This window comes from Saimiri boliviensis, chromosome 1 (assembly GCF_048565385.1).
Source record: "Saimiri boliviensis isolate mSaiBol1 chromosome 1, mSaiBol1.pri, whole genome shotgun sequence".
Taxonomy (NCBI): Eukaryota; Metazoa; Chordata; class Mammalia; order Primates; family Cebidae; genus Saimiri; species Saimiri boliviensis.
Window position 1 is genome coordinate 263,004,909 of NC_133449.1, and position 115,018 is coordinate 263,119,926.

The 115,018-nt window shown below is 39.8% G+C and overlaps 1 protein-coding gene and 1 pseudogene across 5 annotated transcripts; both read left to right on the forward strand.

Moving 5' to 3' along the window:
- The first annotated feature begins 602 nt into the window (after nucleotides 1-602).
- On the forward strand, nucleotides 603-1,192 carry LOC101044589 (high mobility group protein B3 pseudogene; annotated as a pseudogene).
- A 51,986-nt stretch (nucleotides 1,193-53,178) lies between these two features.
- DAB2 (DAB adaptor protein 2) lies at nucleotides 53,179-107,790 on the forward strand. Of its 5 annotated transcripts, XM_010336653.3 has the most exons (16): nucleotides 53,180-53,523; nucleotides 79,661-79,743; nucleotides 84,461-84,653; nucleotides 85,496-85,635; nucleotides 86,405-86,503; nucleotides 88,730-88,861; nucleotides 89,485-89,565; nucleotides 90,308-90,334; nucleotides 90,576-90,629; nucleotides 91,080-91,142; nucleotides 96,255-96,899; nucleotides 97,886-98,048; nucleotides 102,233-102,865; nucleotides 103,408-103,517; nucleotides 104,414-104,484; nucleotides 106,064-107,790. In XM_010336653.3, exons 3-15 carry the CDS (start codon nucleotides 84,563-84,565, stop codon nucleotides 104,477-104,479), a joined length of 2,304 nt encoding a protein of 767 aa, XP_010334955.1. In that variant the 5' UTR covers nucleotides 53,180-53,523; nucleotides 79,661-79,743; nucleotides 84,461-84,562; the 3' UTR covers nucleotides 104,480-104,484; nucleotides 106,064-107,790. The 5 variants fall into 5 exon arrangements, with proteins under 5 accessions (XP_074242503.1, XP_074242498.1, XP_074242500.1 ...); XM_074386402.1 differs by lacking the exon at nucleotides 96,255-96,899 and having other exon boundaries at nucleotides 53,179-53,523; XM_074386397.1 differs by lacking the exon at nucleotides 91,080-91,142 and having other exon boundaries at nucleotides 53,179-53,523.
- The last annotated feature ends 7,228 nt before the right edge of the window (nucleotides 107,791-115,018 follow it).

The following is a 115,018-nucleotide window of genomic DNA, read 5'->3' on the forward strand; positions in this document are numbered from 1 at the left end:
AAAACTGCTGATAGTACCGTGGGGTGCCTTCTCCCCAGGAGCACACGAAGTACTCTCACAATATATGCTAACACAAAAGGCATTCACAGCACACAATAAAACGGGATTTGACATATGTCCTGTTAATCACATCAATGGAAGATACAGACAGCTCTCAGAGCGATTCTTTGGCAATTTGAATTAGTCAATCGATCTGTGTCTCCAGAGGGGAATAAACTACAGCTGAGACCACAGAGTCACCTCCTGACTTTCTGCCTGGACCACAACTTATTTCCCAGTGAAAGTGTTTCATCACATTACTACACCAAGTAGATGTCTTTAGTATGTCTATAATTTGAAAGTAAATGCCTGTTCCTCCACATAGATAAAGCACTTGGAACAATAACTTGTACAAGGTCAACACCATAGAATATTAGCTGTTATTTTTATTGTTACTGGCAAATAGAGAAACAAAATGGAAGCTGGAGGCATCACTATTGTGTACGACTCACTCCAACGACAGGAGGTGACATAAGCCAATGTGATAAAACAGAGAGTGGTGGTACAAAATAGGTGATTAATAAATATATGTTGAATGGAGACTAGCGAACAGTACAGTCAGGATGGCTAAAGATGACCCCAAGAAACCAAAGGGCAAGGTGTCTACTTATGCCTTCTTTGTGCAGACGTGCAGAGAACATAAGAAGAAAAACCTAGAGGTCCCTGTCAATTTTGCAGAGTTTTCCAAGAAATGCTCTGACAGGTGGAAGACAATGAAGAAATCTAAATTTGATGAAATGGCAAAGGTGGATAAAGTGCTCTATGATCAGGAAATGAAGGCTTGTGGACCAGCTGAGGGAGGCAGGAAGAAGAAGGATCCTAATGTCCCCAAAAGGCCACCATCTGGATTCTTCCTGTTCTGCTCAGAATTCCACCCCAAGATCAAATCCATAAACCCTGGCATCTCTATTGGAGACGTGGCAAAAAAGCCAAGTGAGACGTGGAATAACCTAAGTGACAGTGAAAAGCCGCCTTCCGTCACGAAGAAGAAAGCTTCATCACAAAGCTGAAGGGGAAGTATGAGAAGGATGTTGCTGACTATAAGACAAAAGGAAAGTTTGATGGTGCAAAGAGTCCTGCTAAAGTTGCCAGGAAAAAGGTAGAAGAGGAAGATGAAGAAGACGAGGAGGAAGAGGAAGAGGAGGCTGAATAAAGAAATTTTTTTTCTCTGCCAAAAAAAAAAACCTCTCTCTCTCTCTATATATATATATAATTTGAATAGGTGGATTAATAAATAAGAGTCTCCACAGTAAACCAGGAGGATCTACAGCAAATTTGTAGATGTATGTGAACAGTAAAGAAGGCTGAAGCAAGAAAGGACGCCCGACTTTCTTGGGCTATATACCCTGGGAGTAAACCAGATTGCTTACAGAAACAGTGCTAAACTTCCTGCCAACAACATGAAATAAGCAAATACAGTCACCCCTTACATCTCTGGGTCCAGGACCCCAGCACATACCAAAATCCAAATGCTTAAGTCACTTATATGAAACGGCATAAGATTTGCACATAACCTCTCCACATCCTCCCATATACTCGAAATCATCTCTATATTACTTATAATGCCCCTTCAATGTAGGTATTATGTAAACAGTTGTTATACTGCATTTTTATTTGTATTACTTTTGTTATTGTATTGTTCTTTTTTATTTCCCAACTACTTTTGATCTGCAGTTGGTTTCACGCAGGGATATGTAGGAGCAATTGTACAAATTCATGATACCAGTCACTCACTGTTAGGAAGACTTGTGCTTTACTTTAGATAATTTTTTTTTTTTCTGCTGTTCATTGCAGTCACAGGCTCCATTTAAGAAGCCTTGATAACAATGCAAAATAACATTCCACATCACTGGATTCTTTTGGTACAATAACAAATAAGGAAATGTGACTAATATACCCGCATCTTATCATTTTCCTGTAGTAATAAGCCAGCTATTTTGAGATGGTTGAATATCTTCTTCCCTTTCCATACCCTTCCTTTCCTAAAACACTTTTGAAGGCTGTATTGATCACAGGAAGCGACCTCTAACTGCTTTATTCACAGCTTGCTCTCCACAGGCTTCTGAGGAGAGCAGCCTCATACACTCTGAAATTGTGTCCTGGGACTCTCACCGCAAAGGCTTTACCGTGTATTGGTTAACACGTTCAGGCTCTAGCCAGTCATTACCAGGGGCCCAGTCAAGTCAAGTGGAGAGTATGTAGATGACATCACCATCTAGGGACAGTCCAGAATGTCCTTTTACTAGGAGTCTTGGCTCACTGGGCAGTGGGGCAGGCAGAAGGTTGTGCTCTTTAGCTTACCAGCATGAATTCCAATGAGTTAAATAAAATGATGAGGGGCTGGGTAGTCATGAGATTCACAATATCCACAATTTCAAAGACTCTATAATACAGAAGAGGCAAATATCTTAGTTGCAGGGTCTGAGGTCATGCTTGGACACTCCACAGGGCAGTGCAGAGGGCTTCAGTCAAATGCAGCAGGGAGTAGAATGGCTTGAGCAGCAGGACAGCTCCTCTTTCCTCTTAGGACACTGAGACAGTACCACTGAGGCTTCGTACCCCTGGCCAGCCGTTTGGGCTTATCTCCTATTTATTCTGAAGTTATGTCTTTACTGTATCAGCTTTTCAGAAAATACACTCTCTCAAAGAACTTAGGAGATCTTCAAAGATTTGGGGGAATAAGGCCTGTGCGTCAAAGACTCTCTCACTGCTGCTACCACAGCCTAGCAATACCTAAGGAACGGCAGCGGTCATGAAGATAATTAATTTTAATATTGCAGTTTGGGATTTTGGATCAAAAGTAGGGACAATAATTTACAAAATATCTAAAAATTAGATGCAAATATTTCAAAAGTCAAATGGATGCAGGTCAGAAAAGTTCAAAATGGAAAATTTCAGGTCTAACTTAGTGGTTCTTCATCCTGGCTCCACAGTAGAATTGACTGGAGAGCTTTTGGGAACTTCACACTACAGATAAGTTAAATCAGAGTCTCTGGGAGAGGACCCTCCAACACTGGTATTGTTAAAAGCTCCCAAGTGATTCAGTATGCAGTCAGGGTGGAGAAGCACTGGCATGAATTATCCTGATTGGTTCCCTTGACCAGAGGTTCCCAAACATGGCTGATGAATGCTACTGAAAACACAGATTCCTAAGCACAGAGGGACTGAATCAGAGTTTTTAGGGGTGGAGGTGGGTGGAGGAGGGAATTGGTGGTGCTGGTAATGTGGTGGCGAGAGCAGGAATCTGTATTTTTAAGAGCTCATTCTGGGAAACTACTTCATTTGACAATTCAGACTCCTAGGAACGATTCTGACCCTCCATGTTAAGGTTTGCTGAAACTAAGTCGGGCCACTCCATTGTAGATTGTTTTCATTCTTATTGAAAATTTACCTTGACCTCACTCGATACAAAATAATTCAAGTTTGTTTTCCAGATGATATTTTCCCTGTCAAATTTACAAGCTAATGAGACTGCTTTGATAAAGATATGTCTTTGTTGAAAGTTTGAAATTCCTCTCTTGCTATGCTTTATGAATGCTTACACCATAGGTCTTTCTAAACTAGGAAGAATGCAAAGATATTAGGATTTTTAACTGAGGTCCCTGGTAGATGGAATTCTCAAGCCCTGTCATTATTTATTACCTGTCTTTCCAGTCTCTCCCTATGAACTGATTCTTCTGAAGGTTTCCTATTAGCAGGCGTTACAGACTACTGTTCTCTCCAAAAGGACTTCGGATGCTGGGGCACCATTCACTGACACCACCTCCGGAGCAGCAGGGTGACTTCCTGATTTTCTAGTATGTTTGTTTCCATGGGCCAGCAATATTTTATTCTTTGTGGTTTTGCCAGCCTCTTGATCCACCCTTCTCCTATAATAGAAAAAGTAGAAAGGCACCCTCTCTGCATTTTTCTGCAGTCTCTCTGGGACAAAGCATACTTCCTGTTCAGTAGGAAGGCTTCTGCACTGGTTGAAAAGTCTACTTCCCACTCACCATGGACTTCCTCTGTCTGAGCTGATGGATTTTAAACTCTAGGATTTTGGTGCTGATCCACTTTGCCTTGTTCTGTTCTGAGGTTTTCTCAGAATGGAATTACATGCATGAATCAACCTAACGCTACCGGAAGTAAATAATCTGCAAGACTCTGAAGTTTTTTTTGTTTGCTTGTTTGTTTGTTTTTGGATGGCACACAGTATTCCTGAGTTCAACACTGTAAGGTCTGCCTATCCCAGGGCTGGGCAGAATGCAGGTGTTTATAAAATAGTAGGTGTTTATAAGAAGATATTTCATCCCTGGTAGTCTAGTGGTTAGAATTCAGGAAAAAAAAAAAGAGATATTTCAATAAATATCTTTGATTTTACCTCACTCTTCTCAAAGAGCAACACCAGACCTTTGTATCAACAGTTCTTAGGCTATATGTTTAAAAATAACTTGCCTCTTACGCCAGCAGAATATAAAATTTACCTATCCCAGCTAAAGATACAACTTTTATAGCTCTAAATACCTAAACTTTCCATAGAAGTTTTGGCCTAAATTACAATAAAGCCTGCCTACATTGATCAAAAGTCCATGCAACAGTTCAACTTTACACTTCAATCCACCATTGAATATGACTGTAGTCAATGCAGTTTTCTCATATGAAAGAGAAATGTCAGTAAAGGCAACTTTCCAGGGAAAATGAACATCAGAGCAAATAAAGTCAAAAAGAAGAAAACACTAAATACCGACAATCTCCAAAAACTCACTTTATACTCATAGAGAGCAGATACGCAAAAATAAGGAAGTGATTTAGGGAAGCATCACATCTTAAACACATTTGTTTTATCATGCATCTACCACAGGGCTAAGCAGAAAAAAAGAACACAGAGGAACTTCAAAACTATAGTATGTATTTTTCTTTTCTCTTTATTTAAATTGTTTTAATTTTAGATTCAGAAGGTACATGTGCAGGTTTGTTACATGGGTATACTGCGTGATGCTGAGATTTAGGCTGCTATTAATCCCATTACCCAAATAGTGAACATGGTACTCAATAGTTTTTCAATCCTTGCCCAACCCCCATCCACCCTCCTCTAGTAATCCCCAGTATTTATTGCTGCCATCTTTATGTCTATATGTTTCCACTGTTTAGCTTCTACTTAGAAGTGAGAACATGCAGTATTTGGATTTTTGTTTCTGTGTTCATTAGCTTAGGATAGCGGCCTCTAGCTGCATCCATGCTGTTGCAAAGGACGTGATTCTGTTCTTTTTATGGCTACATTGTGTTCCATGGTGTATATGCACCACACTTTCTTCATCCAATGCACTGTTTATGGGCATCTAAATTGATTCCATGCCTTTGCTTTCATGAATAGTGCTATGACAAACATATAAGTCTTTTTGGTAGAAATATGTATTTTCCTTTGGGTATATATGCAATAATGAGATTGCTGGGTCAAATAGTAGTTATATTTTTATTTCTTTGAGAAATCTCCAAACTCTTTTCACAGTGGCTGAATTAATTTACATTCCTACCAACAATGTATAAGCCCTCACTTTTTTCTGAAATCTTGTTAATATCTGTTGTTTTTTGACTTTTTAATAACAGCCATTCTGACTGCTGTGAGATGGTATCTCATTGTGGTTTTGATTTGAATCTCTCTGATAACTGATGATGATGAGCATTTTTTTATGTTTGTTGTCCTCTTGTATGTCTTCTTTTATGAAGTGCCTGTTCTTATCCTTTGCCTACTTTTTAAAAATAGTCTTTTAGGAAAATAAGACAAATACTATGAAAGATGAAAGAAATGTATAATGTAGTACCTGATTAGATACTCAGAAATTGGAACAGAAAGCAAATTTTATAATGGTTCAGAGACGTTTTCTGGTAGGCTGCTGTCATGGATCAAGTGGGATTTGGCTGGGCCTCCAAAGATAGCTATAGCTAAGATTTCAAAATGGTAAACTAATTATACCATAAAAAATACCTGAATGCTTGTAACTATTATATCATCATAACCTCACAGTTGCTCAAAATAAGGATTAATACAAAAGTTGTTTATTAAAGTGTAGATGTTTTAAATTATTTTACCTTTATATAGCACACACAGACTGGCTTTAGAATTTCTATCAGATACCATGCAAATCTGAGAGGCCTGGATTCCATAGACTCCACTCTTGATCCAAGAAAACCAAGCTTAACTCTGAACAAAACTCTCAAGAAAACTGCTGTCATGACATGATATTGACTATAACCACCATTATCACTCATTCTCCAAACTAGATTCCAAACGATGTGAGAAATTAAATCTGCTCTCAAAGAAAAACAGATTTATGGTGTTACTATTATGGTGATTATTCAAAAGAACATACTGTAGGTGATAAAAGTAATGGGAAAAAAAAGATTTCTTTTTTCTTTTTTTCAGGCTATGGCATCATCACTGAAATAAATCTATCCTCTTATAATGAGTATTTGAAGAAACCAGCCCTGACTTTGGATCAATGACCTCCTACAGCATTTTTTAAAAATCCAGGTCCATTGTTCTTCAATCACATCTCATATAAATGATGTGCTTTCAAGGCTTTCCTGGGCCCTAAAATTTTCATCTGATTTGGGGTCAAGGAGAATTAGGCTGAATTAATCCTGACTGCTTGTTCCGATGAGCCCACATTATAGAAACAAGGAGCAGCATGGTGGACAGAGAGCCGAAGCTTTGGTGTCAGAATGACTGTGTTTGAGCACTGGGTCTACCACCTCTGAGCTGTGGTGCCCTTTAGTAAGTTGCTTAACCTATCTGAGCCTCAAAAACCTCTTCTGAAAATAGGGATAATACATAATGTACAAGTACATTATAAAAACCACATTATTTAGTAGATTCTCAATAAACAGGAGTGATGGTTTAGGCATCATCATTAGTATATACTGGTATTACTATTATTATTTCTGATGTGATTCTGAGCAAATAAATCATTGGCTCTTTCCAGGCTTCAACTGCCCTGGTTGTGATGAGCGGAACCTATGACAATTTCTACGTTTCCTTCCAGTTCCAGGATTTTGTGAAGGAAATCACATCTGCTACCACCAATATAAACCACAAGCACAAGTTATGAATTTCTGCTGAACAGTAGTTCTACTTCTGCATTAATGGAAATTTCACAACTTACTTAAAGAAGACAGAACAGCAAAGACAGAGAGTTTCCTAGCTATACAATTCACTGAAATATACTCTTCAAGCTTGGTTCTCGGTGAAAACTCATTTTTGGGGGGAAGGAAAAGAATATCATCTTTATGTCATATGAATGCAAATCTAAAGAGTTTGATTAAAAAAAAAATCATCTTTTTGAAACAGCTAAACAGCCCTTTATGAGTTCCATAAGACTTTACCTGTATTTACTGATACAAACATGTTATTTTCAGTAAGTTACTCACACAAGATTGTATGTAGGTCATGGATGATGGGGCAGGGAAGGGGAGGCAAGTTTTGGAAAGAAAGAGGTCTCGATTTTATTCTCAGCTCTCCCACCTGCTGTGTGACCCTAAGCATCCATTGTCTTCTCATCAGGAATAATTGTTTCTACCATTTAGGGGTGCTGTGTGCCAGCATTGCAGCAGGCCCAGAACAGAATAGGGACTCAATCTCAGCTAGTCTCTTCTCTTCCCTACTCCTCAGGAGCAATGACTGCACTGGAGTCTTCTTGGTCAAAACAGCTCCCAGCATTCGGTAGTCACAGAACAGGTGTTTAATAATTATTTTTTTAATTGAGTGGGACACACATTCTTCCAGGAATCAGCTGAGTTTCAGAGAAAACCAAAAAAGTCATTTTTTAATAATAACCAAACAATGATATGTGGACATTTTATTCCACATCTAGAATCAGGCTGATTTTAAAGTAACCCTTCCCAAAGTTTTCTGATGAGTGGTCCTGGAGAAGAGAGTCCCACTATCAAATGTGCTTGAAAAAGTGGGTGTTCTGAACATGCAGTATCCCCCCCCACTTGAAGAGTCACTGTGTCAAATAGCAAGTTAAAGGGCTCTACAAAAATGTGCCACAGGAAAAAACTTGTTTTGCTGTGTTTAAGCCATTGTTTCCCAGTAGTATTTGACCTTAGAACCCTTTGAAGACAAATTGAGGCATGCTATTTTCTTCAGGGAAATGCGGGAAGAGAGAGACAAGCATGTTTAATATATTTAGATTTTTAAAGTTACTATAAAATCTGCTTCAGAACTTTAGTCACTCAGGGAGTGAGAGCAATATTTAGATACGAATAAGAAACTTTGAACGAGGCTTAACAATAGAAAACTCAACATAATGAATAAGTGGACCGAACTCTGCAGGAAATAGTGTTCCAAGATACTTCAGGGCTCTTTCTCCAAACAGGTATTATTTATTGTCTGGAGAAATTATAGTGATGAATGAGCTAGCATTGACCAGTAAGCAACAAATAAATAGTTTAAAATAACTTATTTTTAAAATCCAGTGTTTGTGACTGACTCTGAGCTATGATTCCTAAATGACAAGGTTAAGAGGAAAATAAACATTTGAGATTTGAGAGTCTCTATGTGGCAGATAAATTTTAATGTGCACATTTAGGTCTAAATATCTAAAATCCACCGACTTTATGTATTTGTTTTGTCTATTAAATGAGAGCTATGGTGCTAGTTTCCAGAAACAAAAAAGTGGGGAAAATATCCTTGTTTTTTTTTTTTTTTGAAGCTTAAAGTTTACATAAGAAAAAGATATAAATAGAGAGGGAGGGGAAAATAAAAGAAAATGTAAGTAGAAGGGGAAAAAAAGAAAAAAATATATATAATATCATAGAAATAAGTGTCAAATTGTGCCTACAATAAGTTCTACGAAATCAGAGAGCCATGTGCTCTGATTTCTACTTTAGATGATGGGATCAGGAACTGCACGCGCTTTGTTCACTGTTGTATTTCCAGCACTTGGCACAGACCCCAGCACAGAAAAGTAGCTCAATAGATATTTGTTGAGTTATTTGCATGAATGAATATATGAATGAAAGGATGAAAGTGTACAATAGGGGGATCTGACACAGAGTTCTCGAGAGGATTCCTAAATGAAGCAGATTTCTGAGGGATGCTTACTTTATTTTATTTATTTATCTTTTTGAGGCAGGGTGTCACTTGCCCAAGCTGGAGTGCAATGGCGCTATGGCAACTCATTAAGGCCTCGGCCTCCTAGGGCTCAGGTGATCCTCCCACCTTAGCCTCTGGAGTAGCTGGGACTACAGGCGCACACCACCAAGCCTGGCTAATTTTTGTTTTTGTTTTTGTTTTTGTTTTTGAGACGGAGTTCCACCCTTGTTGCCCAGGCTGGAGTGCAATGGCACAATCTCGGCTCACCACAACCTCCACCTCCCAGGTTCAAGCAGTTCTCCTGCCTCATCCTCCTCAGTAGCTGGGACTACAGGCATGCACCACCACACCTGGCTAATCTTGTATTTTTAGTAGAGACGGGGTTTCTCCATGTTGTTTCAGCTGGTCTCCAACTCCTGATCTCCAGTGATCTGCCCGTCTCAGCCTCCCAAAGTGCTGGGATTACAGGCGTGAGTCACCGTGCCCTGCCTAATTTTTGTATTTTTTCTAGAGATGATGTTTCACCATGTTGCCTAGGCTGGTCTCAAACTCCTGAGCTTGAGCGATCTGCCTGCCTCCAGCTCCCAAAGGGCTGGGATTACAGGCATGCTTATTGAGTCAAAAGAGAATTCCTGTGCAAGAGAGAAACACAGCCAACATAAGGAAAGGCAGGAAGGCCTGGGAGTGGCTGTGGTTGCCACAAAGAGAGATTGTAATCATCAGTGCAAAAAAGGATTGGGATTAAAGGTGGAGGTGTGGCCAGGTCCTCTGAGATCACTACTTGAAGAGTCTTGTTTTTATCTTAAAGTTGAAGGGAAACCTCTGAATAAGCCAGAGGGAAAGGTAGCATGATCAGATTTGTGATTAAAATTATAATCCGGGTCGGGAAGAAGGAGAAAACGAAAATACAAGTGGACTACATGGGAAGCTACTACAATAGTGTGAGTGAAAGATGATGATGACTTGGAGAAATGTGGGCTGTGAAATCATAAACAGAAGGACGGAGAGATGAAGGACAGAGAGATATCAAGAACAGCTCTTGAATTTCTGGCTTGCATAATTGGACAGATGGTGTCCTACCACTGAGTTAGCAAATAATGTCAGGCATGGGTCATTCAGTGACTCACGAATTCAGTGAGACACAGCAAAAGAATTTTGGTGAATGACTAGGGCTCAGCAAAGAGAATCAGAAACAATCCATTTGTCATCATTCTTACTTGTTTCAGATATTATAAGTGAGCACCCATTTTGGCCAAGGTAATCATTGCTCCCTAAGGGCAATAATGAGTGTATGTTCCTGAATCAAAGGGAAAAAATAGGCCAACACAGTGATGGACATATGAGAAAATGTTTTGGGAGTCACCATACCCTCCAAGTGCAAAGACAAACTGTGACTCTTTCTGGAATATTCTGTGGTCTTAGCATTATTTATTTATTTATTTATTTATTTCCTTCTTTCTTTCTTTTTTTGTTGAGATGGAGTCTTGCTCTATCACCAGGCTGGCGTGTAGTGGCACAATCTCGGCTCACTACAACCTCCATCTCCCAGGTTCAAGTGATTCTCCTGCCTCAGCCTCCCAAGTAGCTGGGATTACAATTTTTGTATTTTTAGTAGAGACGAGGTTTCACCATATTGGCCAGGATGGTCTCAATCTCTTGACCTCGTGATCCGCCCACCCAAGCCTCCTAAAGTGCTAGAATTACAGGCGTGAGCCACCACACCTGGCCAGCATCATTTTTAAAAAATCCATAGAGAGCTGGAAAATGACCATAGAAATGCAACTGAAACAATACATTTTTTTAGTGTTAAAGGAGGTTCCCTAAAAGTTCACTCAAAAAACTGAAAGCTGAGGAAAGAAGAGATAAAATCCAAACCACCAAAGGTTTAATTATAAATTGGACAGCGATGCTGCCCTGAAGTTTGGAGAGCTAAGTTCACAACAAATGAAAAGAGACACAGACTAGGCAGGAAGGGAGGCATTACAAGCTGGTGGGGTGGTTTAGAGAAGTGCTTCGCAAAGTTTAATATGTGTATGAATCACCCGGGGAAACTGTCGAAATGTACATTGTGGTTCAGTAGGTCCTGGCAATGCTTGAAATTCTGCGTCTCTGACAAGCTACCAGGTGATGCTGAAGCTGAGCATAGAAAGGATTTAGTCTGCCTTGAGGAGGCAGGGAGCACTAAACCCTGGTTCCACCACTTACTATGTACCCTTGACCTAGACTGAGCCACTTAACCTCATTAGACCTCAATTTCCTCATCTCTAATAGACAGTAATACAGTAATAGAGTGCCTTCTTCACAGGGGTGTTGTGAAGACTAATGGAGATAATTATGCGCATATAGGATGCTAACTGCTAGTGTTATTAATATCATTGAAGCCATCATTCCAGGAGGTAGTCAAGACTGACAGCACTAAGTTGGAGGGTTAGGTAACCTCACGGTGGATGGATCCATAAGTATTGTAGTTTTTAAGATACATTGGAATGATTGAGGCTGCAATATATTATTATGCTGTGTGATTACTGAGTTCAACCCATTAGGTAAACCATATATTTTATGTTCACCATGTTTCATGACGCCATTCAACAGCTGCCTGCCTAAATGTCAATGCCAATACAGCTGAATTGTAGCAATTTCTGGACACAGAGGACTTAACCTGACACAGGCATCACCTCCATGTGAGAAAATATCATTGGAGGACTATCATCAAAGTGTGTTTAAACTCAAATAATTGTGTGCCTCTATCATAATAGGGCATTTTCCTTCCAATGAAATGATTTTTTGTCCAACAGTAGAAATATATAAATTACCCAGGTTAAAAAGCATGTGGAGACAAGAGCGTACACTCAGTTACTCTCACGGAACGTGCAGTAGATTTCAAGGGAGCCCTGACTGTGATGTACACTGTGCCCTACAGGTCTTTCTGAACCCAAAGGGAAAAATATGTCCTTCGAAAATAATGTAGTTACTGACGTCAGTAAGTCTGAAATAAAACAATTAAGTGCTTTCAAGTCATTTTGTTGCAAACAGTTATGCATTGAGAATCAGCTATATGTCTGACATAATCCTAGAAGCTGTGCAAAGGCAAAAAGTTTAAGAGTCAGTTCCTAGCCCCAAGAAATAGACGAGTGATTTGTTAGGCAATGCATGCATATATGAAACATGACAATGTTCGGGGCAGCATGAGATTGACTGCCAAAGTGTCTTGAGCAGGAAGTACCAAGCGAGGATGGAGATGAGAATAATCAGGGTTGGGTGGAGAATATCTGAGGAAACTGCACTTGATTTGGGCCTTGAAGAGTCATTGACTGGATTGGGCTACGTCTAGAAAAGTGGAAAGATCGTTTCCAGCAGAAGCAACAAGAACAACAAGCTTGGAGGTAAGAAGGGACATGGCATAATTTTGTATCTGCAGAAAGTAATACAAAATTGAAAAATAATATTCATTCAGTCTATTAGGGCAGGATCATGGGGAGATTTTGACAATCAGTTGAGGAGACTGGAATAGGAATGTATTAGAAGACTACGTATGTAAACATTTGTATTTGTATATGTACATGAGTATTTATCGGCTGAGAAATATGATAATAGTAGCTCATATATATATGTGTCTGCAGCAGGTAGCACCTAAATTTTATAAATATTAAAGAATTTTGGAATCAGAGTATGTGTTCACCTTACTCTTTTATTCAAAAACTCATATTTATCCAAACATAGTAGGATTCTTTTGGCTTGGAACTTTCAGAAGATGATGATAGGGTTTTACTAATAGTGATTCCATCCACACTCTCAAGAATTGTATGCAATTTATTTTTCTAGTTATAAACAACGATCTACAAGAGATCCTCAGTGTGTTCTACTAACTAAGCAACTAATCATAACACTTTATGTCTGTGGCTAAGAGCTATGGAAACAGGTCTGATCCTGTCTGGTGCTCTTCCAATGTGGGCATAATGATTGGCATACTATGATGCCTAGTAGGGCTGCGATGTCCATGTCTTGCTTCAGGGTCTTTATTTCTAAGTCTAGGTCACTGCTCCTGCCACTACTAGCTCAAAACATCACATTCCTAGATTGAGTTTTTCATAAAGTTCAGCTTCCCTCCAATAACCCCCTCAAATGCTGACCATAGCTTTACTGTGTCTATATGTGCCTTCTCCCTAGCAGCTGCATTTCCTTTGGGAGAACAGTGGTCTTCTCTCTGCTGTGGCAAGCAAGTCACTTCTTCTTGCAGTGAGAACTGAAACCAGAACCATCATATGCCACTTCCTGGACACCTCCTATTAAATATTAAAGTCCCCTTCCTCTCGCCACAAAAACTGGAGTTTAGTGGTGAGAGGTACAGGTTCTTAGATTGTAACATCAGTTACAACCTACCAACTGCGTGCTCTTGTGCAATTTACATTTCCGTGTATCAGCTTTCCTTTTTCTTTAGAATGAGGTATTAATAGTAGCAACCCAGAATTGTCATGAAGCTTCACTAAGTTTTTATATATAAAGAGAATTAAAACAGTGTTTGGAACGTAACAATAACTCAATAAATGTTGGCCTATTATGATTATTGTTTAATCTCTTTGTGTATTAATATCATGTAGATTATATATGTATATCACTCACTAGCTAATTAAAAGTCTCCATTCAAAATTGATTCTAACATTTAGATTTTTATTATCATTTGACTACTTATTTGAATATTTCTATCTATATTTACTCATAAGCATTTATATGAAAGGCAGTAACAGCATGAAAGAGTACTACGTTACCATTGAGGCTTAACCTTTCTATGTGCGGGAAAAAAAAATCCTGCTAAGAATTAGGAAACTACAGAAGTCTTTTTTTTTTTTTTTTTTGAGACGGGGTTTCGCTCTTGTTACCCAGGCTGGAGTGCAATGGCACTATCTCGGCTCACCGCAACCTCCGCCTCCTGGGTTCAAGCAATTCTCCTGCCTCAGCCTCCCTAGTAGCTGGGACTACAGGCGTGCGCCACCATGCACAGCTAATTTTTGTATTTTCAGTAGAGACGGGGGTTTCACCATGTTGACCAGGATGGTCTCGATCTCTTGACCTTGTGATCCACCCGCCTTTGCCTCCCAAAGTGCTGGGATTACAGGCTTGAGCCACCGTGCCCGGCCTACTACAGAAGTCTTTTAGTACCCCACGCAATTGACAAACGTGAAGTGGAATAAAATCTGATATTCTTAACTACTTTAGTTGCTATGTTCTTACAAAACTTCTAATATAAAAGGTGTCCATCAGCTAGTTGAGAAATCTCTCAACCTGTATTCCAGGAAGAACTGAAACAATGTAAAGCCATGTAATTCTTATAGATGACCTTGTTATAAACACAGAACTTTTGTATATGAAAAATTAAAGGGCAATACAAAATTGAGGATATTATGGGAGGTCAGGAAGGAGTGAGCTCAAATAGGCTTAAATTGTAGTGTGAAGGATGTGGCATAAATATCAGTAAACATTCATGAACAGTAAATACTATTCAAATGGGGTCATTACAATCTCCTTCCTCAAGAGCCCTCAGCAAATGTAGATTTACAAGTAATCCTGCTTTAGTTTGATAATTCAACGCATACCTTGGAGACAAAGGGAGTGGATTTGATTATTTTGTTAAGGATCCTTTGGTCCTCTGATGTTATAATCCTGAGAGAAACCTCCTCGTATTCCTCAATCTCATGTTTCTCAACTAAAAACAAGAGAATGGTATGCTAAGCTGCATCTACAGGTCTGAGAGCTCCGTGCTATTCAGTGCACTTACTACTACTAAGGGAAGTTGGCGACTTGAAGGAAAAGGAGGAACTCTGAAATTTAATTTTTAGTGTTTTTATTAATTTTAAACTTAATTTAAATGTTTAGGAATTAAACCTTTTCTAGCATTTTTGATTTTAGAAACATTTACTTGTGACCAAAAGCATTCCACAATTTTTAAAAAACATGTTATCCCATTTCAGTAAAGTTATTCTTGAAGAAGAATGTTGACTAAGGAAACAAAAACACAATTATAAGACTGAATCAGGCATTTATTTTAAAAGTATTAGTCACCTCTTCAGAAAAATATATAACAGTAGGCACTTCTCCCCATCCCCAACCCCATGATCCAACCTAACTTGTAAGATCTCCATAAGAAATGTGTTACTATTGATCTCATGAATAGCCCAGCTCAGATTTCTAGTTATGATATACACAAACTTGGAAAATTATTAAACGAATACCTTATACATCTTTTCTACTGTTATTTTACAGAGAAAAAATTTCTCCCCATTGTATTCATTTGACAATTATTTACTGAGCACATAAAATATGTCAGGTGTTGTGTCAGACATGACCCGGACAAAGATAAAAAATACATAAACAAGAAACTGTGCAATGATGATGTATGCTGCGATGTAAATAGAATGACGGGATAAGATGGGTTTGAGCAAGAAGGGCTACTAAGTTGGGTAATATTACCATCCTCAGCCTCATTCCATTCTCTCCTATGTCCTGCTCTGCTCTGTACTGTGGTGGGACTGACCCACACAGGCATTTCACTATCTCCTGTGCTAGCTGATTTATGGAGTTGCGTGCCTGTAGTCCCATCTACTCAGAAGGCTGAGGTGAGAAGATCGCTTGAGTCCAGGAGTTCTGAGCTGTAGTGTGCTATGCTGATTGGGTGTCTGCACTAAGTTCCGCATCAATATGGTGACCTCCTGGGAGCAGGGGACCACCAGGTTGCCTAAACAGGGGTGAAACAGCCCAGGTTGGAAACTGAGCAGGTCAATAGTAGGATACCACTTGTGAACAGCCACTGCATTCCAGCCTGGCCAACATCGCAAGACCCTGTCTCTAAAAAAAAAAAGAAAGAAAGAAAGAAAGAAAGAAAAAGAAAAAAAAGGAACCATTGTTGTGAGATTGGAGTACTGGTGGAAGGGAAAAGCTAAAGTATTTCTGCTCTGTTTATCTGCCTTAGATGGCATCTTCGGCAGCACTACCTCCCCTCCCTGGCTCTTACCACTTATTTGAGGTAGTTCCAATTTCTGCTGTGGTCCCTGAGGTCCAGTAAACTCACTTCCACTTTTTGTCCCTCTGGCCTAAGATTAGTAGTGACTTTCTACTTTTATTAATCTCTGGGTTGTTTTACTATCTCCTGTTTGGCTTCTTAGCTCTTCCACCACATGCTAAACCAATACTACGTATTATATTTTCTGTGTTTTATATACTTAGGCAGGATTGCATTTTCCTGGGTGGACTCTGACTGAGACAAGGAATCAAGAAAGGCTTAGCTGCCGGGCACGGTGGCTCAAGCCTGTAATCCCAGCACTTTGGGAGGCCGAGGCGGGTGGATCACGAGGTCGAGAGATCGAGACCATCCTGGTCAACATGGTGAAACCCCCGTCTCTATTAAAAATACAAAAAAATTAGCTGGGCATGGTGGCACGTGCCTGTAATCCCAGCTACTCAGGAGGCTGAGGCAGGAGAATTGCTTGAACCCAGGAGGCGGAGGTTGCGGTAAGCCGAGATCACGCCATTGCACTCCAGCCTGGGTAACAAGAGCGAAACTCCGTCTCGAAAAGAAAAAAAAGAAAGGCTTAGCTGAGGAAGTGATATTTCAGATAAGAACTAGAGAATTAAAAGAATCCAGGCATGTGATGCTCAAGAAGGAGGACAGTCCCAGCTGATGAAAGTGCAAGTCCATAAAGGAAGAATATACTTGGCCTCTTCAAAGAGCATAAGGCAAGCCAGTATGGCTGTAAAACCATACGAAAAGGGGACAATAGAACTAAAACCTGAGCGGTAGACGGGTGCCGGATCACATGGGCTTCTATTCCAAGTATGAGGGAAATGGACATACTCTGATTTAGATTTTTTTTAAACAATTAATCTGGCTTCTTTCTGGATAATGGGTTAAATGTTAGAAGAGAAGATAGTTCAGGGTAATAACAAAGAGATGGAGAGAAGTGGACTGATTCACAAAGAACTTTGTAGATCCAGTTTATTCAGTGCTGTCAATATCAAGAATGAGAGAATGAGAAGAACCAAGGATGACTCCTCAATTTTTATCTGAACAACCGAAAGGATGATGACATCGACTGAGAGGAAAGAATGAAGGGGCAGCAGGTCGATGGGAAAAAAAGAGCTCTGTTTTGGACCTGTCGGGTTGAGACGCCTCTCAGACCTCCTGGTAGAGATATATAAGAGGTAGTGTGCATATGAGTCTGGAGTTCAGAGGAGAAGTTAGAGCTAGAGATATAAATTTAGGAATTGCTGGCATATTAAGCGGGTTTTAAACTTGTGGTTTAGATAGCATTGCCTACAAAGAGTCACACTGGAAACAATTCATTATAAGTCATCAGTTATTGTCCCAAACAAAGGGTTTTGAAGAGGAAAAACCCATTAGACATACCACATGAAAAAAAATAGACTTTGAAAAGAACAAGTAGAAACATTGTGGTGTAGAAACTTTGTGGGATGTGTGTGTGTGTGTGTATGCGTGTGTGCATGTGTGTGTGTATGGGTGCGCGCATGTGTGTGTTTGCTGAAAAATAGTCTGAGAACCCAAAGGCTAATGCTACACAATTTATTTCATTAATGTAGACAGCTTTTCAAATCATTGACGATGCATGACAGATTGAATGGTTTTTTTTGCCATTTATGTGGTCTGAGTGAAACAGATGCTAATTAGAAACTCTTTTCCTCAGGAGACATACATGTTCCCAGGAAATCAGTCATATTTTACACACTGTCTGAAATGAATGTACAAATATCAATTGACCCTGAATATTACAAAGTTTTAACAACTCATCTTCCATTTGCTATGTCCCTACCAAAGCAAGAATTGATCATTACTCTGTAATAACCTCTCAGGTATTCTGAGTCCAGACACTGAGAAATCTCCAGCCTCTTACTGTCTTTCACATTTCACGTCCAGAAGGGTGGCCGAGCATGATATTGACTTTACGTAGCTCATGTTCTCCTGCAGTTCTGCTGCCGTGGTTCTGCTTGGATGGTGCTCAGCTTCTGTCATCTGGACCACCTTCTTCCTTCTGGGCAAGCCTTTCTTCAATACCGTCCCCTTCAAGTCCGCCCTCAGTGTCATGCCCAAAGCATCTTGCTCTATTATCCAGAAACCTCTAAAATGGCTTTCTAATTAAAGCCTAATTTTATTTTCTGTATCTCTCATCCTCCAGGAGAGCATCTGGTACTGCCTTACTCTAAATATCAACCTCCTGCACACCTCCAAAACATCATGAGCTGTTTGTGTGTGTGAGTAGGATTCCATAGAATTCAGCATAAAGTGTGTTCACCATGCTTTGTTCAAACCATGTTTTTAAACATTCAGTGAATAAAAGGTTTAAACCCCAAATAAAGATTAAGGTTTATCTTAAGGATTTAGAGTTAGAAAAAAGGCTTTAATGCAAATCAAGTATTGATCAAATATAGGGAGAGGGAAAGTAAACTTAATGAGTTAATTTGTGTTTATTAGCTGCTTTCTCCTAATTGTTAAAAAAAAAAAAAAAAGTAAATGGGGGAGGTATGACTTCAGCAAAATAGAGAAGGGAATTTTTTGCCTCTACTTTTCTGATCAGTGCAAGAAAGGAAAAAAAAGTAAGGCTTAGTAAGCATAGAGAAGAAATAAATATAAGCCTTCCCAAACATCATAAGGCAACTTTATTTCTCAAAAAGAAATATCAATTTTGAGAATTAGAAAAGAGCAGGGAAAAGTGAACAAGAGATCTCAAACCAAATATCAGATAAAACAAAGGACATCGGCCGGGCGCGGTAGCTCACTCCTATAATCCCAACACTTTGCGAGGCTGAGGTGGGTGGATCACCTGAGGTCAGGAGTTCAAGACAAGCCTGGCCAGCATGGTGAAACCCAGTGTCTACTAAAAAATACAAAATTAGCAGGACATGGTGGCAGGCACCTGTAATTGCAGCTACTCAAGAGGTAGAGAAAAGAGAATTGCTTGAACCCATGGGGCAGAGGCTGCAGTGAGCCGAGATTGGGCTACTGCGCTCCAGCCTAGGCAACAGAGTGAGACTCTGTCTCAAAAACAAAAAACAAAAAACCAAGGACATATTTACAATATTCATAGAGTGCACTGGATGCTTACCAGGTAAGAAGAAATAAGAGCTTTCTAGTTGGAAAAAAAAGGAAAATTGAGCGTACCATGATGGGGGAAAACAAGATAAGTTATTCTAATCATTTACTTGGCGCCAGAGTTTCTCTTAATGACACAAGCTACCTTTGTTTAGGAAACAAACTTGAAAGATTGTTTTGAGTGGAAAGAAATGAGACCCTCTCCTAAAACACAGTGTGTAATATGGCATTATTTTTTTTAAAGATGAGGTAAGCTGTTCTTCACAAAAAGCTAACAGTTCTTCAGTGATGTGGATAAGAAGGAAGAGAGAAGGGGGAAGGAAGTGAGAGAAGGAAGGAGACAGCTAAGAAACACAGCAGGTGGCAGAGCCTGGAGAAGCAGATTCCATGAGAAAGTCCCAGGGGTGTTGTGGCTGGCGGTCATTTGTGAGCAGAGGGGTCCACGCTCAATTTAAAGTTGTCTCTAGTGCTGTGATAGGAATCCCCTGCACTGCTGGAAACCTTCAGTAAAGTCAGCTAAACGTGTGTCAATGTTTACAGAAAATATCAAGGTAATTGGCTTTATTCAAACTTAGAATGACCTGGAGCAAGTAGAAAGAGGAACTGGAGGAGATGATGAGATAGGAAAGAAAACAAGCACTCCTGCAGTGCCCTTCCCTGACCCAATCTCTGAATTTATTGGGGAAAATAATAAGAATGTGGGATAAGGGACCAAACTGCTTCTTATTTAAATCTAAAGAGACACCCCCAACTCACATTTTTATTTGGATAATATAAGCACTGATTAATAGTTAAATTCATTAGGAGAAATTATTTAATTTTGAACGCAGCTATTTTTGTGTCTGGTATCATATGTATGTTTACAGCTTGCGAAAACAGTAGTTTATAATTATCTGTAGTTTATAAAACTACAGATTTATAAAAATCTGTAGTTTTTTATTAAGGAGTCACAACCTGTGTCAGAAATAAAAAATGAAGTGTTGATAGGATTATGGGCTAAATTTTCTGGGACTCAGCGATCAACATCGTAGAAGGAGCTTCCTATTGCTGGCAGCAGAGAACTTAGTCAGAGTACCTAGGAGGAAATAATTAGTAACTCCTAGCTATTTCTAGTTTTATGAAACCCTGAGAATCTTATTAAAACTGTGGGTCTTCTCTCGGATCAAAAAGTATACATATTCATTTAAATGAAAACTTATGCATAAAATTTCCAGGACTTTATTTACCTTCTGTACTAAGAATCTGAGTTGCATTGTGTGTGTTTTAAAAACTTGCTAGGGCCAGGCGCGGTGGCTCAAGCCTGTAATCCCAGCACTTTGGGAGGCTGAGGCGGGTGGATCACGAGGTCAAGAGATCGAGACCATCCTGGTCAACATGGTGAAACCCCGTCTCTACTAAAAATACAAAAAAAATTAGCTGGGCATGGTGGCGCGTGCCTGTAATCCCAGCTACTCAGGAGGTTGAGGCAGGAGAATTGCCTGAACCCAGGAGGCGGAGGTTGCGGTGAGCCAAGATCACTCCATTGCACTCCAGCCTGGGTAACAAGAGCGAAACTCTGTCTCAAAAAAAAAAAAAAAAAAAAAAGAAAGAAAAAAAGAAAACTTGCTATAGTTTGGGAAATGTGGCGATCTGACATTCTTGCCCGTGAACCACGCTACCAATTTTATGTTGTCCTTAACAGTTAACTCCTAAAATGCTACCTCATTTATGCTAAGTCATAAGTTGATTTTTTAAAAAGTAAAACAAAAACAAAAGCAAAAAACCGGCTCTTAAAGTTCTTTTGCTGTAGCTTCTAGACATTTGTTCAAACAGCTCTGTTCATGCACTGTTGCAAAGCAGTATTGATTGAATTCTAACTTGGTTCAGAGAAATTCAGAATTTATCCTCACCCTTGGTCTGAGAATAGTATAACAATACATAAACTATTCTTACATGGGTTCTAAGATTTGGAATCTCTACCACGAACACAGTTCTACTGCTATTTATGGAATCTGGATCACATAAATTAGCCTTTCTGGGTCCCACCTTATTTATGCAATAAGGCTGTACAACAATTAATTTTAATAGTTCTTTCAGCAATAATATTGTATGTGCCATAATATAAAATAACATTAGAATAGATACATATTCCTCTTTCTGATGATAAATTTCTGAAGGCAAAGTCTTTTGTGCCTAGTGCCTCAGACCTTCCTATTTTTGAGATGTATATATACTAAAATACACTTTAGTGACTTAGTCATTATGTTGAAAAGGTGTTCAAATTGACTCCTTCCCAAATACTGTATATTCTTTGATCACAATGTCACATTATGAAAAAGTAGATTCAATGAATATATCGGTAAAGGATGACTCTGTTTCCATCCAGATGTATTTCTCACCTTTCCTGTATGATGAAGTGACTTCAGATTGTTTCGCTATAAGTCTGGGATCATGGGGAGTCACAAGGGTATGGTCCTAAGCTTGTCAGAAACTGAGCTGTCAGATCCCCAAAATATGCCATCTTCAGTCCTATGAAATGTGAAGTCAAATCCTAAGTGCTTTTACCTAGATGTTGTAACCTTCATTAGGAGCTATAACCTATCCTCTACTGATGGACCTTGAGATTTCCAATCTTTTTTTTTTTTTTTTTTTTTTTTTGAGACAGAGTTTCGCTCTTGTTACCCAGGCTGGAGTGCAATGGCACGATTTCGGCTCACCGCAACCTCTGCCTCCTGGGTTCAAGCAATTCTCCTGCCTCAGCCTCCTGAGTAGCTGGGATTACAGGCATGCGCCACTATGCCCAGCTAATTTTTTGTATTTTTAGTAGAGACGGGGTTTCACCATGTTGACCAGGATGGTCTCGATCTCTCGACCTTGTGATCCACCCGCCTCGGCCTCCCAAAGTGCTGGGATTACAGGCTTGAGCCACCGCGCCCGGCCTGAGATTTCCAATCTTTTTAACACGAACAAGGTAGCAATGGGCACTCTTGAATAAATGCCTTTATAAATACATTTAAATCTGTGTGTATAATATGTATCTGACCTTCAGTTGGTGTCCATATTGTCAAGATGTATGAGGCTTTTAATCAACTCATAAGTGACTCTTCAAAGGTATTCGGGATACATATAAATTACAACCAAGGCCAAGCCATTCTTCTTGTCAGCCAAACGTCCTTTGAAGTTGTGACTGAAAAGAAAAAGCCATGAGAAAATATTCAGTTCCAACTGATATCATTATAGTATCTGTAAGAATTAAGTATGGAAGTTTACTTAGATAACGCAGGATTCTATCAAGTTTTACAACTTTTGGAGGTAGATGGGTAAGACTATCTCTGTTCTAAAAGAAAAATTAAACCTATCAGATGATCAGCCTCACAGGGAAACACAGAGCTATTCCAAGAGACCTTGGACTTTGGCTTCCCGGGATAAGAGGACTAAAGGACCAGCCTTCAAATTACAAAGTTGCTGTTACAAGTCCTTAAATAGGGCTCAGTATGCTTTGTCAGATTTCAGTGAATGTTTAGACTTATAGCTCTAGATGTTATACAACCACAGCCTCCAGCAGGCATTTTAGAGTAAGCAACTCTAAAAATGATGGAGCTGACATAATTCCCTTAGTAGCTAAACACTTACCCTAGAAAAATTCAGAATTAAGTATAGGAATGTCTAAAAGAATTAAAACAATCTTATTAATGCTTTTGGTCAAGCATTATGTCCATATTTGGTAATTATAAAACATTAGTAATGTTTAAGAGAATTTGGCATGATAAAATGAGAGATGAGCTGCATAATTACAATTTAAAATGCATAAGGTACTAATTGATATAGACTTGTGATTTAAACTCAGATGCAACAAACATCTATAAAACTTTTGGAATATGAAAGAAGATTATGCTTACTGTGTTTGTGTGATTTTCTTTAAGATTTTTAAAAATAGTAAGTATTTTGGGAAAGTTTTTCAGTTAGACAACTGACACACTTAAAAAATGTTGAGTATAACAAATTTACAAAATTAATTTTTAAGTGTATGAAGAAATTTAGATAATTATGTACATAAATATTATTACACACATTCAAAATTCTCCTAAACATAGTTACTAAAATTCTTTAGATTTACAGATAAAATAATAAAATCAAGAAGCTCCATTTAAAAATTGTGAGTACGTTTTAGATTTCTAACTTTAATAAATTGATTGCAAATTTTTTTTTTTGAGATGAAGTCTCACTCTGTTACCAGGCTGGCATTCAGTGGCATGATCTTGGCTCACTGCTGCCTCCGACTCCCTGGTTCAAGCAATTCTCCTGCATCAGTCTCCCGAGTAGCTGGGATTACAGATGCCTGCCACCAAGCCAAGATAATTTTTATATTTTTAGTAAAGACAGGTTTTCATCATGTTGGCCAGGATGGTCTCCATCTCCTGACCTCATGATCCACCCTCCTTGGCCTCCCAAAGTGCTGGGATCACAGGTGTGAGCCACCACGCCCTGCTACTTGATTGCTGAATTTTTTTTTTTTTTTTAAGATGGGGTTTTACCATGTTGGTCAGGGTGGTCTTGAACTCCGGACCTAGGTGATCCACCCACCTTGGCCTCCAAAGTGCTTGGATTACAGGCGTGAGCCACCACAACCGGCCAGATTGCTAAATTTTTAAGCAAAAATTAGCCTTTGAATAGTTTGTTCTGTATACAAAAATCACTTTAGGACAAAAATATTCACATTTAAAAATTGACACTTGCACTATCCTCTTCATATCAACTCAGACTAAGAAAACAATTTCTAAAATAAACTCCTACATATAAATAAAAACACTCGATTAGAAAAGTTGGCTACTTTGTATGAAAATAAAATACAAATAACCAAACAATATGAAGATATACTTCACTCATAATGTAAAAAAAATACATAAAAATAAAAAATATTGTTCCATGTAATGTCAGCCAGTGACAGTGCAAAGATGCAGGCTCCTAGGGAGATAAGAATGCAAACTAGAAATATCTTTTTAGAAGATAATTTGCCAAAAGACAATCAAATTTTAAAATGCACATATTCTTGAACTTGATACTTCCACTTCTGGAAATTTATCATATGCACAGATTTCAATGTGTTCACAAAGGCACTTATCCAAGGAATGTCCGCTGCAGCCTAGTTTACATGAAAAACAAGAAAAACTGGAAACAATCTAAATGAACATATCAGTAGAGGACAGGTTAAAAAGAAAACTATTAAATCCATGCAATGGCTTACTACACAACCATTAGAAAGAACAAAGTAGTTCATTGTGTGATGATATAAAAAGCTTCTATTATGTTTATTGAAAAAGTAATAATAAAGCCAAGTACAGAGCAGTTTTATGATATACTTCCAAAGTATACTGGAAACAAAAATAATAATAATGTATATGTGCATGTGTGCGTGTATGTATAAACGTAGAAAATTTCTGGAAGAATATAAATACACAGATGACTCCTAAAGATGGCTAACTGTAAGGAAAGTATATTAGTTTGCTGGGGTAAACTAATAACAAAGTACCACAAACTGACTGGTGTAAAACAACAGAAATTTATTTCCTCAGAGTACCTGAATCTAGAAGTGAAAAATCAAGTTGTCGGCCAGGTTGGGTCCTTCTGAGGACTGGGAGGGAGAATCTGCCCCATGCCTCTCTCGTAATTTCCGGGAGTATCTGGTAGTGCTTGGTGTTCCTTGGCTTGCAGATGTGTTGCTCCAAGCTCTGGCTCCACCTTACAGCAATCGTATTGAATTGGGGCCTTACCCTACTCCAATACGACTTTATCTTAACTAATTATATCTGCAGCAACTCTATTTCAAATACAGTGATGTTCTGAGGTACTTGGGGTTAGAACTTCAACATATCTTTTTTTGAGGGACAAAATTCAACTCATAAGAACAACAACAAAATGGCCACTCCAGGCTTGGATAAAAGGCTAAATATCAGTTAACAAGAAAAGATTACTAGTAATGTAACCTCAGCATGAATAAGTGTTATTTATGGTCCTGATGCTATCTCATATGAACATTTAGAGAACAATACCATGCTATATAAACTGATTGTCCAAAATTCAACATTCAGCATTCAATTAATTCTAACAACGATTCTCTTTCTCATACAGAAGACTTCTTTCTGGTTCAAAATAGCTGAGATTAAAATCCAATTTCCCTCAGATGATATTTTCATTGCAAAAAAATACCATAGTTAGAAGGGCCCTTAGAGACTTTTAGTGTATACCTTCAATAGTTTGTCAGTATCTCCAACAAGGGGCCCAGACTTTCCTTAAGCACCTCTAGGGATGAAAAATCACTGCTCCCTGAAGCAGGATCGTCCTCATAGTTAGAAAGCAAATACTCAGTCAAATTGTGTCCCCGTAAAATTGTCATCAATTTTTCATTGGTAAACCACCCAAGGCTTGCAAGATCACATATGTGTTGCAAATATTATATATGTGTATATTATGTATACATAAAAATAAATAATACACAATACATATATAACTTATATAAATGTAAGTTTCTTTATATAACTTCATATAAACATACTGGACATATTTTTTAATATTATAACTACTTAAACATTTGGGGACACCTTTTGAGTTCTATTCTATGCTTTGTCTGAGTGGAAATCACAACCCAATTTCTTCTTAGAGGTTAATACCAAAAATCAAAATTACAGACATAATAACATTTCAATAAGAAAATACCCAATACAAACATGAGTTCTACAACTTTGCTTTGAAGACTTGTCTTATTTCCTGAATGTAATAATTTCAGAAAGAAATACGTTCTTCTGAGAAGAATGTTTAAGAGTTATTTCACGTATGTAAGGAAGAACTGAAAGCCTTGTAAATAATAGGGAAAATTTTGTGGGAAATTTGCCCAAGAAATCTTTTAGAAAACTTAAGTGCTCAAGGCAGCTTGAACAAAGGCATAGATTCTGTGTGTGAAAGGGTTCCATAAAGTTGTGACAAATTGTTCCATTCACAGTTACTCTGCCAGATTTTGTCACACAGTATGAGAGACATTAATAAATATATGTCAGCCTGTTATTCCTTCACAAAACAGTCCCTTCACCCAAATAAATAGGCTTGTTTGAGGCTACAATGGCCATCTTTGTCTAAAAAACATTCATTCATTTGTAGATACATGCTGTTTGCTTAAAGCACCAGTTCACACAAAACTCTTTATACCTGGGAAAAAACAGCAAGGATTCCTCTTCAGAAATGCAAAACGTCTCTAGAACTCTCAGAAGAGCCACTGGAAAGTACAATCATGAGTTGCGCAGTCTTTCAGCAGCTTTCAGAAAATCAAACTGAATGAACACTGCTTTATAAAGATGAAGCTCTCCTAAGACAAATAGAGCTCAATATCAAGGTAATTTTGCCACCTAATTGTGAGTGAGGCAGCTTAGAAAATTAACTGTCCGGCCAGGCGCAGTGCCTCACACCTATAATCTTAGCACTTTGGGAGGCCAAGGCAGGCGAATCACTGGAGGTCAGGAGTTCGAGTTCGAGACCAGTCAGGCCAACACGGTGAAACCCCATCTCTATTAAAAATACAAAAATTAGCCAGGCATGGTGGTGGGCACCTGTAGTCCCGGCTACTTGGCGGGCTGAGGCAGGAGAATCGCTTGAACCTGGGGGGCAGAGGTTGCAGTGAACTGAGATTGTGCCACGGCACTCCAGCCTGGGCAACAGAGAGAAACTCCGTCTCAAAAAAAAAAAAAAAAAAGAAGAAAAGAAAAGAAAATTAAAGGTCCAGACATCAGGAAGGAGAGCATTTTTTGTTACCTCTATAGTTTACAGAAAATTTTCTGGGATAATTAAGGCCTGTGTGATGGTTAATATTTAGTGTTAACTTGATTGGATTGAGGGATACAAAGTATTGTTTCTGGGCATGTTTGGGAGGGTGTTGCTAGAGAGTAACATTGGAGTCAGTGGACTGGGAAAGGCAGACCCACCCTTAATCTGGGTAGGCACCATCCCCTTGGCTTTGAGCACTAGATTACAGCAAGCAGAAAGTAGGATGAGCAGACTTGCTGAGTCTTTTGGCCTTCATCATTCTCTCCTGCTGGAGGCTTCCTGCCCTCAAACATCAGACTCCAAGTTCTTAGACTTTGCATTCTTGGACTTACACTAGTGATTTGCCAGTGGCTCTCGGGCCTTCAGTCCACTGTCGGCTTCCCTAATTTTGAGGTTTTGAGATTTGGACTGATCCACTACTGGCTTCCTTGCTCCTCAACTTGCAGACGGCCTATAGTGGGACCTCAGTTTGTGATCGTGAGTCAATTCTCCTTAATAAACTCTCTTTCATATATACATATATCCTTTCACTTTGTCCCTCTAGAGAATCCTGATTAATATAGGCTGAAAATAATCCACAGTGGAGGTAGACAGAAATGCATCACTTAAAACAGAAAAATTCTACCTTCACAGCGATATCCACGACTGGCTTGTGATTAAAAACTAATGATTAGATGATCTGTGAGAACATTAATGGTGTATCTTCTGAAAAAGCAACACTCAGCCATGGGCTTCTTCCCTTGTATTTAAATTTCTTACTAGGAAACAGTTGATTCAGCTCCTGGTGGTGAGCAGTTTATTGCCAAAGGCCAGTTTACCAAGCATTAGAGTAAGGCATTATTATCCAGGCCTTTCTAGAGTTCATGTTTTAAAAAATGGTTTGTGGGTTGGGCCTGGTGGCTCATGCCTGTAATCCCAGCACTTCGGGAGGCCAAGGTAGGTGGATCACCCGAGGTCAGGAATTCGAGATCAGCCTAACCAAGATGATGAAACCCCATCTCTACTAAAAATACAAAAATTAGTCGGGCGTGGTCGTGCATGCCTGTAATCCCAGCTACTAGGGAGTCTGAGGCAGGAGAATTGCTTGAACCCAGGAGGCAGAGGTTGCAGTGAGCTGAGATTGCTCCATTGCACTCCAACCTGGGTGACAGAGTAAGACTCCATCTCAAAAAATAAAAAAATAAATACAAAAATAAGGTTTGTGGATTACTTCTACATTTTTAGTACAATAATTGTAGTTACTCATGGCTGTCCATTCAGAAGTTAACAAAGTCCAAGAGTAGTGAAAGCAGAAAGTCTATTTAATTAAAATCAGGATATCAATTAAATTCTATTTTTGTTTGAAACTTCTGCTCATTGATATGTTCAATTTAGTACTGCAAAAAGTCACAGACAAATGCTGCTTATCTGGAGATATATACTATTCATGTGCTCACAAATTGCCAAATACAATTATTTTTTAGCATAATTAAGGCTCTAATATTACTGTAACCTGTCCTGTTTAATTTTTACTCATGGTTCAGTGTGGAGATTTTTTTTTTCCTTCTTTTCCTTTGGACTGAATGTTATGCTATTTTTCTAAGAAATATTTTCTAAATATTGTCCCTCATTTGATTGCATCAACCAGAATTGGTTTGGAACCGGGTTTTGCAAAATCAGGGGTTTTACCCACAATGGTTCATTTGGGTTTCGGTTTTGGCGTCGTGGCCTGTAACAATGTGGAGGGTTTCCACTTTCCAAGTTTTCTTAACTGACTGGTGACGCATCCTGAAACAAGAATCCCTGTTTTTCTTTTCAATAATTTTTCCCCTTCTGTCAGGGTGGCCTGTGAAACTGAGTTAAAACGTTATTTCAGTGCCACCGAACAATGAGTCAAATTAACTTTTGCCTTTACCACTTACTTTGTCATAAACCTGGGCAGGCGTATGGGGGTAAGGAGCTTTATCATTCTGCCACTATCTTACTAATTGTGAAAGTAAACCATGACTTGCCTACACGGCTCTTGTTCTCCTCCCACAACTCTGTTCTCAACTTTCTCTCCAAGCCAAGAAACTTGGATATCTTGTAATGCTTGTGGTTCTCGCTCCTCACACCCTGTAAGTCCAACTTAGAACTCCAATTCTATTCCATTTCTTCCCATTCTATTTCTTCACTGACATGTTGCAGCTATACTTTTACATGCTGTAGTTCATTAACTCAAGACTCTCTTGCCCGTAAGACACATCATTGTTTTCCTACAACCAAGAAAACTGCCAGTGAAAAATACATACATGCCATCAAATGTATGATACATTTTAATTTAAGACATTAAAATAGGCCGGGTGCGGTGGCTCACGCCTGTAATTCCAGCACTTTGGGAGGCTGAGGTGGGTGGATCACAAGGTCAAGAGATGAAGACCATCCTGGCCAAAATGGTGAAACCCCATCTCTACCAAAAATACAAAAATTAGTTTGGCATTGTGGCGCCTGCCTGTAGTCCCAGCTATTTGGGAGGTGGAGGCAGAAGAATCGCTTGAACCTGGGAGGCAGAGGTTGCAGTGAGCAGAGATCACACCACTGCACTCCAGCTTGGGCAACAGAGCGAGACTTCGTCTCAAAAATAATATATATATATATACTAAAATAGAAAAAGTTATCTTAGAATTGATGAACTATGTGATTGGAGGTAAAAAAGAAAGGATAATACTTTAAATACTTTTACAAAGGCATTCACAGAACTGCTGAGTTTCCCCATTCTGATTTACTGGGTATCTATAGCCCTGCCTGTCTCTTCCTTCCCTTCATACTTTTATTCCAAAAAATATTAGATGCCTCCTATGTACAGGCCCTGTGGTACTTGCCAGGGACAAACAATGAATAAGAGGCAGTCTATGCCAGAGAAGCTCCCATTTTGGGAGAAGATACAAAAATGGACTAGAGAACAGTAGTAGAGTGACTGTCACTGTATTAGTCAGAAGTACAGAATTCTGTGGGAGCACAATGAAAGATGACCTAACTCAGTCTCCTGGGGGTTATGAAGAGCTGTCCAGAAAAGCAGTGTTTCAGCCAAGATCTCAAAGTTGAACAAGGAGTGTTAGCTCCTCACAGAGACAAGGCAGGTGAGGAAAGGAGGAGGTTAAGGTAACAGGAGGCAGCAAGAGAAAAACGTCCGTGCTGTCTTCTGACAAATGCGCAAGATTCCCTAAGATTGCAGGACAGAAAGAAGCAAGGTGAGCTAGAAACAGCTCACGCGTGGACTTGTGTGCTGTGCAGGGGAATTCAAAACTGACTGAGGAAATTCATGACCCAGTGAAGGGCTTAATCATAAAATGAAAAGATCAGTTGAGCTCTTTATTTAAATTTTTAAAATTTTACTCTGTAAGAATAAAATTAATCACGTACAATAAAAAAATCCATCAAGTGAAAAAAGGCTTATCATGGAAAATATTAATTTCCTGCTCCAGCCACCTCATCTTCTATCTCTGATTGGTAAGAAATCATCTTTAGTTCTTTTAGTTGTTTTTTTTCTTGTAGTCACTTCCATACTAATTTATTTATTTATTTATTTTTGAGATGGAGTTTCGCTCTTGTTACCCAGGCTGGAGTGCAATGGCGTGATCTTGGCTCACTGCAACCTCCGCCTCCTGGGTTCAAGCAATTCTCCTGCCTCAGCCTCCCGAGTAGCTGGGATTACAGGCGTGCGCCACCATGCCTAGCTAATTTTTGTATTTTTAGTAGAGATGGTGTTTCACCATGTTGACCAGGATGATCTCGATCTCTACACCTCGTGATCCACCCGCCTCAGCCTCCCAAAGTGCTGGGATTATAGGCTTGAGCCACCACGCCCAGCCACCTCCATACTAATTTTTAAGATATGCTGCTGGTTCTTCTTGGTGTGATAAACCCTATAGCTTTTTCTCTGACCAGTTTAAGATTAGAAGTTCAAAGATGTACAAGTAAAGTTTGTAGTAATTAGGGCAATAAAAAAGCAAATAGTAACACAAATACATTTTCAAAGTAAATCAAAAGATCACAAACAACTTGGCAGTATTGCAAAATATTTTCCAACTGATTCTTGTTTATTATTATTATTGCTGTAACTTAAATTACAGAATCAAGGCATACTGCTGGTTTTTAATTTACAACTTCAGATATTATCCAGTGATTTTTAAAATTTTTTCTTCCTATAAAATTTAACTCTTATACATAACAGCACCTGCACCTGTCCACATCATCCTCTTAATATTGTTAAAGCACGATTGCTGGGCACCCTGGCTCTCATGCTTGTAATCCCAGCACTTTGGAAGGCTGAGGCGGGCGGATCACCTGAGGTCAGGAGTTCGAGACAAGCCTGACAAACATGGAGAAACCCCATCTCTACTAAAAATATAAAATTAGCTGGGCATGGTGGTGCATGTCTGTAATCCCAGTTACTCGGGAAACTGAGGCAGGAGAATTGCTTGAACTCGGGAGGCAGAGGTTGTGGTGAGCCGAGATCGCGCCATTATACTCCAGCCTGGTCAACAAGAGTGAAACTCCGTTTCAAAAAAAAGCACTATTGTTGGCTACATAAGCAGTGTTCTTAAAAGTGTTTAAGTGCTCCAGCGGATAGGTCATCTTTGTATTTTCTTCTCCTCCCCTGGGCAGTGACCATGACAGAAATACTTTGCCATACTCCCCTCTTTAGTCATTCCCTGCATGCCTCCCTCAGAAACACCTTCATCCCTATTCTCTAAAATTTGATCTCCAGACCCAACACAGGGATGTCATCCTGGGAATTCTCTCTGTCAGAGAACTTTTTATTCACATGACAACAGTTTAGTGGGTTTAGTGGGTTTAGTGGGGGATTGGGGGAAGAGAAAGGATAAACATGTGAGTTCAATGCCTTCTTTAACCGAATATTATATGTATATACTATACATAGTATATATATAATATTCATATATATAGTATATATGATAGTTAGAACTTGTCTCAAAAAATTATATATATATAAAATTTATATATAAAAATTATATATTCAACGAAAGAGATTCTGCTCTTTATATAGAAAATAAAAATAAAAATTGTGTATTTTTATATTGAGACAAGGTCTAGCTCTACCGCTCAGACTGGAGTGAGTACAGTGGCGCAATCTCGTCTCACTATACGCTCCTCCTCCCGGGCTCAAGTGATCCTCTCACCTCTCAGTCTCTGAAGTACCTGAGACTACAGGCACGCACCACCACATCTGGCTAATTTTTGTAATTTTTATAGAGACAGGGTTTTGCCCTGTGGCCCAGGCTGATCTTGAACTCTGTGCTCAAGTGATCCACCCACCTTGGCCTCCCAGAGTGCTGGGATTACTGTTGTGAACCATCACTCCTGGCCTTTGTATACTATATTTTCCATTTAGATTTGCAATGTTTTAGCTCAAATAATTCCTTTGTCTCATGTATGAAATATATATATATTTTTTTGAGCCATGCATTAATAAATATTAGGGACATAAGGACATGTATGAGATACATTAAAGACAGAGCATTTGAAGGCAAAGCTAGCCTGTAAAATAGTATCATATTTTCTAGCTAACTCTTACTCTGCTTTCTTGTATTTTTCTAACATTCGTGGCATTGACTGAAGTTTCTACAGCCATAAGCTAAAATAGAATAGCAATATGTCAGAAAAACCTCCCCCTTGATCTCAGCTTTCTCAGTTGGTCTCCCTGAAGTGCTTTCACCAATACTTCAATGGATTTATTTATAAAATGTCAGACTTAGACAAATGTTGACCTAGATAAAGATCAACCTTTCCCCTCTCAGCTAAGGAGGACATTTTTTTTTTTTTTTACTTTTTTATATTTAGCACAGTATAACTGAACTGACAACTACAGTTTTAAAAATCTTAACTTGGTGGTAGGCTCAATAAAATAAATCTGGTACTCAGTATTCTTTTGCCCAGTTTTTGAATTCTTCCTCTTTCCTTGTAATGTTCTAGCAAATGCACTGTGTACGGGGCAATATCTAGAAAGACTGTCAAACACCACATAAAAATTAATAATGTGTGTGTCCTCTTCAAGGAGGGAACAGGTTTTATCTAAAATGTCTTGATATACCAGCTGGGTGCAATGGCTCACCTCTCTAATCCCAGCACATTAGGAGGCTGAGGGGGGGCGGATAACTTGAGATCAAGAGTTTTAGACCACCCTGGCCAACATGGTGAAACCCTGTCTCTACTAAAAATACAAAAAATTAGTTGGTTGGGCACCCGTAATCCAAGCTACTCAGGAGGTTGAGGCAGGAGAATCGCTGGACCTGGGAGGTAGAGGTTGCAGTGAGCTGAGATTGCATGACTGCACTCCAGCCTGGGGTGAGAGAGTGAAACTCTGCCTCAAAAAACAAAAAAGTCTTGATATACCTTTGGGGTGGATGATGAGAACCTGAGGGCATGTAAAGACCTGAGGTGAGGGTGATGAAGAAATGTCAGCCGGTCACTAACAAAGATTTGGCAGTGTTAGAGAGAAGAGGGAGCAAAAAAAGAGATTTCTCAATCACTATTCATATGATAAGAATAGGAATTGAAGGATAGAAGAAGTAAGGAAACAAAGAATAAGAATTACAGGAATGTCTAAGATTAATATATACAGTAATGCATCACTTAACAATAGGAATACATTCAGAGCATTATTAGATGATTTTGTCATTGTGCAGGCATCAGAGTGTTCTTACACAAACTCAGATGACATAGCCTATGACATACCTGGGCTATACCATATAACCTATTACTCCTAGGCTACAAACCTATTCAGTATGTACCATATGGAATGCTGTAAGCAATTGTAATGCAATGGTAAGTATTTGTGTATCTAAACATAGCAAAACTTAGAAAAGGTAATGCATTGCTTTATGATTTTATGATAGCTCTGAGGTCTCTCAGTGATAGGAATTTTTCAGCTCCATTATAATCTTATGGGACCACTATAATATACGTAGTCTGTCATTTACTGAAATGTTATTATGTGGTATGTGACTGTATGTCAAAATAAATATATTTGTATTTTAACATATCCTAAAATATATATTAAAAATTTAATAACTACGTGTATGTGTATATACGTATATACACATGTATATGTCAAAATAAATCCCATTCATTTTCACACACCTTCAGAAAAGACTGCTATAGGCATACAGTCTTGGTTTACATGGGCTTCATGTAGGGGCTAGGGACTGATCCAGGAAGGATGTTGAGTTCGATGTGGTGCAAAACAGAGATGGCAAGCAAGAGACAGCAGAGTCAACCATGAACTGAAAAAAATAATCAGCAGAAACAAGAGCTCCGAGCCAGCAGTGGCCAGGAAAACTATAAATCCTCTCCCCTTGAGAATCTTCAGAGAGACAGGAAGGAACTCAGGGTTCCCACTTCAAGTTTAAAGTACATCAGCTGACATCTGGGTTAGTTTTATGCAAGGTCTCTGAGCCTTAAAAAATGCAAGCAAAACCTGTAGCTGTCTAAAAAAGGCTGAACTTTATAATGTATCTGCTTTTGATGAGGACCAAACAGAAAAAGTATTCAATCTAAGTAAAGACTCAGTAGAACACCTCAGGAAATCCCCTTTGCTGAATGTCTCCTTGGGTAAATTTTCTTGGGGCAGGGAGGAAGTACTGGATGGGAGGCTGGACCACACAAACCCCAGAGTTCTTGAAGATCCGGAGAGGCTATAGTTAGTTCTAGGAGCTGTGCAGACCAGCACCATTTCAATTTCCCTCAAATATAGCTAAGCTGATTTAATGCATAATGCCTCAAAGCTTTCTTAGCAAAGTTCAGCAATATCACATTGTAGTCCCTATTCCTGTTCAAGTCAGTGATGGGGAAATGGAAGTCTTGCAAAAATTATTCCAGTGTTTCCTGTTGGATAACCTCTGTTGGTCTCTAAAAACACCAAAAGGGGAAGTCAACTGAATCCCAAGTGGAAAAGCTTCCAAAAACAGGGTTGACCAGGTTGAATGACCAGGGTCCGCCTCTTACAAAGACATTTCCTCCTGGTCAAGACTGAGTTTCCTTTTCTGTAAAAAAGGATCAGCATGCTAAATTATTGTTAGAATTCCTGATGCTTTCTCACAAGCAGCTTCTGGGCACTTGCATTGTAATTCAAAATGCAATCTTTATTTTAGGGAAAAAAAATCACTAAAACGGGGTCACACTAACCTGTCATTTTCCTCTTCTATTTTGAAGCTCTCCATACGGGAGTTAACCTCTCCCAAAAAAAGCACTTGGAAAATTTCTGGTTAGGCTACTTGCTTGTTTTGTGAATGTTGTTTGTGGTTGGCTGTAACATATATAGCATGCTTTCTTCTTATTGCTGCCTTTTTCATATATATATTTGTTATTCTGGCATTTTTATGAAAGTGATTAAATATTGTTTGGTTTTAAGCTGGTGCAGAAACTGTAGAGATGGGAAAATACTCCCTAGCAGAAATCCAACATACAAATCCTGATACGACGATAAACACACATACATACTCATGCAACATTCCTAAAGTATGTCCAGATAGTTTTGGTTTGATTCAGCTCTTCTCTTGTCTTGTCTTTTGTTTTGTTTTCTTTTCTTCCTCTCTCTCTTTTCTTTCTTCCTTCTGAGAGTATGGAGGGAAGGAAATGAAAGGCAATATGACTTCCTTTTCATTTTGGGCTTGTTTCTAATAAAAGCAGCATTGTTTAGATGCCCAAGGCCCACGCGTTCTACCCAGAGTTAAATGTTGTAGAAATGTTTTTTCAAGTTGTATTCAGAATGACTGAAATATTTTTGTAGGGTGTCACCTTCCAAGCCATCATTAATGTTTACAGTTTGAACAGCAGGTAGTACTGCTATAGTAACTTTTATAGGAATATTCTTTCCCCACTCCATCTCGGCTCCCCAAAAAAACATAAAACTAAAGTAAATCCTGGTATTACTATTTAGACTAAAAATTCCTGACACACTGATAGCATTTAGTAAGCTCCAACAAGTATCCATAAAAAGCAGAATGTTTCTTATTCTATTAAATCAGTTTTATGCAAGGTTGTATGATAAAAACTAACAATTTTAAGAGAAACTCGGCTTTTGGTTATTGGAAAAATTCAACTTCTGTTGATATTCAGAGAGAGGCAAGGCTGAAAGAATAAAGTTGGGACTCATGCCAGAATAAATTTTTATGAGGAATTCTACAGCTGTTAGAAGAGTAAAAGAGTCTATTTAATACTTCATATCTGTTGGTAGACTTAAGAGAAAAAATTGATTCCATTTAAATACTTCTTAGAAATCTTAATTGGAATATCTGGCTTCGTTGCTATATAATACAGTAGTTGGGTCTGATAATATTTATGTTAAAATTGAAAGAAGATTGTATACGAATACATATTAAACTACTCTATTTATGTATTTTATTATTATAACAATGATTTATTAAAGGCATATGCAGAAAACTTTATTACTTATCCATATTTTTTATTGATAGGAGACATAAACAAATCATCTAATATAATTATTAAAAGAATTATAATCTACTTTCAGTTTACAATGTCAGTTGTTTGTGGGGGGTACATTTATTTCAGCTCTGTAGACATACTATATACTCACTGCAAATAGCAATATCTTCTCTATGTGGTCCTTCATATGTAATTTGGAATTGGGCTCAGAAATAAGCTTTGCTAATAAGCTCTCTGAAAAATAAGATGATCTCTAACTCAGAGCATTGTCAAATTATTTGCAATATAAAATCATTTTTGATTTACATAAATCAATTGAAAGCAAAGATCGGGCTATATCTAATCCTCCTTTTTATAACAAAAGTGTGTAATGATAGCTCTTTTAAAAATAGAGGCATTTTTGTAACATTTCTGTCATGATTGATTTGATCTCTTCTATCATAATATGCAGGACAGATATTTTTCAAATCAGAAAAGTGCCACACAGGTTTCTAATGTGTCATTAAATTAGACATTTTGAATTAGGAATTAGTCATCTGCTACAGAGCACAACTTAATAAGTGTGTCAGTGTTGGACACCAGGTCAACTCTACACCAATCTAGGTAACCTCTATTAGACTGGAAAAAGCATCTTTTCTACTAAAGAACATCAAACCTTAGCCTCCCTTGTTATGAATAAATTACCCTATGGTTTCATTTCCTCATTATCATTTGTGTTCATTAGTTAGCATCTTCTGTTACAGTTTAAGAAGATCCATTCAGTTAAATGATAAGTATCTCTACTCACTTCTTCAGTTAACATAATACTTTTATTGTTTTAAAAATGCTTGAATTTTTGTTGTGTTCAGACTTAAGTATCAGTTCAGCCTGGAGACTATTCATTTAAAATGAATAGTATAAATTCTCTAAGAAGACTATTTCAGCCAAAAATGTTTCTCAATCCAAAAGATAAATGTTTTACTAAATTTATATCAGGTTTCACTTTTTTGGTAGATAGCACTTCCTTGACAGCCCTACCTCTATTCCCTTTGCATTTTTTCTGGGTTTCCCTTGAAGGCTGTATCTCTTTCTATGAATTTTGCTCAGAACTGCTACAACCAGTGGGCATTCCTCAGCTAAGAAGAACCAGATGGCCATGAAGAGATGTTAACGTTCCCCTTCACATCTCTTCTGGACAATCCTTCTTCATAGGGCATAGGACTTACTGCTACTCCGAGACTTAACACTAACCCAATAACCAAGGACAGTTGTCTAATGTTGATGGCAGGCATAAACCAAAATGACCCTACCTTTTTGTAGCAAGAAATCAACTTGTTTGGGAAGCGAAAGCCCAAAGTTCAGAACTAAGTTGTATCATGTATTACATATGGTACCAAAATAATTTTCTGACTCAATTAAAATATTTAGGAAAAATAAAAATAGAAAGTACTTTGATTTTACATGATAATGTTTAGAGATACTTGGATATTAAAAACAGTACACAGCTAAGGGGAGAAATTAAAATGTAGCTAATTTCAAAGCATCTGTGCTAATGGAGACACGATGGATAGTTTAAAACACTGTTCTCTATTCCTTCTACCTTCTCCTTTATTAAATATTTGAGAAGTCATGTAGAATAATTGAAAGGTCAGTTACAAGGGCAGACTAATAGGAGAAGAATTGGCACTTTCACCAGCAATCAACGTGCACTTGAAAAAATTCCTGACCTCTCTGAGATCCAACATTATTGTCTTCAAAATGACAACAATGACGATGGTCTCACTTGAAAGATTAATGTAAGAATCAGATGAGAATATATATTGTATTAGTTCGTTTTCACTCTGCTGATAAAAACATACCTGAGACTGGACAATTTACAAAAGAAAGAGGTTTAACTGGACTCATAGTTCCACGTGGCTAGGGAGACCTCACAATCATGGTGGAAGGCATGGAGGAGCAAGTCACATCTAATGTGGATGGCGACAGGCAGAGAGAGAGAACATGTACAGTTCTCTCCTTTTAAAACCATCAGATCTCATGACACTCATTCACTAGCATGAGAATAGCGCAGGAAAAATAACTGCCCCCATAATTCATCACCTCCGCACCAGGTTCTTCCTGCAACCTGTGAGAATTGTGGGAGTTAAAATTCATTCAAGATGAGATTTGGGTGGAAACACAGCCAAACCATGACATGTATTGTGTATATACATATATGGTTTTTTGTGTGTGTGTTTGTTTTTTGAGACAGGGTCTTGCTCTGTCACTCGGTCTGGAGTGCAGTGGCAGGATCAGAGCTCACAGCATCCTTGACCTCCCACGTGCAGATGATCCTCCCACCTCAGACTGAAAATATTTTTAAAAGCGTATTAAACTAAAATAATTGAGTGCAAATAATGCAAAATCAGCATGATCTTCCTCAAGATCAAAGTTGTTTTCAAGTTCTATCCCATTCCTATTTCTGTCCGCCAGTGGAGGTGCTACTGACTCTTGAGCAGCAAGAGGATAAAGAAGACAAGGCAATCTCTCCCATCCCCAAATATCAGCAGTGCCTTCACAATGTAGTATTGCCCTTTGCAGCCGTGTCCTGACTACCAAAAATGCCCCTGAAAGAAAATCTACTTGGAGCTTTGTAGATTGATTTCCTGACTTTATGAATCCAGGAGAAAGGAAAACAGACTCTGGAACATCTCGCCAGACAAGCACATGACAGCAATATAGGCCTCTTTCTAGGGCTCAGAAGCCAAATAGACTTTGTACCTATTTGCTCTCTTCGCCCCCATGGTGTGAAATAGACAAGAAGATGAGATCATTCCACAGATCATCTGACTCCAGCTTGAAATCAGTAACCCAGAAAAAAAAGCACTTGAGGAGCATAGGGACATCAAACTGGGGCCCTGATTTGGGCATTCTGATAAGGTCTGATGTTGAGCAGAGGGTGGTAAAAGTGACTCAATTGATCCCTGACCCTGGAAGATGCTCCTCCAGCCTCCAGATACCTGGATCTACCTCTGGGGGTGGGAGGAACTGGGGAAATAAAGCCAAACTCTCTCAATCATGAGGTACTATGATATTGAGTCTGAATTCTGACTTTCTACATGCTGAAATAATATTTTTTCTATAAAATAACAATGTAGGAAGCTCTCTGAGGCAAATCATAGAAATCTTTGAGAAAGGTTATGACTTACCTGCAGCACACAACAGGTAACCTAGCAGTAACTGGTATGACAAAAATGTTGAATGAATGAATGAATGGATGAATGAACTCCATGGGACACCTAATGGTGGCAGTGATCTTTATTTTTCTTTGTTATGAAAATTTTAAAATATAAACAAAAATATAACTGTATATTGAATCTACACATACCCATCACTCTGCTTCAAAAATCTTGTTTTGTCTATTCCCTCAATTTTAGGGGTAAGCCAGGTTTTTTAAAAATCTAAGGTATTATGTCATTTTACCCATAAATACTTCACTATACTTCTCTGACTCACAAAGGTGATGCATTAGTTGACAATAATTTCTTATCTTCTAAAATTTCAATTTCTCTGTCTCAAAAATATTTTTTAAACAATGATTTGGTGGCTCACGCCTATAAACCCAGCACTTTGGGAGACTGAGGCAGGTGGATCATGAGGTCAGGAGTTCAAGACCAGCCTGGCCAACATGGTGAAATCCTATCTCTACTAAAAATACAAAAATTAGCCAGGTGTGGTGGCAGGCGCCTGTAACCCAGCTACTCGGGAGGCTGAGGCAGAAGAATTGCTTGAATTGGGCAGTGGAGATCGCAGTGCAGTGAGCTGAGATTGCGCCACTTCACTCCAGCCTAGGTGACAGAGTGAATATGTCTTAACAACAACAACAACAACAACAACAAAACTGATTTATTTGAATCAGATCCACAAGACTCAACACAAAACAATTTTTTTTTTTTTTTGAGATGGAGTCTTGCTCTATCTCCCAAGCTGGAGTGCAGTGGTGCAATCTTGGCCCACTGCAACCTCCGTCTCCCAGATTCAAGCAATTCTCCTGCCTCAGCCTCCTGAGTAGCTGGGACTATAGGCACCTGCCACCACACCTGGCTAATTTTTGTATTTTTAGTAGAGACAAGGTTTCACCATGTTGGCCAGGCCAGTCTCGAACTCCTGACCTCAGGCAATCCGCCTGCCTCGGCCTCCAAGTGTGGGGATTACAGGTGTGAGCCACCACATCTGGCAAAATTGTGTATTTTTTAATCCCTTAAATGTTTGTAAATCTGTAATTGTCTTTCTCATCCCACTCCACTTCATTAAAGTCATTGAATTGCTGGCAAACACAGGTCATAGGTCCCATAAAATGTACCACATTCTGGATTTGGCTAACATGATTAGTAGTGTCATTTAAATAAATCCTCTACCTGTGTAATTCCTTTATATTGGTAACCATATCTACAGGTTTGATCAGATTCAGTTTACTTCAAGTGAATTTTGTTGTTGGCTATGTATTTCCTACGGCATCTCACAGGAGTAATCTTTTTAAACATACCAAGTGGCAGGAGTTAATTTAGCCTAATTATATTCCAAGTATAAAATGTAGTAAGTCTCTATTCTGGACCTACTAGAAATCAGATCCTCAAATTAAACAATATTCTCTCTCTCTCTCTCATTTGGTTTGTTTTAATGGGTCTGTGAAATGCAATAATGAACTACAGGCAGTGACTACTTGCATTCAAATATTTTCTCCAACTTCAGACAAGAACAACAGTGTAGGTTGAGCAAGTTTAGCTGGCATTCCCCTTATTAGAGGAGGACTATCAGTCATGTGTAGATTAACATTTCCAAGTTGGAAGAGTAGGTGAGAAGGGAAAGTTAAATCATGACGTTTGGGGACTACAGTGGTTTGCTGATAGTCACAGTTAGTGAAATACACTGCATAAGAGAACTTTAAGAATCAATTAGCTCTGTCAGTTTGTGATAAGTACTATGGAGAAAATGTAAATTGAAGAAGAGGGATAAGGTACTAGGGAAACAATTTTAAATGTAATGATTGCATTAGCTTTCTGGGGCTGTCCTAACGAATTACCAAAAAGGAACTGATTTAAAAGAAATTGATTTTTTTCACAGTTCTGGAGAATTAAGTTCAAAATCAAGGTGCCATCAAGGCCATGCCCCCTCCAAAGGGTATGGGGAAGAATCTATTCCATGCTTCTCTCCTAGCTTCTGGTGGTTTCCAGTAAACCTTGGTGTTTCTTGGGTTACAACTTCATCACTCTAACTTCTGCCTCCAGCTTCACATTCCCTTCTTCCCTGTGTGTATCCAAATTTTCCTTTTCATAAAAGGACACTAGTGATTAGATTTAGGGTCTACCCTTATTCAGTATGGCTCCACCTTAACTTGAGTACATCTGCAGAGACTCTATTTCCAAACAAAGTTACATTCAGAAGTTCCAGGCAGAATTTTTGGAGGACACTATTCAACCCGGTACAATGGTCAAAAATACTCTCCATGATAAAGTGGTATTTGAGCAAATATCTAAAGTAGTTAAGGGACAGGACCTAAGCAATCATTAATGGGCAGGAGGACAATCCAGGCAAAGAATAGTAAGTGTGACAGTCTGAGATATCAGTGAGCCTGATGTGGTTAGAGAACAGTAATAAGACCAGTTGGCCGCAGTGAAGGAAGTGAGGGGAAGACCTGTATGAGCAGCCGCTAAAAAATTAAGATGGGGGATGGGAGGAGCAATCAATAGAGCCTTGAAGGCCATTTGTAAGGACTCTGGTTTTGCCTCTGATGGAGATGGGCATTGCTGAAGGGTTCTCAACAAAAGTGTAGTATTTTTGGATGTATTTTATGAAGATCCCTGGCTGCTATGCTGTTAATAGACTGTGGGAAGGGTAAGAGCAAAACCAGTTAGATGTTATTTCATGAATCCATGTGAGAGGCAATGATGGCTTGGGCCAAGGTAGTAGCAGTGAAGACAGTGAGAAGCTATCAGAAAATACAAATAATACATAAAAATATTTCAAGTTTTTTCCATCAACACTTACCTGCTATCTATCAAACTGTTTTGTCACCTGTCAGCATTCATTATCGGACAATAAAAGCAAGTCCTAAAAGTTTAAGAATTCTTTTTATGAGAAAATCTTAAAATGAAAAGAAACTGAATGCTGCTTTTTTTTTTTCTTGCAGTTCACAATGATAGCTACCATAGGGCCTGCTATTTGCCAGGAATTTATTTTACATTTATTATGAGGTTATTTAATCCACAAAATAAACCTGCAACATAAGCATGGTTTTTCATTTTTGCAAATAAGAAATTTAAAGTTCAGAGAAGTGAACTATTTATCCAAAGCCATGTGACTAGATAATAACAGAGCCAGGATTCTAATTTATGTCTGCCTAATTTCAATCCCATATATTTCTATCATGCTATACTGTTAATTATGAAAAAAGTCATTATGCTCTGATCATTGTGGTCCAGATTTTTAAGCAGAATGTTCTAGAGAGGCTTCATTTGAGATTCTTTACTTGTAAGTAGTTGATTAGTCAGTTTGACTAATTGATTGGCCAGGAAGATGGTGGAAAGAGACTCTTCAGTAGTCGAATGCTAGGAGAGAAAGACACTGGTACATAGCTCATAACCAGTGATGTGTGAGAGCCAGTGCTGATGCTAACAAGAGCCAATTATCTTCATCTTTTCCCAACTCCACAGTCAGTAACGCTACATGACAGCTTGAAATAAGCCATGGTGGGAGTTTTTAACACAGAGAAATCAACAAATACAGTAAGTCAAGGTATTTTAAATTCATGGATCTAGCTTACTAGCCTACTATTGCCTATAAGTCAAACTCAATCACACAAAACATAAATGTGTGTGTGTGTGTGTGTGTGTGTGTGTGTGTGTGTACATGTGTGGGCCAAGGGTGGAGGGAGAGAGAGAAAAAAAAGAAAAGGGAAAAAGGAGGAGGAAGACAAGAAGCAGCAGAGAGCGTAATTGACTTGCTAGGTGTGGCTAACGTCTAACATCAGTTTTTAAACCTGCCTCATGTTCAATATAAGTCATAAAAATAGGATATGTCTACTTGTCAGATAAATGCATTTTCATAAGTCTATGATGATGTATTTCCCGGTTGTCCTCAGTTGACCTATAGGACTTAATGCATTTTCAGCTGCAACTTCGATAATTCTAGACTGGTTTTCCCTCTCCTCAAACCAACACCTAGCATAGCCTTCCCATGTGGTGTTTCTTCAGCAAACACAATTTTGGTAAGCTCAGCTCTTCAATGGAAGACTGAGCCCACAGCCATCCAGCGGAAGGAAGCCTGTTTACACGGGTTTCGAAGTTTTGGTTTCTCTCTCAATAGAAGCAAGTGGTGACGTTTCCTTCTCTGGGCTGGCCTGGGGGGATGTCCTTTCACCAAGAGAGACTGGGAAGGAGAATTAGCTTGAATATTAACCAAAATAAGAATGATTTCTTTGCCATGGGGAAAAAAAATCAGAGTCATTCCATCTTGATGATGTGATTATATCTGAAAGTGAGGTAGAAATCGTGTGGAGGTTATTGGTTATTTTGGATTAGCCTCACAACATGTATCTTCCCCCACTATTTATTCTAAAAAGCCACAGCTTATATGTATCCTGAACACGCATATACACGCAATGCACACACATGCTCATTTCTGCTACATAAACTCTCCTGAGCCCTTTCTCATGGAGACATTTCTTCTTTCCGTGTCCCTTCATTGCTGTGCTCAGCCATAATATATCACTTCCCATTTTCTCTTCTCCCTCTCACCAATGATTGTAGCCTCGTAAGCTAAACCCAGGATTAGAGTCTTGTGGTGAAAGTCCAGATACCAGAGATGGCTTGGAAAGGGTACTGAGTCACAATCAAAGTCAGAAAAATAAATCCAATGAAATCATTGATGCAGAGGAAAGAAACAAGAGGAGCTGTGATACAAAGCCAAAGTTTGGCCAGACGCGGTGGCTCATGCCTGTAATCCCAGCACTTTGAGAAGCTGAGGCAGGTGGATCACAAGGTCAGGAGTCGAAGACCAGCCTGGCCAAGATGTGCAACCCTGTTTCGACTAAAAATACAAAACTTAGGCGGGTGTAGCGGCAGGCGCCTATAATCCCAGCTACTCGGGAGGCTGAGACAGGAGAATTGCTTGAACCCAGGAGGTAGAGGTTGCAGTGAGCCAAGATTGAGCCACTGCACTCTAGCCTGGGCAACAGAGGAAGACTCTATCTCAAAAAAAAAAAAAAAAAAAAAAAAAAAGTCAAAGTTGACAGAGAAGGACAAGGAAGCTAGCGGGCTGAAGCCATGGAGCAGTGACAGGAGCAAACAAAAGGAATGTGATCAGCGTGCATTCCACCGTTGGGCTGGAGAGAGTGCTCCACTCAAAGCATTTTCATTTCTCAGTAATATAATAACAAGAGTTAGTATTGCCTAGGGGTTAAAGGCACAGACCCTGCAACCAAGTTACCTGGGTTTAAAGCCTGGCTCTGGCTTTACCATTTACTAGTTCTGTGACTCCTGAGTCAGTTTCCTCATCTGTAAAATTGAGATGGTAGGTTTTAATGCACTGGATTTTTCTGAGGTCTAAGTAAATTAATATCTGTAAAGTGCTTTAGAAGAGTGTCTATGTTAATCGACACGAAAGTAAGACAGTACACACCCATGGACCCAGCACCCAGAAAAAAGATGCCCAGTATGACTGGAGCGCCCTTTTCTTTATCTCCCTACTTCCTCTCAGAAGTAACCACCACCTTGAATTTGTGATTTATTGCCGCCATTTTTATATACATTTATTTATATGAATATTTGTACCTCTAAGCAACAAGTAATTTTGTTTTTCGTATTTCAAACCATATATAAATGGCATCACGCTTTCTGTCTTCTGTAACTTGCTCTGCTTGCTTAATCCGTCTATGTTGATACAAGCAGCTCTGGGCCATAGAGCTTCACCATTCCTATTACTGTTAGAAGATTCCCAAGGGATGCATGCACCGTAACTTAATTTGTCAGTTTTCCTGTTGATAGATACTTAAGCTGTTTCCACTTTTAACTATTGTAAATATTCTCAGACATATTTCTTGGCAAACAAGTGGGAGTTACTGCAGGCTGTTTTAGAAGTAAAATTTCTGAGTTTTAAGGTAAGCTCATTTTCAAATTTACTTGATATTTTAAAAATTACTCATTTAAGATGCTTGAAAAAATAAATATTATTTTGCATTGTCATCAGCACTGTGTTACGTGCTAACTACTACTATTAAACCTTGACACATCTAACATTTCATTCTTATAACAACACTAAGAGGGAAGTTCTATTTCCCTTACTTTATAGAAGTTCAGCAATAGTCTTCAAATGACACAGCTGGTAAGCCACAGAGTTAGGATTCATACTTAGAGGCACTATCTCCAGAATCATGCTAAATGCAAAATCAAATATAATAAAAAGCCAAGATATTTTGACAAAAAAAAAAAAAAAAAGCGTTATCGGGGCCGGGCATGGTGGCTTACAACTGTAATCCCAGAATTTTGGGAGAATGAGGCGGGTGGATCATGAGGTCAAGAGATCGAGACCATCCTGGCCAACGTGGTGAAATCCCATCTCTACTAAAAGTAAAAAAATTAGCCGGGTATAGTGGTGCATGCCTGTAGTCCCAGCTACTTGGGAGGCTGAGGCAGGAGAATTGCTTGAAACCAGAAAACAGAAGTTTCAGTGAGCCGGGATTGTGCCACTGCACTCCAGCCTGGTGATAGAGCGAGATTCTGTCTCAAAATAAATAAATACATACATACATAAAAAGCGTTATGAGACAGATAAAAAGCCTTCATTGAAGGGGATAGGACTTCAAATAATCTAGAATGGCCCCATTTAAATCATTTTATCTCTAAGGACCCTATTTCCAAGTTAAAGACATTCTAAGGTTTAGGTAGACATGGATTTTGAAAGAGCATTACTCAACCCAGGGATCTCTCTCTACCATCTGTGGCCAAGGAGAGGAGTCTAATCCACTTTTCATATGACAAGCTTTTGAATATTTTAAAAGAATTCTGCTAGTCACAGATGTCCCCTCCCTCCCTATCCTGCAACACAAAGGCTTGCCCGGGCTCTACATACCCATTTCAGTGAGGCCATACTGGGAGCTCTCAGCAGTTCTGATTCCCAGAAGGGTCCCTAACTGTCCAAGTGGCCCTGCTCTGGATACCCTTCCATGTGTCAGTGACTTTCTCATGATAGAGTATGCATAACAGAAAAGGCTTTTCCATGTGTGGGCAGACCACTGCAGGGTATAGTGTACCAGAAGAGGTGTCACTAGCCACTAGCATTATGGTTAAGTCAGGCTGTGTGACCTGTGCAGTTCTAGATCTTTCAGGAGACTTGCATAGTAGTTCTAGCTCTGTCTCTCACTCTGTGAACAGAAGTAAATCAGGGCTCCTGCACCAACATTTCTTAACCTTTAGAAACAGGATTACTTGCCCTAACCTGTTTGACAATGATGTTGTGAGGATAAACACAAGATTGGTACAAAAGATTAGATAAAATCCTCAGATAAAAATAAATAGAAAGAATGTGGAATGGCCATACAACCATAATGCAATGGAATTTAACCTTGTTTGATGCTATGGGGTCCTTTGATAGCATAAAAGGACCTCTCCAGAAAATGCACATATGCATAGGCACACAAACGCTTGTGTGAAGCCTATGCATGTACATGGGCATCACACTAATTAGGGAGTTACATCACCCTGGAGTCCAGATACAGCTTCCCTCCATTCTCTAATGATGAAGTGACTTTGAGCATGAGCACTGAGTGAGTACAGCAAGTGGTATTCCTTCCCCATTCACAAATGGCCATTCCACTTTAGAACTGCAGCTATTCAACCAGTCCAGGAACCTAAGCACATCACATGCACATGGTTGGAGCGGAGCAAAAGTGTTTGGGGACTGCATTGAATATCTGTGAATGGTTAGACTCTCTTTTCTTTTCTTATCGTTTGTGTGTGATGATGATGATGATGATGATGATGATGATGATGATGATGATGATTTGAGATGGTGTCTCGCTCTATCACACAGTCTAGAATGCATTGGCATGATCTCTGCTCACTTCAACCTCCACCTGCTGGGTTCAAGCAATTCTCCTGCCTCAGCCTCCTGAGTAGTTGGGACTACAGGCATGCGACACCATGCCCAGCTAATTTTTGTTTTTTGTTTTTTTTTTAGTAGAGACAGGGTTTCATCATGTTGGCCAGGCGGGTCTCGAACTCCTGACCTCAGGTGATCCACCTGCCTCAGCCTCCCAAATGTTGAGATTACAGGCGTGAGCCACCACGCCTAGTCAGACCCTGTTTTCAGTAGTAGCAATAGGTCGCAGGAGAAATGAGGTTAGTCTTTAGTGCTCATTGCCTCATTCTCTGCTTCCCTCCCTCTTTCAATATCCCTATTACAGCAGAAATTCAGTCATCTCTCTTTGATGGAATGAAATTGTTTTATTAAAATAATCTTCACTAATAAGTTAGAAAGTCAGGGTTTGGGATGATCCCACCTAAGGATCAGCCTTAAGAAATTTCACAACAGCCAGAGGAGCACAGTTAGCAAAACACACAATTTACTAAACGAATTTCTGATATTGGTGGTGGAAATAATTTGAGACAAGAACACCTTTCCAGCAATAATGTATTTGTGGTATACTTTCTACATAATTTACTGCATGTTTATAGTATCAATCTTTCCAAAGTCTTTCATTATATGGTTGTCTTTGCTTCCCACCAAATTGGGAGGGGGAGACGAGAGAATGTCCTTTTTATAGACAAGGAAGTCGTATCCTTGAGAAGTTAAGTGGCTTGCCCTAAGTCTGGAAGTTAGTAAGAGATGGAACCAGTATTTTAACCCAGATCTGATTCTAAATCTCACTCTCCTTTGCTATGTCATGAAGGCAATCGTGAACCTCATAGTTTTAATTCTCAAATAACCACCTTGAAGCCAAGATGTAGTGTGACTGCAGGGATAGTAGAGGGTTGTCCCAGGAGTTGAAAGTCTATATTCTTCTATCTTTCTAGGTATCTTTAAAGTGAGTTTGTTGTAGAGTTGACAATCACCTCCACATGTTCAAAAATAGAGAGAAAAAAAAAAAATCTGTCCCTGTTCTTCCAGAGATGCGTCTCTTAAACAATGAGAAGTGCCTTTCAATATATAGGAAGAAACGGGATTGAAAATGCAAATATTTGGGTACACATCAATGAAAATGGCAGATGTGAGATCTTTCTTTTTTTGAAAACAAGCTTTGACAGGGAGAGAAGATATCACCAGAGCCAGGAGCCTATCTGAGACTCCAGAGAGCCAGGCTGGTGGCTAATGACAGGTGGCTCCTGCCTCTCAGTCCTGTGGTTTCGATTTTGAGTGAATCCCTCTCTCTGTCTCTCCACATAGTTCTTATCCCATAAAGGATGTCAAAAGAGTATCCCCTTGACCTCAGGAGAAATGCAGCCTTTCTCAAACTGTGGTCCCCAAGACGACTGCATCAGAATGGCCTGAAAGCGCTGATTAAAACACAGATTCCCTGGTACCCACTACAGACCTTTCCAGAGAAGTCTCCGATGCTGGGCCTAGGAATTTACCCTAGTAGCCATCTTCCAGGATGACTGTTATAAATATTACAGTTTGACAACTATTGCTCTAGAAGCTGAATTAGCAATGAGAATACCGATGAATACTCACTTTTGAAAAGCCTAAAGGTAGACCTCCATGAAAACTATTTGTAGGATTTCTTTTCTTCTCTTTCCGTATCTTAAAATGATATAATCATTTTTAATTAAAAAAACCCCACAAACCTATGCATATATCTTTCACTTTGATGCATAAATGTGACCAATATCTGCGTAAAGACTATTTTCTTTTCTTTTTTTTTTTTTTTTGAGACGGAGTTTCGCTCTTGTTACCCAGGCTGGAGTGCAATGGCGCGATCTCGGCTCACCGCAACCTCCGCCTCCTGGGTTCAGGCAATTCTCCTGTCTCAGCCTCCTGAGTAGCTGGGATTACAGGCACGCGCCACCATGCCCAGCTAATTTTTTTGTATTTTTAGTAGAGACGGGGTTTCACCATGTTGACCGGGATGGTCTCGATCTCTTGACCTCATGATCCACCCGCCTCGGCCTCCCAAAGTGCTGGGATTACAGGCTTGAGCCACCGCGCCCGGCCCGACTATTTTCATTTTTTTTTCATGCCTCCCACCCCTTTTCTCTGCCCTTGTCTCCACCAGACCCCTAGTAATCTGAACTGCAACGTCCCTGATAATCCTACATATACACACACAAACATATGTGCTCAAATATATATAAACAGGTGTTGCTTTTTATATTACTAAAATAGAAACATCTTTTCTACTCTTTTCTATATCTTGCTTTTCTCACTCAACAAAACTTAAATCGAAATATTCCCGTATTACAAGATTTGACTCTAATTTATTATAATTCATTCATACTATGAACTCATATGCAAGAATGGTTACATATGAGTTCATAGTATGGATAAATTATAACATATTCAGTCATTGTTCATTGACAGGCATACTTTGTCCTAGCTTCCTGCTGCTGTGAACGATACAATTAACATCTTTACATATTATACATGTGCTTTATTTCTAGTGGATATATTCTTACTCCTAGGATAGAGAAGTGTATGTATTTGCTACACTCACAATTAATATTAGTATTCCTGTAGTGTTTTATGTATTTTCATTTTTGATAACTCTTGCTAAGGTTCTTTCCAAGTAAGACAGTATTTATGTGAATGGTGATTTTTGTAAGAGTATTTATTTCCCTTTCACAATTCATTAGAAAAATTTGTATTGGTAAGTGAAATGTAATTAATTATATACGTTTATATTATTGAATTTTAAATGGTCTTCATTTTGCAAGTGCCGATTTTTCCAAGTACCCTAGTGGTCTACCACCTGAGTTTCATTAAAATGGCACAAAAAAGAAAAATAAATATTAGTCTTGAAGTGCTACTGTGGTGTAAGCAAGAAAACAAAACACAAACAGGTTGCCTTCAATGAAACTATCCTCTAAATATTTTAGATCAGATAGATGGACAGGTAGATGGATAGATAGAGATATGAAAAAAACCTCGGATATTTGTTTTGACTTGCCAGCCATCAAATCTGGTAGGGTCAGTTTTTCTGTAATGTGAAATATGCAGGACTGGTCAAGGTCAGAGAACAATTTCTGGAAACAATAGCCATTCTCTTCATTTTTAAAAATGATATGGAGAAGGAAAAAAGAGAGATGTGACCTTGCTAGGTCCACTTCAACAAATCCTTGTCTGATTTGAACATCTCTAAGTGTCCAGCAAGCCATCAAAGGCACACGGGCAATTTACTTTATAGCCAGTTCCAAAGTGCCACTTACAATTCATGGGAAATGGCAGGATTCAAAATGGTGGTTTAAGGACAAAAGCAGTAGAGAGGGGGATTGAAGAAGCGATGGAGAAAGAGGAGAGAAAGTATTAGGTCTGTGAGCTAACAGGGGAAAACAGCTTAATTATGGAAGAAAAGACACATGCATAGGATAGTTGGAACAGGCCGAGTTGCTGTGGAAGCACATTCCAGGAAAATCTTAAGAGATTACTTTAATAATAAACCATGCATTCTTCCAAGCCATCACGGGATTAACTACCCCTTTTCTAGGCTGGGAGCACAGTCATTTGTTTTATTTTATTTTTTCCTTCTCCCTCACAGGCAGGTTTTCTGCAAGGGACAATTGCCATTCAAAGACTATTGTTTTTCAAACATTGCGTTGACTTTTTCTCACCTTAATTTTCTAAACATGCATTTCAGTGGTGATAAGAAAAGACCACAATTTAGGCAGGGTGAATATCTGGGTGGGCTTTGGTGTGATTCTCCAGAGGGAAGGATGTTCGTTTTGGATTTGTTGCAAAGTGTACAACTTAGATGTGACGGAGACAATGTTTCACTAGGGATAAAAAGAGTTAAATTGATTTTCTTTTTTTTTTTTTTTTCTTAATGTGAGCAGGACATTGAATTACTGCCAGAAGCAATATCGGTGCCCTAGAGATATAAAAATACACTTCAAACCAGAATTCTCCACCATCAGCTCTTCAGATTGCTGTGCAAAATAAGAGGTGTCTATTTTAAATTGTTAAGTGTGAGCCCACTGCTCTTAAATGAACTGTTTTCATCAAATTTTCTTGAAACTACAACTCATAGCAGATGAAATCATTTTCTTCCTTTGGCTTCTTAGACAAATCCCTTCCATTTGGTGGGGTAGAGCAAACGTAAGTTAACATTTCTTAAGAGTCATTAAAAAAAAAAAAGATTTGAGTGGGCACTTCTGATTGGAGAAAATATTACGTATTGAGGTTAAAAGAGACACCTATGTCTTTCTAATTGTCAAAGTACCCATTTGCCTGAAATCAGCAGCCCTTTTCCCAGCTACCTAGCCACTAGAAATGAAACTGGACTCTGAGTTTAGAAACAAAACCCTGTGTTCTACGATGTATTAGAATGAAATTTCTCTGCATAAACGTTATAAATAGAATACCATCCTAGACTAAAATTTGTATACTTCCTGTCATTCACACGTAGTAATTTTTTTAAATAGCAAATTACCTCTGAGGAATATTGAAAACGGTCAGCATGGCCCTACCCACCTCTGCACCCCCAGGTGTATCAGGGGATGAGAAAATAGTAGAGGCCGGGGGTAGACTTTTGGGGTTGACTGTGCTGCTTTGCACCCCTCAGTACCCCCAACACGAGTTGTTCAAGCCTGACCTACTTGAGAGCAGACATTGCCACTCACATTGAGCCACCCCAAATTACACAGTGGCTTTGCAGTCAAGGCTAGGCACGGACCACAAAATACATCCTTGGTGTCCCACGAGCCCTATTTGAACCCTCAGTTTCCAGAGGTAAAATGCAAATCCACTGTGTTGCTTACTCGATAAAATCAACAACCCCCTGCCATCTGAGACACAGTTTAGCATTTTCACATTTACTACGTGCTGCCTCTGACTTTAACAAATAAAAAAAATTTTTTTTTAAGGAAGAGACACGGCTTTCACAAGAGTAATTTCAGAATTCTCCAAAAAGCAACAGAGCTTCTGTGGATGTTTTACAATGGTTCTTGATTTTAAAATACGGAGAAAGTGAATTCCCAGCTTGTTAACACTGCGCAGTACGTTCTACCGCTCAGCACTCTATGTCAGTGTTTTTAAATATTTTATTTCTTGCAGCTCACGTTTTTCCTGGAAGTATAGGAAATGCTATGGAAATTCGTGCAAAGTCATGTGTCTAGATATGGGCATATATACACTGTAAGGAAAGCAGATATATAATCGGGACATTTCATATGTAAATACGGTATGTTTTACATATGCACACATAGATTTCCCAGTAATTTAAGCATATTTGCATCTGCAAAGAGGGAGACGCGAATTTTTTCTAGGGGGGCAATGCAATCGCGCGATCAACTTCAGAAACTGCAGATCTGCGCAGGATCCGTTGTCCCTGGTCAGGAAAGTCAGAAGTAAAGGCAGCCCTTTGTTCGAAGGGCCCCAACGAGTTGGTTGGGGTGACTCCGGGTGCCACATCACTCGCAGTGGCAAGCCAGGGAACGGATCTGTGAAACGAAGCTCGGTGGATCCCACCCCTTTCCTCCAGAGCTTCCCTTTCCTGTCCTTATTTGCACCCGCCCCCCGCCCGCAGCGGTCTAGGGCTTTTGACTTGGCCCCGAACGCATTGCCCCTCCCGCCGCTGGGTCCCGGCGATCGCCCCCAGCTGGTGGGGCCCGCGGAGCCCAGGGGAGCCGCGTCCTCCGCGCCGCCGCTGCAGCGCGGGTTAAGAAACAGTTAAGTTTGGAAGACTCTGCAGACACGTTGAGGGGGAGTTACCAAGCCCAGGCAGCAAAAACATCCTGGCACATTCCTGGGGAGTCCTCAGCTGCCAGCATCTGATTAGAACCATATCTCCCTCCGGGAGTGGCCGCGCGGCCCCGAAGCTCCCGGCCGGCGGCTATTTAAGCCGGGCCCGCCGCATCCGCTGCGCGGCAGCCTGGAGGCTCCGGGCGCGGGGAAGTCATGCTCGCTTCGCGGACGCAATAGCTAGCCGGTGAGTAGCGTCCAAACCCTTCTTCCCTCTTGCTCCTTTTTTTTCCCTTATTTATTTATTTATTGCAACCCCCTTCTCTCCTTTGCTCTCCTTCTGTCTCCCCCGGCTCCCCCTTTTGGGTACAGACCTTGGGCTGTGGGGAATCTGAGACATGAGACCCTGTGCTTGGGGAAACAAGCTGTTTTGTGGCCTGACATCTGAGGAATGCTTCCACGGAACGTATTTACCTTTCGAATCGGACTCCAGATGCCCAGCTTGTGACATTTAACAAACGCCTCCTTTTGTGTCGTGTGTGTTTGTGTAAAAGGTCTGCGGGCAGCCCTCCTAGGACACTGGGGTGGCTGCTGACCGCCTAATTAACTCTTCCAAGGGTGTTTATTTTTGCCGTGTGACAAAGGCTGGCGACCTGGTTTGTGCCCATAAGAAGCTTTTTCCTGGTGACTGACAACATATGGCATGAAAATGTGAACTTTGTCTCGCACCAGCATTCCTAAAGAAGTTATCTACCCAAGGGACTTAACAAACTTGTTTTAAATCCCCCGGAGCAGGGAGCAAGGTTTATATGGTGCTTGCCTGCCTGCTGTAAGCTGGTTAAAAAGACTGAGTAAGAATTCTGAAAAAGGGGGGAAAAAATGAATGGGTTAAAACCATGGAGCCTCAGTCAACGTAGCGGTTTTCATAGCATAGAGCTGACTGTGTTATTTGTTTCTGCCTCTTTCCCTTTTGACTTAATTCTGAGCCTGGAATTCAGGTCTGCAATTTCAGCAGGGAGCTGTTTGAGTCTAAAGAGAAATTTAACTAGATTAAAAACGCTTAAGGAATCTGGATGTTATCTCCACCCCAACCACCCCCCACCTTTTCCCCTTTCTTTTTAGTTTGTGTTTGGAAGGAAGAGAGCTACTCTGTAAAACGAGAAGAACAGAAACAAGCTTCCAGACACATGGAAAGACTTAAAAATTATGGAGGGGCAACTTCATGAATTGTAAATGTTGCTCTATAAAGTGACTTAATGAAAAAATTTCTGGCCTTAGTCAGGCAAAGCAGGGGCGTGGGGGAGAAAGAGGTAAGATATAACTAATGCAAACAGAAGGAATGGGAGGGGAAAGAAGGCAGCTGCAGAAATGCCTTTGAGATGTCTGATAAGCTTCTTGGAATGGCTTTGATGCGATGTCTACTTGATCGTCCTTAAAATCTTGAGGTTGGAGTCTCACACAAAAGCACCTACTGAGGAGGGAAGAACTGGCTGGGGAGGAGGGGGCTTGCAGCTACCAAATAGCTCCTCACCATGCTTCTTACCCCAGCAGCCAGACCTGTGGAGGCTGCCTTTCTCTGGGCCAGGTGCCCCGCCTACCCCAGGTTCTGTGTCTCCCCTCCTAGAAGGGAAACGGCCCTCAGTGACACTGTATCAAAGTTTATTGCCTTGAGAATTTGGGAGTATTCGAGGCTTGAGCCCTTCGTAATCTTTGGAAAAGGACCTTTTTGATGAAGTGCTGGATATGTGGAAATAATGCCACACGTAAGACCACAAGGAGAGTACGATGGGAAAGTCTTCCAGAGAAAGCAAAGTGGCCTGGTGGTCTTTGCTAATGTCTATTTCTGGGGCAGACCACTTCTTCCAAATCCTTAGTCAGTTTCCTCCTAAGGCCAACTGAATTCGTTTTCCGGTTGTTGGTGAGTAACATCCCCTTCTTTTCCCACTCCCAGCTCGGTGGCCTTCTGATCCAAATGACTGCCCTAGAAACCAGTTCTTTTTCAGCTATGACTGCCTATGCTTTAATGTATAACCAGAATAAATAGATGGCAGAGGAATGTCTTCCAACTTTGAGCTCTTACACATATGTATTTGCCATTTTGGGGATCTTTGATCTTGATGGTTGATCTTTACCTGAGGATGTAAGCCAGGGACAAAGGCACTTGTTAAAAACCTTGTCTAATTTGTGAAGGACAAAATCCAGAGTTTGCATTTCTACTAAAGACTTTTATAGTTTTAGATTAAACTGAAAGTCCAAATTCCTGTGCATTAGGCCTGTTTGTTGTCTTGCTCCAAAGGTTGAATGGATTTCAGCCGCCTTGTTTGGGTGGAAGGGTACTGCTTTTAAGGCACTTGTTGGCATGAAGGTAGTTCAGGGACCTCTGGCAGCTGCTGACCAGCTGGTTGGGGATGATATTTACTGGCCTGCTTAACCAGGCCTCGATTACTTGAAGGTTAAGGTGAAGGTTAAGGGAGCAGGAAGATACCTTCCTTGCTGAGTGACTCCTGCCCAGGCAGGAGGCTTTGCTGTGACATGGGCTCTTGGTGGTGCTGTGAATACATTCTGCATCATTTCTAAGTCTACCCTCATATGTTCATAAGCCTAAATTTGCTACCACTGATATTTCACCTGGATAATTTTGGAGGCTGCGTGTGTTTCTCTTCTTTATTCTCTAGACCTGAGGATTTAATTATTGCTCTTTTAAAAGACAAAGCCGAGATGCTGAAACGCTTGGGAAATCTGCTGAGAGTGAGCCCTCCTGGGGTTTGAAGCTGTCCTAATGCTCATCAGAACATACCTTTCCCAGCTGGAAAGATTTGAAAGCTTACTAGCCAGGAAGGTTTAGGTAACTAACCAAACACATAAGGTTTTCTACTCTTTAGACAGAACCAGAATGGGAACCAGATTGGCAATATGAAACACCTGAGTAACACGATGTGGTATTTTAAAATTCTCCCTGGCATTGCTGTGTAATTCTGAAGTCAAAGCTGTGCCCCCAAACTGCACAAAGGTTGGCCAAAATCATATTTAGATGAAACAGATTTTTTTGTTTTGTGTTTTTGAGACAGAGTCTCCCTCTGTTGCCCAGGCTAGACGGCAGGGTGTGATGTTGGCTTACTGCAGCCTCCACCTCCTGGGTTCAAGTGATTCTCCAGCCTCAGCTTCCTGAGTAACTGTAGTTACAGGGACCCGCCACCATGCCTGGCTAATGTTGTTGTTGTTGTTGTTGTATTTTCAGTAGAGACGGGGGTTTTACCATGTTGGCCAGGCTGATCTCGAACTCCTGTCCTCAAGTGATCTACTCGCCTCGGCCTCCCAAAGTGCTGAGATAACAGGCATGAGCGACCACACCCGGCCAGATGGAACCGATTTAACATCAGTCACGTATCTCTAAGGGAGACCCAACTCACGATAACATATCCTGACTGGATTAACCAGTGGGAATCAGAAGGAAAGCAGACTCCTTAGTGTTTACTTAAAGACAAAAACCCAAAAAATTCCTGATGAGGGGAACCAATGATGCCTGGTATGGACACAGAGGGCCAGCATTCAACACTAGCTGCTTCCAACAGGGCACAACTGGGCAGTAGTTGAGAACTACTTTCTGAAGTACTATTGCCTAGATTCCAATCCTGGCTACGGGATTGCAGGTTTCATGGCCTAGGGCACATTCCATAACCTCTCCGTACTTCAGCTTTCTGGGAAGAAGAACAGTACCTACCCAGGATTGCTGGGAAGACAGTTAATCTAACATACTTGGAATAGTTTTTTCCATCTGATTTTGAAGGTTTTGCTTGTTTATTTGTTATTGCTTCCCCGTGAACAACTGAATTAAGAGTCTTTGGGAAAACTGAAGGCAAAAGGAAAATTTCTTCATGAAAATTGAATACCCCTCACCTACCTGAAAAAAGGTTAATTATTCAAGCACTTGATTTTAATAAAGCCAGCGGGTTTGCTTGTGCTCACACTGGAACACACAGGGAGTTACTCTCTGTTCTCGGCCTGGAAGCCTGCACTTTGGTTTGGTCAGGCTGACCTCGCTGGTCTCAGTTACGTCCTCACCATGCCCTCTCAGACTCCCAACAGAGAAGGAGCAATCTTTCCCCCTGAAGTCAGCATGATCACAGAAGGAAGTGGGAAAGGAGGACCACCCGGCCTAAACTGTATGACTAGGCTAGAAATAAAAATTCTTCCGAGTGTGTGGAGGCCCCATGCTATCCTTGCCCTCATAGCTGGGCAAGTTGCCATGGTTACTCCCCTTCCCGCATCCTTCTACCCTGGAAGGAAGCCTGCCTCTCTAGGGCAAGTAGAATCTGAACAAATTTCTTCCTGGTCTAAAAATGGTAGTTACTAAGTGAAGTAGAATCTCCTCTCTACTTACATCACCCCCACCAAACTTATTATAATCCCAGTACTTGATTTTCTAACCTTCCTAATTCTTGCAGCATCTAGAGAGCAAAACATAAAAGCGTATGAAATTTCCGGAATCTAAAAGTTACTACCTCAATATAGAAGCAGCCTGGCAATTTTTTCCTACTACACTTATGCAGGCTAGTTAGAGGCAAGTGATTTTTAACGAAGTTCAACTGGTAAGAATCCTAAGTGAATGGGGCAGGCTGAGTGAGTGTTAAGTTGAAGGAAAACAGAATGTATGAGGGCTGTCACTTCGATTTTCAGGAAACCATAGAGTAAAGGGAGCAGGTAGATAGGAAGTAACAATCTAGAACTCTGAGTTTGAAGCACTGTTCAACCTAAAGAAATTTGGGTTAGGAAAATATGGTTTAATGTTGTCTCTTGGTTAAATAAAAACAAAGCTACCTTATTTCTACCTAGCAATATGATGCAAAAGGTTACTCCCCAAAAGACTCAGATCTCAATGTGAAAGATGAGCTGCCATACACAAGTTTGCACCTGACAAATTAATTCAGTCTTTCAAAACGGTACATTTACCTTGATGCATATTTCACAGCTTAGAAGAACTCATCTAAGACAGTAGTTCTCAGAGTTGATTTCCAAACCAGCAGCATCAGCATCAGCTGGGGACTTGTCAGAACTGCAGACTCTCAGTCCCCATCCCAGATCTCCTAAACTCAACTCCGGCAGTAGGGCCCATCCAGCTGTACCTAAAGTAGCTCTCCACCACGTGATCTAAGAGTAACTTCCATAATTCAGTGGTTTTATGATTCATTTGTTCAGTGAAAATCATAACAAAGTATTTGAATTCCTTCAGTAATGGAGACAATAAAGCAAAAGCATTTAAATACAGTGCAGTTTAACTGAATCTGAGGATGCAGAAAGATTAAAAAGCATGGACTTTGGACATTTCCCCTATATCCCAAGTATAGCTTTCTTGATCCTAGGAAATCCAATATACTTTTTGATTGTATATTATCACCTCACTTCTTTTTTTTTTTTTTTTTTGAGACGGAGTTTCGCTCTTGTTACCCAGGCTGGAGTGCAATGGCGCGATCTCGGCTCACCGCAACCTCCGCCTCCTGGGTTCAAGCAATTCTCCTGCCTCAGCCTCCCGAGTAGCTGGGATTACAGGCATGCGCCACCATGCTCAGCTAATTTTTGTATTTTTAGTAGAGACGGTGTTTCACCATGTTGACCAGGATGGTCTCGATCTCTTGACCTCGTGATCCACCCGCCTCGGCCTCCCAAAGTGCTGGGATTACAAGCGTGAGCCACCGCACCCGTCCCTCACCTCACTTCTAAATCCTTTGCCATCTACTGGGGTTTTTAAAGAGTATAATTAATCTCCATTTATTAGGAGACTGTCCCAGTTACTTCTTTTAAAAAAGATTCTAGTAAACTAGATCATTATGCTTGAACCAGATGGTTTTCTGTCACCTCTAAAACTTTTTATGCCATGTCCAGAAGTGCAGATGAAGGTCTCTCCATAAATGAGTCCACTTCACTTAGTTTTTGTAAAGTTTAGTGGCCAATGAAGACTGCTCCTTTCTCCCATTGACTTTCACTTTAAGTAGCTTGCAAAAAAAATATATCTCCATTTCTTGGCTCCAATGTGATGAGTATCTTGCCCAAGGTATTTTCATTAAGTAATAAAGCTAGGATTCAATTATGAATCTTTATAATTTGCATCTTGGTGTTTATCTGAATACTTAGCAGTTACCTACTATGTGAAGTCTGATGCTAGGTTAGCAATGGAAAAACTCACGGTGAACAGAAACCGAAACAAAAGTCTTCCTCATGTGCGGCAAAGGACGTAGGATGGAGAGTTAAACAGACTTGCATGAGCATGGCAGTGCTGCCATTTCCTGGACACGTTATTCAATGGCTCTGGCCCTTAGTTGCCTCACCTACCTGCAAAAACAGTCCTAAGAAGACCTGATGTCAAGCAGAGATCACATCTTAAACTGAAAAATACAAGGGTGTCATGTGCAAGTATATAATAGGAACTCCGATTTTGAAGAGCCAACATAGATTAAGAGCTTGGGTTCTGCAAATGACTGCCCACAGCCCAGCTTTGCCATGTAAGACAAGCTATATAAGGCCTAAGCTTCATTTCTCCATCAGGAAAATGAGTTGCCTCGATTTTAAAATTAAAGATTCTCTGAGCTCCTGCAGCTGCTTCTGAAATGTACCTGTCCTAGAAATACAATTCTCAATGTAATAAGTAAGCTGATATTTTTTAAATGATGTTGTTCTCATTGTTTTTGAGTGTCAGGCAAACTAAATTCTAGAGATCCACACATTCAGTCTGAAAAGTAGAACACTGTCTTTCCTATGTACCTTTAAACTAGTAAATGTGAATATCAGGAGGAGAATGCGGCAGTGCTTCATAAATCAGTAGAGAGGCACACAAATATTAACTTTCAGCTGTCACTGAAACTTCATCTGAGCAGGGCAGTCAGGTCCTCTTAAGGTCTATAGTTAATCCTTACCCAAAGAACTGGAAAGTGAATAACTTCATCTTTAATTGTGTCCATATTGAACACAGCTGCCCTCCCTGTTCTAAACATTTCATCCAAATGATCTCACTTATTTTTTATATTTTAAGTGTCCTTTTAGGGGGCCAAGACCTGGTCTAGTCTTCTGTAATATGTAACTCAGATGCTAAAGTGCTTTTTGTCACCATTTAGTGCAACAGAAATAAACCAAATGTGTGTGAACATATGTCAGAGAGCTGGCATAATCATATGAAGCATGCTAAACCAGTTTGGCTTTGGGATGAAATGTTAATCTGCTAGGGAAACATACAATTGCCCTCTGAGTCAGATCAGCAGTTGCAGTGGCTACGCATAGTAGGCACTCAAATGTCCATCCTTTAAAGGGAAGTCTCAGCTGTGCTTTAATTATATTAGCATTGAGGTTTGTTGTTATTGTTATATGATTTTGTTTTCTGTTGTTCCCTGCCCCCTTTACCACTAAAATTAAACAACTTAAATGCAGTTCACTTTTGAAGTAGAAAACAAGTATGTAGCAGATAGACAGGCTTTTCCATTAATGGTTGGTTGCTAATAAGGAAGTTCAATATTGATTTCTGCCTGGGCTAAGGTTCGACTATAGCTGAGGCTTTTCAGAAAGGATACACATACTAGAATTGAAATGATAGATAATTATATTTAATGTTCATGCTGTCTTCTAAAGGATAGCTTGATGTGGAAGATGCTTGCTGCACTGCCTGAAAACTTGTTCTTTGTGATTTTTGATTTCTCTAACTGATCTAAAGTCCCCAGTGACTAAAAGTTGATGGTAATTGAAAGTTGGATGCAAATATTTACCTTATCCCTGCTAGGGAACACATACCTATCAACAGCTGCCTGTAAGATATTTAGAGAAAATAGTAACTACTCAACTAACATATGATTTTGTTGTAGTTAAGTGTTACAGAGTGTTGTGTGGGTCCAGGAGACAAAGGACATTGGTGTGTTCATGGATCTGGCTTTTAAAGGAACAATGGAAGTCAAATAAACAAAGGTAGGGAGAGAAAATGCATTTTAGGCAGAAGCACACATGCAAATCATGCAGTTGGGTGAATTTAGGTTATGCCTAAATATCTCTGGCCAGTTTGGCCAAGAGCAGGTGGCACAGGGCTGAGAAGTGTCTGAGTTTGAAAAGGAGAGATGAATCGTGCTGAGCCATGAATGTCAGGATAAGAATTTTGATCTTTATTTGCCAAGCACATCTCTTCATTGAAGCAGGAAAACCAAATGCTGATTAGAATAACTCAGCCTGGCTCTATTGGCAGAATGCGTTTGAGTGGAGATTGCTTAGTAGTTGAAGAGGAACTTGTATTTCTTTAAAAATCATCAAAGCAGAGAAAAGGTTTGCCTAACCTTATTAAGGAGCAGAGAGAAATATGTATTTACCCCTAATGTTTTAAGTGCACTGCTCATTAATAGACTGTGTTGAGCCTAGAAATGTAGGGCAAATAATTTTCTGATCCTAAAAGTTTTATTGAATTGAGGGAAGAGCTCTATAGGAATCAGAGGGCAATGACAGGTCAGGGCAAATGTGGGAAAATAGCTGGTGAGAGCACAGTGAAGACTTCCCTGAGACCACACATCATGGGTGGCCTTGGAATGAAGGTTTTCACGAAATTCAAGAAGGTGAAGGCAGTACATATCACAGGCTAGCAGGCAACATAAGAAGGCCTGGTGTGGGTGTGTGTGTGTGTGTGTGTGTGTGTGTGTGTGTATGTGTGTGTGTGTGTGTTCGTGTCTATTAAGGGGAAACGGAAGACAACAGCTTCTTCAGAGAGCAGGTGGCCATGTACATGTATAGTCTGCAGCCTGATTAGAAGGGCTTTGAATCTCACCTGAATGTGAATGGAGGAATTGAACACTGATACCTGATTAATACAAAATCAGGAAAGCTAGGAGGCCAGTAAAACCTCCTACCAAAATTTAGCCATAAAGGGAGGTCAGTTACAGTTAGAGTCTCTTACACCTTAGATTCTCATTGAAGCCCTTTGGAGATAGAATAAAAAGCTCATTCTACAAAGTTTGTTTTTTCACTTCAAGTGTTTTAAATATATTAAGGAGTACCTATGCTATGTATGTAGAAAAGATCAACATACACCATAATATAAGTCCGCTAATCATGAGAGATATGTATGATACAACGTGGTATAACTTTTTAGGGAGGAGGAGCTCAGGGTGGCCGTGAGGTGAGGTTGGGGAGAAATGCTGGAACTAAATAAAAAAATATATAATGGGGAGGGGGAAGAGGTATGAAAATAAAGGGAAATTATGAAAAGTAGAGTTTCAGAGGTTTGACATACTCATTAAACATGAGCAGTTTAGGATAAAATCTTGGCCTCATTCTAAGCTGCAGACAATACTGTTGTGGATCTTTTAGGTTTATCTGCATACAAAGTACATTCTTTAATGCTGTTCCCACATAGTGTATATTGATGCAAGTGTTCAGTTTTCTGTACGAGAACTCTTTCACAGAAACGGTGGGCACAACCATGTTCCGTGTTTGGGTCTGTGCTCTTACACTTCATGCAGCCAACATTTGTGGAGGGCTCACTACCTGTAGTGATCATGAAGTCCGTTTCCTTGATGAAGAAGACTGCTACCTGGTTGTCCCTTGCTAATGCTCTTGTGACTTGGTAGGGCTCTTTAAATAACCAAAGCCAACTATAAGGACCCTTGGTTACATTTTCGTAATATTGTTTCACTGAAATCTGAGATTCAATGTTTGGCCTGATCTGAAAGCGACATTCTTGTATTCTTAGAAAATCTGATAATTAAGAGTACCATAGCACATGTCTGGTTCTAGAATACAGAAGTTCCCTGAATTGCTTGTCCTTCTTAAGTGGCAAAACTGAATGCCAAATGAGCATAGTGTTTCTTCTGGTGTTTATGAAGGTAGTGTTGACTCAGAACTTTGGATTTTACGATAACTTTGAAGGAAACATCACTGATACTCTTCAGCACCTTCATGTATAACAGAATTTCTCCCTCTGGCACTGCCATACAGATGCTCCTTCAGATTGCAGTGTGGTTACAGGGAGGCTCACAAATATGAAATGTAAATATCCCCCCAATTCATGTCATAATTTTAAAACTGTTGAGGAGGATTATTAACCCTTGAGACAACATTTGCATCCTTCCATAATTGATATCAATATAGCAATTTAATATAATTCCTTGAAGTAATACTACTTTTGCTTTCTTTTATGAAGTGTTATTCATAGCAATGAATCTTTCTATCCTAATCAGAAACAATTCCTCCAAAATACATAGCATCAGTTATAACTGTCACCTGCTTGTTCTTTCTCCCCTACATATTCTCTAAGCCCCCTGAGAGTAGAGACAATGTCTATTTTATCACTGTATACCTAGGATAATGAAGTGCTTGGCACATAGTAGGTGTTCAGTAAACAATAACCAGATGGCCAGGTGAGTGAGTAGCTCAAGCCACTTTCATTTACAACATCAGTTGCAATTTATTATAGAGCGAGCAAAATGGAAAACTTTAGCTTGCCTTATCATCTGTTGGTATAAGTAAAACAGTTCTGAGCCCCCCCTTTTTTTAACTTTAAGGTTATTTATAACGAGCAATATCCATATGTTCTTCTAGTTTATATCTGCTCAGGGCCTGAGGAAGGCAGACAAGCTGTTACTGAAATTCTCCAGATGGTGTGGTCTTTCCAAGTTGCTAGTGTAACTTCTACCAATGGAGTATTCATTATTGCTCATGTGTATCTGTCTGACCTGATGGGTGTAATCACCTGGCTAATGAGAATTGTAGTGAATAGTTTTCAGTCTGATATTTCATCCACAAACAACTTCTTATTCTCCTTTTAAAAGTATCCACCAAATTGTTTATAAAATTATGGATAAAATTTGAGAAAATAGATGAGACCTTTGGCTCAACACTGGATAATTACAGCTGTTTTGACTTAGCACAATTTCCACCCAAATCAAAGAAACTTGTTTTGTTTTTTATTTCCCTGTGCAGCTGTATTGTGAGTTGGGATATCCATCAGGCTCTTTAAAATGCTAAAATTAGGTCACAAACTCATTACTGTCTGTGCACACCCCAGCATGTCCAAGAACCCCAGGCTGGAAACCAACTGATAGGCCGTCCACTGACCAACTTTCAAAATCCCAGCATAAGAGTTTCCTGAATATTACTTATTATTTGACTGAAAACTTACTGTTGAATTTTTAATATATCAGGAGGTTTCCCCAACTCTGGTTAGGTATCATTTAATGATGCCTAAGATGAAAGTGTTGACTGCTGACCATGGGCAGCGTTCTATAGGATTTTAGATGTGCTCATGTTCATGTGTGGTTTCCCTTCATTTTTGAGTTTAATTGAAAGTGGCTGAACCCTACAGCATCTTCATGACTATCTTTAGCCCAAGTTAGACTATAGACTTGTACCTACATTTTAAACTTTGCTATCTGCCAAATTAGAGCATCTCTAAGGATTTTAATTTTTAAAATAGAGAAAAGTGTGTCACCCAGTATCGCTTATTCTAAATGTATAAGAACAGAAATCTGTCTTTTTCCCTTCTACCACCCTTGTTAACCAGCATTTTCTTGGCACTGTTCTTTCCAGACTTTCAACAGTTTTATGGAAAAACATATATAAATTGGGAAAATATTACATTAATATATTCTGCTTCAAACAAGAGGCTCTAATTACATGACTATCTTAATAGCTGCCGTTTACAAAAGATGTTCTTTTTTTGTTGTTTTTAAGGAACTCACATTTCAAAATGTCATTTCACTTCATATACATTTCTATAAAAAGGACGATTGTAGAGTGTAAGATATAATGGCCTTTGACTTTTTAAAAAGCCACCTTTAAGACATTTTATTTATTTGAAGTTTGAGGGTCACTGTGCATCAGAGCTTGGCAAGATGGGATAACCTTGAATCTAACGTTTGAGATTGTTAGTCCTTAACCTTTCAATTAAAAGGCTTTGTTTCCAGAAATTAGCCAAATAGTTGAAAGAAACTGGCAATGCTGAATCACTCCAAAGGGCAAGTCCATGCAACTGTCATACTGCAGAGCTCTTTGACTTTGATGCCATGTCCCTGTACTGGGATTTGTCAACACCCCAACAACCACCTGAAAGTCCTCTTTATCCCATCTAGACAAAACAGAGAGCTATTGGCCATCCTAATCCAGCTTGACCCAGCCTTTAACCTTTTCCCCCTGGTATACCCCAGCATAGGCCCTGTATTCTAGCCAAGCAGACATGAATATCTTTTATGCATTGCTATTAATTCCTCTTTCCTGAAAGTACTTTCTGGCTATGCACGATGTCCCAGTCTTTGAAGAACTAACTTAATTATCTCTTTTGTTGTGAAGCAAAGAGATTAGAGTATATATATTAGGCTGGTGTGACTTGCAGATTGCTGCTTCACTCCTGTGCTTCAGCCTTCCCTCCTGTATAAGGGGGATGATACTGTCCCGGATTAAATGAGAATGCCTTAGCATCACACCTGGTATATAATAAACATTCAGCAAATTTAACTTTTAAAAATCTAATATTCTGTGTTTCTAAGGAACATGTCCAGGACACTCTCAGCGTTGGATTCCCAAATCTACTTTCCTCTGCTCTCCTTTCTCCCCAGAGTATTTCTCATCTTCTGAAAGTCTACACTCCACTTACGTTTTGCTCCCTGTTAGAAAATAAACCCTATCAGGGAACAGATCTTTATTTTGCTCATTGGTATAGCTGAAGCTCTAGAAGAATGCCTGGCACTTAGTAGGGATGTGGTTTTGATCACATGAATTAACTTGCTGGTACGGATCACTGGAATTCCAAACTTGGTTTCTAGTGTCTACATTGTAATGGCTTTGAGATGGGATCAGTCAACCCTCTGAACAACAACAACAACAAAGGCTGCCAGCGTCTGAAGGTTTTTCCAGTTTTGTCATAGTCATGGCTTCACAGCAAAATCTAGGGTAGCTAGCTGCCTACCATTTGCATCGTCTCTCTGGCCATGCACAATGTGAGATAAATGACACACTCTTAAGGGTCAAAAGACATTTGTTTTTTTTTTATTTCCCCCTTAAGGGAATGTTTGGGACCCAGGTGCAAATATAAAATAGCATTTAGGGTAGGAATCCACCTCAGTCCTGGAGAGTAAATGACAGACTTGGAGAAGGGAACTTGATTCACATCTCACCTCTGATAATAACTCTAAAGTAGAACTTTGCTTATTTTAGAGGGACTGTGCAAACTTGGTAGTGTTGTTTCTCTCACTGCTTTCCTTGGTGGAACTAATTGTTTATATGTTTCTATAGTATGTTAATTAAGGAATACATTGCTAGTTAAAAAACATTGCAACTATAAATATTTTTCTAATTTCACATTTTGCTTTACTGAAAGGCTGCTGCTGGGTGTGGAAGGGCTTGGTCACTACTTTTGGAGGATTTGTCTTAACTTCCTTGTCTGCAATATTGAGTCTTTTTAATAAAGATTGGATTAGGAACTTAATAGTGGCTTTCAAAGAAGGCTTGTCTTTGCATAGGGCTATAGAGTTCAGCTAAGGAAACAAATGATCTAATTGCATTCTCTGATGCTAAAAATGCCTACACAAGACGACTAGAAAATAGCAGATGCTACCGTGGAGTGAATCCTCTGAAACTTCTAGGACCAAATCAAGTTACTTTTATTTAATGACTATAATAAGAATCATACAGTGAGGCTACAAATGGAGCCCCTCTCTAATCACTTGTGTCCATCCCACATTTCCCTTAAGTATTAAAATGACAATTGCTAGTAGGTACAGAGTTTTGCAACAGGTCATTTGTGGTTCAGAGAGCAGAGGAGACTGCTCTGACAGAAAATAAAAGCTAATGAAACATCTTGCTTAAGTATTACATTTTTTATGAACCAAGGAAACTTCCTTTATTATGACTCATTGATGTTGACATTCCCGGGTAGACTAACCAGAAACCTGTTTTTAGTTCAATGTAAATATGAATATTTCATGAAGGGCAAGAGGTCTCAGCTGACGCTCAGCTAAGTGTCCATTGATAAAGAACCATTCCTGTTAGTTTACCTCATGCTATAACTGTAACCCAGAGTGTTCCCCTATGATTAGTTATTTGAAAGACTGGTATGCATTCAACAGGCCTGGAGAAAGAAGAACCCCCATCCCATCTGCTTACTCTAGGGAAGTCTCCCAGTGGTAAGTCAGATGTTTAACTGTCCTAAAGTCAAACCTGGACCATTAATGTGATGTATGTGACACCGAGGGCTAGGCACATTTGTAAATAATAAATGTTAGTGAAAAGGAAAAGTACCCAATACAATTTCTAACCAATACTCTGCAAACTAGAAAACAATATAATTCATAGGGTTTTTTTTTTTTTTTTTTTTAAGCAGGACATTCAGACAATACAGTAATCTCACCATTATCATAAACCAAATTCATTTAACATGAAAGGAGTAGAGAGTTGGCCAGTACTAATGCACTGTAAAACTCTCTACAGCTGGAGATGATTTTGAATAACACATATTAAAAGATACACACACTCGTCTAATAAATGAGTCTTTATAGTCTAGAAAACCAGAAAAACTAAATTGTCTTAGTACATAAACTTTTTATGTCAAATAAGTTAAGCCCTTAGGGAAGTAGCAGTTTATTCGGTGCCCTATGATTTGACGATTTGTTTAATTAATGGTTTGTCTTTTAAAATATCCCAATGGAGTTGTTTATCAGGCCAGTAGTATAAGGTTTATAAGAAACAACTTCTTGTATGGGCTATTACATGATATTAATGTAAAGTTAAGATACTAGTTACTTCAATCTTATAGAATGTCTAGATCAAAAGTAAGAAGATTATGTTGCCCTTGGAAAAGAAAACTAGATTTTTCTATGATCCTCAAAATTCGTTAGTACCAAAATGGTTAATACCATCTCAAGAGCTTATCTTAAAAAATGTAAATGGAGTAGTCAAGACTTGAGCCTTTGAAACTGTTGCCTAATGACAGAACCAGGTAGCTTTTCTAGGATATCTTGTTTTTACGCAACTCATACAAAGTTTATGTTTTCTCCTTCCCCAGCCCTGGAATAATTAGAGTTGACTAGAAGAGATTACTAAAAACAATCCAGTGGAATATGCATATTAGAAAATCTTAGTCCCTCTATAAGCCCTAGAATAAACTTTCTGAAATCTGTTTTCAGATTAAGGTGAAACTTGAGATCTGTCCTTGTGTTCTTAGATTATTACAACCAAGAAAGAAGACGTGAGTGCTGTTTAATATATATTCATTTCTAAGGAGTCTTATTTCTCTGAAACACCATCCTTCACTTTAATCTTATCTATAGTGGTCACTTAAATGACTTGTCAAAAGTGGTATAGAAATTGAATTCCTGAAGTCTCCTCTGGATTAGGAACAACGTTTAATGTTTGGGGTCACTAAGGGGTGGTTCTTTTCTGAAATCTCTACTAGATACAAGGTTCTCTGAATTACGCTTCCAAACTTGCTAAATGTGCTTCCTGATCCCAAAGATGAGATATCTAGCCATGTTTGCGAAAGGGTAGACAATCAATGGTGATTACTTACATGATACTAACAGGTATAATTTTAGGTATGTAAACTTGGATTTGTATAAAGAATTCATGAAACAAAGACTGTCTCAGGGCAAGAGGTCTCAGCTGACACTCAGCTAAGTGTCATATCAGAATTTTGCTTATAAAGTTGGTAAGTGAGACAGACTTTATAAGCAAAATTCTGATATGAAGTGGTAGATGTATTGTATTAATAATTGAAACTTTCTGTGCTCTATTTCTGCAGTTAATGAACTGTACACAGATATTTCAATACATTAGAACACTTTGTTGTTCAGTGTAATTGCTCCAGTTGTGCAACAACGAAAATCTCAAATCTGTTTAATTTAGCATGAGCTAGAATGCTGTCATTTGGCATTTTTACATCCCTCAGTTTAAAAATGCATTTATTTCTTCCCACAAAACGTATTTGGTCCAATACCATTTCCCAATAGATGACAGAATAATGACAGATGTGAACTTTAACTCAAGGATACTTGTGCATTTCTGCCAGTTTTGTTCATCTTGTACTCAATCTGCAGCAGCTTCTTAGAGTTTTTGTTTTTGTTTTTAATAATTATAAGCACAATTTCAAGCAGGCAGGCTAGCTATTGGGAGGCCTTCTTTTGGCTCTGGCATTCTACATTTTTAAGACTCATGTGGCATTGATGTATGATCACAAAAACCAAGATAACAATTTGACAGATTCACCTTTCTCTCTAGTATACAAAAACCTAAAATTACCCAGGGGTTTCTTATCCATTAACCTATCTAATTTGTCCAGTAACCAAGAAATAAGCAAATGAGGCTTATATTCTTACTTGTAGAAGAGTTCTCCTGGCACAGTCTGATGTCGTATGTTCTAGGAGACAAACTGCCAGGATTCTGACCTTCAGCCTGCTTAACACTGGTATCAAGAGGAGAGATGGCTGCTTGTCAGGTTGCTGGTTCTCTGCAAACCTGAAACTAGACAAATAAATACCAAGTCACTTTTTATTTTTAAATGACTCCTTTTTCCTTCATCTAATTTGAAAGCAACCCAGTCTTGTCTAAAAGAAATTAACTAAATCATGAAGAACCATTTTTTAAATGATAGTATTTTGAGCACACCAGACAACAGTAAATAGTAAGTGGTTTCACGTCGAAACAAACATAACTATTCATAGCCACTGGCTTAGCAAGGCCACCAATATTCTTGGAGATGATGCCTAATGGCCATGTTGGTTGTAGATGTCTTCCCCAACTCTAATAGATCACGTCAGAAGTGGAAATGTGACCCACTGATAAGTCTCTCATGGAAGGTTAATACCAACTCTGTAGGTAGGTTGAACATCAAAACAAAGGGCATGCCACCTGGAACCTAGAGACAACATATTAGGATTAGATACGTTAAACTGATCTTGTTTTGAGTATGCATAACTATAAGAAATGTTTTCATGATTTTGTTCTCTGTGCAGAAATGCAACACAAAATAAGTTCCACCTGTTTGTATACAATCACTATGTACACCCTAGTTTGCTCTGAGCTGATGTTACAAGGCAGCTGGATTCTTCTTCCTTCAAACTCTTTAAACAGTGTGTCCTTGAAACATGAGTTGCAGAAAGGGGACAGCAACACTCAAGCAATGGTTTTGAGGATTATATAAATATGGGGCTTTGCCTGGAAAGGGAAACCACATTGGGATTTTATATAATTTAGCCAGGCTATTAAAGAAGAAACCAAATATTAGGTGGTATTTCTTGCACTGGTTTTTGGAAGAGGAGAAGTTTAAGATTACCTGCCTGTTTTAAAGTGCCCTGGTATGGTATATATCATAAAATAATTCTCCTATTATAAGTGGCCCTTCATATATAGCTTGATATTTATAGCACAGATGCTGCCAAATAACATGCTTTTTAAAAACTACTCTAACATCGACATAGACTTTCAAGCTGACTACTGTCATGGCACTTGAATAGAAAGTGGGAAGTGCTTAACAATTAGGATTTATATGCATATGCATCATGGGTGAAGTCACAGGGGGACGTGAATGAAAGAATGATTGTATCTTGAAGTCCACATGCTAGGTATGCTGCACATCTATGTTGGCTTAATTCAAGATTATTTCATACGGGCATGAGAAAGCACAACCTGATGTTGTATGTTCAAGGAAGCAAACTGCCAAGATGCATTTGTATCATTCACTTAAAAACTAGCATGGTGGGCCGGGCATGGTGGCTCTCGCCTATAATCCCAGCACTTTGGGAGGCTGAGGCAGGAGTTTGAGACCGGCCTGGCCCAAATGGTGAAACCCTATCTCTACTAAAAATACAAAAATTAGCCAGGCCTGGTGGCGAGCACCCATAGCTCTAGCTGCTCAGGAGGCTGAGGCAGGAGAATCGCTTGAACCCAGGTGATAAAGGTTGCAGTGAGCTGAGATTGTGCCACTGCACTACAGCCTGGGAGACAGAGCAAGACTCTGTCACAAACAAACAAACCTAGCATGAAAATATGAAAAGGAGTTATTTTTGGTAGAGGTATCTAATCTTGCTTAGGAAGGATAGACATGAAAACAGTAAAACATTTGCTGGGTCAGTTTGGGTAAGTCTATGATGGGGGAGGATTGTAGTAAAAGCTATGAATATTATGGGTGTGTTGGCTCTGGGTCTTAACTTTTTGGCTACCTTTTCCTGCCAGGATCCAGCATAATACATCGTGTATTTAGATGTCAAATTTAAAGTAAAATTCTTGCTTTTATTGTGTTTTGTATCAGTTCCAATTTAAGTCACTGCCCCTAAGACTCTGCAATAGAAAAATTATAGAGGTTTCTATGTCAGTAGGAATTTTTTAAATATTAAAAACTCTAATATTTTTTATGTAAATTGTTCATTCTTTTTTTTTTGAGACAGAGTTTTGCTCTTGTTACCCAGGCTGGAGTACAATGGCACTATCTCGGCTCACCGCAACCTCCACCTCCTGGGTTCAAGCAATTCTCCTGCCTCAGCCTCCCGATCTGGGATTACAGGCAGGTGCTACCACGCCCAGCTAATTTTTGTATTTTTAGTAGAGACGGGGTTTCACCATGTTGACCAGTATGGTCTCGATCTCTTGACCTCGTGATACGCCCGCCTCGGCCTCCCAAAGTGCTGGCATTACAGGCTTGAGCCACCGCGCCCGGCTCATTCTTTAGAATATTGCGTGTCAACCAGGTGCAGTGGCTTACACCCGTAATCCTAGCACTTTGGGAGGCCAAGGCAAGCGGATCACAAGGTCAGGAGTTTGAGACAAGCCTGGCCAACATGATGAAACCCCATCTCTACTAAAAATACAAAAATTTGCCGGCTGTGGTGGTGCGTGCCTGTAGTCCCAGTTACTCAGGAGGCTGAGGCAGGAGAATCGCTTAAACCTGGGAGGTGGAGGTTGTGGTGAGCTGAGATCACACCACTGCACTCCAGCCTGGGTGACAGAGCAAGACTTCGTCTCAAATGTCCTACTTTATCATCTAATGATACAAAATAAAGTTATTCTAAATTCAAATTTTAAAGTTGGCTTATTCTGTTGACCCATTCCAGTTGCTTATAAACACTTTCCCTTTTAAAAATCTTCTTCCAAAAGTGCTTTCTTCATATATATTCTGATTAATATCACTTCAAAACTAGAACTACCAAGCCCCATGAGAGTCCCCTCTGAGGTTGTCACCATGGCATGATGTCTTCAGTCTCCTCAGAGTCGCCCAGTGCAAGTGACTGGGCTACCACCAAAACCTGGTGGGTTTGTGGGTTTTAGCCACTGGGGAAGGCGCTCTGGTGACTAGGCAAGTGTGGCTGTCCCTGGTCCTGCAGTAGTGCCTCGGGTATGGGCAGTGCTGCGTCATGTTCCTACAGGCCCTCCGGTCACACGGCTCTTAGAGTATGATAATGCATGCCACCCACCAGCTACTGTACCGAGGCATGCCCACACTGCCCTGGTCTGCTTGGCTGGGTCAGATTGGACACCTAATGCTTGTGCCAGGTCTTTAGTTAGGACTGCCCACCTTCCTGTTACTGGGATTCTTCCCTTGGGTCCTCCCCGCTGTGTTAGACCACTTCAACCCATTGACCATTTCCCAGAAGTGTCTCTGCTTACTCTACAGACTTGTTCACCAGGTTCCCACACAACTTTGAGCTCTAAAGCCTGAAGTATGTAGGAAAGTGTAGCCTTTGCCAAACTCCTCCAACCCTCTAATAAAGCTATATTATCCTTTTTCCCAGAATAATGGTTTCATAATAGCTTTTCCTCAAAAGTAATGGAAATCACCCATGGCGTCTTACATAGGTGACTTCGTATTTGTCTAAGCAGAAAGAGAAGCAGCGAATGAGGTGGTTCAAGATGACATTTAATATCACCACTCTAGGCTCAAGGATGTAGTCATTACCTTGCCAACCTCTCTTCTCTACGTGGCTTCTCAAGGACGAGTACACAAGGGAGGACAGCATATGAGGAAAGACATACCATATAAGGAAAGAATTATGCGGGGGCATAGGTGCCTAGCAACCTCCAAATACAGAGCTCTGCAAAAGCTGTGTTACAGCATGCTGTGCACTAGACCATAATTCCCCATTATCTTTTCTATGTCAAGTTGTGCCCACAACATTGCCCTACCCAGCTTGCTTGAGATATGCTAAGCTCATGTACCGAATGGCTCCTAATGTAAAGCAGACCAAAGCTCAAATGATTCAGTGCCTGCAATGTAAGGCAATAATAGAAATGTGATTTTTAACCTCTATAGTTTCCCTGAAGTTTCTTTTTTTTTTCTTTTTTTAAAAATTTTATTTTATTTTTATTTTTATTGCATTTTAGGTTTTGGTGTACGTGTGAAGAACATGCAAGATTGTTGCATAGGTACACACATGGCAGTGTGATTTGCTGCCTTCCTCCCCTTCACCTATATCTGGCATTTCTCCCCATGCTGTCTCTCCCCACCTCCCCAGCCCCCTGTTCCTCCCCCGTTTCCCCCCTACAGACCCCAGTATGTGATGCCCCTCTCCCTGTGTCCATGTGTTCTCATTGTTCAACACCGGCCTATGAGTGAGAACATACGGTGTTTGATTTTCTGCTCTTGTGTCACTTTGCTGAGAATGATGGTTTCCAGGTTCATCCATGTCCCTACAAAGGACTCGAACTCATCGTTTTCGTCACTTCCTTTCCTTTGCAGAAATGAGTGAAAGGAGAAAGTTGGATTCTTGTTCTGTTTAGTCTAAGCCAGAGGAGGTTATACTTGAGAACTGGGGTGGAATATGTTTCTTCTCCCACATTAAAGTTGAAATGGGACATTAAAACTGAAATGGGGCCGGGCGCGGTGGCTCAAGCCTGTAATCCCAGCACTTTGGGAGGCCGAGGCGGGTGGATCACGAGGTCGAGAGATCAAGACCATCATGGTCAACATGGTGAAACCCCGTCTCTACTAAAAATACAAAAAACTAGCTGGGCGTGGTGGCGCGTGCCTGTAATCCCAGCTACTCAGGAGGCCGAGGCAGGAGAATTGCCTGAACCCAGGAGGCGGAGGTTGCGGTGAGCCGAGATCGCGCCATTGCACTCCAGCCTGGGTAACAAGAGCGAAACTCCGTCTCAAAAAAAAAAAAAAAAAAAAAAAAAACTGAAATGGGTCTACTCTCTAATGTTGGTTAATTCAACCTCAAGCCTCATATGTCCATATTCACGAAAATTCCACATGATCAAAAGACCAAAGGACACTGCCCTCTTTCTTAGAACCTGAATAAGTGTAAAGAGGGATTCTAGAATCGATCCCCTCCACGTGTCTGTGTTCATACAAGCATATCACCTTACACCCAGCTTTGCTGAGAGGCCAGAACATGTTCTCACTGTGAAGACTACGCTTTCTCTTTTTTCCAACTCTAGTGCAGTTAAGTGTTCAGACTAGTAGCCCTTGTGCTGAAACAATGAAGCAAAAATACAATTGCAGAATTGATCATAACCTTAACACTTCAGTTAAACTTGTGAACACTTTCAGACACTTGCAGTGAATTGAATGGCACTGCCCAGTCTAAAGGCCGGGCATGGTGTCTCATGCCTGTAATCCCAGCACTTTGGGAGACCAAGGCGGGGTGGATCGCCTGAGGCCAGAAGTTCAAGACCAGCGTGGCCAACGTGGTGAGAACCTGTCTATACTAAAAATGCAAAAATTAGTCAGGCATGGTGGCGGGCGCCTGTAGTACCAGCTACTCAGGAGGCCAAGACAGGAGAATCACTTGAACCTGGGAGATGGAGGTTGCAGTGAGCTGAGATCATGCCACTGCACTCCGCCCTGGGTGACAGAGCAAGACTCTGTCTCAAAAAAAAAAAAAAAAAAAGAAAAGAAAAAAAAAAGAAAGAATGGGCCTTTATTTGGATGCATAGAGCTTCTCTAAAGTTTAAACTCTCCTAAACATTCTTTATGGTGATGACTGTTTCTTATGCTCTACTAGGTATTCCTAATAAAAAGTTACTTTAAAAACAAAATGGGTAGAGGTGGGTACAAAATTAGGACGGGTTATAATGAGTCCAGAATGTTTTAAGTTGGCAATTCAAGAACTAAGACTTCCTATCATGCTTTAAAAAAAAAAATAGAAAAAATCCAAACTTAAAGGCCAAGCACTGAATAGTAGAGAATGTACTGAAATTTAAGTGCTTTGATTTACAAGTCTCAGACCTAGGCAAAGCAGCCAAATAAATATTATTGAGACAGTTTGACCAAGTAACTCCTGCTACCGAGGCAAAAAAGAATCGAGTGACAATGTATAATTGGACCATGTAAAATCCTTTCTCTGTTTTGGTTCAGAAAACATCTATTAAATACCATGTTCAAATTACTCTGCTAAGCTATCTTCTAGTTCTTTTGCTCGGTATATCTACTAAATGAAAGGCATTCTTGGTTCAGTCCCCATCTAATGGGCTTTATACATCCTGTTTTTAAAAAATGTTTTTTTTTAAAACAAGACACATGTAATCTCTAGGAATAAGGCATTAGGGTCTCATGCTAGGTCTTTTGTGGTACCGGCTTTCTCTCCTTGAGCTATTTCCAATTAGGCAAGTCAGACTCTTTCTTGTCCTCAGTTTTCTAATCATTATAATGCAATGATGTGGCCAAATTATTCCCTAGTTTTCTTCCAGCCCAAGTCTAACCCACTTGGTATTTCTTTAAGCAGACAAAGGGTTGTTCAAGTAGACCATAGGACCTCACATAGGTGAGTACATTGGAATGTTCTAGGAATCTTTAAAATATATTGATACCTGGGTCTCTATGCCCAGATCTAATTTATCTGGGTATGGCATGAACATCAGTGTTTTAAGAGCTCCACAGTACAATTTCCCGAGATGATGTAAAGCGTATCTTCTAAACTGTCCGTGATAATGATGTAGGCATGAATTTTGACTCAGGATTCATTGGGTAACCTCTCTGGGTAACCTAGAGTCGATTTTGTTCCCAGAATCTGTGTCCATCAGAACCTAACTTCTGTAGGCTCAGAAGGCAGAGCTGGGCAGGAGGTGGCTCTTACATTGGCAAACCCTCTCACTTTCCACCTGGGCTTTACTAATTAAAGTACTAGACTGGGTACAGTGGCTCATGTCTGTAATCCTAACATTTTGGGAGGTTGAGGTGGATGGATCACGTGAAGTCAGGAGTTCAAGACCAGCCTGGCCAACTGATGAAACCCTGTCTCTACTAAAAACACAAAAAATTAACCAGGCATGGTGGCTGATGCCTGTAATCCCAGCTACTTGGGAGGCTGTGGCAGGAGAATCACTTGAACCTGGGAGGCAGAGGTTGCAGTGAGCCCAGATCACATCATTGCACTCCAGTCTGGGCAACAAGAGCAAACCTCTTCTCTAAATAAATAAACAAACAAACAAGCAAGTACTATACCATTCCACGTTTCTACTTATTAGTCATTTTTTTTTTTTTTTTTTTTTTTTTGAGACGGAGTTTCGCTCTTGTTACCCAGGCTGGAGTGCAATGGCGCGATCTCTGCTCACCGCAACCTCCGCCTCCTGGGTTCAGGCAATTCTCCTGCCTCAGCCTCCTGAGTAGCTGGGATTACAGGCACGTGCCACCATGCCCAGCTAATTTTTTGTATCTTTAGTAGAGACGGGGTTTCACCATGTTGACCAGGATGGTCTCGATCTCTCGACCTCATGATCCACCCGCCTCAGCCTCCCAAAGTGCTGGGATTACAGGCTTGAGCCACCGCGCCCAGCTTATTAGTCATTTGAGTATAGGTTCTTATTGTTCTAAAAGTGTTTAAACACTGTAGAAAAGCAGTGTTGGCAAGAATACAAGACTACACAACACATAGCTTCTGTGACCTAGCTTTGGTTTAATAGTAGCTACTGATACGATTTGGTTTCGTCTCCACCCAAGTCTCATCTTGAACTGTGGCTCCCGTGTATTATGAGAGGGACTCGGTGGGAGGTAATCAAATCATGGGGGCGATTTCCCCCATACTGTTTTTCATGGTAGTAAGTCTCATGACATCTGATGGTTTTGTAAGGGTTTCCCCTTTCCGATTGGCTCTCATTCTTCTCTTGTCTGCCATCGTGTAAGACGTGTCTTTCACCTTCCACCATGATTGTGACGCCTCCCCAGCTATGTGGAACCTCTTTTTCTTTATAAATTACCCAGTCTCAGGTTTGTCTTTAACAGCAGCGTGAAAACAGACTAATACAGCTACCATCTGTTAAGCACTTTTTAAGCCAGATGCAGATGTCTCTACATAAGTTCTCATTGATTTTTTCCATAATAATTCAGCAAACAATATTCTTATTTTACAGATTAAAAAAAATGAACATGAGATAAATTGCCTCAAGCCACAGAGCAAGGAAATGATGAATCCCGGGTGGGTAGGACTCCCAAGCCTGAGCTATTCACGGCTATGTTATCTCACCTCTACTCAAAATTAACTGTATGAGAGAAATTAACTTTAATCCGATTTGGTTCCAAAGACAGAAGAAAGCATCTTGGTTTAAGGTTTAATAAGCCCTCCAAGTCCTGCCATATCATTTTCAAAGGTTAAAGGCAATGCTACCTCCTCACTGTAAATGCATAACTTGTGTATAGCTCATTGACTAGAGCATGTTCTGTCAGCATTTACAAGAAAATCTTCTAAGGACTCCTTTTCAATGTGCAGTACATAGTCTCGTTCCTCAGTGAAACAGGCTATAAAAATCTTACTGTCTGCTCAGTTTGGTCTTTGCAGAGTAGAAGAGCCTGCCTAAAAGCATAAGAATCCAAACAAGCAGTTAAAGGAGGAAGGATTTGCATAAAGTATCAGAAACAACCTAACTTTGCTACAGCATGGCTGATAATGACCCCTCTTCTTAAAGGGCTACTTTGAAGGTAGTGGCAAAGGCTGTTTGCTGCCCTCTTGGACCCCAAGATCTGTCTCAAGAGGTTAATATTTCACATGTCATCCTAATTCCACACTTTAGCTGAGGCAGGCAGAAAGTTCAAAGAAACAAGGAAGCACATTCTCTGTCCAGTACAAAGTACTGGACATTCTAAGCAAAGATGTTTATGTTGCTTTCTTCTTGAGTCTCCTTAATTAACTTCCCTGTATCTATTCTATGTGGCGTCTTCTGAAAAATTAAATGGTATGTTAAAGTCAATGGGATGATGACTTTTCAAAAGCAGCTTATAAAATACAGGTGAAAATCAGTAGGATTCAAGAACACAGACTATGCTCACTTTGAACCCAGTGGCTTATGAGGGATTGATTTTGTGCTGCTGTGTCTATTCATTGTTCATAAAATAGAGACATAGTCAGCCAGGTGTGGTGGCTCACGCCTATAATCCCAACACTTTGGGAGGCTGAGGAGGGTGGATCATCTGAGGTCAGGAGTTCAAGACCAGCCTAGCCAACATGGTGAAACCCTATCTCTACTAAAAATACAAAAAATTAGCCAGGCATGGTGGCAGGCACCTGTAATCCCAGCTACTCGGTCGGGAGCCTGAGGCAGGAGAACAGCTTAAATCTGGGAGGCAGAGGTTGCAGTGAGCCAAGATCGTGGCACTGCAGTCCAGCCTGGGAAACAAGAGTGAAACTCCATCTAAAAAAAAAAAAAATAGAGACACATTCTGTTTCATAGGGCTTTTGGGATAAGTGTTCTTAGTGGTTGGTATACTAGGTGTTTGTCCCAGTCCCCTTAATGTTAAAAATAAATCCCTTACCGTCTGTGGAATGGGGCTATCACTAAGTCCTTAACTCAAGTTATTCCTTTTACCAGCATTTTGAGACCAACAAGCACTTTTCCTGCCTGCTCTGTATAATTAGGGTAAGAAGGTAGGTTTGGGGGTCACAGGAAAGAATGGTTAACACTTGTATTATGACGTTGCTTCAAAACCCTGGAATCCTTAAGTAGTACCATTGCTGATGGCAACACATTCCTACTGGTACAAAGGGTAAGGATATATAAGAAAGGCGTTGGCCAGCTTTACCCCTACAAAGCCTAGACATCATTGTCCACCGTGCTGGCAATTCAAGGATTCAAAATACTAGGCATTTTTTATGAATCACTTTAAGGACTAAGCAATAGCTGATTTTTATTATTGCAAAGCCCATAGTCATTCTAAGATGACTCATGCACTCTTCCGGAATACATTTCTAAGAGCCTTCTCAGAAACCAGGAGGGATGTTGCAAGCTCCAGAATCTCTCATAGTCATCTGACACTAGTACCATGGAAGGGGGATGTCTCTGCATTCTTTCAGGGAGATTCGTATAAAGTCCAAAATCGAAGTTAGAGACCTTCACTCAAATGGAAGCTAATTTTATTCATATAGCAGAGTTTCCTTTACAGCTTTTTGTTATATTTGAGGCCTTAAAAAGAAGTCAGGACTATACGATAACTTTAGATCCTCCTTTGTTTTCAGATGTGTCATCTTCTCTTTTCAATCTTCTGATGAAGGAAACAGCCTGTCTCTGAGAATCAGAATAACAAACAAGCTACTTTTAGGTGAGGAACTGTCTTTGCGAGCCTTTTTATATGTTTTTGAGCTTTAATGTGTAATCCCTGCCTAGTGACAACACCCCTGGGTGTATTTCCTGACTAATTGTACACTTCTTGAACAGAAGGGCCGTGAGACTAGACCCAACAAGGGAGAACACTGTGTGCTTCCTTCCTGTGCTGCACTCACTTGCTTCCCTTTATAAGAAACTTTTTACCATCCTAGAGCTTTAAAATAGACTCCATTGCTTAACATAAGCTAGACACTTTCTTCAACAGAGCCCCAGTTTGGGAAGGTAATCAAAGGAGTTAACTAGGGATCTTTTCTTGAAAATGTGTCTATCTCTACTTCCTGAAATGATCAGAAGGTAGAGTCTGCCCATAGGCTCCAAGACTATAAACCCCTTTACAAAAGAAATGTTTAAGACATATTGTAAGATTTTAACAAAAGTGTACATCCAGTTACACATACACCCTTTTAAAAGGGTCCTCAGATCCCTTTTCCAGGCCTGACCCCTTTTTAAAATTCAACTCCTTAAAAACTCTGCTAAAAGTTTTATGGATGCAAGTGACAATATTCAAATGTAATGCATTCAAATATTGAATACTAAGTTTAAGCCGACTATTCTCTACAGAGGAATCTAAGTCTGTAAGCGAGCCTTCCTTTATCTGCCACATGTTAAACGATAACTTGGCTGTTTGACAAGTCTGTGATGGGGACTTGCTCTTTAAACCTTGGGAGGAAGGTGAATTATCCCTCTGGTATATGCATAACTGGACGTACACTTTTGTTAAAATCTTGCAATAAGTTTTGAACATTTCTTTTGTAAATGGGTTTATAGTCTTGGAGCCTATGTGCAGAGTCTGCCTTCTGTTCATTTCAGGAAGCAGAGATAGATGCATTTTCAGTTGTATGGCCTACAATGGAGGTTTACCCTTGCCAATTGCAATTCAACATACACATCCATTTTCTTCCGGGAACTTATACTACAGACACTTTGCCTCCTTATTTTTTTCTTCCTCGTCCCTTGGAACTGCTCATTCCCAAATAGCGAAAGGATATAGTTGAAGGAAATCAAATACCTTTAAAACAATTCTAATGCTATGAAAATCTGTATTTAAATATCTGAAGAGAGAAATTTTTGCTATAAAATCTTGTAGCAAGGTAACCCCACTCACCTAAGAACCCTTCCATTTGGTGGAGTCTGCCAGCACTACATTTAATACCTGGTCTTGAGCTATGTCTTGTATTACTTTTATGACTAAACCCACATGCCACTGAACCCTCCCCACTAACCCCTCAAAGTGCTTTTTGGCATTTCTCAAATTCTTTCAAAATAGATCATGTTAGAATACAAATTGCCAAATTTAATTAGCTAAGTCTTTTCATGTCTGAAATAATGCCCTGTAGTAAAGTATGTTATCGGGCTTCAAAGATGGGCACAAACTCTTAAGCCCAGGTCACTTTTTCAGCCAGTGATTCTTACTGGGTTAGAATCAACACATACATTGATGAACTCAACATAATACTGCCCTAAGCAAGACAGACCTGAAGGTACAGCCACACACATACTTCAGTTGCCTCCCATGACGAAAACAGTATATTCTGTTTGGAATGCATTGTTATAGTTCCTATTCTTGGCCTAAGAAGTTAAAAGTAGACATCAAAGTGTATAAATATAACCTTGAAACTGAAAATAATATGGCTTTTAAAAACATATAAGGATTAACATTCAGATGAAACACTTGAATCTGCCACATTTAGGGTATCCTTAAAGAATAGTTTTTTGATCTGGAAAATCAAAACAGATTAGCCTTACCGTTGTGTCAGTTGGAGTTCAGTCCACACCAGTTATTTTAAAAGATGTTCATGTTAAGCATTAATTCCCATTTAAGTACTAACCAGGTCTGACGCTGCTTAGCTTCCAAAATCAGGCTTGTTCATGGCCACAGATATTAAGTATTGTATGGGCACAGATATTAAGTGTTAACTAGGTATAAAGTTTTTAGCTAGAAAACGGAGAGAAGAGAAGCAAGTTATCACCAGATAAATAAACTACAGAAAGCAGCTCCCACCTCTAGGGCGGAGGAGACAAAGGTAAGGCATTAGAGCCATTACAGTTTATGAGCTTGGAGGAGAAGGTCTCATGGTGCTGCTCCTGAGGCCTCTGAGAAGGGAGTGCTGCTCAGCTAGGACTGGAGTCCCTACGCTCTGAGGACCTGGGACCTGTTGGCCTGGAGAGAGTACACCAGAGGACTGATGCTGGTGTCTCCAAGAGAGGCACAGTGAAGCTCGTTCTGCAAGTATCTTTAAAGAATAGTTTAAATACTTAAATAAAACTGGATCCAGGGGCTGTTTTAGGAAGAAGCTTTTGCTGCTGAAGTGATGGAGCTCTACTAGAGTCACAGCCCCAGGAGCCCCAAGCTGTAAGGAAGTCCAGGAGGAACAAGCAGACCTGTACATGTTCCTTCTCCAGCGCCCCTTACTAGCAGAACTGACATGCAGCCAGCGGGCAAAGCAGGAATTTTGCACAGTCTAGCTCTGGCTTTACAAACCAGGGATACAGAGGTGGTTCTGAAGCTGAGACAACTTAATAAATGACACAGACCACCCCTCTAGCTACTCAGCATCCACATTCACTCTTCCACACTTTTCAACTGCTCCCCCAATAGGCACACAAGTGTTTCCATCTAAAAAGCTGCAACTGCCTTTCTTTCAGGGGAAGATGTCACCCTCACCCCAAAGCTGCAAAGACACAATAGGCTTCACATTCATTTCTGGGAAACAGTGTCCTTGGGCTACATGAGCCAACCCTACACTTCAGTCACGGTCCCATCTGAATAATTCACTGCCTAAAGACAAAATTGTACATTTAACATCAAAAATACTTACATTAAAAGAGAAGATAGATAAGATAATCGATACCAGTGTATACACATAACAAGCAAAAAAGAAAATACACATAGCTACAACTGTCCTCATCACCATCTACACAAATGCCATCTATATGCCAGACACTGAGAAATGAGTGTCCTACCTTGAGGGAGATTATAGTCCAGGGTGTGGACAGACAAGCAAATAGATTTGTGTGTAAACCATGCAATGGGCATGTGTATTTCAAGAAGACAATGTGAAGCTGTGCTAGAATACAGCTTCTCAGATAAGATTTGTCACTGCAGTGTTAAGGAGATCTGGCTTGGGGCCAGTCTGGGTTACAAGCCTGGCTCTACCGCTTAGAAAGTATGTCATTTAAAATGTCTGTGCTTTGGCCTTCCCTCTGGAAAATGAAATACCATGATACAGTAATACTCACAGGACTACTATGAATCTTTTAGAGTTAATACGAGTAAAAGGTTACTAGTGCCTGGTGCCCACATAAGTCCTGAGTTAAGTATGGCTTTGAGTCTTTTACTGTGTAAGACTTTCATCTGTAAACAGACTGTCTCCTGGCTGCCAACTAGCCAGGCATCTTTGAGCAAAATTAATTACTAAATCTCCAAGTGAAGCCATTCAGGTAACATTACTCATACACAGATTGCATGAATGTATGTATTTAAAGACTGTTCCGATTATAAAGACTATTTTCAAACTCACAGTGGAAGAAATTAAGTACTGACCCCTAAGAAAACATGTAAAGTAAGCTAAGTGCAATTTAAATTGAGCAAAAACTTAAGACTTACTTTTTATTTAGATGTTCTGTAAGTATCTAACAAACGACAGATATTCCCATGTGGTGGGCTTGGTCCTTCAAATAAAATGTTCACTTAAATGGGTGCTGTAGGCATGGAATGAAGAGGACTTCTGGTGGGGGGGAGGTTGTAGGGGGGTTAGCATGCAGCCCGTAGGTTGTCTTAATGGGATTATAATGAATGGCTTTTCTTTGCCTTTGGTCATCAGTCAATGTAGTTAATCCACTTGCTCTAGCTCTCTCCACAGCTATGTAGAAACATTGACTCCTGGAAAGTGAAGGAAACTTTTGGAAAGTTACCTCACTTCTGTGTGGTTACAATGATTGTGTGTTTCTCCTACTGTGATACATTGAGGGTAGGGGAGAGGTTGTGAGAGCGCGTGACAGACTGGAGGATGGCATTGCTGAATAACAACATAAAAATATATTATATGAATTGCATAATCGGCACCCCATCAATCCGTTATTTCCCTAGTACAAATAAGTATTAATGGCAAAAATGGACATCTTTTATAGTGCTTGGATAGCCCTGGAGATCATATGCAGAAGCCTAATACTTAAAACAAATTTAACAATGTGAATAACCTAAAATTCATAGCTCTACTCTTGTCACTGCCTGTACAGTTAAGCAATTTTGCAAAGAACTGAAATTTATAATGCCCGATCTCAACTAGCATTTGCAATCTTACCAGGCTCAGCATTCAATTTCTTTCTGTTTTGCTATGAAACCTAGCAAGCTTTCAATCCCTATCTTTTCTTGGCATAAAAATCTGCTTGGCTAGATAATCATTAAATGTTACCAGATATCAAGTCCTTAAAGAAAAACCTAATAAGCACACATTTTCCATTTTGGAAACTACAAAGGAAATGGTCCTACCCACTCCCCTGCTTTCAGCCTTCAGTCTAATACGGCAGGAGAAGGAACAAAATGAGTCTAAACAACTACAAAAGAAAGTCACTAGGGGAAAGCCTGTTCTGGCATCAAGTCTGGGTCTGCTGTGTTCTGATCTCACTGTGCCTCTAAACTCTGCCTACAGGTGTCTGTGGGAGGTTATGTTTATTTGAGACTTCTCCACTGGGGATCGCCTGGTGTCAGCAAGCGTCCGTTGGTACTGGGGTTTGCTGCCTGCCTTCTTGCCATGTCTAACGAAGTGGAAACAAGTGCAACCAATGGTCAGCCCGACCAACAGGCCGCACCAAAAGCACCCTCAAAGAAGGAAAAAAAGAAAGGTATGGAAAAATCCTCTTGAAGCCAAGGAAGGAAGCTAGAGGTGGTTAACCCTGGAGAAATGTGAGATTCAGAATAAAGTCAGGGCTGACTCTCATCGTAGCTTAGTCTCAAGTTCTCCTAATAGGAAAGTTCTGTACTTTGGCAGAAGAGGTTGGTTCATCCCACATGTAATAAGACATCTCTGGAAATCTGCTATTACACCCACTTAGGTCCAGCTGGGAAATATTCATAGCATCTTGATCAGTTAATTATGCAATCATTAATTATTATATAATTGTTGTATCATTATCTTTCAGTAATTTATTTACCATTTGGTTTTACTGAGCTCATTGGGAATGGAACTACACAGACCTTTTAAAAGGAGCAAAAGATGTTATAAAGATGGGACAATTATCTTAATAATTCTCAAGAGAACTTACCCATAATTTCTGCTTTTTGATAGTTAAAAATGTTGGTAAATTGGCAGCTTATTCTTCTTACACTAAAAATATGTGTATTATCATCTTTACATTCTTTTAAAGCCTTTAAAAGAAGCTATGACAAACAATGTCCCTAACTCCCACCTCCCATGTTCCTGTAAGTTTCCCATAATTCTGTCAATTTTTTACTTCTAAGAGTTTATTTTCTCCTCACACCAACTCCATACACAGTTTATTGTGGTTTATTGTGATTTTGCTCAAAGGAAGTAAGCATAAGACAGGAGAGAATATCACATATATGATCAGTTACAGTATAATCAGGACTTATATTACTTAAATTTTGGAGATTTTAGAGATATTTGATCATAATTAGAACTGGCATTCAAGTGTAAACTCTATCTTGTATTCCTTTCTTTTCTCAGGCCCCGAAAAGACAGATGAATATCTCTTAGCGAGGTTCAAAGGTGATGGTGTAAAATATAAGGCCAAGCTGATTGGCATTGATGATGTGCCAGATGCAAGAGGGGATAAAATGAGCCAAGACTCTATGATGAAACTAAAGGTAAAAGGGAAATGAGTGCTTTGTCTGTATATTAAGCAAAAGTCCAAAATAGGGAATTATATTAGAAGCTCTTGTTGACCTATGTTCAATTACTCGAGACACATTTTTAATCACATTATCCATCAGTATCGCCCCATTTTCTGAGAAGCCGTGAGTGTTTGCATGTTTGGATGGCTGTCCTAGAGACCTCATTTTATCAAGTAGAACAGGACTCTAGATGTCTTTTCCTTCTGGCAAACTCTACATTAGGACGGACCGAGCCTATTCTTATTCCTATAAAAGCTGTGTGCAAATCTGTGCATTGTCTGTCTTACTATATGTGGAGAACAGGGAATACCCTGTTTTAGACCTGGTAATTGTTCTGATAAAATTCAGGATTCTGCTTTGACACTGGTATTTCTTAGTGTTAGCCTTTCTGGTTTTTTTTAATTTAAAAATGTAAATAAATAAATACATAAATAATACTTACTCAATAGTTCAAGGCCTAGAAGAAGCATCTCCAAAGATCTTCTAGTTGAACTTTACCAATGACTATTCTGAGGCCGAGAGAATTACAGTGGCTTGTCTGAGCTCACATAGCTGACTAAGGGGTGCCCTGGTTCAACATCTTCCATGCTGTCCTGCTGTCCCTGAGGAAAATTGCTAAATCCTTTCAGAGATGGCAAACCAAGTTGAAAACAAAGCTGGCTGACTTTGAAAAGTTTAATATTAAAAGCATCGTAGGGTGTTTTCTAAAATTTGATTTCTCCTGTCTTTCCAACCTCGTCAGGGAATGGCGGCAGCTGGTCGGTCTCAGGGACAACATAAACAAAGGATCTGGGTCAACATTTCCCTTTCTGGGATAAAAATAATTGATGAGAAAACTGGGGTAAGAATTCACATTTGCTGATACCTCTCTGACCACCCAAGTCTGACCAACAATTTGCTCCTTGAATTTCGGCTCCCCTTCTTCTTTTTCTAAGTTCTGTAGGAAACAAATATACCATATATTACATCTCCAGAAGTAACAGGCAGAAGACAGAATAGGAGGTAAGGAGACAAGATACTTTATTTTGAATTTATGTTCCATAATAAACGTGACTCTAAGTCTAGACTTAGGCTTATCTATATATATAATATAGATAAATACATTTTTTGACAATTATATAATACACATTTTTATAAAGTAAAAAGCATTATATATATATATATATATTTGGACATCAGGTATACAGAACTAGATTAGTCTTAACCCCTGGTTTGTGACACTTTTACATATTGGTTACGTGTGAACTTAATAGCTGAGCTAAAACTTCACCCATAACACATCAACCTGTTTTTCATTTCTTTTTTCCCTGCCTCCTCACCCCGTAGATGTAACCTTTTTTATTTTTCATTAATTTCTGTTGTTCTATCACTTATGAACAGTTTTATTTATTTTACTTTGTTTTTAAGCCTTATCAGAAAGCCGTTTATCATACATCAAGTCTTCTGGGATATTTTTTCTGTACTCAGTGTAACATCATAAGACTCATGTATTTTAAAATGTTGTGTGTGGCTCAGTTTCATTGCTGTCAGACACTGTCTCACATCATGATACTGTGGGGAGACCTCCAGTCACTATTCATCCCTTTAGAATGCCTATTATCTACTTTGCAAACCCAGGGCCCTGGCACCCTAGTGGACCCCACTCAGCTGCTGGTGCTGAGGCCCTCAGGCCTACTTTCTTCATCATTCTCCTTTATCTCTTGACTTTTATTTTCCCAAGCCCATCAAAGAAAGGTGGCATGCTTCTCTCACACTTTCTCCCTCCTCAAATTTTCTAAAATACTCAATAAAAACTTTTCAGTGGTCTTAGGCATTCAGGACCAAAAGCTGAGACACACTCTGCCACCCACAAATATCCCTAAAGAGTTGAACCTTGTTACCTGCTTGAAAGGATCAAGAGAAAGGAGGGGAGCACTACACACTAGGGTCTGTTGGGGGGAAATAGGGGAGGGACAGCGGGGGGTGGGGAGTTGGGGAGAGTTAGCATGGGGAGAAATGCCAGATATAGGTGATGGGGGGGAATGCAGCAAATCACACTGCCACGTGTGTATCTATGCAACAATCTTGCATGTTCTTCACACGTACCCCGAAACCTAAAATGCAATAAAAAAAATTAAAAAAAGTTAAAATTAAAAATAAAAATTAAAAAAGAGAAAGGAAGAAAACATAGAAGAAAAGACACTACTAAACCAATAAAGTCCCCATTCCTTATAATTCTTGGTTATTGATATAGGCTGTCTAGGTGAGGCTCAGAAATACTTTATGACAGTATTTGGTATCCTCCAGAATATACTGGGAATACTGTTCCATTAACACATAGGATGGTTCCTTGGCCACTCTGAGCCATCACCATAGAATTCCTATGAACACTTCTAGCTTAATTATGCTGTTCATTTAAGTTTGTCTTTGAGTTGGAAAAGTAGACCTATTTTTGGCTGGGCTTAAGGGCTGAATATCTCCTCTTCACTTGATCTTCTAATCCTCAGTCCTTCCTTGCTATGTGGCATCACGTCTTTAAAGTAGGGAGAGTAAAGTACTTTTTTTTTTTTTTTTTTTTTGAGACAGTCTTGCTCTTTTGTCCAGACTGGAGTGTAGTGGCACAATCTTGGCTCACTGCAACCTCTACCTCCCGGGTTCAAGTAATTCTTCTCCCTCAGCCTCCAGAGTAGCTGGGATTACAGTTGCATGCCACCACACCCAGCTAATTTTTGTATTTTTAGTAGAGACAGGGTTTCACCATGTTGGTCATGCTGGTATCAGACATCTGACCTTGTGATCCACCCGCCTTGGCCTCCCAGAGTGCTGAGATTGAGCCACCGCACCCAGCCTAGTATCAATATTTTACGAAGGGACATTCTTCCCACTTTTGTTTTCTAGTCTTCCGTTCTTTTGGAGCCTTTTCTAGCAAGACTAATACTCTAGCTTTCAACCAGAAACTAAAAATCTTTCTTCAAATGGTTTAACCTTTTCATATATACCTCCATATATATGTCTGAGGCTTAGGTGTGCTAGCCTGCAAATACATTCTAGTTTTCTTCATAAGCTACTCTTTGTGTTTCTTTTTAAGGTAATAGAGCATGAACATCCGGTAAATAAGATTTCTTTCATTGCCCGTGATGTGACAGACAACCGGGCATTTGGTTACGTGTGTGGAGGAGAAGGCCAGCATCAGTTTTTTGCCATAAAAACTGGGCAGCAGGTGAGCTCTACATCTGGACACAGACGTGGGGACTTGTTTTCTGTTCGGCATTGGAGTGTCTGTCACTCAACTGGAAAATTTACTAGAAACAACTGGATATAGGAAGGCTAAATAATGATTCAGAGAATGACTATTTTTATTGCAATGACTCTTGGATAGTCATTCCAATGAAACAATTGGATAGAAACAATTGGATATTGGAAGGCTAAATAATGATTCAGAGAATGACTATTTTTATGAATTTTTAAAATGTCATTGATAGCTATGTACTGCTGTTGGTAAGGGATTGTGAGAATGGACCTTCTTATAAAGTCAATGCCGATTACAGAACAATGGTGAATTATTCTCAGAAACCTTAAAGGGACTTCAAAAATGGTTGTGATACCTCTTATTTTGTCTAAATACTTATTAGTCCTGCTGTCCTTTATGTACCTAAGGGTGGGGACTGGGTCAGTGGTAATCTCCTACAAGCCAGGGGAGGGTAGTAAGGAGTTTTAAAATTAAAAAAAAAAAAAAAGAAAAAAAAAGAAAAAACCTCCCAGTATGAATTATAACTGATGGGAGACAAAGGAAATAAAATACTAAAATTAAAATACTGATGACCATGCTTTCCCTTGCTGCAGGCTGAACCATTAGTTGTTGACCTTAAAGACCTTTTTCAAGTTATCTATAATGTAAAGAAAAAGGAAGAAGAAAAGAAAAAGGCAAGTACTACCTGATTAAAGCTCTAATAAATTTAAAACTGACTGGGCGCGGTGGCTCACACCTGTAATCCCAGCACTTCGGGAGGCGGAGGTGGGCAGATCGCCTGAGGTCAGGAGTTCAAGACCAGCCTGGCAAATGTAGCAAAACTCCATTGCTACTAAAACTACAAAAATTAGCCAGACATGGTTGGGGGTCGCCTGTAATCCCTCCTCAGTCGGGAGTCTGAGGCAAGGAGAATCGTTTGAACCCAGGAGATCGAGGTTGCAGTGAGCCAAGATGATACCCCTGCACTCTAGTCTCGGAGACAGAATGAGACTCTGTCTCAAAAAAAAAAAAAAAAACCAAAAACTTAAAACTGTATTCAGGACTATGTTTAATATTATGTATAAATATGGTCTGTCGGAGTATTTGGCTTCTGTATATATTGTCTATTCTTCCCAGTAGGGCAATGGATAGATTTTATGGTTAGGCAGTTCTGATTTCCAGTCCCCGGCTTCTATTTTTTTTCTCCCTACAAGATTCATATTAACTCTAGAAAATATACAGGATAACCGAGTTTAAATCCAATAACTCTACTCAAATCTAATGTTGATATGAAAAGGAGAGGGGAACAGAAGGCAGAAATAATACACAAGACTCATTCTTGCCTTATGCCTGTGAATCATAGGTATACTTGTTCTTGTATTTAACTACCTTTCACTAGGAATACTAAGATCACTGAATATGGATCTTTCTTTTTAGATGGAAGAAGCCAACAAAACAGTTGAGGTAAAATTTCATCTTTACTTCCCGTGAATCGTGTGTGATGCCTATAAACCCTTGTTTGCTACCCGCCCAACCACTCTCGCCACCTTGCTTGTCACTGTGTTTATGACCTCTCTGATCAGGAAAGATATTTAGTTAAAAGAGAAATGCCAAAGTAACTACTGCTTGGCAAGCTAATACAGTGAACAAATACATTTTATAGAGAAAACTCAACTAAATCCTTAAATATTTGCTGTCTTTTCAGAATGGGAGTGAGACCCTAATGATTCTAGATGACCAAACTAACAAAATGAAATTGGTATGTATTAATATGTGATGTTTGACAGTTCTTACTTGACTGAACATGGGTTGCAGAACCCATGTAGATGTTGCTAATACCAAATCTGTATTGAATCTGTATGAAAATCCAATTGCGATAACTATTTTTCAAAATGTTAGTGTAACATCTATCTATGTCAACATACAAAAGTAATAAAAAAAAAAAAAATTAGAAAAGTAACATTTTTAGTAGCCACACCTGAATCTAAGCTAATACTTTTTAAGAGTGTGGACAAGATAGATTTGCTTGGGGAAATCGACATGACTACACTTCCTGACCTAAATAGCTTAATATCAAATCTATTAGTTAAATGGAAATTAAATTGTGACAACTACTTTCCTAAACTTTAGGGAACAAATGATCACAACAGTATACGAAGTAACCTTTTTTAGTAGACACATCTAAATCTAATCCAAATACTTTTTTAAGGGTGTTGACCAGATGGATTTGTTTGGGGACATGTCCACACCTCCTGACCTAAATAGTCCAACAGTAAGTGTTCGTTTTTAAATTTGCAATGTAATAGAAATGACATCTATAAGTAAAATTGGCAATAACCAGAAATGTTAAGCATCTCATTGAAACTTGGAAGGTGACTCTTGATTTTTGGAAATGAAATGTCAATGGCTTTTAGAATAAATGTGAATATTAAGTCACCAATGGGAACCTTCCACACTAATTCAGTTATATTAATACTGCTTATCGGTTAAACCTGAGCAATAGGTCAGCAATGTAGTCGTTGGTATCACTGAGGAATGGAAGGAGGAGCTGAATGATAGTCCTTGCATAAGCCTACTTGAAGAAAGTATGATTGTTAGATGTTTAATAATAAAGCCTCCTCGCCTCTTCATTTGTTTTTTTGTTTGTTTGTTTTTTTTGCATTCTGTCTGTTGCAATTTAGCAGCATAAATTTAGTGTGAAGATTTAAAACAAACAAGAGGCTCATCTATATTCCACCAAAGCTTGTCCTTATTAGAAAACTGCCCATTTTTATAGAATTTTATACCATAAGTCTGCTCAATAATGAATGATCTGTAACAACCATGTAAGAGTAGAACAATATTTTCCTTTATAAAATAAAAAAAAAAAATAGTGGTTCAGGAAAAAAAAGAAAAAAAAACAGGAAAGAAGTCCAGATTCAAGGCTTAAGCCCAAGTCTTCAGTTCTTCCAAAACAGATGTCTAATGAAAATGTTCATGACATTTTGAATGACTTCTTGCAACTTCATTTATTTATGTAACAGTTTCCTAAGCACTTGCTATTTGCAAGGCATAGCAGTAAGATGCACAATATCAATGACATCATGGAATTTACTCCCTGACAGAGAGACCAACATTAAAACTAATAACATCATTAGTAATTGATGCTACTTACAGGATATTTATCTACTTCAGAGGTTCAGATAATGCTTCTGAGGAAGTGAGTTTCTAGATTTGAACATAAAAGATGAGAAGGCAATAAGCAGACAAAAAGAATTAGTCTAGAATAATGGGGGAAATGTCTAGTTAGGACTCTGTTGTATCAGGAAATTATCATGGAAGCCTACATGACCAAAGTCACAGGACTTCAAGCAACAGATCAAAAACTGAGTAAAATTCTCATTTCCCAGAGTTCTGCAGAAAACTCAAGGCCTGTGAATCCTTACTGCATAAAACTTTCAGGTCAAATGAGATGGAGAGGAATAGGGGCTTCATGCATTCTTCTCTGACCCTAACCATATGAGTATGACAATGCATGGTAGTATTCTAAATGCCTGTAAGAGAGAAGCCTGTGTAATATTCATTTTAACAGTGAGTTCTAAGTCACTTGCTATAGAACCTTTCATTCGACATAATGTTTGTTATAGGTCTGAGGATAGACTTTTAAAAATACTAGATTAGATTATCCTGACAGGTCCATCCTAACTCTGAAAGCCTTTTGATTTGTAGTCAGCTTTGCCCTCTCCTCCGTTAGTGATGCTTTCTCCAAACTACATGAGTATCTGAACACCCTACTTCCCAAGTATAACTGATATTCAAACAAGTAATATTCAAAGAGAGCAAAGCACTCAAGATACGAAGTGGAATTCCAGTGGAACAGGCAAGGAAGTACTGCCTGTATAATCTACTTCTGTGGTCTTCTAGAATGTTCTAAAGGAAATGAAAAATAACTTGGGTAATCTTCAGTCTCATTTTTATTAGACTTTATGCAGCCTAAGAACTTTTTATTTATAGGAATTCAAGTTTTAGGTAAACTAACAATAAGATAATAAATACCATCAAAACAGTAATCTCTGACCAAAAGAAGGCCAACAGATCTAATTATGTGCTGGTTACACTCTGACTCTGACAACATGTTCTTATCTATTGACTATATATTCAGAGGTCAAAAATATATTTATCTCAACTTGATAAAGCCAGCATGTTTAAAAATATTCACCTCCTACAACAATTGCTCTGAAATATGTGAAGACAGAAATGTAAATGACCTCGACTTTATATTGGTCCTGGATGGTTGTGACTCCCCTCAAATTTACACAGAAAAGTTTTATGAATTTCAAATAATGCTCACTTTGGGAACTGTGTGGCTTCCCGTAGAACAGAATTTTTACTGGCAAGCCCCTTGAGTATTATCCTTCCATACTGAATCTAAATAAAAAATAGAAAAAGAAAAACATGAAAACCCATGTTCTGTAGCTTTAACAACTTAACCACTTGAAAGCACAGTTACTATGGGAAGAATATAAGACATGATCTATGATCAAGGAGATTAAATCTGGTACAAGGGATGGGATCAGCATACAAAGCCCAAGTGTCACTTATGCCCTTGTATACATGCCATATGATCACATGGGTGGGCACAGGGAAAGTGGAGACAGAAAAATCAACGCGAAAAGCATTGTAAAGAATCTGAATTTGAGTTGGGTCTTTGAAGTGTGCAGGAAAATAGATAGCAGTTGGGCTAGAAACGACTAGCCTATTGGGTCCTATTGTGGATCATTTGAAAATTTGGCCTTAAGGAAGGTTATTTTAATAAAGGGAGCAGCAGGAAGCCACTTAAGGCTTTGAGTAGGGAAGTCCTCAGCCTGGCAAACTGGAATGGTTAGGTGACATTAGGTCCCCAGAGAAGAGCTAGGCTATGGAACTCAGGATTTACGCCCACCTCCTGGAGCTCCCTACAAGCAGCTTCTGCAACTCACTGCCGTGTCTCCAGTGCCTGCGGCTCACATGCACAAACAGTGGCCAACGGGATGCAGTATTGACAGTCCAACAAAGAATGAATGAGGCTCTGACCAAGGGCGGGTGGACGAGGATTCTTAGGGCTTTCAGTTGTAGCCTGTGAACTATACGTTTCATCTTGGATTAATAACAAACCCAGCCTGAGGAGAGCCTTACACATTTTACTTATAGGGTGACTATTCAGAAGTCTAACATTGTGGCTCCTGTTTGGTGTCCTAAGAACTTCTTCTGAAGTGTTTGAAAAGGAAAACTCTACCAGCTGTGAACACTCACCTGTTCTAACCCAGAGGTGGCTCATAACAAATCAATACTGAAATCACGAGCTTTTATAACACATTTTATCCTACCTTTTGATTGTATAAAGATCCCAACATTAAGAGCTCTTCCAATCCATTTCTCTGATTAAAAATTTTTTAATTGTGAGCTCTTTCTTCTGACAAATTCTTCTTCTTATAAAGAGAAAACCTGTTTTTGGCTTATAAAAACTGTGTTTTTATGCCTCACAGTAAAGGAAGCCAAAAGATAGAACACCATTTAGATCTGATTTTGCTATCTCTTTTGTGGCCATGAAATAGGACTTAACCTTTCTAAAACTTTGTTTTGTTGTTGTTGTTTCCATTAAAAGCCAAGGAGATCTTCTTGAGCCCTTTTGTATTTACTAGTTTGCAAATTTTATATTCTCTTGAAGTTCGGCCTCCCCCCCAACCCCGCCCCGCCAATGATCAAAATATTTAGTATTCTGCCCAGGGTAATGCAAGATAACTACTATAACTTCCACTTCAGTGAGGCTTTTTTTTTTTTAATCATTTACATTCTTCTCTAGCCACAATATATATTTTTTTGTTAATCATTTATATTCTTCTCTGGCCACAATAGTTAAGTATTTAATGGCTCAAAGTCAAGCAGAAGGAAGTGATTATCAGTATGAAAGTTCTATCCTAGGGTGAGTTATAATTCTGTATTTTACTGGAATAAAGACATGTCAGATTCATCAAATTTACTGCTTTTCAGCTGAGACTTTTTTATCGAACAGTTGAAAATCCTAAAAATTAACACCAGAGCAATGATAGAGAGGGAATAGAATTAGTAGAGCTATATGTATTATATGTCTTTCAAACGAACTCTTAAACCCATGTCTCTACCTTGTACAATAGTCCCCCTTTATCTGCAGTTTCACTTTCTGAAAATAAGTCCATGGTCAACCTTGGTCTGAAAATAAGTGAGTACAGTACAATATGATATTTTTAGAGAAGAGAGACAGAGCACATTCACAAAACTTTTATTACAGCATCTTGTTAGAACTGCTCTGTTTGCTTATTAGTTATTATTGTTAAACTCCTATTGTGCCTGATTGATAAATTAAACTCTATCATATGTATGTATAGGAAAACAATACTGTATGTAGGTTTTGGCACTATGTGCAGTTTCACACATCCACTGTGGACCACATATTCCCTGAGGATAAGGAGGGACTACTGTGTATAAATTAAAGACCAGTTGTTGGTTGACTTCAACCACTAAGTAGATGAAATTACTACCACACCATAGGAACTCTAAGCAATGTTACGGAGAGATGTACCAATAGGAGATCTTAATGTATAATCAATTAAATTAGATCAGTATTGAGTGTCTCTTTCAGAGGACATAGACAAAAAGGGTAAGGCCAGGGGAGAGATTGAGATGATGAGGATGGGATCCTGCTTGCCTATCAGCTTCAGCAAGAGCCTTAAGTATTTAGAGGTATACCTGAAGGCTGTGATATAAAGGAAAAGCCTCTCTCCCACCTCTAGAGGAAAGAACTGGACTGATATTAGGGAAATGCATTTGACCTTTAATTCATCACAACCAGAACTATAAAATATGAATGTATTAGTCAATGAATTTGCTCATTCAGGTAGATGATCCTACATGACTCGGGGGGTACAACAGAGGGGACTGTATGTGCATCAGGTAGGAAGCTGAGGGAGGCTTCTGAAATCACTTACTTTCAAGCTCAACATACTTTGATAATCATTTAGAGTGATTCACAATCAATTCCCTTTAAGACTTTCAAAGTCACAAATTCAAACAGTGCTGATGATGATTTCCACCGGTCTGTATGTATGAACTAGGGTGAGTAGAGACATGAAGTAAGCAACAGTAAGATTTCATTTAATGATGTTGAGACTTAAATAAAGTGCATGATACTGGGGAAAGATAAAGAGGGCCTAGTCTAGAGCTAGGGAGTAATGGACTTAGGGGGTGATGGAAGGAGGTAATGATCAATTGGTATATCAAGACCAAATTGGAATGGAAATGCTGATAATCCTAGTCATCTTATGTGATTTTCTCATTTTAAGTCACAACATGGACTAACCCTTTTTTTTTTTCTTTCCAAATGTGATAGGAAAGCAAAGATATCCTGTTAGTGGATCTAAACTCTGAAATCGACACCAATCAGAATTCTTTACGAGAAAATCCATTCTTAACAAATGGCATCACCTCCTGCTCTCTTCCTCGACCAAAGCCTCAGGCATCCTTCTTGCCTGAAAATGCCTTTTCTGCCAATCTCAACTTCTTTCCCACCCCTAATCCTGATCCTTTCCGTGACGATCCTTTCACACAGCCAGACCAATCGACACCTTCTTCGTTTGATTCTCTCAAATCTCCAGATCAGAAGAAAGAGAATTCGAGTAGCTTGTCTACTCCACTGAGTAATGGGCCCCTGAATGGTGATTTTGACTACTTTGGTCAGCAATTTGACCAGATCTCTAACCGGACTGGCAAACAGGAAGCTCAGGCAGGCCCGTGGCCCTTTTCGAGTTCGCAAACCCAGCCAGCAGTGAGAACTCAAAATGGGGTATCTGAAAGAGAACACCCTGTCAAATCCTCCCCGAACCCTTTTGTGGGAAGCCCTCCCAAAGGACTGTCTGTACAGAATGGCGTAAAGCAGGACTTGGAAAGCTCTGTCCAGTCCTCACCACATGACTCCATAGCCATTATCCCACCTCCACAAAGTACCAAACCAGGAAGAGGCAGAAGGACTGCTAAGGTGAATTGTCTTCTCCACATATCCATTAGCAGTGTGCATGTTCGGTACCAAAGGGTGGTGTGATGCAAGCTCTCTTTCCTGCTACTCTCGTAGTTTCCTGTGTGGCTGTGAAATAGAAGGTGGGATAAGGCACTTTGGTCCCCCAGGAGTACTCTCCTCTAACTGCTGCTGTTTTGAAGCATCTCAGCAGTGTTTGTCGCACCCTGCTTTCTGTTTGCATGTCTTGTCACTTATGATTCAACTAAACACAAGTTTTTCCATTTTTAATGCTGCTATGCTTCTGTGCCTCTGGTAAGTTGATCATCATGTTCTGGGATGGGAGGGCAAGAGTTCTTGTGATTCCCTTTGTACTTCCCTGACACTAACACACGCCCTGCACACCCATCGTATTGCATTAATGTCCATGGTGGTGGTGTAAAAGTCTCGAGCTTACCTCCTCTTTTAATACTCACTAAATAATACATAAGCTTAGAAAAAGCCTATGTATTTACTATTACCACTGTGATCTCAGCTTTATTTAAGAGCAATTTAAAATGCAGTTCTCATAGGTGTCTTTTTTAACCTCTCCTAGGAATATGTAGGCTTGCCTGGATTAAGACTGTATGACCTCTCTGTAGACTGACTTAAAATCCAATGGAATGTTCAAAAATATTTAGGATGCTTATTTATAGCTGCCGCTTTTACACACTTGCTTCCCCAACTTCAAGCTTTTGGCTGATGAGACCAGACCAATGCGAGTGTGTAAATGAGTATAATAGATTTTACATTGCAAGCCCTAGGTAGTATCAGACATTAAGACTCAGTAGTCTGTCCATTGTAGGAATCTGTGTCTTTTTTGGGGGGACTGTTTTTCTGTAGTAGTTGATGTTTATCCATCAAGAAAAACGTTTTCCTTTTTATGGCTCTCAAATTTGGGGTATAGAGCAGGAGACAAAGTGAAGCTGTATTTCACTGTGAGTAACTGAGGCTTCTCCCTGTCCTGTCAGTCTTCAGCCAATGACTTGCTTGCATCAGACATCTTTGCTCCTCCCGTCTCAGAACCTTCAGGCCAGGCGTCACCCACAGGACAATCTACAGCCCTGCAGCCCAACCCTCTGGATCTCTTCAAGACAAGTGCTCCTGCCCCAGTGGGGCCCCTGGCGGGTCTAGGTAGGTGCCTAGAGATAAAGTTAAGTATGACTCTTTGCTTTCGCTCATAAAATGATGATGCATCGGAAGACATTCCGTAGTCCTAGAGGATTCTACAGACATAAGATCTGAGCATCCCAGGGAGCCGTTCTCCCACTTTTACTCCTATACAACCCCACCTCCATTTGATATTCTTGATTTGTACCTGACATTTGGCTCCTCGAGGCAGCATGAGACAAGAAATTCGTTTTCAATATTGCACTTACTTGAACCGACTGGTCACAGTTTCCCGAAAGACAATTGTAAGGGATTCTAAACTCAGATGAGCTTCAGTAGCAAAAAGGGGTTTACATGAGAGAGGTTTGTCTGTCATCTGTAGCAACGCGCATGTCTTCCATATCTTTTGCCATAATAGATAGAAGGCCTATGCCCTTTCAACACATAGCCTTCTTGGAGGAATATATGCCCAAGAAGGATATAAGGTCATAGAGCAAAAGTCGTAGGTTCTGGGCCCAGCTGTTCCTAGGTGTATGGCAAGGGTGGGTCAGGCACACATCCTCATGAGTCTCTGAATGCTTCTGCCATAGCAGCTCCTTGCCAAGATTTTGGCTAGCTTGAGTGTTTTACTGAAGCTAGAGTATAAGTCCTAGAAAGCCAAAGTTGAAAAAGCAGAGAAATAAGTGAAGAGATGGAATTTTATCAGACACCTGGGATATGTTGATGCTCTTAATTCCTAAACGTGTCATTAGCTTGTGTGAGTGGCTGATTACTCTGTGGCAGGACAGTGGGGAAGTCCATTTGACTAAGGGCTGGCCTTGCTATCCATCATCCACAGCCTACAGTTCTTTTCAGATGCCATGATACGGTTTTCAGAAACCCCGACAATAGTTTTGCTGTCCTGCTATGGACTCTTTATGTTTCTGCTCTTGGCACCTCTACAAACTCCAAATGGACCCTGGCTTGGGAGGTGGAGGACTATAGATGAAGAAGAACTGTCCTCTTTTTTGGTAAAATTTGACCAGGGATCCTGGCTTTCTCTGCCTTCTGAAGTCCGTCGTCACAACCCTAGTTTTGTTTTGTTTTGTTTTTTACCTCTCTCTATTGTTTTCCTACAAAGGAAAATATTTTGGTTCTTTTACAAGAAATCTGTATAATCATATCTAGAATAGGATGGCCAGAGGTGGATTGTTACTCAACTGCTGAGTGGCTGAAATTTGTGAGGATATGAAAAGCCAGCTTGTCCCAGGTCTCTGCTCGCCTTTACTCCATCAAGTGGCTCTCTCTAAAGATTTCATGTTTCTGGGGGGCTTCCCCCTTTTTTCATTGCTCTTTTCCCTGCACCCCCAAGTGGAGCTAGTTGGTATCCTTTCCTCGCAGAAGACCAGAGTACTTGCAATGCAATGTCTGCAGCGAGATCGCATCACAGAGCTTTGTATCTAATATCAATGCCCTTAAGAATTTTTGCAGCCAATATTTAACAAGTCAGCCCGAAAATACAGCTGGACGCTATAACTGTTTATTTATTCAGACGAAGTGAAGCTTTTTGGCTAGGTGCCCCTGTTGAGGCCTTGGGGTATACAACTGCAGAATACTGATGATTGTTCCAAGTTTGGACATGGGACTCAAACTGAGCTCTACAGTATAGTCCCTGTCCACTAGCAGGGATCCTCAGCCAAACCATGGAAGGTTGTAGGTCTGGCTTCCGCTAGACCCAGCTGGGGGACTGTCTCCCCTGGAGAACTGGGGGTGGGGAGAGGACGTTGTAGAAAGCTGAGCCCTCAGCTTCAACTTGCTACCCTGTATTTTAATCTAGCTTCAGAAGGTCATAAAATTAATGTTCTATACCCACGTCCCCTTTTTCCTTAGTCCTTGGCCCTACTTTGTCCAGCTGGGCCTTAGATGTATTGAAACACAATGTGTGGAATTTGGTGGGTAGGAATGAAGACTGGTATAAGTGTACACTGGGAAGGCCTTGAATTCCTGGCAAATGTAATATTTTTCACTTTTTTTTTTTTTTGAGACAGTCTCACTCTGTCATCCAGGGTGAAGTATAGTAGTGCTCTCTCAGCTCACGGCAACCTCTGCCTTCCGGTTTTAAGCCATTCTTGTGCCTCAGCCTCTCTAGTAGCGGGGATTACAGGTGTGCACCACCACACTCAGCTAATTTTTATATTTTTAGTAGAGACAGAGTTTCACCATTTTGGTCGGGTTGGTTTTGAACTTCTGGCCTCAAATAATCCTTCCACTGTGGCCTCCCAAAGTGCTGGGATTACAGGTGCAAGCCATTGTGCCCAGCCCTAATATTTTTCTCTTTTACAAATACCATTCTCACTAACGTGGTATTTTCCTAAGTGAAGACAAATTGTCTGACATGAAAGATAACAAATTCTACCATCCTTTTTGTACATGAAACTGGTGGAAGTTATTAGTGAATGATCTGGTTTCTGTTAATACAATTTAATTGAACGTGTTTTAAAGTGTGAGCAACAACTTTGTTCAAACTAAACCCATTTTTAGAGCCTGTATTGCAGAATATAAGAGAACTTTTCTCTTGATTTGTCATGAAAGGAGTATATTCTTCAGTGAAAATTAAGTCTAATTTCTGTATCTATGAAAGAAGCATTTGAATTAACATAGCATTTGAAAATAAAAATTGCCCCGTGCCTTGCTGCCAAGGAAGCAGAACAGGAGAATGGGGTGCCGACGGAGAGCCAGTGTGTTCCTGATTTTCAGTCTCTACCATTCCAGACAGTGACCTTCACAATTTTAATTAATAGCCTGCACCCAGTTTCCTCACCTCCAAAATGAGCATGCTGATTAAGTGAAATGGCCTGTTCTGAAACCCACCACTCTCTGTGAGTACACCATGTGTGCCCGTGGCCAGATGCCCAGCGTGCATGATGAGAATGGAGTCAGGTAATACCAGTGTTCCAGACTAAGAAGCTCGAAGATACAGTCTCGCGCTCCATCACTCCTAAACACCACTTTCACAGTATTCCCTCTTGGAAACATAAACATCCCTAACCCAAGTCTGAAGAAAACTTTCAGAACTAAAGAATGCTGTCCACAAAGCTCAAAGTAAGTAGGTTTCAAGAGCAGAGCATCACCCATTAATAGCTATGAGGTTGAATTTGGGTTTCCTTGTTAGCAGTGACCGTGTAGCTGAATCATTAATGCACTTGGAAAGAGGCAGGAAAGATAGCACCCTGCATATTGGAACAAGATGCAGGGAGCGAGCCTCTCAAGAATCAGAGGTCATCATTGGAGAGACCTGAATTGTTGTGATTTAACGAATTCCTGATAACATAGCAAGGCCACAAGAGATGGAGCCAGTCATGACAAAGATCAGATGCCCCCATACAGGCCATTAGTTACCTTGAAAGATGTTTGTTTCCATTGTCCTCTCTCCCTCCTTTCCTCTTTTAAATTCCCTGTTCTAACTTCTGGCAAGGCTTAGTGAGTGGCACATGGCAGGAAGCACTTTCATTTGAAACAGTCCTCCCAGGATAACATCTTTTCCTCCATTTTTATATATAAAAGTCTAAAACGATCTTAGCATTAGCCAAACTTTATCTTCCCTTTATGTAGCTGTGTCAGCCTTGGCAGCATTAAAAAATGCAGAAACTGAAATGGTTGCTTCAGGATGCAAGCATGTTGAGGCCTTGCGCACGTGTGCGGTCACTGGTTTCCATAAGACTCCAGACATGAGCGAGCTGCCAGATGAAAAGATCAAATCCATGACTCAGAGAGTCCAATGGATTATCTTAATTAACTACATCATAATCAGCATAGTTTGTGCATATAAATATATTCACTTAACAAATAATCTCCTGCTATTGACAGGCTCTGTTCAAGTTTCTTGAATTGTATCAGACAACTAGGGCCCGTATGATAAGGGCTTATTCTTTTGATGAGTAGGTACTTGTAGACTGTATTACCCTTCTAATGAGGAAAGCTAAAAAAGCATGGTAGGAAGAACATGGGCCTCAGAATGCAACCAGCATTTGAATGCTCACTCTACATTGTTAGCTGGCCAATTTTTACAGTGATTATTCTCTCGGAGCCTTGATTCTTCCCATATCAGCGTCAGGGCTTGATGGAAGTCTTAGCTGCACAGAAGCTTTCCAGAGAGTTGTGCTTTCTGAAATTCAAGAATCTTCTTCAAGCTTGTCTCCTGATAAGTACTTTTCTTCCTCTTTCTTCAGGTGGTGTAGCTGTCACACTCCCTCAGGCGGGACCATGGAACACAACATCTTTGGTCTTCAGTCAGTCCCCTTCAATGGTTCCGGGAGCCATGACGGGTGGTCAACCTGCCGGTTTTGGTCAGCCCGTCATTTTTGGTACAAGTCCAGCTGTTTCAGGTTGGAACCAGCCTTCATCCTTTGCAGCCTCAACTGCTTCTCCAGTGCCTGTTGTCTGGGGCCCTTCTGCATCTGTGGCACCCAATGCTTGGTCAACAACAAGCTCTTTGGGGAATCCTTTTCAGAGCAGTATTTTTCCAGCTCCTGCTGTGTCTACTCAGCCCCCGTCCATGCTCTCCTCTCTCCTGGTCACTCCTCCGCAGCCGCCTCCCAGAGCTGGCCCTCCCAAGGACATCTCCAGTGATGCCTTCACTGCCTTAGACCCACTTGGGGATAAAGAGATCAAGGATGTGAAAGAAATGTTTAAGGACTTCCAACTGCGGCAGCCACCTACGGTGCCTGCCCGGAAGGGACAGCAGACTTCTTCTGGGACTTCAAGTGCCTTTTCCAGTTATTTCAACAGCAAGGTCGGCATTCCTCAGGAGAATGCAGACCATGATGACCTTGATGCTAATCAACTACTGAGTAAGATCAACGGTAAGCCACTCACCACTCTGCCTACTGTTCCAACAACGATCTCCACTGCCACATGGACCTAAATGAATCCTCCAAATGAACCCTCTCCCACCCACCAAGAGCCTTGCTCTTGCTTCTTTTGGTAATTGAGGATTACGGAGACAACTTGACCATTTACCTTTCGGTGGTGACTGATTACCTTAGTCGTTTCTGAGGACTGACTCAATGCTGCCCTCCAGTGATAAGTCTTAAAAGGGCCGCCATGAGTTGTTGAAATGTGATGACTGGTGGCTCTTGGAGGGCTGTATAATAAGGCAGCATCCAGGTTCTGTGACTTTAAGTGAGGGCGTTCTGAATCTCTTGCACTTTAGATAAATATGCATGGCTTTCTCTTCTGAGAAAGATAACAATTATTGGGATACCTAGGGTATGGTCTTGATTTTTGTTCCACTGATGTAAATTTCAAAAGTGTGGAACTAAATTTCAAAGATAAGCTGAATCGGGGACTGGTTTATATGTGGGGAAAGCTTGTCTACTGATTGCCTGGATTTTTTGCCTTATAGAACCACCAAAGCCAGCGACCAGACAAGTTTCCCTGCCAGTTACCAAATCTGCTGAAAATGCATTTGAGAACCCTTTCTCTAAAGATTCTTTTGGTTCATCACAAGCCTCTGTAAGTATTAACTACTAGAAGCTGTTCTCCAAAGTACATGCCACATAGAACTCTGGCCTCCTGAATTAACCTTGCTTTTATAATAGCTTTTTTTTTTTTTTTTGAGACAGAGTCTTACTCTGTCGCCCAGGCTGGAGTGCAGAGGTGCAGTCCCAGCTCACTGCAACCTCCACCTCCCTGGTTCAAGAGATTCTCCTGCGTCAGCCTCCCAAGTAGCTGGGACTAGGCACATGCCACCACACCTGGCTATTTTTTTAAATTTTTTGTAGAGATGGGGACTTGCCATATTGGCCAGGCTGGTCTCAAACTCCTGACCTCAAGTGATCCATCTGCCTTGGCCTCCCTTAGTGCTGGGATTACAGTCATGAGTGACCACACCTGGCTATAATAGCTTTTTGATGGTAAAGCTTGTTTGACTAGGATTTGTCACCAAGAACCCTCACAGTATAAACATTTATTTAAACTGAAGAAAGATTATTTGCACAAGAATGATTATCTTCTGAATTTGAGAAATAATATCACATAGAAAACATCTTTCATATCTCACTTAAACCAACTGGTGGAAGCATTTCAGGAGAAAATTGAGCCAAAATACCATCTTGAAAGGCTTTCAAAAATTTACATTCTTAATTTTTCAACAATAGTTCCATAGCTTGTAAAAATAATACTTCCCATTTGGGGGGAGGCAAATGAAATTCATCTGAATCTTGATTTTCACATAAATAATATGCACTGCCCTCTGCAAGCAGATAGAAACAATCACTGTAAGCCCCATATAATGTCTGATTGGCCTATGACCTAAGTGATTTTAAAAAGAATTTTGGAAGTCTTCATTGTAAATTTTTTTTCTTATGACTGTAACTGTATTTATTGACTAGATGATTCTATCTTCTTAGATGGCTTCTCCTCAACCTGTCTCTTCTGAGATATATAGGGATCCATTTGGAAATCCTTTTGCCTAAATTCTGTAAGTAAAAGATCCTAATAAGGTTATCTCAGGGGTTTTTGTGAGAAAGGGTAACATGGAATAAAGAGTGAAATTTTAATTTTAGAATTGGGAAAAGGTTAAATATCTATAGTTTAGGAGTAATCAACATGTAAATCCATACTTAGATCATTCAATAATGACTAGGCTGGGCACTTAAGAACAGAATTCCTAAACACATCAAAAAAGAACAGAATTCCTAAACACATCAAAAAATAGTAATATGCCCTTGGGGATGTGGATTTTTATCTTATCCCATGTTTTTGGTTTTTCAGTTCTGTGTGGGAAGTAAAACTCAAAACAACACATCACAGGTTTCTAACCTTTTTACTTTCATATTGAAGTAATTGCAAAACAACCTGGTAATAATTTGATTTTGAAGACCTTCTGAAGCCACCATACAAGTCAGTAAAACAGATTATGATCATGGCTCCTCTTACCATTTATTACTTGTGAGCAATCTCAAAGTTAGTCTGGAAGAGTCTGATGGTAGTAAATCTAAAAGTTTTAACAACTGTTAAAGATCTCCTTCATAGGCAGTAGGAGCTCAAAATGAGTCCAAAGGTTGATTTTTCTGTCTCATGGACTTTATCCTAGATAAGTGATTAGATAGAATTACCTTCCATTGAAACCCTGGGAGGGCTCAGTGTAACTCTTTCTCAATAGCAGGTGATAGCAACTTTGTTCTGATCTTAAGAGACTGAATTTAGTAGGAAAAAGAAGGCTCTCCCCATTTTAGAGCAGGTAGGGCAGCTGGTAGGGGTAGAACAATAGAAATAATGAGAAAAAAAAAAGCCCAAACCCATTTTTTTCCAATCTTGTCTAATCCAAACAAGACTACTAACCTGTGATTGGGCCCATCTAAAATATGATGATTTTTAATAGACAAATATCTTAAATGTGGCAACAACAATAAGATTGAGCTTATAGGCATTTAGATCATTCTCCCTCACTCGAGCTATTCCCTAATGACTGTGTTTCCTATAGCACCTTTCCATAACCTGCTTCAGAGAACTGGATAAATCATTAAAAATTTGAATTCCTGGGTCCTACCACAGCACTAAGGAATTTCTCTTTGGTGCCAAGGAAATGCTTCCTTTTAACAAGAGTGGAGGTGATTCTAAAGGTAATAAAGTAGTATAGTAGATAATTAAGAGCTAGAAGTCTTACTAGAGACGCATTCTCACCCTCCACTCAAGGTGAGATATACCCAAACCAATAGAAGAAGTAAACTACACTGGGAGTCTCGATGGATTGTATGGCCTAAATTGAATGAACTAGTCTTCTTTCTGGAGGCCCTTTCTTCTTTAGGTCATGAAGACAGGATAGTTGAGGTCAACCTGATACATCAATAGATTGGGTAAGGGGAACTCTCATGGGATGAAATAATTAACATTGAGCACTTGTGGTAATCACTTTATTAGATGTTCTACATTTATCATCTGCATCAATCCTCACAATACTATTACTGACATCTTTAATAATGACTTGATATTTAATACATTGATATTCAGTTCAAAAATTCTAACCATGGGTTTCTTTCTTCTCCCCACCTCTCTAGGAGCTTGGTCTGCAGACCATCCAGAGGAATAAAAAGATTGGCCTTAGTAGTCTAAAACAAAGCTGATAGCCAGACACATCCTGATTTCTGCCCTTGTTCCAGCTTTGACATATTACCTGTTGCCTTATTTCTCATTGCCGCTTCTACTTGTAAAATGCTTTTCACTTTCTGTCTAGGTTAAAGCTAAACTGAATCTATGGCTTTAAATAAATTAAGATCCTAAGCTCTCTAGCTTAAGTGTGAATGAAGTACAGTAGTTTCCCTACTGAACCCTGACTATTGTGTCCCTAGAACCTTCTAGAACACCTGTCTTCTACCCTCTGGTTGGGAGATGCAGCCACCAAATCCCTTCATATCACACTCTTTTAAATAAAATTTTAAATCCTTATTGTTAAAGTTGTTCAGGGGTTCTGCTTCAGAGCATAAAACCTGAAGGCTACAGTAGAACAAGGCACCTTCTTAAAAGAAGTCTTGCTTGAGACCATCAGTTACAGAGAATTTTTAAAGTAAAATTGAAGCAACTCCAAATTCTCCTTAGACATTTTGGAATCGAATACACTTAAGGACGATTTTAAAGAGATAGCTTCTCTTCTTTCTGAAGACCAGTTTCCCCCAAGGCCAAGACTGTCCTCTTCTCCAAGCTCCTGCTAGCTGTTGCATATGAGAGAAGAGCTTTATTCATCTCTCCTCTCCTTTTTTTTCTGATTCTCTTTTCAGTCAGTTTTGCTCCTGGGTTCATGTAGCATTACTACCCTTTCACAAGCAACAGACTCTCACAGGGCAAAAAAAAAAAAAAAAAAAAAAAAATCTGGAGCCTCTCTTCATTCTCAGTAATTGCTAGTCCCAGAAACTAGAATTGCAAATGGGCACAACCTATATCCTTCCTGTGGAAGAGGAGGCCGTTCTATTGAGCTGAAGTTCCAGAAGAGCAGTTAATGTTCAAGAGAAATTGAACTCAACTCAGCAACAAAGGACTCTATTTTGAAGAGCAGCATATCACAAAGCTAAATGATTGTGCCAAACATATTAGGTGCTTATTTGGGGTCGTGCTAGGCCTTTATCAAGTAACTGGAAAACTTCCTTGCAGCCACAGTCTTATCATTAGTAGGAAGATAAGTGGGGAGGAAAAAGCTGTGGAACAAGTGTTTGGGGTAACCATTTAAAATCTAATGTCTGCAATATTTTTCTCATAAGTTGGCAGCATTCCCAGTTCATTTTCAGTCCTGTTGTAAGCACAGTTCTGAAGGATTTATTCTTGTCAAAATGAGTTTTGTTTTGTTTATGTTGGGTTTTTAATGTTGTCTCTTGACACTTAATGCTCAGGTTCTTGTGGGAGTTAATCAGCCACATCCAATGTTACCTTGAGGGGGAAGAAGAGGGTGATGCTCAGAAGCTAAACAAGACAGTGGTCACATGACCCTCTATTCATTAGCCCCAAGTAGAAAGTCCTGTGCTTTTATGTTTAATGGTAATAGCTGATCATATGTGGCATAATTTTCTATCTGGCTTCCTACTCAGTCACCATAAACACAGACTTGAAATAGTACTTTAAATGTCCAAATACCTAAATGTGCTAAACTGGAGGTAACTATTTCTAGGTAGTTGAATGTTTGAAAGTCATGATCAGCCACACAGCTGTTTTGTACATACTTATTTTCTCGTGCACTTTTCTGTATGCAAATAAAGCTACAAATTTACTCATTTCAATAAACTGGAGTGGCAGAATATCATGTGGTACCATTGATTTATTCTACCTTCTTTTGAGTTGGCATTAGTGGCAAGTTATAAAACATAACAGTCTGAAGTGGAGCAAATGTTAGTTATAATACATTTCTGGATTGTTACAACAATGGAGAGAAAGTGGAAATCCACAAAATAGGACCATGAGTAGATTACTTTCTGATCTATTTCAACACCTTCTTTTCTGTCAAACCCACACGCACTCCCTTCCTGGGAGTGTAAGGAAGACTAGTTGATAAGACTTGCACCAGAACAACCTCAGCTGATGTCCACTATAAAGTCGCTCATTAGTGTACTGTTGGTTCATGCCTCTTACCCTTGGCTGCCTCTTGTTTTTTATTCAGTCATATTCGACCTCACAAGACACTACTGTGTGTGTGTGGACTGCTCTAGGCTGGTACGGGTCCCTCTGGAGAGCTGTTGCGTAAGGTGATCGGGCTGATGAACAGATGTTTTTTAGCATTAGGACGCCCTTAAACTCTCTCACCTAGTATAAAAGTTCAAGGTTCTCGCTCATTTCAAGAAGACCTGCAACTACAAGAAAGAGAATCCTAAGGTGGGCCTTGCTTGGATATAGAAGTCTTGGTGTTAAACCTAACTTCTCTAAGGAGTAAGACAACACTTTAGGGAAGGATTATCTATTGTTGTAGAATATTTTGGAATGTACCTTATTATTGCCTTACCTTTCCCCTTGACCGAAACATTTGGTCTTTTTTTTTTTTGAGATGGAGTTTCGCTCTTGATACCCAGGTTGGAGTGCAATGGCACGATCTCGGCTCACCGCAACCTCCGCCTCCTGGGTTCAGGCAATTCTCCTGCCTCAGCCTCCTGAGTAGCTGGGATTACAGGCACGCGCCACCATGCCCAGCTAATTTTTTGTAATTTTAGTAGAGACGGGGTTTCACCATGTTGACCAGGATGGTCTCGATCTCTTGACCTCGTGATCCACCCGCCTCGGCCTCCCAAAGTGCTGGGATTACAGGCGTGAGCCACCGCGCCTGGCTATTTGGTCTCTTAACAATAGTGCAGTGGAGTGTAAAGAAATAGACTCCACACAAAAGCAGGTTCCAGGAGAACTGAAAGTAAGCCACAGGTGAGCTAGAGAACGCTGCCGATAAGAGCACGGTGCACCAATTATCTGGCTTATCCAGGTGCTCTGCAGTCTGTCTAATCCGCTTAGCCCGTGTGTTCTCTCTACGTGGCTTAATCTGTGAGATCTTGCCAGAGGTTAACTTGCTCGTGTGTCCAAAAGGAGGACATTCATTTCAGTGCAGTAGGAACTACTGCTGATGAAGCAGAGAAGTGTTGATCAGGTTACTGAAGTGTCCCTGCAAAGTGGAAACACACCTGTTTCTTATACAGTCGGCCTTCCTAACCTCAGATTTCGAATCCGCAGATCTAACCAGCCATAGACGGAAAATACGTGACTATAAAATAAAATTTTTTAAATGCAGCAATTAAAATAATGCAAATAAAAACAACACAGTATAACAACTATTTGTACAGCATTTCCATTAGGTATTATAAGTAATCTAGAAATAACTTATATGAGAGAATGTACATAGGTTATATGCCCTGAGGAGTGCGGACTCTGACCCACATTCCTGGAATACATTCAATACAAATTTAGGGAAAGATGGGAGCTGTCCCAAAGCCACTGGTAAATATTTAAGCTATTACCATTTGTGGACGTTGCTAAATAATAAAACACGTAATTCTTGCTGGGAAATGGTGTGTTTTAAACTAACTCACTTCTTCTAAAAATAATGAAAACTCATGTTCTAAGCTGATATGCCCAACAGGGACATGTACCAGGCTACATACTGGCAGCAGCTCTGTTAACATGTCCTAATTACAGCAATGCTGATGGACAAGGGCCAGCCATTTGTCATCTCACCTGATGAGTGGCCAAGCCCTCATTTGCCCTTGTTTGGAATTGTGTTCTGTATTTAATTACTCAACCTCTACCACATACTGAAATCACACAAGTGCTTGTCTCCAGCAAGACCATGTTGTGGGCTGCTCAGTGGTAAAGCAGCTGGCCTTCTGCAGAGATGAAAGATGAGGTTGTTAAAAATGGAAAGAAAAAAAAAAAGCCCAACTCTGAAATTCTTTATGACTAAGTTTTCCTTGTGATATCGTGGAGTTTTCTGTCAATTCTTTATTCACCTGGTCGACTTCAATCATTATTATTATTTTTTTTTTTTTTTTTTTGAGACGGAGTTTCGCTCTTGTTACCCAGGCTGGAGTGCAATGGCGCGATCTCGGCTCACCGCAACCTCCGCCTCCTGAGTTCAGGCAATTCTCCTGCCTCAGCCTCCTGAGTAACTGAGATTACAGGCACGCATCACCACGCCCAGCTAGTTTTTTGTATTTTTAGTAGAGACGGGGTTTCACCATGTTGACTAGGATGGTCTTGATCTCTCGACCTCGTGATCCACCCGCCTCGGCCTCCCAAAGTGCTGGGATTACAGGCTTGAGCCACCGCGCCCGGCCGACTTCAATCATTATTATTTTATCTTATAAGAAAGCAGAATTATTGCTGCTCTGAAGGTTACAGGGTAACCTTACTGGGCTCGAATTGAGTAGAGGATGTTTCTGCAGTGTGTCTGATGCTGCCTCCACTTGTACCTACTTAGACTAATTAGTCACCATAGAAATGGGGTATAGCAGAGAGCTGAATGGAATTAAGATAAATATTGATAGAGTTGGAAAAATCAGAAAAGAGGAGGGCAGAGTGATGCCCATGAAAATACTGAAATGGCTGGAGTCTGAGTTGGCAGGGAGACATACAAATAGTCAAGTGTTGGTGAACAAAAGGGTGGGACATAGGTACTGAGAACGTCACAAGAGAAGAGGATCGTGCTGAGTCTTCCTTTAAAATGAAATGCTGTGATGTAACCGAGTGGGCCCTACATAGTTTCGTGTGATGGTAAACAGATCTAAGCCGCAGGAATCCCTATTACTATAAAGGGATAACCAGACTTACATCACCTCGACTGAACTTCACAGAGAGCTCCAGAACCACCCAATAAAGAAATTTGTTCTTTCCTCCCTTCATTATAAAAGAGCTCATCTGAAAGTGCTAGAAGAAAAATAGCACAGGACCACCAAGGAAGAGAGCTGAGCTATGATGCTCCCCCTGCCCTAACCTGTGACCTTCGGGGTTTCAATTCACCTCTCTGGACATCATTTTCCCTGTCTGCATTCATTCATTCATCTGTTAGTGCATGTAATTTATAAATGTGCTAGATGCAATGCTAGATGTGTGCATTGCATCTAGCACATTTATAAATTACATGCACTTTACAATGCTAAATGTGCTAGATAATAGCAAACAAGACACACCTAAAACCTGCAATTGACAGTGATCTCCAGGTTTTCTCTATTTAATGAATCTAATTATCTCCACTGACTGCACATGTTATAAGTGAAAGCCCTAAAATTTCACTGTGTATTGTAAAACCTGTGGATCTTTGGACAGTCGGTAAGAAGTAGCTATGGAATGAGGCAGGTATTCCTAATCAGCTCCCTGGACACTAAGATCCCTTAACTTACTGTTAAGGAACTTTCAAAAAACTGTTTGCATCACTACAAAAGAGCCAAATGGAAATGACCCTCAACACATTTATATCAAATCAGTAAAAATTAAGTGTTTCGGTCAGAGTTTTAAATGTACTTACGTCTATGCCTGTCTTCAAAACTGGGGAAAGTATTAGTAAGCAAAAAACATAATTCACTACCACAAAGTTCCTGAGAAAATTGAAACCAAGAAGGGAACAAAGGGCAATTGACTGGTGAAAACTTTGAGAGCCCTCAGCAGAGTGGAAAACCCTAAAATCAAAGTTCAAAGACATGGTTTAACTCTCACCCCTGCCTCTTCTGTGTGTGTAGCCTTGCAGGTGTTTCTCTGAGCCTCATCCGTGAGACTAGAATAAAATCTTACCTTCTGTGAAGTTGATACGACTTAGTAAGGAATTTTACAGTAAAGTACCCTATAAGCAACATGATATAGTTAAAATAATAACAATAGTAGTGATAGCAAGGTAGGAAAAGCCTGAGATGTGTGGAGCCAGACATAATTTGCAGTTACTCATCCTGGCTGATGCAGGACAAATGATGTAATCTCAATGTGTCTCCATTTCCTCGGCTGTAAAACAGGTTATTTTGAGGATTAAAAGAGATCGCATATTTAAATATGGCCTGACACATTTTAGAAGTTCAATAAACATTTATTTGTTTTGTTATTTGGAAGCCTTTCATTTGTTATACAAATGAAAATGTTACTGTCACTGCTCTAGTCTCATGTGTAATGACGCTTTATTTCTCCGGCATACACACAGAAACATAAGCCTCATTTCAAAACATGTCAGATATATGATAGATGTTAAGGACAAGGAAGAAATAAAAGCACTCTGAAAAGGTGAAGCATTTATTCATATGTTTTATATTTTTGTATAATATATGATTATATATTCCAATTATGCAGTGTAATTGGTAATATGTGATTATATATTATAATTTTATAATTCTAATATGTGATATATTATAGAATTTGGCTCTGTGTCCTAACTCAAGTCTCATCTCCAGTTGTAATCCCCATGTGTTGAGGGAGGGACCTGGTGGGAGGTGATTGGATCATGGGGGCGGTTTCCCCCATGCTGTTCTCACGATAGTGAGTGAATTCTCATGAGAGCTGATGGTTTTAAAGGGTGGTACTGCCGGGTGCTGTGGCTCACGCCTGTAATCCTAGCACTTTGGGAGGCTGAGGCAGGTGAATCATGAAGTCAGGAGATCGAGACCATCCTGGCTAGCATGGTGAAACCCCGTCTCTATTAAAAAAAAAAAAAAAAGGGTGGTACTTCCTCACTCTCTTGCTCTCTCTCTCGCCGCCGTTTACAAGGCGCCTTGCTTCCCTTTTACCTTCTGCCATGATTCTAAGTTTCCTGAGGCCTCTCCAGCCATGCAGAACTGTGGGTCAATTCAATCTCTTTTGTTTGTAAATTACCAGTCTCAGGTAGTATCTTTGTAGCAGTGTAAAAACGAATGAATACAATATATGTTGCCAATATGTATAATTAATATGCTATTAGTATACTTTACTGCTCTCATTATTTTTCTACATTACATTTAGCCTGAACAACCATGGGGATCAAATCAATACCACTGAGCAATTCAGAAAAGCCTCTTACTCAAACCAGTCAGACCCCCCCCCCCAAAAAAAAAACCTCTCTCCCTCCTCCCCCTTCCATTGATTTAGCCTCCAAAGAGACAGGTGATTTGTCCATCTCTGGTCACATCTGTTTATCAAGTCTAATCATCACAATTTCAAATCAATTAGCATCAAATCTAGTTAGTATAAAACATCCCATCCTGACTGCTTTTCAATCTTTATTTCCATAAGTATCTTGGTAGAGTCCAGAGAAGCCTCATAGGAGCTCTTAATATTGCTACGGCATTTTTTTTTTTTTTTTTTTTTTTTTTTGAGACAGAATCTCACTCTTTTGTCCAGGCTGGAGTACAGTGGTGCCATCTTGGCTCACTGCAACATCTGCCTCCCAGGATCAAGCGATTTTCATGTTTCAGCCTCCCAAGTAGCTAGCATTATAGGCATGTGCCACCCTACCTGGCTAATTTTTGTATTATCAGTAGAGATGAGGTTTCCCCATATTGGTCAGGCTAGTCTCAAACTCCTGGCCTCAAGTGATCTACCTGCCTCTGCCTCCCAAAGTTCTGCAATTACAGGCGTGAGCCAATGTGCCTGTCCTGCTACAGCGTATTTGACAGATTCATACTGCTTCCGAATGTAGCCCACCTGTTATTAGCCGAGACTCACAGGAAGTGTCTTTCAGGTGTGGATTCGTCCCATGACACAGTTACAAGAGTTGTGGCATCCATTGGAATCATCTTATTACTTGGCAGTTCTGCATGGCTTAAACTCCCCAGGAAGCTCAGGGAGAGGTGAAATCAGTCCCATTAAAGACCTCAAGTTCTCTGCATAAAAAGGAGAGGGCCTAAGAAAGTGGGTGAGAGTAGGTACCTTTTACTCCGGGTAGGAATATCAGTGGAAAAGGTGAGGCAGCACTGGACAAAATAGCTGTATATTCTGTCTTCCTTCAACCCGCCCTTTGTTTTACATGTCTTTATATGTGCTAATGTTTGAAATTTGCCTGTAAGTAATAATAATCCTTATGAAGTCTTTTAAAGAACTATATCCACTGATATCTGATGTCTTTCTTCTCAAGGTGGCCATTCTCAGTCTCAACCCTGGCTACACATCAGAATGAACCACAAAGCTTTTAAAAGCATAGATGCAGGGTCTCACCACAAATCAATTAACTTAGAGCTGAGTGGACAGTGGACAGGCATGACTACTGTTCTCAAGAGTCCCCAGGTTATTCTATTTTGCAGTTAGTGCTTTAAGAGCAGCTGTGATGTCGACATTTTCTGGTGTTCCCAAAAATGCACTGCTCTTCCCACAAGTGCTGGGAAGCATGAAATATGAGGGGGAAATTCTTTTTCATGGGTAGGAACAAGTTTTTCTGTCTTAGATTCTATCTTGCTGACATGTGTGCTACTGAGATAAAAGGAGACCACATCCTTCTGGAGGACGCCCTTAATGCCTTCAGGAGTTTATAACTCATTCTCCAAAATGTTCTACTCTGCCTTTAAGGAAAACCAGGTTTGTAAATGCATTTGATACGTGCTTGCATGGGAATAACCCACATAGCCCATTTGCAGATTCAAAAAGAAAAATGGAGCCTCTATGTCTGTGCCATCCTTTCCATTAATCGTAGTTCTTTACTAACTTTATGCCACCATGAGAAGCATCCGCAGGCTTTTTTTCCCAAAATTGCATACTCCTTCATCTTCCACCCAACCCCTCGAGTCTTGCAAAATGAGAACTGCTGGGGGTTCTTTATTTTTGCTTTTGTTTTTGTTTTGTTTTGTTTTGAGACAGAGTTTTGCTCTTGCTGCCCAGGCCAGAGTGCAGTGGCCCAAACTCAGCTCACTGCAACCTCTGTTTCCCACGTTCAAGTGATTCTCCTGCCTCTGCCTCCAAAGTAGCTGGGATTACAGGCACCTGCAATCATTCTGGCTCATGTTTTTTAGTAGAGAGGGGGTTTCACCATGTTGACCAGGCTGGTCTTGAACTCCTGACATCAGGTGATCCGCCCACCTCAGCCTCCCAAAGTGTTGGGATTACAAGCATGA

Bases quoted from the DNA above. Each gene is read 5' to 3' on its own strand.
- DAB2 (XM_010336653.3), top strand. From the start codon at position 84,563: ATGTCTAACGAAGTGGAAACAAGTGCAACCAATGGTCAGCCCGACCAA. The intron at 84,654-85,495 runs GTATGGAAAAAT...TTCTTTTCTCAG, and splicing joins AAAGAAGGAAAAAAAGAAAG to GCCCCGAAAAGACAGATGAA. The intron at 90,335-90,575 runs GTAAAATTTCAT...CTGTCTTTTCAG, and splicing joins AAGCCAACAAAACAGTTGAG to AATGGGAGTGAGACCCTAAT.